Below are 144,179 nucleotides of genomic sequence, written 5' to 3'. Positions count from 1 at the left end.
GGCAGTGGACCTGGCCCCATTGAGGGGCGGCTCTTGTCCCCGCGGGCGCTGCAGTAGGCAGTGGGGACCTGGCTGAGGGAGAATATGTTTCCCCCGGTGCAGCAAACAATAGCACGATAAGGCCAAGGAACCGCTGCACGCGCCTGCACACCCACTTGACCTGACTTAGCCACTTATAGCTGTGGGGAAATGGAGGGTAAGGTTTATACTCGTATTCCTGACCCTGCAGCATTGGTTAGCCAGGCAATGCCATGCTTAACTTTAAGCATAACGCCTCATGAAAATCCGGAGATTTTATACTACCAAACAAACAGGGATTACTGAAGGTCAGGAGGTTCCACTATACGCCCGTGCTTTCGCCTTCTTACGAATAAGAAAACCTGTGTGGCTGCCCATAGCATCACGCTTCCTCCCATAGTAATTTATTGCAAACAAACCTTTTTAACATATATGACTGATAAACCTAACAAAACGTTTTGGGGAAACTAATGTTAATCTTAAGAGATAGACCCCTCTTGGGATTCCGTCCGGTACTCCACCCTTCAGATTAACCCGTTCAGAGGTCCTAACCAAATAACCTCCCTCCTCTGCTGGGGTCCAGAGCCTGGGAGTTTTCCCTGTTGAAAAACCCTACCTTGGATAATCCCACAAAGGGGTATTTAACCGGTTTTATAAAAATGAAATAATAAGTTTGTCCAACAGATCGCTTAAATAGTTTTTTTTTAATGGCGTCAACTTAACATGAAGATATCTTTAACTCACCACTCCCTTTTCCAGACCCCACATAAAAAATTGAGATGTTTTAAAAAACAAGTGCTCTCTTACCTTTCAAGATGCGCCTGGAGTTCTGGTAAAAAGGCGTGCTGATATTGCTGGCATCTTCACTGAGTTTTAGACATTCGTAGTCAAAAAATGACTCCCTAGTCAAAAAAAGTGTCTCACAATAAAATGGGCTGTGAAATCCCTCAAATATTATTTATTAGGGAGAAAATTCTGGTTGGTCACAGATCATGCAACACTCACCTGGATGTGTCAAAATAGACAGAAAAATGCTAGGGTCACAAGATGGTTTCTGAGCCTACAACCCTTTAACTTTTCTGTAGAACACAGGTCAGGGCTGAAACATGGCAATGCCGACGGGTTGTCAAGGATGCACTCCCTGATATCCATGGTCGCTCACCCCTATAGGTCTGAGCTGGGGGGAGGATGTGGTGGGGAAGGGGTTAACCAGGCTTATAATTAAGGTCAAGCCCACTTGGTTACCCCTGACCCGTGTTTTGGGGTCCTAGAGTGTCAGCTCTTGGGCCCGGGCATTGTGTATGCATTACTGTGATTGTGTGAAAAATAGGAGACAACTGCCATTTTTGTGTTTTACCCTTTTCCAGAGGTGATGGGACCAGGAGATGTTAAGGAGGTAAGTTTCAGGGTGGGTTTGATGGAGAAACTGGTTGCAGAATGTTGCTATGTATCGGGGTGCCGGAGTTACAGGATTTACCAAGGGTGTACCCAGGAATCAGGTAAGATTCTTGGATACACTAGAGCACATTGCCCCGGTCAACCTCCCGTCCTGAAAACATTAATGCGACTCACAACTGGGATGCCCTGCTTCAGCACAGAGCAGGAAAAGGTAAAAGTGAGGCACAGGGTTTCCTGGTATAGAGGAAGTTTGTTTTATTAACATGTGGGGACACAAGGGGTTAATGAATCCCCACACCCTACACAGAGTCCCCAGTATAGCAGAGGTACCCACATACATGCCCAAGTATACTGACCCTAGTTTAAGGGTTCAGGGAATAACACCAGGTAGGTGATAAAGTGGAGAGTTTATTGGGGGGTAAGGAAAATGTTTAATTCATGTTAGAATAAAACTGTGTCAGTTAGGTTACACTCTATTTCATGCATCAAAAACTGTAAAACGTTGTAGCAGCAGAATGTGTATATTTTACCACTAATAAGACAGGCCACAATATATTATATTACATGGGTATAGTTTAATGCGTGTGTATATAAGTTGATGCCCTGTGGGTGAACTGTGGGATTTAGAAGTCATGGCTAATAGATGAAAGACATTTGTCCCAGAGGTGCGATCTGTTGTGTTAGCAGCAAAGGCTAAACAAGGCCCCAATATTCGCAGCTTCAAAGAGTCAGTTCAAACGCAAGGAACTAGAGGTGTGAATAGTTTGTTAGCCCTTCCGTGCTAATTGGGGGGGGGGGCGTTCGAATAGTGAGTGGGCAAAATGGTGGTTCGGGCACATGTTCTCTCACTACTCTGAAGCCAGGTGACAGGTGGGGGAAGATGACGTTTTTGTTGCACATGCTCAGTTGCGATACTGATGCTGTGTGCCAGTTGTTGCAAGACTGAAATAACCTGGCTATAGGTGGAGCAATTGGTTCCCATGCCAGGGATTGGCTGTACATTATGGAAATAGGACATTTGGAGTTTTTAAAAATTGGTGTAGTCAGTCAGATAATTGGTTCCATCTAAGAGTTTCATCAGTTCCATCTTGTGTGATTCAGCAGAGATTCAGTCCCATTTGAGAAGTTTCAGCTCTGAGTAAATCGTCTCAATTTCTCAGAGGATAAGTGACCAGATTCCAACAGCAAGAGGCTACGGGAATGAAATGTTGCCGGGATTATTTTGCTGTGTGTTTGTGTCACGTCTGTATGCCCGCAGACCAAGCTAGACCCCAGTACTGAGGTGGGAACGGTATGATACCACACACCCACAGCAGTGGGAGCAAGCCCGGAGTGTGGTATAGCATTGCTGGGCCTGTTGGAAGAGTTGTTAGTTGCAATGCTTGGGGAATGTCCGTGAGAATAGTCGTGTCCATTTGCCAATGTTCAGGGATCCAGAGGGTAGAGTCGTCAGAGGGCAAGCCAGGTCCTAGGAAGCCAGAGGTCAGCGGAGTTGTATGTGTAGCAGGGTTCAAAGGGATACCAGAGAGCAGAGTAGTCCAGGGTAAGCAGGGGTCAAAGCCAGGGAAATCCAAAGTAACACAGGAGCAGGTAATCACAGGAGCACAGAGGGAGCACAGCATAGGTCAGGTACACACAGGGAAACAGGAACTATGCAGAGCGAGGAAGAGGTGGACAGACAGGGATAATAAAGGAAGGTGCACCAATGACAGAGAGGGGAGGAGTAGAGAGAGAAGTGGGTCTATTTTGATCTGGTTTAAAACTGATTGGCCGGCTAAGCCGGCCAATTCAGTTGAACAGCAATTCTACTTGTTGCCAAGTAGAACAAAGAAAAACCAGTCAAACAAATATTCAGAAGAAGACCAACAAGTGCACTGTTGAAGTGCACTTAAAGCAGAAGGGTTAACTCTAAAGAACCCTTGATGGGGGATACCGAGCAGAGCACCCCGCCTAACGCCCACTGGGAGGCAAACTCTGAAACCGTCCCAGTAGACTCGGCGTACGAGTACTCTGCCCGAATACGGGAGTGCACCAGCCGGAACATGGCCACGATGTTTGTTGGGACCCCCCCTCCAAAACCTGCTTCCTGGTTTTACAAATGGCTACCTTAGCCAATGCCAGGAGCAGGCTGACCAGGAGATCCCTAGGCTTATCGTTCCGGGACACTGGGCACCCAAAAATAAAAAGATGAAGGGAGAAGTGTAGCCAGAACTGCAGGAGAAGGCTCTTCAAGAAGGAAAAGAGGGGCTGCAGTCTGGCGCAACTGAAATAAATGTGATATACGGACTCCCGCTCGCCACAAAAGGGACAGGCGGCGGGGGAGTCCGTGAAGTGTGCCAAGTACTCTCCTGTGCTTAGTGCACCGTGGAGGACCCTCCAACTCAAATCCCCGGCGGGACGGGGAACCAAACCTGAATAGAGTTCCTTCCACCGGGATCTCTCGCCCTCGTTCGCAGGAAATACCCGCCTCCAGATAGTATCAGGGCGGGTGACAAGGGCGAGGTAGTGCACTATATGGAGCACTAGAGAATACAGGACTTTCCTCGGCATGCCGCGGAAACATGCCGGGGACATATCCCCCAACCTGCTGAGGTTGGGGGAGAGAGGAGCCCGAGGGGGTTGCCGTGGCTTTGGTTCCACGCAAAGATCCGGAGAGCTGAAGTTGATAGGTTGACAAGGCTCTCCGGTCTGCAATACCCCCTCAATGAAGGTGCGTGAGTCGGAGTGGATGGCATCTTTAATCTCCTGGATCAAACGATGAGGGACGCGGGCAGTACCCAGACCCATACGGGGCGCGAGCACCTCTGCCATAACCCAGTATCGCCGCTCAAAGTCCAGGAGATCCCCGACTCTGGTCACCTGCGCCAGGATTAGCCGGCGGCAAATAGAGGGTGAATCCAACATCCGAGCCCCCACTGCCGGATTATACAGCAGGGGCTCGGCGAGGAAATCAACCCCCATTGCCTGTTCCTTCCTGGTCGCGGAGACCAGTTTCCAGGCCTTAAGTAAGTCCCGGTAGTATTCCGGCAGCTCCGAGAGGTCTCTACCTAAACCTTCGGGCCTGATGATAAACAGTTGCCAGTCATACCTCATATTGCGCAGCTGGCGAAAGAAACTGGTTGCCAGCTGGCACCACTGCGGAGACGGATCTGCGAATAGGTATCTCTGCAGGTATTGGAGGCGGAAAGTGTGTAACTGGGAGCGGACACACACCACTCCCTGTCCACCCTCCAAAGGAAGGCACGCAACTCCCGCAGAGACCCAATTCTTCCCCATCCAGAGAAAATCCATCAACCTCCTCTGGATCTTGTTTATAAATTCGGGGGTCGGACCCATGGCTATCAGCCGGTGCCATAGCTGACTGGCCACCCCCTGTTTGATCACCAGGATTCTTCCCCTGAGGGAAAGCATTCTCGACAGATACACCCAAGACCCCAGACGAGCAATGACTCGTTCCTCAAGATCACTGAAGTTTTCTGGGGCCGGGTTATCCGCAGCAGACAGGTAGACTCCCAGATATTTGAGAGTATCGCTCCCCCACGAGACATTACGAAACGTGGGGGGCAAAGAGTCCACCTGTAAGGGACCCACCAAAATGCCGGAGCACTTAGACCAGTTGATCCGAGCAGAAGAGGCAGTGGTGTAGACCTCTTCGCACGCTTGTGCCCGCTCTAGATCATCTAGGTCCTGGGCCACGAGGAGCACGTCATCGGCATAAGCCGACAGGACTACCCGCATGTCGGGCTCCCGCAGCACCAGCCCGGTGAGCCTCCTCCTCAGTAGGCAGAGGAACGGCTCAATGGCCAGCGCGTACAGTTGCCCAGACAGGGGGCAACCTTGACGTACTCCCCGACCAAACACAAAAGGTGCCGTCAGGGACCAATTGATCTTCACCAGACACTCTGAAGAGGCGTACAGCATCTGGAGAAAGCCCACAAATTGTGGGCCGAAGCCAAACTCCCGCAGGGTCTGCATGAGGTAACGGTGATCCACCCTGTCAAACGCCTTCTCCTGATCTAGGGACAGGAGGGCGCGTGACAGACCAGTCCTCTGCGCGTGATGTAGCAGGTCCCGGACCAGAAAAATGTTGTCATGAACACTCCGGCCCGGGACAGTATAGGACTGGTCGGGGTGAATCACCTCTGCCAGCACTGACTTGAGCCTCAGCGAGAGCGCTTTGGCTCCGATCTTAAAGTCCGTGCTTAGCAGTGAGACCGGTCGCCAGTTAGAGATCTGGCGGAGATCCCCCTTCTTCGGCAGCAAAGACAGTATTGCCCGCCGACACGAAAGGGGCATCTCACCGGTCTCCAGGGTTTCGGCCAGGACCTCGGTGAAATCAGGTCCCAGCATCTCCCAGAAAAACCGGAAGAACTCCACAGTCAGCCCGTCTAGCCCTGGCGTTTTTCCGCGGGACATGAGACTGAGGGCTTCAGAGAGCTCGGCCAGAGTCAAAGGTAACTCAAGCCTCTCCCTTCCACCCTCGCTGACCGTGGGAAGCCCCTCCCATAAGACCCTGCATGCGTCTGGCTGGATGGACTCCGGAGAGAAAAGGTCTACGTAGAATCTCCGTGTTTTGTCCCGGATGCTCTCCGGGTCAGTCAGAGGGGTACCGTCTTCTGCTAGCAAGCAGGTGATATGTTTACGGTTTCCCCTCTTTTTCTCCAGCGCGTAGAAGAGGCGCGACCCACGACCCATCTCCCGAAGGAAGTTGATGCGGGATCGCACATACGCCCCCCGAGCTCTCCGATCTTCCAAGTCCCGGAGAGCGCACTTCCCCTCCACGTACGCACACTGCAGGTATTGGTCTTCTGCCACAGACAGCCACTTCTCAAGATCGAGCACCTCTTCCCTAAGGGCCTCGATCTCAGCATCGCGCCGCCTGCTGGCACCTTTGGTGTACTCCTGACAAACGAGGCGCAGATGAACCTTGCCCACGTCCCACCACTGCTCTAACGTGGCAAAGTCTGATTTGCAACCTCTCCAGGCCATCCAAAAGTCTCGGACCGACGTTGCAAACCCCTTGTCTTCCAACAATGTATTGTTGAAGTGCCAATAGGCGGCCGAGGGCTCTGCTGGTAGTAGCGCCACCATCATGGACGCACAATTGTGGTCCGAAAACGGCGTCAGCCTAATGGTACTGGACTCGCGACAGGCTGTGGCTGGATATATACAGCCTGTCGATCCGGGACCAGGACATCCGTTCACACCTAAACACCCTAACATGGGTGAACTCAGTGGATGCCTCGGGATGTTGTTCTCGCCAGACGTCTACCAAGGAGTAGCGGGTGATGACCTCCCGCAAGGCCGACGCAGAACACGGGTGTGGCACTGGGCCATTCCGGTCTTTCAGAGCCTCGAGGGTGCAGTTGAAATCACCTCCGAGCACCACGTGTACGTCCGCGTCCACTGTCTCCAGGTATTCAGACATTCTGACGAAGAACTGCCTTCTCAGGGGTCTGGTGGCAGGAGCATACACGTTCAAGAAATTAAACGTGTAGACCTCGTGCCGGACCCTGAGATGCAACAGGTGACATGGAACAACAGTTTTGGCAAGCAGTAGCTCTGGTTGAAAGGACTCAGAGAACAGTGTCACCACCCCACTAGATGACGAAGTGAGGTGGCTGAAGAAGACCTTGCCTCGCCACTCCAGATGCCAGCTGGCTTCAGCCTCTGGAGTGGTATGGGTTTCCTGCAGGAAACTCACAGAATACTTTCCCTTCTGTAAAAAGGAGAGTATCTGGAACCTGCGAAACCCGTCCTTACAGCCATTCACGTTAAGTGTACCGATGCTCAAAGCCATTGGTAATCAGGAGTTTTGCTTTCCACATGCGCTCAGGGAGCTACACCCCGAGAAGCCTTTATGTGGTCTCGCATCAATTTATGAAATTTCAGGACACGAAGATGGATAGGCCCAGAGATTTTGGCCTTGTGGTTAGCCCTGATGTATACTAAGAGAGAGTGGAGAATGACCGAGGCATCCTTCCACCTTCCAAGGGCCAACTGCACCTTCGTGGTTCCGTGTTTGCAGAGGGTATCCTCCAGGAAACCATCTAGCTCTTGGGCAGGGATAATGGGGGTCAAAGAGTCCACCGCCTCCGCGGTGCCAGAGGACTCCTCACTGAGCCCCAACTCCCCAAGCTCCTCTTGACTGAAAAACTGAAGACCCCCGCCCCTCTCTGCGGGGGCCTTTCTCAGCCTTAAAGTGGGTCCCCTCCTCGGTGTTTCCACGAGGGGGTCCACTATATCCTCCACATCCAACCCCGGGGTGGGATGTTCAGGGGTAGCTGGTGGCGGTATGGCGGAAGTAGCGGTCTCCCTAGTGTCTTCGGGGGCCAACGAGGCACACAGTGCCCTCCTGGTCTCCTCTACCACCATGCGAACAAATGGGATGCCACGGGCGTTCGCATTAATTGCGGGAGGGCACTTTTCAGCAAGTACCTCATAGGGAGGGTCCAGCCCAGCAGTCGCCTCCAACAAAGTGCCCGACCAAAACTCCTCACCAGGAGAGCTCACATCTGGCATCTCCCAGATGCAAAATGAAGTGCTCGCTAAAACACCCTCACCCACACCCACCTCCCCCGCTCCATCCTCCAAACCCCCAACCACGGGGGTCAGCCCTAGCCCATCCCCTTCTTCCGGTGATACAAACCGGGGCTCAGCCTCAGGTGTGCCACCCGAAGGCGGCACAGCCGGAGGGGGATCCTAGCCGACCTCCGAGTCCCCCAAGACAACTGTGTCTGGCACGGCAGATTCACCGAAACACAAGTCCCCGGGGGATGTTCTCCAACTGGGAGGGGTGTTGGAAGGCTCCCCAACGTCCATTTCTAGGAGCAAAGCCTCATGTTGTTGAGCACTTTGATCTTCCACCCCAGGGACGCCGGGTACCTCCTCCTGCATTCCCTCCAGATCTTCGAGGGGGGGGGGCTGCATATTTATGGGGTCCGGCTTACACTGGCTAATCCTAACCTGTGGGCCGGACAGGGCCACCCTGTACGGAATTGATGTTGCATTCCGCTTCGGAGACTTCTGAGGGTGAACGTAATACGGTTCACCCTCCTCTCCCTCCTCAATCACCCTCTTGTTCTTAGTTTTTGCTTTCCTCTTCCTGGGGATTGATTCCCCAAAAAAGGGTTCCGCCACCTCCTCAGCGGGAGCCTCCCACCGCTTCCCCGCACCCTGTACGGTGCTTACATTGGGGGTAGGGTGCTCCTGGGGGGAGACAGCGACAACAGAGGGTGACTTCTTCAGGGTTACTCTTTTCTTCTCCCTCTTTTTCCTGGGGAGAAGTGCAGACATCACCGCCCGAGATGGGGCAGCGACATCTCCTGCGGTCCCAGGGGGGACCTGGGCCCCTGAGGGCTCCACCGCGGTGGGCGCAGCGGTACAGGGTGTCTCCTCCCGGGGGGGGACAGTGACAATAGAGGGTGGCCACTCCAGGGCGACCCCCTCACCCTCTCTCCGCTCCCCGGGGTGAGGTGCAGATGTCACTGCTCGAGACGGGGCAGCGACATCTCCTGCGGTCCCAGGGGGGACCTGGGCCCCCGAGGGCCCCGCCCCGGTGGGCGCAGCGGCACAGGGTGTCTCCTCCCGGGGGGGGGGGACAGCGACAACAGAGGGTGGCTGCTCCAGGGCGACCCCCTCCCTCCGCTCCCCGGGGAGAGGTGCAGATGTCACTGCTCGAGATGTGGCAGCGACATCTCCTGCGGTCCCAGGGGGGACCTGGGCCCCCGAGGACCCCTCTGTGGTGGCCGCAGATGTCACTGTTCGAGATGGGACAGCGACATCTCCTGCGGTCCCAGGGGGGGCCTGGGCCCCCGAGGGCCCCGCTGTGGTGGGCGCAGACGTCACTGTTCGAGATGGGACAGCGACATCTCCTGCGGTCCCAGAGGGGACCTGGGCCCTCGAGGGATTTTCCTTCTCCCTCTGTTTTTTGGGGAGAGGTACAGACGTCACTGTTCGGGATGGGACAGCGACATCTCTTGCGGTCCCTGGAGGGACCTGGGCCCTCGAGGGCCCCGCTGTGGTGGGCACAGCGGCACCGGGTGTCTTGGCAGAGGGAGGGGTGGGTGCAGGAGCTGAAGTGGGATTTCTATTCCCTTTGGGGCAACTCCTACGAGTGTGCCCCAGCTCCTTGCACAAATAACACCTAACCCCCTCCGTGCCATAGAACACAGTATATTGAATGCCCTCGTAGGGCACCCTAAAGGACCCCTCCACAGATTCTGTGCTCCCCGGCAGCAGCAGCTGTACCTGCCGCCTAAATGAGAGCACATGCCTCAGCGCTCTATCCCTGCAGCCCAGCGGAATTTTTGTTATGGGAGATTTAATATCTCCCAGGGCTTGCAGGCGTGGGCGCATGAGGCTGTCTGGGATGAAGGGGGGCACATTGGACAGGATGATTTTTGTGCCTAACCCCTCCATGGGCTCTATGGGGATGTAGGTCCCCCCTACACTGATGCCTTTCTGCACCAGGGTGTGGGTGGCAGCCAGCGTACGGAGGAAGAAAATGCCACTCCCATACATCTTGCTGGCCGCCACCACAGCAGAGGGACCCACAACGTCTGCCACAGCCCTCACATAGATCTCCATGTTGAGGCCAGGTGACATTGGGCACCTCACCCCAAGCTTCCTGCTCACACCGGGCGTGGCCCCAGTGTTGTTGTTGCTGGGGTCAACGCCTGCAGCTGCCACCTGCGCCCATGTTGGAACTGGGACTACAGGGGTTAAACTGACAACAGGAGCCGGGGGAGGTGTGGCCAGGGCACTGGATGTACCAGGCCTAGGGCTGTGGTTATTGATCCTAGGGGCCCCAGTTTTTTGGGTACGATGTCCGGGTGTGGCCCCCGTTGCTGCACTAATCCTATTCCCCCCAGGCATGATAAAATAAGCCTCTAAGTAAGGGGAGGAAATAGTGCTTAGGGAGAGAGATGCAGAGAGGAAACTGTCCCATTAAGAACCAATTAACTATCTCTGCACAGGGAGGGGAAGAAAAACAGCTTTTTAAAACCTGCTGTAATCTTCTCTTTTCTCCCCTTATTATTTAACTCTCTCTCTCTTACAAGAAACCACACCACAATATTGAAGGTCTTAAAGTAAGACACAGAGCTCCCAAAAATGCAAATGACAAAAGGAAATCAGGCTTAAATTAAGGTGAAATTAGAAGAAAAAGAAACAACCAGGGGTGGGTGAGGTGAGAGGGGTTGAGACTACAGTTACCAGCCAGCCACAGTGTAGCTTTGCTGGGTTGAATCACTGCAGCCTCTGGGTGAAAACCAAAAACTGTTTTTAAACCTGAAAAAGCACCCAAAACCCTCTAAAAACTCACAGTATACTCACAGTATACTCCCCCACAGATCCACAGCAAAATATAACAAATAAAGAAAGAAGAAAGCTGATTCCTTACCAAATGCCTGGGAGCTCTTCACACACGCTTCTGAGTGAGAAGCTGGAGATAGGTCAGGGGAAGAAGAGGAGGAGACAGAAGGGGCAGTCAGGGGAATGGCCTGTACAGCTTGGGAGGTGGAGACAGGGGGAACCTGATAAGAAGAGTCTGTGCGCGCGCCCCCTGTAAGCTGGGGATGCGCGCGCACAGGCTGCAACACAGGCGCGGCTCGCACGGAGCAGGGGAAGACCTCAGGAGGGGGACGGAGCCAAGAGGAGGGGAACGGCGCGATGGCCAGCAAAGGCAGAGAGGAGCATGCCCGCACGTCCTCCGTGGGCTGAGGGGGTGCATGCACCGGACGCGTCACCAGGCGCGCAGAACGCCGCGCCGTGGGCACCACGCGAGGAGGAGGCAACGGGACGGATGGCACCACAGGGGAAGGTAAAGGAGTTACCCGAGGGAGCGGGGAGGATCAAAGCAGGGGCTAAGGGAGCGCGTGGGTATGCAGGACCTGCGGGGAACGCGCTGCGGCAAGGGGAGAGAGGTAGAAGGTGAAGGAGTGGGAAGGAGTAGAAAGGGTAACAGGAGATGGGAGAGAGGGACAAGGAGTCCAGTGCATGCTTGGTTGTGAGAAGTGTCAATCAAGTGAAGTAGGAAGCAGCGTCATCGAGATATCGCGAGAGTGGCTGCTGTGCTTGCAGGCAGGAGAGTGTGGAGTTCCCTGTACAGGGAGAAAGTGGGTGGCCCGGTATTAAAGGGGTTGCACCCCATATGGCCATCCACTGACCTCACCAGAAAGACAAGGGGTTAACTGGACTGCGGTCCAGGGATGAGGTTTGCACCTTATTATACCTTGAAAATGTATGTTCCCCTGTTCCCATGTTTCATTATAAGCATGTATATTAATGTTTTAAAGTGCATTTCTGTATCTCCAATTCTGGAGGTCGCAGAGAGTTCATATTTGGCCAATATGTGGAGTCACTGTAGGCATTAAAAACTGGCAAAGGTTGACCCACTGAGCCCACCAGAATGGAACTTATTAATATGTGTAGATATTAAAGTGTATATGTATTTTATTTTGGATCTGTTCTGAAAATGCAGACGCCATTTGCTAGGCTAATAAGTCATGAAGGGCAGACGGCTGAGTAGCCTAAGCACGGTGATCAAAAAGTAACTGCCTTGATTGTTACCCAATGTCTAGGGATTAAGTATTAGTCAATCAACAAACTCTGCCAGTCTAATTGTTACCTGAGGGCATGGGTTAGTCTGTTAGTCTGTGTGTCCACATTAGAGAGTGGATATAGATAATTGTTCACCAATAGGCTGTGTTCAATGTTAAGAATAGGGTTGCACAGGTATATAAACTGTGTCAACCCTACAGTTTTTAGTTGTGCTGGAGTTGTGCTTCTGATACTATCTTGAATGTCACTGGATTGCTGGAGTTGTGCTTCTGATTCCACCTGGAATGTCACTGGATTGATGGAGAATTACTATTGGATACTTCTCCATTCCCCAACCCTAAGTAAGTGTTATCTTCTTGCCTGTTAATTGTACTATATCGCTGTGTTCATCCTATTTAAGGAATAAATTATATTTTATTATATCTAAGCCTCGTTCAGTTCAACCCAGATATTTGGTGTTCATTATTTCTTGTCATAAGCTACCGTGACAAGCTGGTGGCAGCGGTGGGATTGAACTGAACCTGTATTACAGTGTACGGTAATTACCCTGTAATATAGTGGGAACTCGAAGGGAATTGCGAGTTCCTGGGACTAAAGATATTGAACACACAGTAGTGCAACAGTTAACACAAGTTGTAACACCACCTCACTGCTGCGACTGAACCATGAGCGAGGCTGAAGGCTCATCCAACATGTGGACCCGAGCTCAGCTGAAGGACAAGTGCCGTGAATATGGACTGCCCTATGAGAATCAGGAGGTCGCAGACATGGTTGACGCAATCGGTGACTATGAAGCCCGGCTTGCAGAGCCTCAGGATATGGCTCAGCTTGCCCTTATACAGCCACCCGGAGATCAGGGAAGGAACCCAGTGCCGAGGCGGCGGAATCTCGGGGAGGGAACGAGTGCACCTTCTGGGAGCAGTGCAACAGGAGGGGTACTGGTTGCTGCGGCTACCAGTCCGTTCACCCCTGAAATGTTGGCACTGATTACTGCATGGGGAGACAGAGGGACACCGGTGGAGCGGCTGCAGTTTATGACTATGGCAGTGAACAGACCCGCTTATTGCCCCCCTGTCCAACCCAACACAGATGAACTCAAGCTGGACCAGCACAGTCTCACCAAGTTCGTGGAAGGTACTGATCAGATTGACAGTTTCTTAAAGATCTTTGAAACGCAGTGCCGACGGTACAAATTGCTTCCCCAGCATAGGGTTGCACGTTTGGACCCCTTACTGTCCGGCTTGGCTAAGCAGACAATAATGGCGCTTCCAGATGAGTATGCTGATGACTACGAACACCTGAAAGAACTGTTATTGTTTCAGTACGGTTTTACCCCTGAAGCCTACCGGGGTAAATTCCGGCAGAGGAGAGGCAGCCCCAGGAGTCCTATGTTACCTACGTGACCCGCATGGCTTTGTACGGGATACACTGGGTGGAGGGCTATGAGGCACGGACTTACCAACGCCTGCTGGACCTCATCTTTATGGAGCAGTGCCCGCCGGCGGTGAGGGCTTGGGTGTACGACAAGAAGCCCAAGACTTACCTAGAGGCGGCGAGGCTTGCAGATGACTATGTGGCCAGCCGAGCCCTGATGACCGCCAAAACAGTAGCCAAGGCGGCGGTGGTGGCGGCACCGGCCAAAAGGTCTGCCAATACCCCCCAATGGACTCAGAGGCTGCCTGCGGGCAGCAGTCCACCGAAGGCGGGGGAGCTCCGGCACGAGCGCCGGTGCTACAACTGCAACCGCCCTGGTCACATCAGACCAGATTGCCCGGAACCCCTGCGTTCCGGCGGACCCCATCAGAGGCAACGCACCCCAGCTGCGAAGCCGGTAGCCACAGACTCCGGACCGGTCCTGGAAACAACTCCCAGCGAGACATCCCATGCCACACCTGTCCCGGTTTCATCTGTGCCTACAGCCAGGAGCGGAGGACATCTCAGCGCGGACCTGCAGCAGACGGACGGCCGGAGCAGACATCTCACCCCGGTCACAGTCAGTGACCGGCAAGCAGTTGGCTTGCTGGATTCAGGCGCTGCAGTGACCCTGGTCCGACCTGATATGGTCCGGCCAGAGGAATTGATCCCAGGCCCTGGGATACAGATCACTGTGGCCGACGGAGAGCCACGTTTCCTGCAAGTGGCCAGAATCTTTTTGGATTGGGGGGAGGGCCAGGGTGTGCGGGAGGTGGGGATTTTACCCGGTTTGGATGCCGATGTTCTTCTTGGCAACAATCTGGGACCGATGACCTGCACCTATGACCGAGTGCCCAAGCCCGCTGCAGTGGCGGCGGTTACCCGGAGCCAGACAGCGGCAATGGCGGCGGCGCCAGTCCCTCAGCCTTTGGGACCAACGTTAGCGGAGGGCGCAGAGAAGCCCGGGGAGGTAAGCCAGGATCAGTTGCAACCACAGACTGACTTACTGTTCCCTCTCACCCTTCCCCATTCCCCTGACAATAACATGACTGGGGGGTGGCCAGAATTAGGAGCCCAGTTTAGGGAGGCAGTGAAGGCAGACCCTACCCTGGCTGGCGTGAGACTTCGGGCGTCCGAATCTCAGGCAGGGGAGGGCACTGAGCGCTGCCTATGGTATAAGGGACTCCTGTATAGAGAAGAAGGGAACCCAGGGATAGAGAAGGGATTGACCGGTAAGCAACAGCTAGTAGTGCCCCAGGGGTACCGACAGCAACTGTTACGGGTAGCTCACTCTATTCCGTTAGCGGGACATCAGGGGGTCAACAGAACGCGAGCCCGGTAATTACAGCATTAGTACTGGCCGGGGGCATCTCGAGATGTGGGCAATTTCTGCCGCTCTTGTGATGCCTGCCAGCGAGTGGGTAAGGCGGGCGACCGTGTGAAGGCACCCCTGAAACCCCTACCGATAATAGGGGAACCCTTCCAGAAAGTAGCGATGGATCTTGTAGGACCCCTTATGATTTCTAGCAGGCAGGGAAACACTGTGGAGCAGGTGGAGATAGGGGCACAGTTGAGTGCTAGGCAGAAGGGAGAAGCCACGGACATGCTAGCTAAGTATGGGGCCCTCTTCACTGACATGCCAGGGACCACACATCTCACAAAACACCCAGTGCTCACAGGGGACCTGCGGCCTCTGCATAAGCACACTTATAGAGTTTCAGCAGAGGTCAAGACCAGTATGGAGAGGGAGATAGAGGAGATGCTGACCCTGGGGGTTATTACTCCGTCCCAGAGTCCTTGGGCAAGCCCGGTAGTTCTAGTCCCTAAGAAGGACAAGACCACCCGGTTTTGTGTGGACTACCGCTTGCTCAATGCTGGGACGGTGTCAGATGCCTATCCCATGCCCCGCATGGATGAGTTACTAGATGAACTCGCGGGGGCAAAGTATCTGACCACCATGGATTTGAGCAAAGGCTATTGGCAAATCCCACTGACCCTGGAGGCTAGGGAGAAGTCAGCATTCATCACTCCAAGTGGCCTCTATGAGTTTTTAGTGATGCCATTTGGGATGAAGAATGCCCTAGCTACCTTCCAACGCCTGGTCAATAGGTTACTGGAAGGGATGCAGAGCTATGCCAGGGCTTACTTAGATGACATTGCTGTCTTTAGTAATTCCTGGGACTCCCATTTAGGACACGTAGCTGCGGTCCTAGATAGGATCAGGGAGGCTGGGCTTACCTTGAAACCCACTAAGTGTATGGTAGAGATGGCAGAGGTCCTGTACTTAGGACACAGGGTGGGTGGAGGACACCGCAAACCAGAGCCAGCCAAGGTAGAAGCCATAGTTCAGTGGCCTGTTTCAAAGACCAAGAAACAGGTCATGGCATTTTTGGGCACCGCAGGGTACTATAGGAAGTTTGTCCCACAGTACAGCACCGTGGCCAAACCCCTGACTGATTTGACTAAGAAGCAACTGCCTGTGCTTATCACCTGGACTCCTGCCTGTGAAACTGCTTTCCAGGCACTGAAAACTGCGTGTGCTGGGGCCCCCATACTGGCTGCCCCAGACTATACCAAACATTTCCTCATACAGACTGATGCCTCGGACTATGGCATTGGGGCTGTGTTGAGCCAAGTGGGGGACGACGGTAGAGAGCACCCTGTGGTGTACCTCAGCCGAAAACTACTTCCCAGAGAGGTGGCCTATGCCACCATTGAGAAAGAGTGCTTGGCCATTGTGTGGGCACTCCAAAAACTCCAGCCCTATGTGTATGGAAGGGCTTTCACGGTCCTCACAGACCACAACCCCCTGAGTTGGCTGCCGAGGGCATCAGGGGAGAATGCCAAGTTGCTAAGGTGGAGCTTGGCCTTGCAAGAGTTTGAGTTTACTATTCAGCACAAAAAGGGTAGTGAAAACAGCAATGCTGATGGACTTTCACGTCAAGACTATCCCTCTGAGACTGAGTTCGTTAAGGGTGCCAGCAGTGCCCCACTCCCCGTTAGGGCCAGTGGGCCACAGGTCACCCATTAAGAAGGGGAGGTGTAGAGGGAGAAAGGGGGTGGCCCGGTATTAAAGGGGTTGCACCCCATATGGCCATCCCCTGACCTCACCAGAGAGACAAGGGGTTAACTGGACTGCGGTCCAGGGATGAGGTTTGCACCTTATTATACCTTGAAAATGTATGTTCCCCTGTTCCCATGTTTCATTACAAGCATGTATATTAATGTTTTAAAGTGTATTTCTGTGTCTCCAATTCTGGAGGTCGCAGAGAGTTCATATTTGGCCAATATGTGGAGTCACTGTAGGCATTAAAAACTGTCAAAGGTTGACCCACTGAGCCCACCAGAATGGAACTTATTAATATGTGTAGATATTAAAGTGTATATGTATTTTATTTTGGATCTGTTCTGAAAATGCAGACGCCATTTGCTAGGCTAATAAGTCATGAAGGGCAGATGGCTGAGTAGCCTAAGCACGGTGATCAAAAAGTAACTGCCTTGATTGTTACCCAATGTCTAGGGATTAAGTATTAGTCAATCAACAAACTCTGCAGTCTAATTGTTACCTGAGGGCATGGGTTAGTCTGTTAGTCTGTGTGTCCACATTAGAGAGTGGATATAGATAATTGTTCACCAATAGGCTGTGTTCAATGTTAAGAATAGGGTTGCACAGGTATATAAACTGTGTCAACCCTACAGTTTTTAGTTGTGCTGGAGTTGTGCTTCTGATACCATCTTGAATGTCACTGGATTGCTTGAGTTGTGCTTCTGATTCCACCTGGAATGTCACTGGATTGATGGAGAATTGCTATTGAATACTTCTCCATTCCCCAACCCTAAGTAAGTGTTATCTTCTTGCCTGTTAATTGTACTATATTGCTGTGTTCACCGTATTTAAGGAATAAATTATATTTTATTATATCTAAGCCTCGTTCAGTTCAACCCAGATATTTGGTGTTCATTATATCTTGTCATAAGCTACCGTGACATTCCCCTACTCGGTGTCCATCTTGGAGAGTGTTCCAAAGCTAGAGGGAAAGAAACTACACATCGGGGAGCCCGTGAGGACCCTCACTGCTGCCGGCGTCTGCCCCACTTGGTTACACATGCTTGTTTTTTCCAGTCCTGCTGTAAGTAGGGTTTTGGGTTTTAACCCCTTGATGACCCACTGCAGCAGGCTCCGTTTGTTTTATTAAATAGTTATTTTACTTTCAGCTTGCTTGTTTTATGTATGTCTCTTGTAAAAGTGTTTCATGTTGTTTGTTCCATTTTAATATTACGTATTACACTATTATTTATTTTTGTTTCTGTCCCTATGTCACGGACCCCCAGATTGGAGATCTTCCAGTGATTGGACTATTTGGATTTTCTTCTCTTCCATCTGTTTGGACTCTATTAGGGACTTTGGACTCTTTTTGGGCGCTGGTCTGTATATGTTCTTTGTGTTTTCTCTGGTGTTGTTCTGCTAGTATACCTGGCTGCCCGGAACATATTGTGTTATTATTGTTAGTATTTTAATTGTTTATAGCGCCTAAGCACTTTCTTTTATGTTATCTGAAATCTTAGGAGCCAATAGAGTGTCTTGGCTCCATATCATGTGTTCTTCTTTGTAATTATGTATAATGTCATTCTTATTACTGTACTTATTAATATCATATCAGTGCTGTTTAGAGTATTTAGCGGAACTTGCCATATTAACTATGGTCATTCTCTCATGCTAATTGTTCGAATTAAGATTTCTTATACATTTTTCTATGCTAATTGTTTGATTTAAGATGTATTGCAGCATTATCTATTTATGTATTGTTGTTATTCAGTCATATCTATTATGGGTCGAGTCTCCATGTGTGCTTATACAAATCACTACTGTGATCGGATTGTTGGATATTTGTTCGAATTAAGATTTCTTTGAGTGTTATCTATTTTCTATGCCAATTGATCGAATTAAGATTTCTTATAGTATTTTGATGCTAATTGTTCGATTAAGGAATTCTTACAGTATCATCTGCGTATACATTGTTATTGTTCAGTCATGTCTACAGATGTATTTATACAAATCACCATTGTGACCGGATTGTTGGATATTTGTTCGAATTAAGATTTCTTAGAGTGTTATATATTATCTATTTTCTAAACTGATTGTTCGAATTAAGATTTATTGTAGTATTTTTTATGCTAATCGTTCAATTTTTCCACATTTGAATCCTGTCTCATTCAACCCTTTGCTGTGTGTATTTTAGTATATGCAACTGAAAATATCTTGGGTAAAATCCATATTTGAATCCTGTCTCATTCAACCCTTAATTAAATTAAGCTTTCACACCTAGGCAGGGAACACCCTGTAAGAAAAAGCATCTGTTTGAATGTGCCTCAGATATGTTAATTAAGCAGACTGAATTTAACTGTCAGGTGACTTTTTAGGGCCATTTAAACCCAAGTAGAACAGCCTTAAGCAGCATGCAGCCCATCTCCAAGTAGCCCATTGTAAGTAGCAGGACAACTGAAGTTTAAAAGGAAGGACAAAAGAAGTGAAGAAGTGGACAACACCTACTGGCCCTGATTCCTGCATTTGATCTACGCTGGAAAGGAGGATATCCATACTGCACATCTCAGCACTTTACTATTGCTGTGATGTTGCCGTAACAATTTATATTACCTGTGAACTCACTTCTTCTCAAATTATGCACTTTTTTCTACCAGCCTCAGTATGTTTCTAACTCTATTCATATATCTCCATCTCTCCTTTCTTCTCTGTTCACATGAACTACTTTCTTACCTTCGCCTTCTGACACTATATCGCCTTCTGACACTATATAGCCTTCACTAAATAACACCCCTACAAATCATCCTCACATATTCTCTTTTTATCCATGCTTCTCCTCCTTGCTTCTGGGGATATCTCTCCCAATCCTGGTCCCTGCCTTATTTCTACATGCTCTCGTCCTCGCCTGAGAAATGCAACCTCTACTCCTGGTGTCAACCCCTCTAACCTCATACCCATCCCCTGCCACCCTCCCTCCTCTCTCCCTTTCTCCTGTGCCCTTTGGAATGCTCGCTCCCTTTTTAACAAGTTCCTCTCTGTGCGACACCTTTCTCTCTCACTCTCTGCTCCTATTTGCTATAACTGAGACCTGGCTCACTCAGTCTGACTCTGCCCTGGAAGCTGCCCTCTCTTATGGTGGCCATTCTCCCACACACCTTGCCCTGATGGTAGGGGTGGAGGTTTGGGGCTCCTCTCCTCTCACTGCCATTACCGAACCCTTCCTATTTCTCCCTCTCTTGTTTTTCCCTCCTTTGCGACTCACACGGTCCAGATCTCCTCTCCTGGTCCATGTCACGGTCATCTATTGCCCACCTACCTCTACTCACCCCCCCTTCTGCCTTTCTCTCTTCCTTTGAATCCTGGCTCTCTTTCTTTCTCTCCTCAGACTCCCCTGTTCTCCTTGGAAACTTCAATTGCCACATTGATGACCCCTCTCTCCCTTAGGGTTCCCGCTTTCTCTCTCTAACCTCTTCTTTTGGCCTTCAACAGTTGACTGCAGCCAGCACCCACAAGGATGGCCACTACCTAGACCTAGTTGTCACTAAATTTTTCTCTCTCTGATTTCTCCATTTCCCATTTTCCTCTCTCTGACCATCACCTCATCTCATTCTCTCTATCTTGCTTCTCCCCTTCTCCACCTCCCATTTACCCCTCGGTTCTGCAGAAACCTGTACTCTATTAACCTATAAGCATTTGAGTCCACTTTACTCTCCTCCCTCTCCTCTCTCAGCTCTGCTACAGACACTGACAACCTGGTCAGGAACTACAACTCTGCCTTATCCTCCTCTCTTGATCTACATGCCCTGCTTTCTCTCTGCCGTCCTCGCCCTTCTAACCCCAGATCCTGGCTAAATTCCCACATGCGCAAATTTATGATATCCTGTTTCAACTCTGCCCTCTCTCAAGCTAAACAACCCTACTTTTCTTTACTAATCAACACGCACAAATCAAACCCACGCCGACTCTTCTCTGTCTTTGATGCTCTACTCAAACCACACTCAGCTGCCTCTTCTTCTTCCATCTCACCTCAGAGACTTTGCTGACTATTTTAAGGAAAAGATGGAATCCATGCGTCAGAACATCCCCTCTGTTTCCTCCCCCCATCCTACACCTCTTCCTAACTCTCCTCCTGCCTTCCTTGACTCTTTTTCCACTGTCTCAGACGAGGATGTGTCACTGTTGATCTCCTCTTCTCCCTCTACCACTTGCTCTCTTGACCCCATTCACTCCCATCTCCTAAAACCTATTGGTCCTACTATAATCCCTATGCTCACACACATTTTTAACTCCTCTCTCTACTCTGGTACCTTTCTATCCACCTTCAAGCATGCAACAGTTCTACCGTTACTCAAAAACAGCAAGCTTGACCCTACCTGTCTTTCTAACTATCAACCTGTCTCCCTCCTGCCTTTTGCCTCTAAACTCCTTGAACGTCTTGTATTCTCTCGCTTGCTCCATTTTCTCAACATTTATTCTCTCCTAGACCCTTTACAATCTGGCTTCCGCACTGCTCACTCCACTGAAACAGCCCTCACTAAAATAACTAATGACTTCCATGCTGCCAAAGACAGAGGTCATTACACTCTGCTCATATTACTCGACTGTCACGGTAACTTGTGAAGGGATATCATATACACCAAATCTCTGGGTTGAATTGAACATGACTTAGATATAATAAAGATAGTTTATTCCTTAAAGAAGGTAAACACACAGGATTATACAAATAACATATAAGAATATAACACTTACTTAGGGGTTGGGCAATGAAGCAATCAGGTACAGGATTGGCAATTCATTCAGTCATCAGGAATCAAGTAGATGTAATAACGAAGACAAAAACGAAGACAAAGGGTATAGGGTTTACACTGGTTTATATGTAATTCCAGCCCAATACCTTAACCTTGGGTGCCAGGCATTGGATATCAATTACCTCCACCCAATGACCCCTTGCCACCTCACGTGAGAAGCAAGGTAGTACCTGCCCACTGGGTGGGCATTATTCTAATCAGGGGCTCATTTCCCTGGCCCCCCTCCCACAAGACTGGCGTCGCCTAGTCTGCTTGGGACAGGAAAACCTTTGTCCCAAGGTGTGAAACATAACACTTATCACAAGTACCCACGCCCTGCTCTGCTTTGTTCTAGCATACACAAGCAGGGTGGGGGTACCTTTGATCAGGGGGCTTATTGTAGCCCACTTGTCTCCCTCCTGAGCATTAACATACCATATGGGCTCTAGCCTTCCCGGGCTTTTATACCAGCCTTGCAAAACAGTACATTCTTTAATATCTACACATATTAAAATAATCCGTTCGGCAGGGCCGAGCGGGTTCACACTTGCCAGACCCTCATGCCGGAGGGGACTCTCCATGGTGGCCAAGGTTCAGCTCGCTGTGACCCAACGAACCGGAGATACACAATTACAGTTTTAAACGCACATTTGCAAACAAGGCTTTTTTCTGCCATGCAAGTCAATGGCAGAAACCCAAACTTTACAATTACCCTGACTCCATTCTGTTGCTCCGAGAGGGTCGGTATTTGCCATGCAATCCTGCCGGAACAATGACTACATGGTGACCGAATCTCAGCTCTCTAGGTTGAACAGAACCGGAGTTATGGGTTCCAGGTTTCTGCTCATTCTGACTTAGCCGTTTTTACTCGTGGCTTTTACCTCCGCTATTAGAGTGTATGGTGCGACCCTTATAACGAGCGCGACCCTTTACCGGGGTCATTAACTCTCGGACTCAGTTGGGGTCGTGTAAGGGGGTTCCTAGGGTCTAGGGGCAAAAATAATTTTATTCCTGGGTGCCCTAGAACCTAAGTTTCCCATGCCAATTGAACCTGACCTTGACCGGGGAGTGATCAAAGCTCTCTTCAAGATATTGTATCCGCTTTTGCGGTCTGCGGTTTGGATGGCTGCCAACCCGTTCCTGGAGGTCGGCTTCGAGGAATCCCCATTGAAATGAATGGCTCCATTGACTTTCAATGGGGAACCACCGCTCCTCCTCTCAGGCGCCACCTGCAGGTCTTCTATGATAACGGGCCCAAATCGCCAGAATCTCCATACGGTTACATGGGGCTGTAATGGCGACCTATGGAGAGACTGCAAAATGGAGCCTGCAAAGGCGGGAAAAGGGACAAAGGGCCATAAACACCAAATTAACATTAAACCTTTCCCTCCCACCTGGATCCCAATGTATGTGGTTGCTGCATACACTGCAAAGGTACAAACACCCATAATTGTACCAATATACACATGTAGCAAATAAAACAGTTTGCCATGAGGCAGGGGAATAAAAATATATTAATTCCCTCTAAATGTGGGAATTGGATAACCAAGGGACGTACCTTTTGGTTATGAAGCAGGGGAACATATGTATTGTAAGTACATTTCGGGTTAACCCCTCACCTCCCAGATGGTGGAAGGGGGTGCCTAATGGGGGTGACCCCTTTATTACTCGCTTGCACCCCTCCCCCGTCACATCGACCTCTCTGCAGCATTTGACACCGTGGACCACCCGCTTCTCCTTCACATTCTCCATACTCTTGGTATTCGGAACAAAGCACTATCCTGGATCTGCACTTACCTTTCCCATCGTACTTTCAGTGTCTCTTCTGCTAACACCTCCTCCTCCTCTATTGATCTCTCTGTGTGGGTACCCCAGGGCTCTGTCCTGGGACCCCTTCTCTTTTCTCTGTACACACTCTCTCTAGATGACCTAATGACATCTCTTGGGTTTAAATATCACCTCTATGCTGATGACACACATTTACTTTTCAACTCCCGACCTTACACCTGCTGTTGAAACCAAAGTTTCTGAATGTCTCTCTGTGATATCATCCTGGATGGCCGTCCGCCACCTTAAACTTGACATGGCAAAAACAGAGCTCCTCATACTTCCTCCCAAACCTGGCCCTACTACCTCTTTCTACATTACTGTTGCAAGTACCATAATTCACCCAGTAGCCCAAGCACGCTGCTTAGGGGTCACACTCAACTCCTCTCTCACATTTAAAACGTTTCTAAAACCTGTCGCTTTTTCCTCCACAATATCACAAAGATAGGCCCGTTCCTCTGTTGCTCGACTGCTAAAACTCTGACCTTGTAACACGTAGCTCACCACAAACGAAGTGTGATTGCGGTGCTGAGGTAGGGAATTGTGTAACGCCAACCCACAGCCACGCGGGCGCGCCTAGAATGTAGATTGGTCGTGCAAACCAGGTCAGGAGTACAGATGTGAGAGCAGTAGAGGGTACTTGCCGGATCAGGATTGGAGAGTAGCGGATCGTCGGGGTATGTAGCCAAGTTCAGGATTGGAGAGTAGCGGATTGTCAGGGTGTGTAGCCAGGTCCAGAAGTAGAGAGGTGTGGAGTCCAAGGTACGTAGCAGGGTCAGGCAGCGGCAGGATCAACAGGCAAGACAAGGCAGGATAAACAGGAACACAATGTAGCAAGGCACTGTGTCACACAAGACTATGCTCAGCAATTTGTGTCTGGAGCAAGAGGGTATATAAAGGGAGATCCTCCAATGGGGAGCCAGGGTGGAACCAGGAAACTGAATCCTATAGGCTGCTGGTGCACATAGGTGTGCCCTATGATGCAGCCTGATTAGGAACGGAGGCGGGATTGAGCGCACGCTGACCCGCGCGCGTCACTGAGGTCAGGGGGCGGAGACCAGAGCGTAAGTCACTCCCACGCCGGTCCTGTCCGTCACCAGGACGGGGGCGGAGATTGGGGTGTGAGTCAGAGGGGAAGCTGGATGAGCGCACTTGCTGCGCGCCGCGCAAGATCAGCGCGTGCGTAACGGGACCGCAAGACTGTTTATCCTGGGTGTCTGTGGTGGCAGGTGTTTTAAGGTGCGGAGACGGTCTCCAGCCGCCATGATGGCGGATCCTCACAAACCTCCTGCTGTCCAGCCTTCCTGCCTCTCACCTGTCTCCCCTACAATCCTAAACGCTGCTGCCAGAATTGCTCTTTCTTAAATCCGCGTCTTCCCTCCTGAAATCCCTCTCCTGGCTTCCGATCAAATCCCTAATCTCACACTCAATTCTTCTCCTCACTTTTAAAGCTTTACACTCTTCTGCCCCGCCTCACATGTCACCCTAATTTCTCGCTATGCACCATCCCGATTCTTGCGTTCTTCTCAAGGATGTCTTCTTTCTACCCCCTTTGTATCTAAAGCCCTCTCCCACCTTAAACCTTTCTCACTGACTGCCCCGCACCTCTGGAATGCCCTTCCCCTCAATACCCGACTAGCAGCCTCTCTATCCACCTTTAAGACCCACCTTAAGACACACTTGCTTAACGAGGCATATGAATACCACTGTGGATAATACTGGACACATGATACATAAAGGTTGGCCTCCTGCAGATGCACTTACCAGAATTCCCTCCTACTGTCTCTGTACGTTCTCCCTACCAATTAGATTGTAAGCTCCTCGGAGCAGGGACTCCTCTTCCTTAAGGTTACTTCTATGTCTGAAGCACTTATTCTCACGACCTGTTATTTATATTATTTGTTATTTATATGATTACCATGTGTATTACTACTGTGAAGCGCAATGTACATTAATGGCGCTATATAAATAAAGACATTGTAACGCGTAGCTCACCACAAACGAAGTGCGACCGCGGTGCTGAGGTAGGGAATTGGTTAACGCTGACACACAGCCACGCAGGCGCGCCTAGGATGTAGAGTAGTCGTTCAAGCCAGGTCAGGATTACAGATAGGAGAATGGTTAAAGTACTTGCCAGGTTCAGGAGCGGAGAGTTGTGGATCGTCAGAGTGCATAGCCAAATTCAGGCCGAGCATGCGCAGTAGGACACAGAGCTGTGACCCGGATGTAGTCAGCGTCTCCACTTCCGGGAAAGAGAAGATGAAGAAATAAAGTGGTGGGGGAAGCACACAGGAGCCTTCTCTGTGGAGGCGCTGTGTACCAACGAACGTGATCACCCAGGCTCCCAGCGGCGGAGGATCAGGCCTCCTGTTAGCCACGCAGTGTGAGCATGCGCAGTAGGACACAGAGCTGTGACCTGGATGTAGTCAGTGTCTCCACTTCCGGGAAAGAGAAGATGAAGAAATAAAGTGGTGGAGGAAGCACACAGGAGCCTTTTCTGCCACCGTACAGAGGGGAAAGAGCACTTTCAGCTTGGCCAGCATCTCGACCGGAGCGTATACGCATGCGCGAAAGGATGGGAGCTGTGGAAGGAGTGTGTGTGCAGGGAAGCAGACGGAAGGAGACACAGGCCGTGCACGGGCTTTTGGAGATCCTCCCTGCTACCTACTGGATTTCACACACCTTCTAAAGATCCTGCCAGCTGAAACAGAGGACACAAGAGACTACCCATCTACCAGAGGGCCGCTCTGTGAAGTCTGGACATATCTCCTCTACATGCCAATTTTATTTGGCCGCTTGTGAGTTTTTAATCTCTTTTTTACTTCTGTTAATAAACTTTATTACACTATTTTTCCCTTCTCTTCCTTAATTTTGAGGGACCATCAAGGGGTTCCCCTCTCTTCCCCCTCCCCCCCCCCATCATCTGCACCAGAGGATCAGCACAACACAGGGACCAGACACCTTATGTAAGTGTGTTTCCTCCCTCCCATTTTTGAAAGGATATTGTTTATACATATATTGGATTACCCCGATTGTGGTCCCCCATCTCTCCTTTACATTTGCATGTGTCCTGGAGTCACGAGTGGAGCAGCGCGCCTGAGGATCCCCCTTCTCCCTTTTCTACAATCACTACAGAGGTTGGTGAATCACCTCTGAGAGACTTGGGCTGCGTAATCACACTCTGTGAAGGACTGAAAACAAAGACTATACAGTAGGACTTTGGGTGCACTTTATTCCATTCTTTTCTATAGCCAAATTCAGGATTGGACAGTAGCGGATTGTCGGGGTACGTAGCCAGGTTCAGGATAGGAGAATGTCGGATCTTTCGAGTACTTAGCCAAGGTCAGGACTGGAGACAGAAGAATAGTCATACAAGCCGGATCAGGAGTGGAGAGAAGCGGAGTCCAAGGTACTAGCAGGGTTCAGGCAACGAGAGGTTAACAGGCAGGCAAGGTCTCAGGAACAAGAATGCAGCAAGGCACGGCATCACACTGACTATGCTCAGCAAGGATAGAGAGCAGACTGAAGGTATATATAGGAGGATGCTTAAATAGCCAGCCAGGGCGGAACCAGGAAGTAAGTGCCAATAGACTACTGGTGCACACAGGTGTGCCATATGATGCAGCCTAATCGGGGATGAGGGAGGAACTGCTCGCGCGTCGTCCCGAGCGCGTCACGGAGGCCAGGGAGCGGAGCTTAGAGCACGCGTCAAGGAGGTCAGGGGGCGGAGCATAGAACACGCGTCATTCCCACGTCTATCCTGACTTTCATCAGAGCGGGGGTGGGGCTTGAATCACGCGTCAGCAAGGATGCTGGCCGAACGCACCCATCGTGTGTCAGAGAGGGGGGCGGGATCCAAATCCGCGGGCGGGGGGATTAGCACGCGCAAGGTCTGCGTGCGTGTACAGGGACCATGAAACAGCGCATCCTGAGTGTCCGTCACGGAAGGCTTGTTGGGGTGAGGAGACGGTCTGCGATCGCCAGGATGGCGAATCCTCAGACATACAATACAATTTAGAATTCGTGCAGTATCATCTGTTCATGTATTGTTATTGTTCAGTCATGTCCCATATCTATATATTTATATATCGTTACTATTAGGTATTAAGGATGTTTCACAACATATGGATGTGAATTATACAATTCCTATTGCTCTGCTATATCTCTGTATCACATGTGATAATAATTGCTGTGTGGATAGTTAATGAGTATAGAGAGATTGTATCTATCTTGTACCCATATATTATGATGGGTTAATTCACTATGTAGTATCCATATGGTGTGCAAATATCATGCATAGACCTTGTACAAATTATAATTCTAATATATTTTCCAAAAATCCTATTTACAGTCTAATATATTGTTACATATCTCTCTACTGATTGAGATGAGAAATATGCTTGTATAAGCTGTCTATATAACTCTATGACCATCTAACATTATTCAAGTCTATATTAAGTTGGTTGGCAAAGGACATTAACATCAGAGATGACACTCTAATTGTCCAACCAATGTAATGGAGGAGGTGCCTACATAAGGAGGTAGGGAGATGTAATTAAGTATTAACCCCTGATGAAGACGGAAGTTGAAACGCGTAGGGTGCTGTTCTTTGTGAGCTGCCAAATTGGAAAGAACCCTAAGAGATCATCGGGACTTTGGTGGAGTCTGGACAACGGAGGATAGCGAGGATCGCGTGAGACGAGAGGTGATTGTCCCATTTGACATGACGTGGAGGTGGTGAGAGAGAGGGGAGAAGCCGGTTGTGTACCGAGAGGTATGTCAGAACACCAACCAACCCCACCTCCAGCGCAGAAGCGAATAGAAGAAAGAGGAAGCTGTGTGGAGACTTATCCAAAGTGAGGCAAAGTATTCCTACTGGTACACTTTTTTCATAATAGTGAGAAAGTTAAATAGTGAAGAACTTATAGCTCCTATGGGACTCTGACATAGTCCAATAGCTATCGTGGATGTGATTATAATAGCATGACTCAAGTGTGAGAGAATATACTCATACTAAATCTCCTTCTACATTCTACGCATTTTTATGTGTTCTATACCTTATGTTTAAGGTTTTAATAACTTTTTAATAAATAGCAAATTACGTGTACTCCCTATGGTTACCTCACCTATTTGAGAATACGTCTGATGAAATAATATTGCTGAAATGAATATACTGTTGAATTTACTGAAATGGACTGGGGGGGTCTCTGGAGAAGGATTGAAGGGGTTAAAATTATATGTCAGCTCTACAAGTCTCAGGGATTGAAAGGGTTAATATAATCTGCTACCTTTATCCTTCTTATATGAGCTGTTCCAGTACTGAGAGAATTAACTCACTATGCTAGTTGTAATCTTTATTTACTTTTGTTCTCAGTTTATCCTTCATACAATAGCAAGAGCTGTAAAATGTCCCAAACAAGACAGCTGCATGCTCTTGATAAACATTCCCTGTATTTCTATTTGTAATGTAGAAGTAGAAACTGCCGGCCAAACACAAGCAAGATGTAATGATTTACTAATGCTTTGGCAAAGACACAGATACATAACCTCTACAGAAACTAGTTATTTCTCACATTGTGAAACATGATATGTTATGTATTAACATGCCCTTGGTTTTCTGTATAAATGTCGGGGCACAACTGAATAAAACTTTGAAGTGTGGAAGCAGCAGCCCTGTTGTCTGACTCCTATCTTCCCGAGCTCGTATTTGTCTGTGTTTCGGAGACTGCTAAACCAGGGCTGTCCAAATCACTAGGTTGAGTGAAGTAATTCCTACCAAAGTGAAAAAGTAACGCTTTCAAGGATTGAAGGCGATTTTCTGTTTCCATTTTGTCTATTCTGTTAGTATCCATTTTGTGTGTGTGGTTTAAATGAGAGTTTCACCACAGTAGATTTACGACTGTGCCTGTAGTTTACGCCCACATTCCTGGTAACAAGAAGTACCTGGTTCCTACAGAGAGTTGTTTTAATCTAGTTTTAATGATCTGAAACATGATTGGTTTAAGAATAAAGGAGTGGTTAGTATAATCTGCCTAGTAACCTAATTTAAACAAAGGAATCAAAAATGTATAAAAAGCCTGCTTGGAGACTCTTTTGGCAGATAGTTGCATTTGACTTTTGAATGTGTATGATCATACTATGGGGCCTATGCTGTAAGCGCCGATAAGCCCTATCTCGCCAAAAAAGGCTACTGTTATTCAATAAGCCCCGAGAAGTTGGCAAGAATAGGAAAACTCGCCTTTTTTTGAGGGGGGGGGGGGCAGAAAAAATAACCCGCCGACCACTTGGCGAGAAGCCCTATCTCGCCGCTCATCACCAGCTTTTCAAACTCTCTGTATTCTAGTAGCCCCGATCAAAATCTCGCCGCGGATCGGGGCTCTAGAATGGAGAATTTCTCTCCAAATCGCCCGCCACAAAAAGTTGGCAAGAAGCTGGGGCTGAGCGGCGATACGGGACTTAGAAAAAATCCAACCCTTTTCCTGCATTGGCTTGATGCCGGGGGTCTCCAAAGCTGATACCCATTAATATCAGCACCGGAGCCCCCCGGCATGCATCCGATGCAGGAAAAATGCATTCACAGCCCATTTCATTACCTTAACGACTAACCGCTAAGGCAATGAAGGGGTTAACCCCTCCCGCTACCCACCAGCAAGGTCTAAACACCCATCCTTGGGGCTAATACCCCCTTCAACCACCCCCCGCTACCCACAATAAAAACACTACACACTACAGCCCCACTACCCACCTCCAAGGCCCTCAATAAACATTACTATTTCAAATACACAACCTACCAAATACAGTACAGTAATGGGCAAAATTACTATTATCCATATATGGATAATAATGCATTTGCCCATTTCAAATATAAGAAGCAGCATAAATAAAATAAATACATTTTGCACTCACCCCTGCCAGTCACCCACGATGAAGGCCATCCTTATCCTCACCCTGTCCCTGCCCTCCGGTGCTGAAAAAAATACACAAGAATAAAAAGAGCCAATGTAATGTCCCCTAACCTCTAACCCCTTAATCACCTTAGCGGTTACTAACCGCTAGAGTAATTAAGGGGTTAACGCACCCTCACGCACTACCCACCCGGGAGGCCTACACACCCACCCTTGGGGACAATACCCCCTTCACCCACCCCAACTACCCACAATAAAAACACTACACAGAATAGCCCCACTACCCACCTCCTAGGCCACACAATAAACATTACCACATTTAATAAACAATATATAACCCACGCCCTGTGCCCCCCCATAAAAACATGATTTGTTATTTTGAATACAGGCTTAATACTCCAGGCCTACGGTAGTCCCCGGTGGTCCCGACAGGTGTCCGCAGGCCCCACAGTGCACCACAGGGGTTGCCCACAGGGTCTGGGGGTCTTCGTGTGGTCCCCGCTAGGTGCCGTGGGCCTCCAGGTGGTCCCGCGGGTCACCGTGGGCCACAATGGGTCCATGGGTGGGCCCGTGAGTGTCTGGGGGTCCCCAGGTCAACCCCACAGGTGTCTGAAGCCCTCGGGTTGTTCCCACGGGGGTCTGGGGCCTTTGGGTGGTCCTTGCGGGGCCCCCACAGCCCCGGTTCTTCCCTGCAAGTGTCCCCCGCGGGTCCGCAAGTGGTACCCGTGGGCGTCCGGGGGTCCTCAGGTGGTCTCCATGGGTCCCCGCAGACCTAAGGTACCAACCGTGTATGTAAAAAAAATTAAACATGTCCTACATTTAAATAAATCAATACTCCCCCCCCCCCCCCCCCCACACCAAACCCATACAGTACAGTAATGTGCAAAATAACTATTATCCAGATATGGATAATAGATTATTTTCCCATTATTAAACATAAACCATAAACATAAAGTAAATAAATACAGTTCTACTTACCACAGCAATATGATGGATGTACACATCGGGATACAGCAGATGTCCTCTGTTGCCACAGAAATACATTGCAAATACATTCTAATGTCTCCTACCCCTTAATTACCTTATTGGTTAATAACTGCAAAAGTAATTAAGGGGTTAATCCACCCTGCCTCGAAACCCACCCACGAGGCCTAACCACCCTTCCCAGGCAACTACCCCCACCCTTCACCCATTCATTTGTACAGTGGCTTCATCATACCCAATATATATATATATATGTATATATATATATATATATATATATATACATGTCCTATAAAGATAAACAGAGAAAAGCAGTCCGCTCCAGCAAGAAGCAAACAAAAGACAGCACTCAAGGTAAATTAAAAAAGACCTGTAATCAGATGTAATACAGCACAAACATGACCAACGTATTGGTCCTGTGTAGGACCTTCCTCAGGGTAGTGCTAGAGACCACTTGCCATGAACACCTTATATACCCCCACAACCCCACCTTCTGAATCCAATTAAGATCGCTGATTGGACGTGCAAAGAAGTACCATGATCAGTCCCAGTTGAAGCCTGCTGTCGCACTGTTCAGCCGTCATCAGATCAGCTGTGAAATCCATAAACATCAACAAGTGCGCGCGCATCAGCGCGCAAGAGCTAGTCCACGTGAAGGGAGATCGCGTTGAGAGTCACCATGGTAACGAAGCCGTCTTCCGCACCGCCAGTCTAAGCATATGGAAAATCAGACAGCACGTATACTGCGCATTTGCGGCCACGTCACCTTCGAGGAACAGCACGGCATCCCTTGTAGCTAGGAGACACAGTGAGATCCCTTCTCCTTCTGGCCAGCTTGTATGCGGTGATCGCATATGACAGCACAGTGAAAGTAGAGCCATAACGGCCAACACCGTCACGGTTTCAAATGCAACAATGGGAGGGATCACCATGGGTATTTCTAAAGAGTGAAAAATGAAAAGCAAACGTGAATGAAGGGTAGGGAAAATAAAAGCAGGAATAACACATAGTAACAGGTAAAGCAAATGAGATTAATGATAAATGTAAGGAGGACTGAACAACTTATTAGATCTACAAGAAACTATTAGACGGGTAAGTTGTTATTTGGAGTAAGGTATGGATAAGGGAGAGGACATCCAGAGAGGGTAGGAGAGAAAAGAGAGGAAAAGGAGAAAAAAAAAGGGGAAAGAAAAAGAGGAAAGGAAAGAGGAGAAGCAGAAAAAAGCGGAAAGATAGGGGGACAGCAAGGGGCATACACGCAAAATGACTAGTGTACAAAAGCACAATCACAGAAAGCACCCGAGTTTGAAATCCTCATTGAGCCCCCTTGGTGCCATGGTATTCAGTTCAAATATGAGCCTTGATTCAAGCTGAAGCAACAGTTTTCCCCTGTCGCCGCCCCAGGCCGACACATGGGCTTGGAGTATCGGCATACACCGCATGGTGGCTAAACTGTGCTTAAAGTTTTTAAAATGTCTTGCCACTGGCTGTAGCTTCGAGTCATCACTGTCCAAGGGTTCCTGTAGTGCCTTCCGAATGGCCCCGGCGGCGGAGGTAAGAGCAGGAGTGGGCACCGTGGGTGGCGGCCTTACAGGGTTTTACCATACTTAGTTAAGTTATGGTGAGTAAAAAAAGTGACAAAAACCTGTCATGGTAGCTAGTACATGGTTATAATAATACACCAAATATCTCTGGGTTGAATTGAACACAACTTAGATATAATAAATATCGTTTATTCCTTAAAGATGGTGAACACACAAGATTGCACAAATAACATACAAGAATATAATACTTACTCAGGGTTTGGGGCAATGAAGCAATCAGGATCTGGATTGGCAATTCATTTACGATACAGGATACAAAACGAAGTCACAACGAAGACTCCACGAAGACACTGGGCATAGAGCTTACACTCGTTTATATGGAGTTTCAGCCCCATACCCTAACATTTGGGTGCAAGGCATTGGCTATCAATTACCTCCACCCAATTATCCCTTGCCACCTCCCGTGAGAAGCAAGGTAATACCTGCCCACAGGGTGGGCATTATTCTAATCAGGAGCTCATTTCCCTAGCCCCCCTCCCAAAAGCCTGGCGTCGCCCAGTCTGCCTTTTGGGTCCCTCCACAGGAAAACCTTTGTCTCAAGGTGTGAAACACAACACTTTACCCAAGTACCCATGCCCTGCTCTTCTTTGTTCTAGCATACTCAATCCAGGGCCGTGAGCCTTTCATACATGGGTTTCCCTCAGATACCCTGACGCCATGTGGCAATTAACATTCCTTCTGGGCCAGTGACTTTCACAGGCTTAGAGATATCAGGGATGCAGAGTACATTTTTAATATTAAACATATATTAAAATAATCCGTTCTGTGGGTCTGGGCGGGCTGAAATTTGCCAGGTCCTCATGCCGGAGGAGCCTTGCCATAGTGGCCAAATATCAGCCTTCCACGACCCCCAGAACCGGAGATAGAAAAAACAAGTTAAAATCCCCTATTAACTTTAATGCAGGATTCTCCACAATGCCAAAAGAAATCACTGCATTTCACTCTTCCATTGAAATCAATGGGCTCCGCCGCTATAGGTTTTCAATGGTGCAACTCCGCCATTGAAGTCAATGGGAAAACCTCATATTTCACATTTACCTATACTCCGTCTGGTTGATTGGAGAGGGTTGGAAATTGCCATGCAGTCATGCCGGAGCAGTGACTACATACTACCAAGATCCCAGCCCTCTGGTACTCACAGAACCGGAGATATGGGTTTTAACTTTACACACTTTCGGATTTAGCCGTTTCAAAGCCACGCAGCTTTCCTCCATTAGAATCAATATGGCTGGAGCTGCCATAGGATTCAATGGGACCTCTGCTATCATTGAAGTCCATGGGAAACAGACACTTTTTAACAGTTAACCCTACTCCGTTAGGTTGAGGGGAGAGGGCTGGGATTTGGCAAGGATGTAGTCACTGCTCCGGCAACCGAACAGAGTAGGGTTAACTGTTAAAAAGTGTGTGTTTCCCATTGACTTCAATGATAGCGGAGGTCCCATTGAATCCTATGGCAGCGCCAAAAGTGACAAAAACCCTCCACAGCAAAGCATATAGCAAATGGAAATATAACTGTATGCTCATTTGCATGTCTTAGGCAGGTCTGCAACCCTGCCTTTCACCATTATCACACAGCACACAGCACTTCCACTGCAGCAAGGGATTCTGGGAAATTGCGTCAGATTTGCATAGCCAGTGTAACCAACCCCACACTGATGAGACCCATTAAGGTCGAAACAGCTTTCTGAGGGTGGGTTTACTGACAGCTGAGTGCAAACTGCCATACCAATGACATACATACATACATACATACATATATATATATATATATATATATATATATATATATATATATATTGTGACATAGTCCAAAGATGTTAGGCAGCTTTCTGCCCCATTTTAGGTCAGAAAGTGCAGGAATAGTTAAAAATGATCCGTTCCACATGCACAGGTATTTAGAGCAGAGAGGTTTTGCATTTCACTCTCTCTCCTTAGAGCCTGGAGGCTAGGGGTATCGCTGCTCCCCTGTTTCCAGTTTCGGGGTGGACGGCCCCTCCAAGTATCACAGTACCAGAGGATTTGCCTGGACACTTGGGGCCGAGTTCCCACCACGAACAGATAAGACAAAACAAATGGTTATTGCTGTTGCTAAAAGACTGCTGTATCTAGTGACCCTAAATGAGATAGCATTGTTTTAAGCTGGAGAACCAGGTTAGTTGGCCAGCAGCTGTTAGAGAGACTTATTCTGATGTGTAGTTAGATCCCTGAAAGGGATAGGATTTTGTTTATATGATTTTGGTTTTATTTCTTAAAAATAACAGTGTGGGAAATACTGTAACACTGAAATGTGTGAACTGCTGAATGAAAGTATCTGAGTACCTCTAATCTACACTTGTTAAAGCTGCAGTACCTTACTTGGATGAAAATAAAGCAGGCAGAAGCCTGAGTTAAGCAGCATAATACTTTGCATGATCCTGTTTTTTGTATAAATAACCCTAGAAGACTGTGTCGGGAAGAACCCAGACAGACGTCAGCGCTACAAAGGAGGGGCGTTTGTCACATATGGTGGAGAATGCGGGTCGACACTAAAAAGTCTGTGGGTTTGCAAATAAATGCGGGGGTTTAAAATGGCCGCCCAGCTGAACTAAAGTACAGATGCTATGAGTGAAGTCTGTCCCACTGTGTATATCAGTTGTGCTTCTAGCATACACAGAGAATGTGCGAGGTGTGGATGCAATAGCACCCTGAACCCAAACAAAAAAACAAAATGTTTTGCTGAAGAAAAAAAAAATTGCATCTAGCAAGTGCTGTTTGTAAAGCTAATGCCTTTTGCTGAAGTGAGTGAATTTGCAGCTAGCAAGTGCTGTATGTAAGTTGCTGAAGTGAGTGAAATTGCAGCTAGCAAATTGTCCCTGCCGGGTTTCTAAAATGGCCGACGTGAAATGTTTGTTTTGTAATGCACGTAATCATGAAAAACAGTGTCCCTTCAGGCCATACGATGATGATGACGACGACTCGTATGTGGCCCCGGTAAGAGAGCCGTACCTACAGATGAATTTAGTATGCTGGGCCTGTCGTGAAGTAGGTCACATGGAAGATGTGTGCCCCAAAACTTTCAAAGACAAACAGCTGCAAAAGCAAGCAACGCCCTGTGAGTGCAAGCAAGATGTGGAAGCTGATACCAGTGAGTGTGTTCCCAGTACCACTGATATCTCTGGAGTTAATAAAGCAAAAAGAAAGAAGAAGAAAAAGAAAACTGTTCCTCAAGTCACAGGGGAAGTGACCGAGCCACTTGAACCTGCGCTGTCAGGACATGCGTCAGAAAGGCACCGAGATGTGCTGCAGACCGGAGTGACCGGCAGAATTGTCACGGGAACAGTGGCAAAGGAAAAGGAGGAGAAAAGGGAAGCTGAATCCTTGAACCAGGATAAAGAGGCTTTGGTTTCTGCACTCCAAGCTGCCCGCCATGATTATGAAGTCCTGCGGCAGGGATTGATGAAGGAGCGAGAATGTTGGAAGAAGGAACAAGAATCTAACAATAAGGTGCGAGAATGTTGGAACAAGGAGCGAGAAGCGAACGCCGAGTTACAGAGGTGTATACTTCCAGCTTTACAAGAGCACAAGGCTTTGAAGAAAACAGAGTCTCTCTTACGGAGTGAGCTGGAAGAGGTGACGACTAGTCTGAAAAAGGCCAACACCGTAATTGCCACCATGGAAGAAAAACAGATTAAGTCTGACAAATCGATTGCTATCCTAAAACAGAAATACGGGAAGGCTCTGCAAGAGGTTCACGCGCTCAGCACAGAGGTGCAAAACTCACGCCTGGAGGGCCACGGTCTGAACACAGAGCTGGGAATATTGAAAGAAACCTATGAGAATGCCCTGAGTAATTTAGAGACTGTAAAGAGATAGAATGTAATTCTGAAACAGAAAAATTCAGACTTGACTGACCAGATCAGTGAAGGTGATAAGAAGCTTCACCAAGCAGGAAAAGTGGAGAAGCAATTGATCCAGGAAAAGCTAGAAATACAGGAAGAGCTTTAGAAGCAGATGGCTGAGCGCGAGATACAGTGCGCCAAAAGGGTGGAGGTGTCCGTCCGTCAGGTGGTCTGCCTGACATTGCGCTATGAAAGCGAGATGGCCGATATCCACAAGCAGCTGGACCACACGGCAAATGAGGGGGCCCGGCTGCTGCTGGAGCTGAACAAGACCCGAGAGGAGCCCCTGCAGCTGCAGGTCAAGAATAGAAAAAATGAAACAGAGTTAAACTTTGCTCTGAAACAAATGACAGACATGGAGTCGCAAATCAACTCCAAAGAAGTTGAATTAGCAGCCGCACTGAGTGGAAAAAGAAATAAAGGACAGCAACAAAGACGCTACCAGGACATGGGAGAAGCTGCTAAAGTGGTTCAGTCGGGCTATCAATCCTACCTCCTAACCAAGCAAGCTGTACGTTCCTATACACTTAAAGTCAATGCCCTCACTGATGACAAAGAGGAAGGAGAAAGAATTGACTTTGATTGTGCTGCTGTTATTCCAGAAACAGATAGGCACCCTCCTGAGAATATTCTCCCTGATCTGGGATTCAAAAATCCAGATCCTCAATTTCATTTACGTTGTCCAGAAGATTATCAAACTAGTGAACACACCCAGGCCACCATAGAAGATGTTTTAGCCAAGTGGGTGGCAGTTCCTGAAAACACAAACTTGTTGACAGATCCTGATGACGTTGTTAATATGGACTACGTTTGTACAGAGGCAACTAGGTCTCCAAAACCCAAAGGCCTGGTAATGGCCCCAAAAGGGAAATCAAAGATTGAAAAGAAAAAGCAACGAAGGTCAACACGGCGCCTGAATAGTTCCAGATCTCGCCACTCTGGACCACACTGTGGAGCCAAGGAGAATCCGGTCCGAGGGTCTCGTCAGTGGCTGAAGAAACAGTCCAGTCATTTGCAGGCTGCAGCGGGTGTTGAAATGAAGTCAGAGGGTGTAATTGACTGGAAGTCAAGAAAAAAGAAAAAAAAAAGGAAAAATGTTTGGGAACTGACCGATTTTTATGTTATACGAGTGGACTATGTCACTACTACAGTATATGCTATACTATGCCTTTAGAAAAGCATTTTTGTAAATATTGCAATGTTGTATTTTTTTTTTCTCTTCATTGAAAATGTAGGTAAAACTACAAATTAATATACAGGGTTGATGGCCCTTAAGATTACAAGGCTGTAGTATAAGGAAAAAAATAGTGGTAGCTTACAATATAAAAAAAATGCCCTTTTCGGTTAGTAAATATATAATGAGGTTCATATTCTAGAGTAGAAAAACCCAGGGAGGTAATAGAAATTGTCTGGTTTTGTGAATATATTTAGCATATCCTGGGTTGTAAGAATGTGTGCTAGACACTTATTTTTCAAAATAGTTCCCTAATAGAGAGCAACAAAATATGTTTGCCAAGTATAGTCTCTTATGACGAAACCTATTGTCCATAATTGCCGTGGAAAAAGTTCATATTCGTGTCATGTGAATACTTAATATTGTACTGAGGAGTTAGCTCAAGTATTTCAGGTAGGACGCTCACCCCAGTGAGGTCCATGGCCGCTCACCCCAGTAGGTGTGAGCTGGGGAGGGGGATATGTGACATAGTCCAAAGATGTTAGGCAGCTTTCTGACCCATTTTAGGTCAGAGAGTGCAGGAATAGTTAAAAATGATCCGTTCCACAGCTTCCCATTAACTCAGGCAGCTGGATGGAAAATCCAGACCACAGATTACAATGGCTCTAGTTCTCCCTCACCTGCTCTTCTAATCACATGCACAGGTATTTAGAGCAGAGAGGTTTTGCATTTCACTCTCTCTCCTTAGAGCCTGGAGGCTGGGGGTATCGCTGCTCCCCTGTTTCCAGTTTCGGGGTGGACGGCCCCTCCAAGTATTACAGTACCAGAGGATTTGCATGGACACTTGGGACCGAGTTCCCACCACGAACAGATAAGACAAAACAAATGGTTATTGCTGTTGCTAAAAGACTGCTGTATCTAGTGACCCTAAATGAGAGAGCATTGTTTTAAGCTGGGGAACCAGGTTAGTTGGCCAGCAGCTGTTAGAGTGACTTATTCTGATGTGTAGTTAGATCCCTGAAAGGGATAGGATTTTGTTTATATGATTTTGGTTTTATTACTTAAAAATAACAGTGTGGGAAATACTGTAACACTGAAATTTATGAACTGCTGAATGAAAGTATCTGAGTACCTCTAATCTACACTTGTTAAAGCTGCAATACCTTACTTGGATGCAAATAAAGCAGGCAGAAGCCTGAGTTAAGCAGCATAATACTTTGCATGATCCTGTTTTTTGTATAAATAACCCTAGAAGACTGTGTCGGGAAGAACCCAGACAGACGTCAGCGCTACAAAGGAGGGGCGTTTGTCACAATATATATATAATATATATAACCAAAAAGAAAAAGCGCCAGCTCCGTGATGTAATAGAGAAAATAAATGAGATTTATTGAGAGGGAGAGTGGTCAATTGGACCTATGCTCTCAGGTGAGATTAAAAAGCATACAATTAAAACATATGGTTGCAAAATGTAGCAGTAAACAAGCAGTGTGAGGTATAGGATCAGAGGCAGGAGAGTGGGGCATCAATGGTTAATGAAGCAAACAGTGAGGGTAAGTCATCTATGCCAGATACAGTCCATGAACAGCCGTGTGGCACAAGCAGTCAGAGTTCAAATATCACCAATAATGTCCCATCTCAGATATTCAATATGGTGTACTGACCGCAGACATTGTTGGACACGCAACTGGTTCCTTACACGTGTTGTCCGGTTCCGCTGGGGGATAGTAATGCCTCCTGGCACGCTGAAGATAAAATCCCTTCTGTGTTAGTGTTAGCTTCCGCGTATCAGACCTCAGTCAGAGCTCAGTCATAAATTGAATAAATTCCTAGTAAGAACATTCGTTTTTGACATAAGGTGTGTGTGTGTGTGTGTTCTAGAAAAAAAAGCCAGATGTGAATGACTAGTTTCCTGCACCCCTTAACCAGTGTCTGGACGCCCCCGCTTCACAATATTTAAAGCAGCAATCCCGCCTGGGGTCTTACCTGATCCGCAGTCCCTCAATATCCAGGTACCCTCATTCCCGCAATGTTATACATTGTAGGGGAGGTGTTCCCTACCTGTCTTCTGGGTTAGGGGGGATTCCGATGTCTCCCGTGTGAAGCTTGAGTCAGATCTGGAAGAAAGCGGTATAGGTTATTTCGGTGTAGTATAGGGCAGTTAAGATATATAGGGTAAATAAGATATCCAGATCCAGAGAGAGACATAGAGTGTGAGACAGAGAGAGTGTGGATGAGAGAGAGACAGAGAGAGGTTGTGAGAGAGAGAGAGACAGAGGGTAAGAGACAGAGACAGAGGATGAGAGAGACAGAGTGGGGAGAGAGACAGAGAGAGGGGAGAGACAGAGAGGGGAGAGACTGGGGGGTAACTGACTGACGGGGGGGTAACTGACTGACGGGGGGGTAACTGACTGACGGGGGGTAATTGACTGACGGGGGTAACTGACTGACGGGGGGTAACTAACTGACGGGGGGTAACTGACTGACGGGGTAACTAACTGACGGGGGGTAAGTGACTGATGGGGGGGTAACTGACTGACGGGGGGGTAACTGGGTGGGGAGGAGGTGACTGACTGGGTGACTTTGACTGACTAGGTGGGGGGGTGATTGGGGGGGTACCTCTGGTGTCCTACACACACACACACACACACATACACACACACACACACACACACACACACACACACACACACACACACACACACTCTCCCATATACACACACACTCTCTCCCATATATATATATATGCACACACACACACACACACTCTCTATCCCATACACACACACACTCTCTCTCCCATATACACACACACACACACACACACACACACTCATATACACACACACACACTCTCTCATATACACACTCTCTCTCTACACACACGGGGGGGTCGGAAGAGTTGAAAGGCCGCGACCAGCACCACCACCACTACCCCGCTCCTCCCCCCCTCGCGCCAATCTCCCACCCCGCGCGGGCAGCGGGAGCGCCGGGGACGGGGGGGAGAACACCCCCGCTACCATCTCCATAGCTGCGGGCAGCGGGCGCACCGGGGGCAGGGGGGGAAGAACACCCTCGCTACCACCTCCATAACTGCGGGCAGCGGGATCGCCGGGGACGGGGGGGGGGAACAACACCCCCGCTACCACCTCCATAACTGCAGGCAGCGGGAGCGCCGGGGACGGGGGGGGGAAAGAACACCCCCGCTACCACCTCCATAACTGCGGGCAGCGGGAGCGCCGGGGACAGGGGAAGAACACCCCCGCTACCACCTCCTGCCTCGCGGGGGCAGCAGGAGCGACGGGAAGGCACCCCCCGCTACCGCCTCATGCGGGGAGCGCAGGGGTCCGCATGGGGGCAGCGGGAGCGCAGGGGTCCGCATGGGGGCAGCGGGAGCGCAGGGGTCTGCGGGTTGCAATTAAGCAATGGAGTACTTACCAGTTGAAGCTGGAAGGAAAGGAAGACTGATTCGCCTGCGTGGCCTTATATAGAGCCTGGCTGGAAAAAAAAATTGGCAGTCCGCCAAGTCCCGTCAAGCCAATCAGGTTGCTGAATTTAAATTTTTTTTTTTTACAATTCACAGAACCGCATGCGCTACGCAGCCGTTGTCACCACGGAGGCAAACCCAGTTGCCCCTGGCGACCGAGCGACCGGATTTGTCGAGCGCTGTAATATATATATCTATATCCCATCCTTATTACACAATTTCTGGCAAATAAGTTAAACGGTATAAAGCCTCTTTACCTTGGAAGCTGCACATAAGCCCTAAATGCTTACGCAAAAGTCAGGTACAGAGAAATGTTTATTAATCATGAAATAGTATACAGTATAGGATGATGTTAAAAAAACTCAGTATATATTAGTACTGTCATACTTGGTATATGAGACAAAACAGAAAGCATCTTGACAAAGGTCTGATAGTGGGACAGAAACGTTGATAATTTTTGTTATATAATAAATATGCAATTTTTCTAAGGCCAGTGGATTGTTGTTTGATCTTTTATCATATTTGGCATACTTTGTATATGGAAATGTTTGTATGTTAAATTTAGATCTACATAGTGCCAACAGTGTACGTTGCACAAAAGACAGAATACAATACAGGAAATGATAATACAAATAGTGCATGTAAGAATTCCAGTTCAGTTACACACTCTATTGTAATTGTGAAGCACTTTGAGTCCCATTGAGAGAAAAGCGCTATATGAAATAAAGTTATTACTATTATTACCTTCATGTTAAAACGAAATCGAAACCTGTAAGAATGTTTGTATGTATATATGTTTTAGTGAGAAAATAAACAAGCGCAAATAACATCACTTATAAACCAAATAACATTCAAATAGTATACTGTCCTTAGAGAATGCAGCTCCCGACACAGGATTCAGACCAAATCCAACCAGCAATTGAAGAAGAAACAGGTGCGCAAATCACATCAGGACATGGAAAGAAAGTAAAGACACAGAATAGTGCAATATTGTCAACCCCAACAAATGAATTCAATGTTGAAAGCTCTATGAAATTTGCACTCACGTGTATAACGTGATAGTAAGGCGTTGTGGTTATTAGAAGTTACCAACTTTTGTCTCCAGATAGGTACTCCAGATCCATAGAGAAGGGAGGGAAATCCATATACAAAAAAGGAAAAAGCAAAATAGTATAGTACTGCTTTTAATATTAAAAACACAAAGTATTCCACTTAAATAAGTGCCTTTGTTTGCGAGCATTCAGACCGCCCTGGGTCATATGGGTCATATGGACAGACAGTAGTATTCACAGCAACAGCATCTGCTCCGCGGCCGTCACAGCATACACTGGGCTGAATGAAATCGTCTTCCACTCTGGATGTCACCAACAGAGTGGCCCTTGTTGGTGACATTCAGAGTGGAAGACGATTTCATTTAGCCCAGTGTATGCTGTGACGGCCACGGAGCAGATGCTGTTGCTGTGAATACTACTGTATGTCCATATGACCCAGGGTAGTCTGAATGCTCGCAAACAAAGGCACTTATGTAAGTGGAATAATTTGTGTTTTTAATATTAAAAGCAGTACTATACTATTTTGCTTTTTCCTTTTTTGTATATGGATTTCCCTCTCTTCTCTATGTATGTGGAGTACCTATCTGGAGACAAAAGTTGGTAACTTCTAATAACCACAACGCCTTACTATCACGTTATACACGTGAGTGCAAATTTCATAGAGCTTTCAACATTTAATTCATTTGTTGGGGTTGACAATATTGCACTATTCTGTGTCTCTACTTTCTTTCCATGTATATATGTATATCTTTACTTATATAGTGCCATTAATGTACATAGCGCTTCACAGCAGTAATACACGTGACAATCATATAAATTACAAATAACACATAATGGGAAGAAGTGCTTCAGGCATAAAAGTAACTTTTAGGAAAAGAAGTTCCTGCCCCGAAGAGATTACAATCTAATTAGTAAGTGTCAAGGTAGACCAGGTTTTTAAACACATTTATATTTTAGGGATCAGTCAATAGGCAAAACAAGGCAGTGAAATAAAATGAGGTTTATTTGATAAAGACCTCGGAAAAACACAAACACAAAATACAGAAATATACACACTTACTGGGGTCTGGGGTTTGAGATCTAACCTTTCCTAGGTGCAGGGCGCCCGCTTGCGAGGGCTTACCCTGAGCGGAACCTTGTTTTGGACGTCTTGGACCAAAATCCAGCAGAAAATCCTGACCGGGACCTAGTCCTGAATCTCCTGGAACTGATTTCGGCACTGATCCTGACCATGACCACTATAATTATTTGTAGAACTTGGCCGCAAAAGACGGGACTTAGTCTCTGCGAGGCAGGCTTTTATAGCTTCAAACGAAGCCGGTTGCTTTGCTATTTTGAACAAAACAACCTTGAGAAGCCCGCCCTGGCTTCATCGACTCAAGTCACAGGAAGGTCTGGTTCTCTGACTGGGGCTTCTCCTTACATACCTTCCGCTGTCCTATGTTCAGCATGGAGGTAGCAGGAGCGACCAATAAGAGCGTGGGAATTCCTCCCCGCCAGCCAGTAGGAAAAAGGGTCTCGTCCTTTGGCTGATGTCAGAGGAGGGGCGTTTCAAGCTGGCTCGGGATGCCTCGTGGGTGGGATATACGGATTAACCAACGGGAAACACGCCGACATTCTGCCGCTTCCCCCAGTAAATCCAATGCCAACTACTGGGCAGGCTGCTCTGAGTCTGGCAGACCAGAGAGTCCTTTAAAGAGATGTGTGCAGAGGTATGCAATGGAGACCGTTTTTAAGGTGAAATTGTGAGGCTCGCCGCACAAACACAGGCACTCAAGGGGTTAATGATATCCATTATCCCACGGATGCTACTGACTCCGCCCCTGTATATCGGTACACAGCATACCTGTGATTACTCCTTATCCTGCAGCTGTGGGCTGTCCTGCATTCATTACTCTGCAGCTGTGTGCTGCCTTTCCATTGGCTGCCTGTTCTTTAAATGCTCAGTCAGCCCTCCTCCAAACTGGCTGAGCATAAACTCTTGTCAGTGTGTGCTTACCTCAAGCTTCCTGGTATCCTGCCTTGCCTTATCTTGCTTCCAGTTCCTTTGACCCCTGCTTGCGTCTGAACCCCAGACTTCTCTGACCCCTGCACCACGGCTACGGACTCGAATATTCTGATCTCTCTATCCCTAAACACTGGCACTGCATCAACAACCATCCAACTACCTCTTCGACCACGGCAAGTATCTCAACTAACCTGAGCTCTCCTACCCTGACCCGGCTTCACGACTACCACTCTGCACTCATGAACGTGTCTGCTTGGTTTTTGGTCGGTGACTATCAATATCCCCACCTCAGCCTTGCGGTCCCGCCTTGTTTGTGGTGACCGAAATTAAAATAAGGCTTTATTGCGCCTGTTCCTTTAAACACTGCAAACACAAACATAAAAGAAAAACCTACTCCACTTTGGACAAATCCCTACACATTTAACTTCAGCCCTATCTAGATGGGTGGGTAGCTAAGCTGCTTCACACACACACACACACACACACACACACACACACACACACACACACACACACACACACACACACACACACACACACACACACACACACACACACACACACACACGGGCTGAACTAAGGAAAAGAAGATGTATTGATGTACACAGTAAGACTGTATGCTGCCAGCAAGACAAAGGGACAAGACCTGGACACAGAGATTGCCATAGCACACAAGGATGCTGACCCAGGAGAACAGAGAGGCCTTCCCCTACAGAAACCCTAGATACAGATAAGAGAATTTCTTTTTGGACTGTTGTATATATATATTGTCACGGGAGACTAGCACTTTTAACACCTAATTACCCAGATCATTTGTGTCCCTGGAATGGTCAAGGGGTCCCTAGGTTAAGGGGGATACCCAGTTAATGCCCAGGTCACCCAGAACCCAGTATAGAGGTTCTGGGGGGGGGGGGGGGCCCAACCATAGATAAGGTTGTGATGAGTTTTAAAAGTCTAAGTTTAGTTTATAGTGGGTGGGGAATATGGCTAGTAAGAAATAAAGTGCAGCTTTTTTATTCTATTCCCCATATCAGAAGACTTAGGATAGTTTAAAGTGTATATTTTATTAACAAAGTGTTTTAAAACACATAATACTTTGTATTATGAGCTGGGACTTTCAGATCCAATGTTCTGACAGGCCCCTGGGCTACCAACTTGGTGCCAGTGTGTCTACTCAGACAGTGGACATGAAAGCCACAGAGGATGCCAGAAGTGTGAAGGACATTTGGGCATTAGGTTTAGGCTTGAGTACCCACATCCTGGGATGAATGGAAGTCCTTGGGACTACCATTTGCCCCACCAGACTGTGAGGAGACTAAACCAGCGGGTGGCTTCTAAATACCAAGAGGCTAAGGTAACAAGCTTCCGCATGCCCATAGCTGATTCAGAAGTCCCGCTTGCCCAGATTCAGAAGTTCTGATTGGCTGGTGAGAAAGTTCTCACGCTGGGATTGGCTGTAGTATTTTGTGAATGAGTTCCAAAATACTATAAGTATCCCTCAGCCAATCCGGTCATCAGATTCTAAGCGCTAGAACAACAGCGGCAAATTTGAATGTACCAAAAGATGCTCTCAGAGAAATAGCAAGAGACCAGCTTCAGACATTTCAACTCAAAATATTATCTAAGTCCAGCTTTTTGCGGTCAAGTTCTCAAAAAGAAACGTAGCGGTCACAACCAGGATTGCAAGCCGAATTTACTTTATATATGTTTGGAGCCAAGTGATTTCAAGCCCTCCAGAGGAAAGAGAGCGGTGGCGTCAGGAACGTCATGCCGATTTGAGTTCACGGATATTTCGGGCTAAATCCTGGTCAACTAAAGACTCTTGTTTTACGTTCAATTCAGCTAGCAAAGTCTATTTTTTTTTGCCCCAGGTCCCAAGTAAGTGTGTGTTTCTTATGTAGTTTGTGTTCCATTGTGTGTATGCCTATTTTAAGTGAATAAACTACAATTTATTTCATTATCTTGTTTTGCTCAATCAATGATTAAAATCAATGGTAAAAAGGTGTAAATGTCCGGGTCTCCCGTGACAGTTACTATAAAACCACACTGTAAATTCTTTAGAGCAGCTTAAACACACCCTTACAGCAACATGTATCCAAGAAGTGATATCTTATTACTTACTATGTAAACTGATTCCAGGACAACAGTATTTTTTCCTTATAACTTGAAAGACCAACTTTATTTTAATTTCCCCACAAAATCCTGTGTGACATTTTTGGTATTTATAGTTTCCTGGAAAAAAAATGGTGTTTCCCACTCAAAAGTGCTTACAGCTGACCGGACAAACACTAAAACCATTTAAACGTCATCAATGAAGTAGGAGAGTGAAAGGGGTCCACACTCCAGGCTAATAAATAACATGGTATCACACTGCTACTATAGTACAAGTAAAAATGTGTTGTTTTGTACTTTCTATTGTTGGGCAATTTGGTCTTAAAGGAGAAATGTGGAAAGTTTTGTGTGCGTCGTCCTGGTTTCCACTAACAGTCTTCATGCATGTAAGGAATCCTATTGTTGGCCTTGAGATTTATTGTTCTATGTCCCCCTAAGAGGCACTCATCTCTGCAAAGGTGATAAAATAGAGAAACAGTGTTAAAATCAAGGAAAGGCTTTTCTCTGGTCATCTCATCACAGCCACATCTACCAGTGAGGCAAAGCATAGAACTTCTACAACTTGCTGGATCAGGGGCATTTACTTCTGCGTGTCTCCAGTACTGATGATGCCTGGGTTTGAGATGTTGGTTGCTGTGGCCCAAGCTTCTTTACTCCTGATGTGTTTGACTTCAGCTGACATTGACACTGGAATAGGTAAGTAAACCTTGGCACAATAGGAAATGTTTCTAGATAGCAATATATTCTCACGAGGCACAGCACACCTCCCTACCATACAAATGTCAATTAGTACCAACACAGGGTGTTTGCATCCAATTAATTTGAGTGCATGTATGTTTTATATTTACAGAAATATTTAATGTTTGCAATAGGAATCCCTGGTAAATGTATGTACAATTTTTTTCTGATATAGTAAAGTCATACAGTATGTGTATGAATGCAATCTGTGTCTGCTCTGCCAGTATGCTACTTATCATACACAGTATATAATGGCTTGGTTTTTTTTGCTATTTTTTTAACTTCACTGGGAAATGTGGTTGCTGTATGTATGCAGGTAATAATGGTGCATTTATTTATTTCCTCTTCTAGAATATTACATATGCACCTTCAGATATCAATGGGCGTAATTGAATAAATAGAATAATTAATTTATGATAACATTGCACATTTACTGTTTTATGTTGTACTCACAATTGTTTAATTTTGAACAACAGTAATTATAATAATATAGGTTTCTTTTTTGATAGAGTATATATTCCAGTACAACATGTTATTGATATTCTGACAAGTGATGCATTAGTTTATTAGAAAACTGTGATAACAGAAAATACTAAAGTGCAAACTCGTCTGAGATGATGATAATATAAATGGAAAATACACCAAATATTGAAAATAAAAAATAATAATACAGTGCTCCAAAAATGTTGGCGGATTGCACTCACATACAGCAAGTTCTTTGGTGATCTTAAAATCTAAGATCAGCGTATTGTCACAAGTTTTCTTCTTGATATACCGCCCCTCAATAAAAGAACAGAAATGCAAAGACGTAGAATAACACTGTTTACTACACATAACACAGAACTAAGGGAGGGATTCACTCACACTCTCCCTATGAACAGAAGCATTGAGTGTCATAAGGGCACAGTGTCATCCACTCCGGACCAATTCCACTGTACCTATAGCCTCGGGTCAGCGTGCATACTCAGCCTTTGCGTTTTAGTATTTTCTACTACTGTATCTCTCCAAAGCGGTACAGAGACAGTCTGTATATATATATATTTTTTTTTAAATTATATATATATATATTTTCAATTTTATATATATATATATATATATATATATATATATATTCACTTTGGTTCTTCAATTAAAATTCATTTTAAACATTATATTTGTATTATTTGTATTATAGAAGTGTAGTTCTGTTGGCGCTCTTTTTTCTGTGTTATAGAAAACTGTTAGGTTTGTTTAGATTGTAGGGCAGACGTTTTGCTGTTTGTGATGCCTGGCACAACATGAGTATTCTTTGAAGATGCAATAGTTAAAAATTATATTTTGACACCAAAAAAATCTTGACCTCTGATAATATTTTCTGTATTTAAGATAATCCCAGGGGGGAAAAAAAGCCTATTGCTGTTTTAAGATCCCTTATAGAACACCCATCACCTATGGAGAACTTTCATGTGATTTAAACTCAATTACAAAATGTGACATGAGCTTTTGAGATCACCTTTATTCTTTCATGAGATATAATACTGGAAACAACTTTTAATTCTTGATGGAAAGATCAAGAATATTTACAGAGGAAATAAACACATAATACATAACAATGACTTCACCAAGTGCAGGACCTCTTAAATTCAGGTTATGCCTTTATTGCGGCCATAGTAAAAGGCTTCAACCAAAGACCAGGCTGTTTCTTTTCCAAGAGGTAATCTGAATGATAATGGACATGTTGAGAGAGTATTGTTATAAACAGCTACAACAAAACCAAAAATACATACAAAAGTCATGTTTTTTTTTTTTTAACCTCTTTTCTTTCTTTTTATTGTCCAATTAAACCCGGTTTCCACAGCAGCCTGTCTTTCTTTACATTAAAGCGAAGGTTGATTTCAGCGAATAGCCCCCTCAGTCATGTTGCCTGAGTAATTAAGGCTCAGGGATTGTTTTCCAAGTTTGCTATCAAGTATTAATGAGCTAATGATCAGTGCATTACCTAGCACAGGGGGCTGTTACATCTCCAGACCCAAGAGCAAAAGTGATACAAAATGACAGGCTATTTCTCTTATTTAAGATTTGGAAGAAATTATATTTTGTGTATGTTGGAAAGGTATTTTCTTCTTCTCCTGAAAAAGTAGTCCCTTTCTCCAATGTAAAAACTAGTATTAGCATGCTAGGGAAGGAACAATAAATAATATGTTTATTAAAAAAGCGTGTATACAGTATGTATTCCTTCCCTAGGAAAAATATATGCATATACATGATATATTTAGATACTTGTAATTATATCAATTGTTTTCTTGGTTCAGCTCCTTTTTTTACACCACTGACTCAAAAATTGTACAGTCTTTTAAAAGGCAATGACTCATACAGTATGTGAGGTCAAAATCAACATTAATCCCTTACCTTTCATCCACCTGACTTGTTCTTTTTAATGGCCTGATCTTTATAAAAAGCTGAAAAATATGAGATTAAAACACAAAACATACTATATTCTGTATTTCCCCCGCACTTGCCAATGCTCTCTTGCATCAGCACAGGCTGTTAGTTACAGTATGTCAATGTCAACCTGATGAAGGGAGGTTGTATCCCAGCAGAACGTAGTGCTTGTTTTTCTACTCTGCATATGATCTATTAAACCGTGCGCTTTGCGAATATTTGGACCCCACTTTTGTTGTGCTGCTACTTTGAATACTTTGAATACTTTGAATACTTTGAATACTTTGCCTCTTGAGTTATGTCAATGAGTAGATGAAAAACATGAGTGAGACAATTCTTTCACAAAACTGAGGGGAGCTCTTGCAGGCCCGCTTCCTAAAATGTAAAATACATACTTGTGCTATAATTAAGTGCACAATCAGGCAGTCTGGAGAAGTATCGTTGGAGCAGGATATCATGTGATTAGTCATATTCATGAATTAGTTACTTATAGTAGCAAACTCAACGTTTTGCGACAGGCCAGTTACAGAAGCACATAGTTCTTGTAGAGGCCATGTGATGTGTGGCTGCTCTGATGCTCATATTATGGAACCCATCCTGTTGGACCCATTGAACGCTACTGCCTGGGAAATAAAACATTTGTTCTATAGTTTCATGTGCTTTATGGTAATTATTATATTTGCTATTTTACCATTGGTGCAAGCCATAACAACTGTTAAAACTGAACAGTCAAGTTCTCCCTAATGACCACGTAGATTGTAAGCTCTTCAGGGCAGATGACTCCTTTTCCTATTGTTTTATGCCTGAAGCGCTTATTCCCATTATGTGTTATTATATTATGTCACGGGTATTGTTTAGCACTATGTACCTGGATGGCGCGATATAAATAAAGATACATACGTACAACAGTAGCTGATCAATATACTGATCTGATTCCCTTTCACAGAGTCTAGCAGTGCAGTGGTATTATGGATCTCTCCATGAACAAATACATTCATTAGGGTACAACCCCCTTAATTGATATCTGTAATACTAGGAGCAGCATATGGATAGATAGTACAGTACACCAAATGTATCAAGGAAATGCATTTCCATTGGAATGCATGGAATTTTATTCTTTGATCAAATCTGGTGCACTATTTTTGTGTCCTAGTTTTACCCCAGTTTTGCAGCTGGTAGACTTTGATAAATTACATCCAGGTTTAACCTATACAACAACCTGTTTTTAAATAACTGTGTGCACAAACATTGTGACTGTCTTTTAGGGGGTATGCTTTTAAGGGATATTTATTTATTTTTATTTATAAAATATTTTACCAGGAAGTAATACATTGAGAGTTACCTCTCGTTTTCAAGTATGTCCTGGGCACAGAGTAAAACAAAATAATACATGGTTACAAATACAGTTACATAAATGAACAAGGTATACATTATATACAAGACATTGCATGCACAGTTAAAGAAAATATATATTATGAGCGTATGAAACAGTTACAGACCAGATTAAAGTGTGAGACAGCCTTAGATTTGAAAGAACTTAAGCTGGTGGTGGATATGAGAGTCTCTGGTAGGTTGTTCCAGTTTTGGGGTGCACGGAAGGAGAAGGAGGAACGTCCGGATACTTTGTTGAGTCTTGGGACCATGAATAGTCTTTTGGAGTCTGATCTCAGGTGATAGGTACTGCATGTGGTAGGGGTGAGGAGCTTGTTCAGGTAGCTGGGTAGCTTGCCCAGAAAGTATTTGAGGGTGAGACAGGAAAGGTGAACTTTGCTCCTAGACTCTAGTGATGACCAATCTAGTTCTTTGAGCATTTCGCAGTGATGTGTGTTGTAGTTGCATTGGAGAACAAAACGACAAATTGAATTGTAGAGGGTGTCAAGTTTGCTAAGGTGGGTTTGAGGAGCCGAGCCATATACTATGTCTCCATAGTCAATAATTGGCATTAGCATCTGCTGTGCAATACGCTTTCTGACCAGGAGACTTAGGGAGGATTTGTTCCTGTAAAGTACCCCTAGTTTGGCATAGGTCTTGGTTGTCAGGGTATCAATGTGCATCCCGAATGTTAAGTGGGAGTCAAACCATAAGCCCAGGTATTTAAAACTAGTGACAGGTGTTAGGGTGGTTTTAGCGTTGGTTCTAATCAGGAGCTCAGTCACTGGAAGCTTTACAAATTTAGTCTTGGTCCCAAATACCATTGTTACCGTCTTGTCAGTGTTTAAAAACAGTTTGATTTGGGAAATCCAGTTTTCGAGTCTCAAAAAGTCAGACTGAAGTATGTGTTGAAGGTCAGAGAGGCTATGGCTGTGTGCATACAGGATTGTGTCATCTGCATACATGTGTATTGAGGCTTCCTTACAAGCTGTAGGAAGATCATTAATGAACACTGAGAAGAGTAGGGGCCCCAGAACAGAGCCTTGCGGGACACCACAGGTGATATCCAGGGGGTTGGAGTTAGAGCCTGAGATGGACACATGTTGGGATCTTCCTGATAGGTAGGACTGAAACCAGTTTAAAGCATGTTTCCCTATTCCAGAGCTCTGGAGTTTTTTAAGCAGGATAACATGATCAACTGTGTCAAAAGCCTTTGCAAAATCTAGGAATACTGCACCAGTGAGTTGTCCCCGTTCCATTCCGCACTGGATTTCATTGCAAACTTTTAGCAGGGTAGTTACGGTGGAGTGTTTGGGACGAAACCCAGACTGGAATTGGCTAGGGAAATTTGTCTTGGTGTAGAAATCGCTTAATTGGGAGTAGACACATTTTTCCATAACTTTGGATAGAATTGGGAGAAGTGAGATTGGCCTGTAGTTTGAGACAGTGTTTATGTCCCCACTTTTGAAGATTGGGACAACTCTGGCAGTTTTCCAGGTCTTAGGGATATGGCCTGCAGACAGGATAGAGTTGACTATGGATGCAATTGGTTTGGCAATGGCTGGGGCACCAAGTCGTAGGAACCTAGATTGTAGTAAGTCGGGTCCACATTGGCTGCTTAGTTTTAGTTTAAGGAGCGCTTGTGTAATCTCCTCTAAAGATACAGGGCTAAATTGAAAATTGTGGGCAGTGTTGGGAGGGGGTGGGATTATAGGGGTACTCCCAGGATGAGATTCAGGTTTGGGGTTTGTGCTGCGTTTCGCTAATAAGTTAGTGGCACACCCCACAAAGTAATCATTGAATGCATTTGCAATGTCAGTGGGGTTTGTCAGAGTAATATCCCCCTTAGTGATATTACTTGGTTGTTGATGGTTAGGAGGCTGGAATATATTGTTGATAACCTTCCAGAAGTTAGCTGGGTTTGATGTATTTTGGTGGAGATTGTCAGAGTAATATTGTGCTTTTGCATGCCTTGTTTGCCTTGTGCACACGTTCCGCAGGCATCTGTAGTGATTGAGATCCTTGGTAGTGCTAGTTACTTTGTAGCTTTTCCACAAGGCATCCCTGAACTGGTAGAGTGCTATAAGGTCAGGTGTAACCCATGGAAGGTGTAACCCATATTGTAACACATATTGCATTAGTGCATAATTTGTTTTATCTTTATCTGTTCATGCAATGTCTTCATATACAGTATAATGTGTAGCCCTGTTCACCTAATGTAATGCAATGCCTTTATATATGTAGCCAGGTCTTCCCCACGTTCCCTTACCTCCTGGTTAGTAGTGCTGCTGGGGGGAGTGTGCACCTGCAGCGGGAGCCGCTCCGGGCCACTGCGGAGGCGCGTGGGTGGCGGGAGGCTGTAGGCAGCAGTCGAAAGGGTGACCGGGTCGCTGGGGCAATGCAATCGAATTGCGCCACCATCTTGGATGTGATTGCGCATGCGCGAGATCCGGAGAATGCGCTGAGAAGCATAGTTGCGGCAACCACCGGGTACTGGAGTACCCGGCATGGTGGGCACGGACATTGGGAGAAGGACATCAGGGTATTGGTGCCTAGCACCCAATGTACTTTGGGGACACTCACTGGTGGCACTCGGTTGGGTGTGCATTATACGATGTTGGTATTGGTTGTTATATCATATGTGCGTTTAGTAAAGGTTGTTATTATATACCTGTGTGTATTACTATTGGCATTGTTCCTGTGAGGGGGTTATCCTGCTACGCCGGGATCCCTCTCAGGTGGAGGCGCTGCACCAAGACGAACACACGTTCACCTCAGGCTCCCAGTGGCAGAGGCTTAGGCCTTCTGTTAACCAACAGGTAATGGCAGTACTGGTAGCCCCTTCTAGTCACGGGGGAAAAAGGGCTACATATAATGTATAATCCAAATGCAGTGTGTGTGCAGCGCACAACAGAAGAATGAAGGAGAGCAACCCTCTATTTTATGGCTTTCCATTAAAGAGTTTATTTTTGCCAGACCTGCTCTCCTTCATTCTTCTGCTGTGCGCTGCACACACACTGCATTTGGATTCTCCTGACCTGGATACAGCTGCACGCTTTGGAAAGAGCTACTGGGGGATTCGTGAGTACGTTTACCTGGGGCCAACCCAATGAGGAGGGGGAAGTGTCTCTGCACACGTACCCCCACCTTCAGGGTGTTTTAGAGCCCCCTTATAGGTTTAGTGCTTTGATTATTATTCATTATTCATTACCCAGTGTTTGCTCGTCTCCCTTCAATATATGGATATAGGTCCAAGTATTTTTGAGCACCATTCTCCAATCAGATATATAATGTAAAACCCTGTTCACTTAATGTAACCATGTATTAGTTACCATTTATCTGTCATCATAATTCTGTACCCAGGACATACTTGAAAATGAGAGGTTACTCAATGTATTACTTCCTCGTAAAAAAATTGATAATAAATAAGTGCCAATCTGGCACTTATGCTCGGAAACTCCTATGAAAGTCAATGGGAGTTTCTTTGCGTTAGTACCCAATCGGCATTAATGCACTTTAGACCATAACCCCTTTGTGAGTTAAAAAAACCCTGAACACCTCAGGCCTTCTGTTAGCCAACAGGTAATGGCAGTACCGGTAGCCCCTTCTAGTCACGGGGGAACAAGAGCTACATTTGAAGGCGCTGCTGAGATTCAGACCTGGGGTGCCCTTATCAGTAGCTAAATTTAAAACATTCAAAACCATGTTTGTACTCTCCCAGCAAGAGGTCCACGATTGGGCCTTAGAACTCAATGTGCCCTGTGCCACATGGTCGCAGTGGGAGGAGTCCCCAACCTTAAGTCTATGATTACCGTCTGCGACCATACGTGAAACTCTCCTGGCCTGGCCGACGCCAAGATCCTAAGTCGAAAATATGACACCACGTATCTTTGATGTGACGTATTACTGGCCACCGGGCAAGAAATATGCCTGGAAGATGCCTCTCGGGCCCTAAATCAATCAAAGGCACTGCCCAAGGGTTACCCACTCATATACCCTGGGCTATCAACTTCCATGGCAGTGTCCACCCCGGGACTCTCCTCAGAGGTCCCTTATCAGGCTGAAGCATCCAACTCCTCCTAAACCCGCGGGTAATGGAGGACTAAAGCCCGGTCTCAAGTACACCAACCAGGGCAGAGTTACCCCTACCCAGGGTAACCTTCAGTGTTATACCAGAGACACCTATCCCTAATCGGTACGTGAATAGCCCTGTGCAAGCTACTAGTCAGAGACCAGTCTATTACAGTCACCTCTCTCCAGGAAACTCCGACCTTGGAGTAACTCTACCTCAATTGGTAGAAGCTCTAACACTGTCCTCCCAGTCCCAGAAATATAGGAAGTTCAAGGCTTTCTCCGGGGTAATCCCCACCCCAGTGGGAGAAGAAGAGATTGCGGCCTAGTGAAAACACACCCTAAAAAGGTGCTGGAAGAATGGTCCTGCACGAGGCAGTGAAGCGCCAGTGGATCATGGCATGTGTACGGCCTCCACAATCGTGAGCATGCACAGGGAGGACAAAGTGGATGTAACGGCCCGGATGCTAGTAGATTTTCTACACAAGGCCTACGGTCTGGAGGACGATGAGTGAGCTCTGGCCCAAATACTATGCCCTCTGCCAGAAGGAAGGTGAGGAGCTGTCGGCGTTCATCCACCACATGCAATTGGTGTTGTGGCCGCTATGCACCCGCAAAATCCTCCCCGCCTCCGGGGTGGATGAAGCACGACGTAAGCAGTTTCTGCGAGGTTCAAGCCCAAACCACCTTCGGTGTGGCCTCATGAAAGGGAGTCCGCCAACGTTCACGGGGCTATTGAACCAACTGAAGGTGCAGGAGGCCCACGCCAGACTGCACACGCCTAAGAAACAGAAGGAGCTCCATAAAGATGAACCCAAAGGGACGTCAGTCCAGAGGTCTAAGGAGACAAAGTGTCAGTGACACCCCCTCTCCGGCGGCGACAGTTTCCATACCCAGGGTGCCTAGAAGATTGGCCCATATCCAGGCCGCGATGCCAACCACAATGACCGTTGCTTCAAATGTGGTCAAGAGGGTCATTACTCTAGAGACTGTTCAAAACCCAAGACCTTCCACCCTAAGGCTATGACCTGCAAAGTACAGCTGACAGAACCACCTGCCACATCGGCGGAGAGCGCCCTCGCCCCACACCTCGACGAAGCCCATTCACTGGACGCTTACAGCCGGGTGGGGCCAGCTGCAATCATAAGAGTCCTTGTGGAAGGTATCTATTCCTCGGCCTTGCTGGATACTGGGTCCCAGGTGACTAATATATCGGTATTTCTACAACCAACACTTAAAACATCTGCACCTGCAGTCGACGGAGAAGATGATGTTGTGAGGTCTTAGTAATGAGGACTACCCCATCGACGGTGTGGTGCAAGTTCGGTTAAATATACAGCAACTAAATACCAACAAGACTCATCCAGTGGAGGTGGAGGCCCTGATCTGTCCAGAGTCGCGGGAACACCCAAATTCCCCAGTCATATTGGGGACAAATGCCGATGTGGTGCGGGCCGTGATCTGCGCTTATCTTCACGAGGCGGGCGAACTACCACTATCCTCACTACAGATCCATCTGGTACTCAAAGATGAGTGTTATCGGGTTGCAGCACAAGAGGAGTATGGTGCGATCTTCAATCGCGAAGAGGGGTTGAGCGAGATTCCACCACGGGGAGTGAGACACATGACCACAGCAGTCCATTATCTAGGACGTGACAAAGACGACCGGTACTTCTCTCTGGAGACCACCCCCGCAGACGAGGGCAAGAGAGGGTACAAGATGGTTCCAGAGATACGGGAGTGGAGATCTTCCATCCCCAAGAAAATTACAGTAACAATCCAGAACATCTCCCCTCACACGGTATCATTTGATGTTACGGAGAGGCTGGGTCAGATCTACCCGGTCACACCAGTAGAGACTTTGGCGCATGGGAATGCCGCTACAGTGCGAGACGAGCCTGATGAATTGCAGTTTGATTTCGGGAAAGCGACCCTTTCAGAAGACTTATAGAAATAGCTAAGTGCCAAGCTGGAGGAACGCCGGGAGGTGTCCTCCACTAGCAAGATAGACGTGGGTTGCAGCAAAAATGCCCAGCACACGATATGGCTGAATGAGACCACGCCACTTCGGGAGCATTCCAGATGCATCGCTCCCAGAGATGTGGAGGATGTCAGAAACGTCCTCAAGGAGATGGAGAAAGTGGGCATCGTGACCAAATCTCGTAGCCCCTATACCTCTCCGATTGTGGTGGTACGCAAGAAAAATTGATCCGTCTGCCTGTGCGTAGACTACTGGACCCTGAACAGGCGTACCGTACCCAACCAGTACACTCTGCCGCAGATAGAGAAGATCCTGAACGCGCTGATGGGAAGCCAGTGGTTTAGCGAGCTGAACCTGAGATCTGGGTACTACCAGGTACCTATGAGCTCTGAAGACAAGGAGAAGACGGCGTTTGTCTGCCCCCTCGGCTTCTATCAGTTTCCCCGAATGCCCCAAGGCATTTGCGGTGCTCCAGCGACCTTCCAGAGGCTGATGAAGAAGACCATTGGGATATCAATCCTCATGAGTGCCTAGTCTACCCAGATGACATCATCGTGTTCGGAAGAACTCTTAAAGAACACGAGGAACGCCTCCTTCAGGTGTTGGATAGACTGGGCAAGGAAGGCCTGAAGTTGTCCCTGGACAAGTGCCGGTTCTGTCGCCGTCAGTCACCTACATGGGGCACATAGTGTCCGCCAACGGAGTGGCTACCGACCCAGCCAAGGTCGAAGCCGTGGTGAACTAGTCGAGACCAGACAACGTGATGGAGTTGTGATCCTTCCTTGGGTTCTGCGGATACTACCACTGCTTCATAGAAGGATACTCTAGTAAAGCCAAGGTCTGCAATAATCTACTAAAGATCTATCCAGAGAAACCTTGGCAGAAGGCCACTTCCCCACGATCACCCTTTGGAGACAAGTGGATGTCTGCCTGTGAAAAGGCATTCACAGGACTCAAAAAGAGCCTCACGGAAGCCCCGGTTCTGGCTTAAGTCAATCCGAAAAAACCATACATCTTACATGTGGATGCCAGCTTCAATGGGCTGGGGGCCATACTACACCAGAAGTATCCTACTGGCCTTTGCCCCGTGTCGTATGTAAGCCGAAGCCTAACACCAAGTGAACAGAACTACCCAGCTCATAAACTTGAGTTCCTCGCCTCAAGAGGGCAGTAGTGGAGAAGCTACATGATAACTTATACAGCATTCAGTTCAAAGTACGAGCAAACAACAATAACAACCCTCTAACGTACTTTCTTATATCTGCTAAATTGGATGCTACAGGTCACATATGGCTGGCGGCTCTCTCCAACTACCAATTTACGCTAACGTATAAGCCAGGACCTTTAAACATTGGAGCTGATGCTCTGTCTCGGAGGCCTGGGCTGAATACAACACCAGATGACGACCCCTGGAAAGAAATCCCTGGACCTGGAATGTGGGCAATGTGCGCCACTGCTGCAATCGTGGAAGACAAACTCTCGTTTTCCAAGTTAACATTTGCCGATTCTTTGGGATGCCAACTCCAGGCACTCCCCACAGCTTGCTGCCACCCAGATGGCCTGGAAATTCTTACAAACACTCTTCTGGAGGGGAAGGAGATAGCCACTGGATCATGTATCTGAACCTGTACTAACGCTATACGCGAGGCCCTACACCAGAATAATCACTCCTTGGTGAAACGTGCCCTCACAGACATTGTTGCAATCCACATGAGAGAATGGGACAAATTCCAAATAGAGCGTGGCCTCCTCTACCGGATTGTTCCCTTACCACAATCATCCTGACCGACGACATCTGGTTCTGCCCCGAAGCATGCAGTACCATGTACTACGATCCCTGCCCGACAACCACGGACACATGGGGGTGGATAAGACCTTTTGGGTTAGTTACGGATCGATTCTTCTGGCCCAAGATGCGAGAATCCGTAAAACGGCATTGCCGGAAGTGTTTGAGATGTATCCAGAGAAAGTCTCTGCCCACTCGTGCAGCCCCAATGGGCCATCTGAAAAGCTCTGGTCCCATGGACCTCGTCTGCATGGACTTCTTATGCATCGACCCCGACTCAAGTGATATCGGCAATGTCCAGGTAGTGACAGACCACTACACTCGCTACTCTCAAGCGTTCCCAACAAAGGACCAGAAAGCTCTCACAGTCGCCAAAGTACTGTGGGAGAAGTATTTCATACATTACGGTCTGCCGAATTGGATGCACTCTGACCAGGGAAAGGACTTCAAGAGCAAGCTCATCAATCTGCTGAATATCAAGAAGTCAAGGACCACGCCATATCATCCAGAGGGAAACGCTCTGCCGGAGAGATTCAACAGAACATTGCTAGACATGCTAGGCACCCTGGAGGTCTCTCAAAAGGGGGAATGGAGCAAGCACGTCGAAGCAATGGTGCATCCATACAACTTCATTGAGCATGACTACCTGTGGACATCCAACTCCGGGTATCTACCGATGGGGTACCCAATATGGCTCACTTCTGCTATGTTGAACGCCTACAGGATAGCCTGCACTGCGCCTATCAGCGTGCGGAAAAGGCCTCAGCCATCTAAATGCCTGCAACAAGTGAACGTATGAACACAAGGTCCGTTATCAGGAACTTCGTCCTGGAGACGCTGTTTTCCTACGCAATTTAGGGATCCCCATCAAACACAAGCTGGCCGACTGCTGGCACGACGGAGTATTCGAGGTAGAGTCCCAGATGCCAGGCCTCCAGGTCTACCGCATACGAGACGTGTATGGCCGGGTAAAGGTTTGGCACCGAAACCACTTGTTGCTCTTTCCACAAGTGTGTAACGAGTGCTCACCCCAAACAGGACCACAAGGCTGAGGAAGGGATAGTGATATACACCGAACTACAACCACATAACCGCATCCGGAGTGCATAGTGAAAGTCGTGTAGCCGGGTCAGGGTAGGAGAGGTCAGAATAGTCATGATATTGGCTGTGGTCTAGGATTGGAGAAGCCGGATGGTCATTGTGCGTAGTCGGGGTCCAGGAGCAGAGAAGGTGGGAGTCCAAATACAAGCCGAGGTCAGGGGTCAGAGCAGGCAGTGGTCCGGGGACAAGCTGAGATCAAAGGTAATATAAATCAAGGCAGAATGCAAGAGCAACAACAGGGCAGCAGGATGCTTGAGGCAAGAACTTCGAAACATAAACAGAAGTTTATGCTCAGCCAATTTGCGTCAGGGCTGGCTGAGCATAAGGAGCAGGGAGCCAATGGGAAGGCTTGCAAGCAATGAGTCATGAATAATTACAGATTGGTTGTCCAGTGATAGGTGGGGGCGGAGTGAGGAGGCCAGGTGAGGAGTAATTGATGTTGTTAACCCCTCACATGTCCCTGGTGACGCTGTGCCGGCGTAGAGTATGAACAGGAACGCCCTCTGTTGCGTCACGAGACGCAGTGTGGGGGCGGAGCCTAGGTCCGGTCCTGGTAGGAGGAATGCGGTGCTTGCACAAGAAGTGTCTCCTGTGACATAACGGGGGTGGGGCCTAAGATCGATCCATGAGGTGTCCCCCCGACTGACAGCACGACTCCTGTGCAGAACCTCAGAGTGAGGTGCGTCACCCATCCCGTCGTGGGACGAGTCATGGGGAGGGGCCGAGGTCCAATCCTCACAAAGTGGGAGAAAGTGACTTTGAACCAGGGACCACAGTAACTGCCCCATGAGTTAGGTGAGTCTGCCGAAACTCCAGTTTCTGTAACAGATTCCAACCAAGATCCTTTAGAAGGTACTTCCACCAACGTCAACAGAGATCCAGGGGCACCTCCTGAAGGAGCAATGGGTAATGGGCCCACGTCGCCTGTACTCATATCAGTGGCTCAGACGAGCCGTCCTTTGGACCCCAGGTGACCAAGTTTAAGGCCAGAAAGAGACTTTGTAGAGACTATTACACCCCCTATGTCAGAGCCTCAAGCTCATGATTACTACACCCCCGAAGGAGTTGCAGAAGAAGAGCTTCGCAGAAGTCAAAGAGCAAGGCGCCCGCCACTAGGGTGGCCTATGATTCATTTGGGGCACCCCACTACGAGACTCAACAGTGGTCTGATAGCAGGCTAGTGTCTGTAATAGCCATGCTCACGAACTATGTAATATTGTTTAAAGCCAGTGCAATACGTTAAGTTGTATATACATAACTCATTTATTTAGCAAAACACAACGTTTTGTGGCCTGCCACTATGTCACTTGATAAAGACCAATTAGGTCAAAATGTTGTGTTTGGCTCAATAAATGAGTTAGTTATTTCAAATCCGTTTGTGCCCTGTGTTCCTTCAGCTACTACTTGCATTGGATTGATTACAGGCTATCGTTCAAGCACAGGAGCGTAAGTGTATCATCTTTTATTGTACCATTTTTAGGTGTGCAGCATTTATTTAATAAAGTTCTATATACATACCATGCATTTACCATTATATAACTTCTCTTTTTTATGTTGTTCCCAAGCGGGAACGTTGGGGATTCCACAAGAGGGAGGATACATCCAGGTCTTCCCCGCGTCCCCTTATCTCCCAGTTAGTAGCGCTGCCAGGGGGAGTGTGCAGCTGCAGCGGGAGCCACTCCGGGGCACTGCGGAGGTACGTGGGTGTCAGGAGGCCGCAGCTGTCGGTGGGGCGACCGGGTCGCCTGGCAGGTGCGTCGCCATCTTGGACGGGATTGCACATGCGCAACATCCAGCACATGCGCAGAGAAGCATAATTGTGGCAGCCAATACGTACAGGCTCCGGAGAGGGACTACAAGTCCCAACAGCCTCTGGGGCTGAACACCACATGAGTTAGGACAGCCAATAGGGCTCCAGGGCAGTAAAAGATACATTTGGCGTGCTCAGGGGACCACACCAGTCAGGAGCAGGATGGAGTAAGGTTAAGGTAGTGTCTCAGGTGCCAGTGGCCCTGAGACTAGGCCTAGAGTACCCCCAGGTCCCTGCTAGGCCCCGACTCACAGTAGATTGTGGTTGCTTTAGGGAAGGCCCCTAGATAGGGACGCTTCCCCATTATTGTACATGTGTCAGGGACACAGTGAAGATGCCGCGCGGTGACTTGCGGCCTGTGGTCTGGGACTAGATCACCACGTACCATCTTAGACTCTCAAAGGTGAGACCATCTTACCGGAGTTCACCCCGCGCAGACGCGGACGACGACGATGTTGCTGGATCAGCGGATCCCTATTGCTAGTCGGCCGCACCGGGTACTGGAGTACCCCGCAGGTAACTCAAAAAAGTGCACCAACAATTCACAGGATAGCGCTACTCCATACACTTTTGGGTGGGCCCGGACATTGGGAGAAGGACATCAGGGTATTGGTGCCTACCACGCAATGTACTTTGGGGACACTCACTGCTGGTACTGTGTGGTATTGGTTGTTATATTATATGTGCGTTCAGTAAAGGTTGTTATTATATACCTGTGTGTGTGTATTACTATCGGCATTGTTCCTGTGAGGGGTTCATCCTGCTACGCCGGGATCCCTCTCAGGTGGAGGCGCAGTACCAAGGCGAACACACGATCACCTCAAACTCCCAGTGGCGGAAGTTTAGGCCTTCTCTTAGCCAACAGGTAACGGCAGTACCGGTAACCCCTTCTAGTCACTCGGAAAAAGGGCTACATATATAATGTATAACCCTGTTCACCTAATGTAACCATGTATTTGTAACCATTTATCTGTCATCATAATTCTGTGCCCAGGACATACTGTACTTGAAAATGAGAGGTTACTCTCAATGTATTACTTCCTGGTAAAACATTTTATAAATAAATGCCAATCTGGCACTAATGCTCGGAAACTTGCTTTAGTGCCTGATCGGCATTAATGCACTTTAGACCATAACCCCTTTGTGAGTTAAAAAACCCTGAAATAAGATATAAACCTCTTGGCTTCCAGAAGGGAAAAATGCATGCTCACAGTCCCTCCATTTAGCCTCCTTTTCTGGGTAGGTCCTGAATCATGGGCCTACATCTGGAGGTGTTCCGGCTCTACAGAAAGCTTACCCCTCATTGGCGCGTAATCCTGGCTATAGCGGAAAGGATACACACATACATTAAACTGCAGTACATACATTTAGACACACTCACACTGACCTCAGCACACAAATACATACACTTATATACACACACACTTATATACACACACCCTGATGTCATCACACAAATACATACTCTCATACTGACGTAATTCCACCAATACCCACATACTCATACACACACATTGCCCGCAGCAGACAAATACACACATATACTTACACAGACTTTAGCATATAAATACACAAAATACACCTAACTGTCTCTCTGCGGCAGTTTATTTTGCCCCTCCCCTTCTAGAGAGGAGCTGCACTGATAGGGCATTGGGAGAGATTGAGAAGCTACCCGTGGAGAAACTCTTCTCTCCCAGGACTGCGGGTGATAGGGAGAAACTGAGGCCAGACGCAGGACTTTTGGGAGGTACTTTATGTTTAAGAAGAGGTTCTTGCCCTCTTTCAAGATGGCCTGTAGACAGCTTCCAGTGGATGTGTCAATTTGAGAAGGTTTTTTTGGCTTACCTGTAGCTTCCTGTCAGTGGCCATTTTAAATTCATACATATGCCGGGGGCACAACAGCGGTGGATCTACTCCAGGATACGATTGGTTCATGCAAAATTTGCTACATCCCGATGTAGCCAGGTTCCCCCTTGCGCACTCACCCCCTCCTTCTGTTATGCGAGCCTCGCGTTGGTTGTAGTTGCGGCCGGTTGCCAGTTGCGCGGTCTGGCCGGTTGCCGGGGACGCGATCGGGCCGGTTGTCGAGGCCGCGATCGCGTTGCTGGGGTCTCGGCGGTCCGTGGAGCAGGGCGCCGCCATTGGAAGATAGCTCGCGCATGCGCAGAGGGAAACCCGCGAAGCCCTAGCCTACCAGGGAAGGGATTGTCCAGGGACTACAGATCCCATGAGCCTTAGGGAACCCCATGTGACGCCAGGGAGCCAATAGGGCTGCAGGAGCTCCCTGCTTGCAGGGAATGGATACATTTCGCGGGGTTTTTGCACACAGCAGTTGGTGACTGGAGCAGCTAGGGGAAGGAGGTAGGGTGCAGGGGTCAGTGACTCTCTGCACTAGGCCAGCAATCCCCTAGGCCCCAGACAGCCCTGAGTCATCCTAGCTGAGTATTGTAGGGACAGGCCCTAGGTTAGGGACCCTGCCCCATTATCTATTGGCTAGTAGTGTACCACGAACATTGATCGGTTGCTAAGAGGGAGCTGGACTATCTCCACGGAGACCAAGCTAGCAGTGACTGCGGCCTGCTGGCAGCAGACAGATCCTCGCCAAGGTACAGACGGTGTGGAGCTGCTGTGATATTATCCACCAGACATAGTGGCTGCGCAGTCACACACACATATTGGTATATGACTTGGGAGTGCGAGACATTGGGTTGGGGTTACTGGACATAGGGTGGGATCACTCTTTGGAAGGTTAGCGTCCGCCGTGACGCATAAGGTTAGCGTCCGCCGTGACGCATAAGGTTAGCGTCCGCCGTGACGCCTATGTGTTAGCGTCCGCCGAGGCGCCTAAGGTGGTAGCGTCCGCCGCGACGCATAGAGTGTGGGCTACTGCTGTAGTGCAAGTTAGCGTCCGGCGAGACGCCCTGGTCAGGTTGCCCTTAGCGAGGGACACCTGTTGTTATTTGTTGATGTTGTATTCATTCTATGCATAGTAGTAAAGGTATTAGTCATTATCAATTCCGTTGTATGTGGTTATTGATTGTCCTGCGAGGAACCACTCCCCCTCTGGTGGGAGCCATCGCAGGTGGAGGCGTTGCACCTATTGTAAGTGGTTGTCCATAGTATTGTATTGCCCCAGGTTCCCCGTGGCGGAAGCTCAGCCCTCCTGGTTACAAAACAGGTACAGCACCACACTGATAAGTAGTCAGATACACCTACAGTACCCACCTCAATCTCACTTAGGGTGGGGGTAAGAGGGCTACATTTGGAAGCGCTGCTGAGATCTCAGACCTGGGGTGCCCTATTCGAAACAGTATCACCAAAGATCAGCAACATGGTAATTCCCTCACGTCAAGAGGTCCACGCGTGGGCTACCACCGTCCGTGAACCACCTAAACACGTTGTGGCCGTAGGGAACGTCCCGGCGTTAGTGGCAGAAACTGACATCCGGGACTCACTGAGAAAGCTCTTAGGGCCAGATAATATATGGTACCATGGCCGGGTGTTCGACTCTACTTGTCATTGGAGCGCCCAGAAGCGGCCCCGAACACTCTAGTAGCCCCCGAGTGCCCGCCAGAAGGATACCCCCTTATATATTCGGACTTACCAGTAATAAGGGAAATGTTTTCACTAAGAGTCTCTCCTCAAGATCCAGACGAACCGTCCACCAGTACCTGGACACCACTTGCACCCCTGTCAAGTACCCCAAACCGGGGTGACCGTCCCCAACTCAAAGTCTCCTTTACCCCAAGCACCCTCACGGAAGCCGATAGCTGGGCTGACAGTCCGCCCTCTCTACCCGACCCCGTACCCCGCGAGGATCACCCCAGGCATACCAGAGAGAGGGTAACGAACGAAGGTTCCATAATGGGGGTGACGCTACCTCAATTCGTAGAAGCTTTCACCCTGGCCTCCCAGTCCCAAGGCTACCGGAAACTTAAGGCCTTCTCGGGAGTACTTCCAATACCCCAGGGGGAGGAGGGAATAGACCTTTGGAGGGAGAATGCAGTAAAAGTCGTAGAGGAATGGTCGTGGACTGACAATGTAAAGCGGCAGCGTATCATGGAATGTCTTCGGCCTCCCGCCTCTACCATTGTGACCATTCACAGGGACCAACACCCCGAGTTGACGGCGTTGGAAATGGTGGCGTTCCTGTTGGAAGCGTACGGGCTAGCAGAAGACGAAGTAGCGATCTGCACGAAGTACTTCCATCTTTATCAGAAGGAGGGAGAGGACTTGTCGGCTTTTATTCACCGCCTACAGCTGGTCTTGGGAACCCTCCTCAATCGTATATGCTGATTCTCGCCTCTGGGATGGATGAAGCGCTCCATAAGCAGTATCTGCGGGGATCAAGCCCCACTCACCCCATAGCCAACATGCTCCGCAGCAAGATAATGGACGGGGGCCCCTATAAGTTCACCGAGTTGCTGCGGCAAGTGAAATTACAGGAGGCTCATGTTATGCTACACTCAACCGCTAAACCTAAGAGCCCCTCTGCCTCCAAAGGAAAGGGCTCTACGGAAAAGAAGGAAGAGTCGGCTGCCTCGTCCAAGGGGTACAAACCAAGACCCCCCGACCGACCACCTTCCCCGTCCACGAGTCGTCCGGAAAGCCGCCCGGTTGTATGCTATAACTGCGGTAAGAAGGGTCACATCCTCCGTAACTGTCCAGAAAGAGAAGGTCATCCAGAGGAACACCCTTCCGATAGAGGGAAATCGGCCCGATCAATGGTCTGCAGTGTACCTATGGCAGAAGCTGACCCCGAACCCCCTCAGTCTGGAACCACGGATGCCCCTTCTGATGCTGGCCCCAGTGATGACGCCTCACCCTGTGAAGCTTACAGTCAAGTGGGCCCTGCGGCCATCGTGCCCGTGGTACTGGAAGGGATATACGCATCGGCCCTATTGGACACAGGGTCACAAGTAACCATAATATATCGCAAGTTCTATGACCAGCACCTTCAACACTGCCTCCTGAGGCCGGCCGAACATATGAAGGTTAGGGGGTTAAGTAATGAAGACTACCCCATCGATGGGATTGTAAGGGTCCAGCTGGAAATACTCCAACTGAACACCGGCAAGAAGCACCCCATGCAGGTAGCGGCCATGGTATGCCCGGAGCCCCAAGACCATTGCAAGTACCCAATCATCTTGGGAACCAATGCGGACATAGTACAAGCTATAATCCGAGCCTACTTGAAAGAGACCAACGAATTGCCGCTGGCCGATTCGCTCCTAGACCCCATATTACGAGAAGAGTGCCACCGGGTATATGCCTTGGAGCGTCATGGGGACCTCTACAATCGTCAACGCGGACTGACGACCATATTACCAGGGGGATTACCAGGGGGCCGTCTGGTGTTGTTATCCTGACCGAGACGAGGACGACCAACTGTTCTCGCTGGAGAGTGCGCCTGAAGAAGAGGAGGTTCATAGAGGGTATAGAGTACTACCCGAAGTGAGGGAATGGACGGCTAAGATCCCTCTTCGAACCCACGTGTATGTGCAGAATCTCTCCCCCTTTCCGATGGAATTTGATGTCGATCAGAAGTTGGGATGCATATATCCGGTCAGCCCGGTGGGAGCCACGCCTCAGGTGAAGGCGGCAGCCGCGCATGAGCGGGTAGTCGATCTGGACTTCAACTTCGGCGAGTCGACGCTGTCCACCGAGTGGAAAGAACGGTTGACCACCCAGCTGCTTCAACGACGACATGTGTTCTCCACGAGCGAGATGGATGTGGGGTGCAGCCGCAGTGCCCAACATACCATTCGAATGAGTGATGCCACTCCGTTCCGGGAACATTCTCGTCGCATCGCCCCTCGGGATGTGGACGATGTGAGGAACGCCATACAAGACATGGAAACTGCTGGGATTGTGACGGAATCTCGAGGACCTTACGCGTCGCCCATAGTGGTGGTGCGGAAAAAGAACGGGTCCGTACGACTGTGTGTCGACTATCGAACTCTGAACAATCGCACGATCCCGGATCAGTACAACCTTCCGCGCATTGAAGAGATCCTGAATGCGCTGAATGGAAGTCACTGGTTTAGCGTGCTCGATCTCCGATCGGGATACTATCAGGTGCCTATGAATGCGGAAGACCAGGAGAAAACAGCTTTCGTCTGCCCCCTGGGATTCTATCAATTTACCCGTATGCCCCAAGGTATATGTGGGGCACCTGCTACGTTCCAAAGGTTGATGGAAAAGACTATCGGGGACATGATTCCCCGGGAGTGTCTGGTATACCTGGATGATATCATCGTCTTCGGAAGGACTCTGGAACAGCACGAAGAGCGATTGTTTAAGGTGATCGACCGTCTGGGGAACGAAGGTTTGAAATTATCCCTAGACAAGTGCCGATTTTGCCATACCTCGGTGACCTACGTGGGGCACATAGTGTCCGCCAAAGGGATCGCCACTGACCCTGCCAAGGTAGAGGCCGTAGTGAACTGGCCTCGCCCAGAGAACGTCACAGAGTTGCGATCCTTCCTGGGATTCTGTGGGTATTACCGCCGCTTCGTGGAAGGGTACTCGAGCAAGGCTAAACCCCTGAACAATCTGTTGAAAATATACCCTTCAGAGACCGGAATGAAGGCTGTATCGGCCCGCCAACCGTTCGGTGACAAATGGACATCTGAGTGTGAGCAGGCCTTCCTGAAACTGAAGAAGTGTCTGACCGAAGCGCCCGTGCTTGCATATGCGGATCCCGAACAGCCATACGTCCTGCATGTGGATGCCAGTCTAAATGGACTAGGCGCCGTCCTGCACCAGAAGCACCCGGAGGGTCTGCGGCCTGTAGCTTACATCAGCCGCAGCTTGACACCCAGTGAGCAGAGATACCCCGTCCACAAGTTGGAGTTTCTGGCTCTCAAGTGGGCTATCACCGAGAAGCTCCACGATTACCTGTACGGTGTCACCTTCGAGGTAAGGACGGATAACAATCCCCTCACATACATCAATACGTCGGCCAAATTAGATGCAGCAGGCCACCGATGGCAGGCCGCCCTCAGCAACTACAGCTTCTCCTTGAAGTATAAGCCGGGACCATTGAATATCGGGGCGGACACCCTCTCCCAAAGGCCAGGACTACTTGCTACCCCAGATGATGTGGAATGGGAAGAACTCCCAGGACCCGGAGTGCGGGCTATGTGTAAAACTGCCGCCATAGTTAATGACCAAGTGGCCTTCTCAGAATTACGAGTGGCCGATTCCTTGGGATGCCAGTCGCAGGCTGTCCCAGCCACCTACTGCGACTCAAAAGGGATGCACCTCACGCACGACAAGGTGTTCCAGTGGAAAGATCTGGTAGACTACCAAATACGAGATCCGGTCGTTAGTATCATCCGGCACGCCGTTGAAAAGAAGAACCCAGCCCTTCTGAAACGCGCGCCCAATGACTTGGTGGCCTTGCTCGTGCGGGAATGGGACAAATTCGAAATAGACAATTGCTTGCTCTATCGGGTGGTGCAATACCACAACCACCCGGATAGGCGACAACTAGTCCTCCCTAAGAACTTACAATATCTGGTGTTGAAGTCCCTACATGATGATCATGGACATCTTGGTATAGACAAGACTTTTGGGTTAGTCAGAGATCGCTTTTTCTGGCCCAAGATGCGAGAGGCCGTTGAACATCACTGTCGCCGCTGTACTAGGTGTATTCAGCGCAAGACCCTACCTACCCGAGCCACCCCCATGGGCCATCTAAAAAGTTCTGGTCCTATGGACCTCGTGTGTATGGATTTTCTGTGTATTGAGCCTGATAGCCGGGGAATATGCAACGTGCTGGTCATCACAGACCATTACACTCGGTATGCTCAAGCCTTCCCTACTAAAGACCAGAAAGCCATCACCGTGGCGAAGATATTATGGGAAAAGTACTTTGTACATTACGGCCTTCCCAACCGCCTTCACTCTGACCAAGGAAGGGATTTCGAGAGTACATTGATCAGGGAACTGCTCAAAATGCTGAACATTGCCAAATCCCGAACGACCCCGTATCACCCCGAAGGGGATGCACTACCCGAACGTTTTAATCGGACCTTACTAGACATGCTCGGAACACTACAGAGTGCTCAGAAATCGGAGTGGAGTCGACACGTGGAAGCTTTGGTGCATGCGTACAATTGCACCAGACACGAGTCAACTGGATTCTCCCCATACTTCCTTATGTTTGGGCGAGAGGCGAGATTGCCAGTGGATGTGCGTCTTAGAGTCTCAACGGATGGGATACATAATGCTACCCACTTCAAATATGTGCAAAGACTCAAAGACAGCTTGCAGCAGGCGTACCAGCAGGCAGAGAAATCCACCACTAAGCTAAATGCTGACAATAAGAGGCGATACGACCATAAGGTCAGATATCGGGAACTTCGGCCAGGAGATGCTGTGTTGCTTCGGAACTTGGGCGTACCAGGCAAACACAAATTGGCCGATCGATGGAGAGACGGAGTGTATGAAATAGAATCCCAGATGCCTGGCCTCCCGGTCTATCGCATCAAAGACACTGACGGCCGAGTAAAGGTATGGCACCGCAACCATCTTCTTCCCATTCCACAAGTGGAAGATGAAGAGACAGAGATACTGGCTACACCGCTCAACGGTGAGCCCGACTTATCAGAGCTGGGTCAAGAGACTGTCAATAACGAGACCCACTCTGAAACTCCTGAAGATCCTATGGAAGGACCCTCTCAAAGGGACTGCTCCACAGAAGGGGCATCTCCCGGAGGAGCTACGGGTAAAGGGCCCCGTAGGCCAACGCCTACTAAGGTGGCACCAACAGGCCAGCCTTTGGATCCACAGAGCCCGAGCTTTGTGCCTAACAGAGACTGTACAGAGACATTTCTCCCCTCAAGGGAAGAGGCTGAGCCTCAGGACTGTGTTTATTACTCCCCCGAGGGAGTTGCAGAAGAACAGCTCGGACGGAGCCAAAGAATCAGGTACCCTCCAACTCGGGTCACCTATGATAAAATGGGGGCACCCCATTATGAGGCTCAGCAGTGTTCTCGGAGCAAGATCCAATCTGTGATTGTGATGCTCACGGAATTGTGTAATATTGTATAGAGTCATGCATGTGCTAAGTATGTGTCAAATGCATTTTCATTATATAACTGCTGTATATAGTTACATTGAGTTGTGTTCCAAGCGAGGACGTTGGGGATTTTACCAGGGGGAGGATGTAGCCAGGTTCCCCCTTGCGCACTCACCCCCTCCTTCTGTTATGCGAGCCGCGCGTTGGTTGTAGTTGCGGCCGGTTGCCAGGGACGCGGTCGGGCCGGTTGCCGGGGACGCGATCGGTCCGGTTGCCGAGGCCGCGATCGCGTTGCTGGGGTCTCGCCGGTCCGCGGAGCAGGGCGCCGCCATTGGAAGATAGCTCGCGCATGCGCAGAGGTAAGCCCACGAAGCCCTAGCCTACCAGGGAAGGGATTGTCCAGGGACTACAGATCCCATGAGCCTTAGGGAACCCCATGTGACGCCAGGGAGCCAATAGGGCTGCAGGAGCTCCCTGCTTGCAGGGAATGGATACATTTTGCGGTGTTTTTGCACACAGCAGTTGGTGACTGGAGCAGCTAGGTGAAGGAGGTAGGGTGCAGGGGTCAGTGACTCTCTGCACTAGGCCAGCAATCCCCTAGGCCCCAGACAGCCCTGAGTCATCCTAGCTGAGTATTGTAGGGACAGGCCCTAGGTTAGGGACCCTGCCCCATTATCTATTGGCTAGTAGTGTACCACGAACATTGATCGGTTGCTAAGAGGGAGCTGGACTATCTCCACGGAGACCAAGCTAGCAGTGACTGCGGCCTGCTGGCAGCAGACAGATCCTCGCCAAGGTACAGACGGTGTGGAGCTGCTGTGATATTATCCACGCCGGAGTTCACCCCACGCGTAGGAGGATATCCCGGCGGATCCAACCCCAGTGGTATAGCAGCACCCGTGGCTGGAGCCCGGGCAGGTAACCCACAAACTCACGTGCACCAACAAGGCCTATCACCAGACATAGTGGCTGCGCAGTCACACACACATATTGGTATATGACTTGGGAGTGCGAGACATTGGGTTGGGGTTACTGGACACAGGGTGGGATCACTCTTTGGAAGGTTAGCGTCCGCCGTGACGCATAAGGTTAGCATCCGCCGTGATGCATAAGGTTAGCGTCCGCCGTGACGCCTATGTGTTAGCGTCCGCCGAGGCGCCTAAGGTGGTAGCGTCCGCCGCGACGCATAGAGTGTGGGCTACTGCTGTAGTGCAAGTTAGCGTCCGGCGAGACGCCCTAGTCAGGTTGCCCATAGCGAGGGACACCTGTTGTTATGTGTTGATGTTGTACAGTATTCATTCTATGCATAGTAGTAAAGGTATTAGTCATTATCAATTCCGTTGTATGTGGTTATTGATTGTCCTGCGAGGAACCACTCCCCCTCTGGTGGGAGCCATCGCAGGTGGAGGCGCTCCACCTATTGTAAGTGGTTGTCCATAGTATTGTATTGCCCCAGGTTCCCCGTGGCGGAAGCTCAGCCCCCCTGGTTACAAAACAGGTACAGCACCACACTGATAAGTAGTCAGATACACCTACCCAACTCAATCTCACTTAGGGTGGGGGTAAGAGGGCTACACCATTATAATACAGTACGTGCAACTAGTTCTTATTCCCTCCAGTAGCTCGCCTAAACCCTCCCCCAGTCACCGGCTGGCACGGAGGGTAAAATAGGAATAACATTGATACAGTGAAACTGAGAGAAAAAATGCTAGAAATCCCTCAAAAAATCTGCCTTGATACAAATATGTGTAAACCAATAATTGAAAACCATTTGAAAATAACATTAATCCCTTGTGATGATCACTGGACAAGCAAAAGCTTCCATGGGAACAAAACTAAACAAAGAATCAACAGCAGAGAAATGCAATAAAAATACTTTCTCATAGCAATAATAAAACTCGGTTCTTCTGTTTACAGTATGTTGTTTGGAAATGTCACTGTAAGTGAGCAAACTAGAGTAATCCTTTCAAGTGTATTTGACCCCATAAAACACTATCAAAGCAAAATACAGCTGCCTAAAATTAAATACCATCCAAGTATAATTTTTTGCAATGTTCTCATATTAATGCAATGTACGTGTTCCTTACTGAATTTTAACAAGTAAACAGGCAACATAGAATTTGTATTACTGTATCAAAGCTTTGATTTTTGTATTATGTAAGCACAATATGCATATAACCACATATCAGGGACTGAAAAAAATAGTAGCCTGAACATAACATTTGTTGTAGATAACCAAGGGTCAGGAACTAGAATGCCAAAGCCAGCCACGAGGAACTGTAATTCACATAGTCAATGATCAAGCAACATATTGAAGCATAGGAAAAACAGGCTTCTAGGCCAATGATGGCAGGTGTGGTGCTCAAGCACTGATTGGCCTGTATTATTGTTGTAGCCCCCTTTCTCCGTGATTAAGGGAACTACGTGTGCTGGGTACCTGTCTGGCGTACAGGAGGCCTGATCCTCTGCTACTGGGAGCCTGGGGTGATCTCGCTCATTGGTACACAGCGCCTCCACCTGAAAGGGATCCTGGCACAGCAGGATAACCCCTCACAGGAACCAATATAGCAGTAAATACACACACAGGTATAATAAAGGAGTATTTACTGAACATGCGACTCTACTAAATAACTATACCATACAATATACACAATAATAAACACAGGGGAGTATCCCCACAGTACTTAGGGTGCGGTGGCACCAATATCCCTGGTGTCCTTCCCCAATGTTAGTCCCCACCCAAGTGTAGGGAGTAGTGATACCCTTGTGGACCGTTGGTGCACTTTACCTCCCTGGGCACTCCTGTACCCAGGTACCAATGAACAAAGTAAAGGATCCGACTGATTCCACGACGGGGGTCTCTACGAAGCCGCTGCTCCTTGTGCGTCAGATCCACCTCTGAGGGAGCTCCCGTTGGAGAGTGTCCCTGTAAATATCTATTATAATGCCTGGGGTACGGTCCCAGACCACAGCTCACTGCGTGGCTTCCTGTCACCAGTGGGCTGACACCGTTGGGTGCTAGTGGGGAAGCGTCCCTATCTAGGGGCATTCCCTATAACACACAAACGAGGGAATGGGGCCTACGGGGCAATCTTGCCTAGTTCAGGGGAACACTGCTATAGATACCTATGGGGATTTACAGATGAAAACAGCCCAATTAGCTCCTTTGCCATATATAGGGGTAGATCCACAAAGCTTGCCTAAAGAGTGAACGGACGTTAGCTTCCCTGACTTTAACAGAGATCCATAAAGCTAAATATATGCAAAATAACGTCTGTTAGGCCCCTCATTTACATATGGATAATGCAGCAGACACCCCGGCACTAGCAGGCTAGCTGGCTCACGTTAGTCATATTCTATGGAAGATGCCAGGTATATATTGCAATATTGCATATACATGACATCTGCCTTCCCAATGAAAAATAATTAATGAACCCCTTAAAATCCATAGCAGCCATGAGGGGCATGCATTTTGAATGCCTTCATGGTCACTAAGTTAACCAAGGGGTAATAGACATACCCTAACTACCCTACTATCCAGGGGTACAACTACTATGGCATACAAGGGGTTAACTCCCCTTTTTAAATCAACCACCCTCCCCTGGGCAGCCTAACCTCCCTCCGTGGGGCACCTAACCCCATAACCTGACATCCCTACCCCACCCCCCCAACAAACCTACCCTATTAGCCAAAAAGTTGCTAATAGGGCAAATGACCAACATAAACAAAATATACACTAACACCCTAAGCAATAAAATTATTTTAAAAATACAATTACACATACATTATTATATGTACATACATACAAACTGTTAAATTATTTAAATTAACCGATTGAGTGTTAGTGGGGCTACCGTAGCCATAATGGCACTCAATGGGAAAATGTAAAAAGCCAAATCAATCCAAGCCTAATGGCCTATTTGTAATTGACTTCCATCTGTGGCCTGGTGTCGAGGGATCCTCAGCTTGACCGACGCCCTCAATTTTCATCTGTAAGTACTGTATTTCTTTGAAAATCTTCTTTTCTTCTTTCTTCATCTGTACCTCTTGAAAACTTCATTCTTCAGCCACCAGATGTGGCTTCTGCTGCAACTTCCAGTGTTTTGTGAGAGCTCTGGCCTTCTACAGGGGGACCAGAACTGTCACAACAGACAGATTGCTGCACCATGTGATTGCCACCTTTAATTATGGCCACAGATTTGGCCAACCAATCAGATTGATTGTATCGCCATATGATGCTGTTACCAATCTTTTGTGACAAGCCTGGCTCCCCTATAAAAGACCAGGGCTCACAAAAGACTGGAAGTTGCAATAGAGGTCACATCCTGTGGCTGAAGAAAGAATATGTCAAGAGGAACAGATGCAGAAAGAAGAAAAGAAGATTTTCAAAGAAATAGAGGTGAAGAATCTTCAAGCAACAGAGGGACGAGGACGTCAGTCAAACTGAGGATCCCTTGTCGTGAGGCCACAGATAGCCGCCGATTACAAATAGGTCACGGGACTGGCTTCATTTGGCTATTTGCTTTTTCTTGTTTTTGTTTATTTATTTTTGCCACCGGGCGTGTGGATTAATTAAAATTTTGCTGGTTTTTGTGTTTTCATTTTTTTTTAAATGGTTTTTGGCCATCAGACCTTTTGGAATGTTTTTTTTTTGTGTGTGTTTGGGCATCTATTGGGTGGATATGGCTGATGAAAAGGGAACAATGTTCTGTTCATCGGTGCTACCAATGTATGGTTACAAAATGTCAGTATATAAACTGTTGATACAATTAACTTGCTTGAAGAAAGGATTATTATGGCATCATGAGGTCTGGTACATATTCAGAGATAAATGCTCAAAATAAGGAAGGTTTTGTATACATGTCCTGGTTGATAATACAGATAGTAGCTGTAGTGTCCAGCCCTCTCTGATTTTCTTCCTAAATTAAATCTCTCCCTACAGCTTGCAATAGTAATGTCCACCAAAGTTACTCCCACTGTTTGTCACAATTGTGTGGTAAGTAAATGTTAGTACTCACGATGAGATGCCATCCCTTCCACCTGTACGTGCCTCACATTGTGAAGTAGATGGAGGTAATCCGGTCAGAGAAAAAACGGAGCACAGCAGCAAAAGAAGGGTAGCAGAAGCAGCAGAGAGTGTCACTATCTTACGAAGCGCCAAGACAGGCGTGAAACGCATTAGAGTGCACTTACTACATGTACGCCATGTTGTCACTTTTTCATTAAATTGTTTTTAATATAGCCTCAGTATTGTAGCCCCTCTTTTGCTGCTGTGCTCCGTTTTTTCTCTGACTGGATATGTTGTGGGGGCTCATTGCCCTGAAGTTGAGGCTTGCAAGTAGTTTGGGGTAAGTAAAAATATTTATTTCAGCCACCCATTGAATGCCATTGTGGCTACCTAGGCTCTCCTTGAGAGAGCCTAGGAAGCCCCACTGACACACAATTGGTTAATTTTAACCATTTAACACGTGTGTGTGTGTGTGTTGAAAAAGCGGTGTAATGCGGCAGGCATAAGCTTATAGGGATCCATGCTAAAATGGATATGAAGCAAAAAGTGACACACTGTGAGTGCTCATATTCATGTGATTACAAACAATACCTTGCTGCAGTGGAAACATTGTATGCTAATAGATAAGGGGAAAAGGCAGGTTTGTGGGCCTGTCTGAGACATGTGGATGTGCTCATAAGTGGTATTTTAATTTGATATATATATATATATATATATATATATATATATATATATATATATATACACACACACACACACACATACTGTATACACACAGCTGTGTACTTTTTTTTACATTTTATTATTTTATTGGGGTGTTGTTGTATATCAGGTTTATATTGGCCACAAGCCCTATTAGCCGCCTATGGATAGTAGGTCTACTAGCCAGTACTGTAGTGGGGGATTGGATTTGTTGGAGGGGTGGTTTACTGGGGTAGGTGCCCTGGGGAGGGAGCTTAGGCTGTCTGGGGTAATTAAGGTGGAGGGGAAGAAGGGGGTTAACCCCTAGTATGCCATAGCGGTAATAACATACAATGGGTAAAATAGTGTGTTAGCTAGGGTATTTCTATTAACCTCTTGGTTACTTTAGTGACCATGAAGACATGCATAGTTCATGCCTTTATGGGCACTATGGCTTCCAATGGGTTAATACACAGGTTTTGGCTACATTTTTTTTGTCTAGTCCAGGGTATTCACTTTGGATTCCTATATTGCTGCGGCATAAAGGAACCCAAAGTGACCCACTTCAGAACCCTGGACAAAAAAATGTTTGATACCTGGTATTAGGTGTGAGAAGCACCTAACTCTAGGTATAACCAGGACCTAAAATAACATAGCATAAAGGCCCGCATTAACAATAACGGCCTACTGTGGATCAGCATTGAGGTCATCCACACCGCTTTTGCTTATCATTAGCACTAACATCCATTATAGTAACGGAAGGGCTTATTACTATTGAACAACAAAATTGTATTTTTGTATCATTTATCAAAAATCATTTATTTTGTATCATTACAATTGAACAAAATTCATCAACAAAATTGAAAACAGCACTTAATGCATCGTTAGTGAGCTTTGAAGATCCCTGTTAGCACTTAATGAGATGTTAACATCTTGTTAAGTCACTAATGGACCTTTGTATAGGCACCCCATAGAATTTACCCCTAACATCATGTTATTGCAAGATAAGACCTTAAACTTTAGTAAGGCAGATTTTAATAAACTGAGTAGTAATACAATGGGATGATGTTTTTGCAGGAAAAAATGTAGAAGATAAATGGGCAGTCTTTAAAACATTGTTAGAAAAGCACACTTATCAGTGTTACCCTTAGGTAATAAGTATAAAAGAAATAAGTCAAAACCAATGTGGCTAAATAAACAGGTACAGTAGGGGAGGAAATGGACAAGAAGAGGAAGGCGTTTAGATTATTTAAGTCAGAAGGGACGGAGACATCGTATCAGAATTATAAGGAATGTAACAAAAATTGCAAAAGGGCAATCAAATTAGCAAAAATGGATAATGAAAAAAGGATTGCAATCGAAAGTAAGGTCAACCCAAAAAAGTTCTTTAAGTATCTTAATAACAAAAAAATGAGAAAAGAAAATATAGGACCTTTCAGTGTGAGATGGGTAGGCAGATTATTGGAGATAAGGAAAAAGCTGAGGTATTAAACAAATTATTTGCCTCTGTGTTTACCAGGGAAGAATCAAGTTCAATAGTAGTGCCGCAGGAGGAAGCCACAACCTCCATATTAATGAACAATTGGTTAACTGAGGAAGAAGTTCATAAGCGACTTGAAAAAATTAAAGTTAATAAGGCACCTGGCCCCGATGGCATACATCCAAGAGTTCTCAAGGAGTTAAGCTCAGTAATAGCAAAACCATTATATTTAATATTCAAGGACTCCATTTCCACAGGCTCAGTACTACAAGATTGGCGTAAAGCAGATGTGGTGCCTATATTTAAAAAGGGAGCTAGATCACAACTGGGAAATTACAGACCTGTAAGCCTGACTTCAATAGTAGGGAAACTACTTGAAGGTTTAATACGGGATAATATTCAGGAATACCTAATGGAAAACAAAATTATTAGTAATAGTCAGCATGGATTTATGAAGGATAGATCTTGCCAAACTAACCTTATTTGTTTCTTTGAGGAGGTAAGTAGGAATTTAGACTAGGGTAATGCAGTTGATGTGGTCTACTTAGATTTTGCAAAGGCTTTTGATATGGTTTCACACAAGAGGTTGGTGTACAAAATAAAGAAAATTGGACTCAGTAATAATATATGCACCTGGATTGAAAACTGGTTAAAAGACAGACAACAGAGGGTTGTCATAAATGGAACTTTTTCAGGTTGGGCTAAAGTCGTGAGTGGAGTACCTTAGGGATCGGTACTGGGACCCCTGCTTTTTTAACTTGTTTATTAATGACCTTGAGGTTGGGATCGAGAGCAAAGTCTCCATCTTTGCTGATGATACTAAATCGTGTAAGGTAATAGAATCAGAGCAGGATGTAATTTCTCTTCAGAAGGACTTGGAGAGACTGGAAACGTGGGCAGGTAAATGGCAAATGAGGTTTAATACAGATAAATGTAAGGTTATGCATTTGGGATTCAAGAATAAAAAGGCGACTTACAAATTAAATGGAGATATATTGGGGGAATCCTTGATGGAGAAGGATTTAGGAGTGCTTGTAGACTGTAGGCTTAGCAATAGTGCCCAATGTCATGCAGTAGCTGCAAAGGCAAACAAGATCTTATCTTGCATCAAACGGGCAATGGATGGAAGGGAAGTAAACATAATTATGCCCCTTTACAAAGCACTAGTAAGACCACACCTTGAATATGGAGTACAATTTTGGGCACCAATCCTAAGAAAAGACATTATGGAACTAGAGAAAGTGCAGAGAAGAGCCACCAAATTAATAAAGGGGGTGGACAATCTAACTTATGAGGAGAGGCTAGCTAAATTAGATTTATTTACATTAGAAAAGAGGCGTCTAAGAGGGGATATGATAACTATATACAAATATATTCGGGGACAATACAAGGAGCTTTCAAAAGAACTATTCATCCCACGGGCAGTACTAAGGACTCGGGGTCATCCCTTAAGGTTGGAGGAAAGGAAATTTCACCAGCAACAAAGGAAAGGGTTCTTAACAGTAAGGGCAGTTAAAATGTGGAATTCATTACCCATGCAGACTGTGATGGCAGATACAATAGATTTGTTCAAAAAAAGGTTGGACATCTTTTTAGATGGGAAAGGTATACAGGGATATACCAAATAAGTATACATGGGAAGGATGTTGATCCAGGGATTAATCAGATTGCCAATTCTTGGAGTCAGGAAGGAATTAATTTTTCCCCTTAATGGGGTTTTTTGTTTGCCTTCCTCTGGATCAATAAGTAAGTATAGATATAGGATAAAGTATCTGTTGTCTAAATTTAGCATAGGTTGAACATGATGGACCTATGTCTTTTTTCAACCTCAACTACTATGTAACTATGTAACTCTGTTATGCTACTGTACAATAACTTGTCATTAAGCCTGTGCTAATCAGATGAAAAACAGTTGTTGTTCTTGCATATAATTAGCTTTGAGGATACACATTAACCTCCGGGAACATACTGTAATGTTCGTTCTTATTTTAGGTAACGTCACATTATGAGCCCTGATATAACGGAACTTTGTGGCTTTAGCTCATAATTAGTGGAAAGTTACAAATTGTAAAACGAAATTTTGCAAAAGGCACTATAACAGACTTTGAACGGTTTTTGTTCAAATCAGTTCAGGAGTTTCTTCTTCTTCTAGTGGTGGGTAAAAATGTGATTATATTCTGTCTCAGTATATGTTTTTTAATAAATGTTAACTTCAAAACGTACCTAGTCTAATTTTCCCCAAATCAGTCAGAATTTAAATTCAATCTACCAAAACTCCCCATTCACGTGGAAATCAGAAGGGTTTGAAAATTAGGGTTTAACATAAATGTGCACAGACAAACTTAGTATAGAACAAAAAAGGTAGTTCACCACAAATTAGGAAAGAATGAACAATGACATGAAATTCACTGTACGGTACATTGTTTGTTTAGTTTTTCCTGTATTTAAATGCTATGCTTAATCTTCATGCAGAAATCAATGAGACTGTCATCTGCACCAAGGACTTGATAGAGGTGGAAATCCCAAATGGATTTTTCCTGACCAAGAATCCACCAATTTTAGTAAGTAGCAGTGGAAAAGTAATGTGTTTTGCACAAGAACTAAATTATTAGTTTATGATTACTGTTATTTATGTAACCCTTATTCCCCCCCCCCCCCTAGACTCATCTGACATATCTAGGGTGTGTGAGGGCGGATTACATGTGCTGAGTGGTGCGTACCTGTGTGGAACAGGAGGGCCTGAGTCTCCCGCGGTGGTGTGGGGGATCACAGGACCAGACTTCTGGGGTAGTAACCTCCATGATTTCAGTGGTGGTGCAGCGCCTCCATCCTGTATACCTTCCCAGGGTATGGGGTAGGACCTGTATAGAAGAGTGACCCCTGGTCCCAGGGTGGATGCTCCAAAATCACACAGCAGTCGTTGGTAAAAAGGTAATGTCTCTCTTTATTGGGTCGAGCAGTGCCCGGCAGGCGTAGTGGCAAGCAGCCACAACAACAACAGCAATGTCCCCAAAACACGGCCCTCCAATCTGTACAGGCCTTTCCTCCTCTCCTTCCCTCCAAGCGTACACTCCGACAGGATGGACTGGACTGGGGCTTCAATACCCCGCTGCCCACCTCAGAGAGTATCCTCTGGGTGGGGGATGGATTCTCCCCATCACCCCCTCATCGGGGTGAGGGGCATTGGTCCACCTGAACTCGGCTCGCTCTCCAATAGTCATAGGCCAGAGTTCTCTCTCTTGCTGCTCCCAGGATGGAGCTAGGTATACTCCTCTCACTCCCAGGACAGACTTCCAGAGTCCACTCCTCGTAGACTCCAGAATAGACAGACCTGTCACTTACAGGAATGGGTTGCTAAATAGGCTTAACCCCGCCCATCATGATGTCAGCAGTACCTCCCCTCTGACTCGTGCCTGCAGCAGAGTCAGGGGCATGCATCTATCAATCAGAGCAGGGCTTGAAGGGGGGAAAACTCATGATTACTACTGGTGCCCTTCTCTAACAGGACTTACCACAGTAGGAGGAAGATAGGTATAGCCTGTGCTGTTTACAGGGGGCTACATTTACAATCAGAAAGAAGTGGTATAAGGGAAGACACACACACACACAACGTCCAGCATACCACGATACAGCAAAAAGGCACAAGGTTTCAGGGGTCCAACCACCCAAAGGTGGTTGGAGCTCCTTGAAACATTGTCTGCCCCTGTGTGATTCTATAATAAATATGTAAAATATATTCTCCAACTGGACATTGTGTGTGCAGATTCCATTAGAACACGTCTTTATAATTTATGTTACTGACAGGTTGATGGTACCCTGCAGTAAACTAGCACTTACTATATGTGCTTAATTATTTACATACAGTATATGAACTATGGGGTATATGTATTAAGGCAAAATTGGTGCAATTATGTTGCAAAACAATCTGCACCAGATGTATCAAAGAAGAAAAATCTATTCATTTCAATTGAATATTTTCTTTGATATATACAGCAGATCTCTTGCCCTAGTATTGCACACTTTTTGCCCTTTGTTTTCGTATCTCTTTTTGGGAAAAAAAGTTTGGGTTTATTGTTATTGTTTTTGTTTTTCTTCACTGAAAAGAGGAATGGGGGAACAAAAATGAAAAAGGGAAGGTGGTGGGGTGGATAGGCGGTGTGGGTAAAGAAACAATTGTGTGTGTATCTTAGCTACAATTGATATTATTTACCATGGAAAAGACACTAGCAAAATCACAGGTGAAAAACACTGAAGCAAAACTGTTACAAATCCTCCAAACGGTGTCTTTGAAGTTAACACTTAAATCACCCATAGTGTACTCTGATTAAAATGCTCTGAAAAAAAAATCTTCTGAGAATGCAATTGGTTGCACTGCAATACACTGCACTTTTTTCCAGCAGTGAACACATTAAGGGCACTTTTGTTTTGCCTGAGACTTTTAATCAGACACCACAATGAGGGGCTAGACTGGTCATAGTGTCATGTAATGGGTAACAGGAATCCACAACTCAGTAAGCTCATCCCGTACCAATAATAGTTTTTAAACTAATTATTCTTACGAGAGTGCTGTTAAGATGTGACCTTAACTCAGGAGTGGGCTAATCCAGCCCTCAAGGGACACCAACAGGTCAGGTTTTGAGGATAGCCCTGCTTCAGCACAGGTGGCTCAGTCAAAGACTGAGCCACTCTTGAATCACCTTTGTTGAAGCAGGGATATCCTCAAAACCTGACCTGTTGAAGGCCCTTGAAAACTGGAGTTGCCCACACCTGACTTAAGTGCACACACTAAGTAAACATTCCCAATGCAATTCCTCTTCCTTTTTCATTCAATTTAAAATCTTGAAATCCATTACCATGAACTGTTATATTTCGTAATCATATTCATCACGCTGCAGACTCTGTGCAGCCTGTTTAGTTTAAAAATATGAAATACTTCATTATAATGGATTGCAGCATTCAGTGCCATAAAGATAGTAGGAAACACAAACGTATACTGTATCAAGATCGATGATGTTCACCAACCTTTTTGTTTTTCCGCTTGTATCCAGGCTCATGTAAGAAACTTGTTAATGCCGTTTAAAACTTTTCTATTTCAATGTATAGTTTCACAAAAGCTGGGTAGACTTGTTGAATGTGATCTTGTGACTTGAATCTGTGTTTTGCAGATTTCAGACTTACACCTGAATGATCCTGAATGTCGTGGAAGAGAAGTAGAAGACTCCTACATATTCAGCATCACAACCAATTTTACAGACTGTGGCACCATAACGGTAATTTAGGACACTGAAGGATGCTTTTGACCTGCAATTACTATTTATTTTTACAGGTGCAAGTTTAATCCTGAGACCAGTAGAAAACAAATAGCAGAAGTTTTTACTTTACCTACATGATTATAGTGGAAATATTGGGATATTGTCATTAATATATATGAAGGTTTCTTTTGTAGTATTACATTGAAATAATGGAGAAAAGAGGGGGTAACCCCAAAATTGATGCTGCAAACACTGAGGTGTCTAGTGATAATTATGAAACTGTAAAACTGTTGTCATATGTAGAATGCCGGTATCTGCATAATAAAGGCTATTGGTCCATTCGCTAAGCCAAGTATGTGTGGACTGGTACAGAAACCACCTCATCTAAACTCCGTGTGGAGGTAGCAACCCGTGGAGAACAGCCAGATGATCCATACCCCCATAACCAGAGTCCTAGGTAGGACAGATCTCCCCTCTCTCACTGGGCGTCTGTATCCCGCGTTGTTACTGCTAGGTTCCGTACAGAGGTGACAACCTGGGGTGAATAGCCAGATGATCCGCACTCTCGTGGTGGAGTCCTGCACAAACAGATTCCCCCTCTCACTCTCCGGATGCCTATGTCTCCTCCCGCGATGTTGCTGCCAGGCTCCGTAAAGGGGTGGCAGCCCGTGGGGAGCGACCAGATGGTCCACACCTCTGTGATCAAAGTCCATACATACAAACCCCCCCTCTCTCTCTCACCGGGCGTCTGTATCTCCTCCAACGGTGTCACTGCTGTGAGTGGAGTACCATAGCCACACTGGCCAAGCAACCGGACAGCTGCTGTGGAGGAAATCCTCATGAGGCAGCTGTATGGCAAGTCAAACCGGAGCGCGTGCTTCAATACCATGGGTAAACAAAAATAGAAGAAGTAGCAAGTAGAGCACTGCAAAGTGAACAAGGGCTGGAGGCAAAAAACATATAAAACTATTTATTGGGCATATATGCCAAAAATAAAGACACGCTTCTTAAAAATGCTGGGTTCATATGGTGTTCAAGCTGTGGAGGTCAAGTGGACCCCTCTAGACACTTAGCCCGTGCCAAATAATTGCAATATAATTCATGGACTTTCTATTGTCATCCTGATCATTTATACATGCTGTGGAGGAATTCTCTCCAATTTTGGATGCATCACATCTGTTCTACTTTAACGCTGAGGCTCACCTGCTGAAGTCAGCGCTATTCCATAGACTTGCAGGCGAGCCAGCGTGCGCGAAGGGAGCCGGGGGGGAGGTGGTTGGAGGTGGGGCAGTGACGTCGCTGGGCCAATCGCCCGCGATGCACTGACGTCAACGTCACGGCGCCGACGTCACGGCGCCGTGACGTTGACGCTGCTTCAGGCTGATTGGATGTTTTCAGCCGACAGCGCGCTGAAAAACAGCTTGGCTGTCGGCTGAAAATTCCAAAGCCTCAGCACGCCTGCGGACGCTCGCGTGAGCCCCCTCTCAAGGCATCCTCATTGAGGATGCAGGGGCTCAGCGCGGAGCGTCCGCACGGCTCAGGGCTGCTTGTCCTTCTATGGATGCAGCCTAACACTGCAATAAAGCTTTTTGAATTCCTAGTATTATTTTCTTAGTAATACTTCACTATATTGACCATTTTGGCGTTAAAATAGGGACAAGAGGTGTCAGTCACACATGTTGAAGTTTATGTTTACCTGTGTCTAGGCCAATGTAACTATAAATAATGCATGAGTATATTGCCCAATGAGAATTAAACAAAGGTTGTTATTATGTTACTGTAATGGGAAAAGTTAGGGGAGGAAGTATGTTACAAAATGCACATACTGTATAGTAATTGTATATATCAATTATAGTACTGTATGTGTTTCTGCCATTAATCTCCATATTTTCGCTCTGTGTATTCCTTTAATTATCAGATCCAAACAGGTGTTAACCTTGTCTACCTAGAAATGTGTTTTATGTGCATCAAAATGTAATAAACAGTTTCTTACATTTGCCACAGGCAATAAAGGATATAATAGTTAATGACTGCTGGGCTGCATTGGAGTTATGTCTCATTAATACATAGACCATATTGTGAGGTCTTGAGATACTTTACACTGCCAATGCATATCATGTGAATGCTGGTTTACAACTGGATCATATTGTATTGCACTGACTAACCAATGAAATACTAGTATACTTGACTAAATATCTTTGTCCACATGAATGGCAAGTTAACAAAAACAATGGGCACTTTTGGTCACCAGCCTTTGTTCCAAGACCTTGAAAAGTCTGTGTCATGCGTACAAGTATAGCAGGTGCCTCTTTTTTTTTTTTATCTGAACCTGTGGTTTCTAGAATTGGGCAGTGGAAGCAAAACACAAAGCAGTCCATGGATTACATTGCAATGGTATATTATTACTATAGATCACATTTTATGCATTGACTATAATCCCGGAGATGCACAAAAAGTACACACTTCGGACAACAGAGAACAAGCAACCCAACAACAATTTTGCTACTGTATTTCAGGCATCAGATGACTCCCATATTGTGTTCATCAACACCATACACAGCAATTCTTCTGATGTGGTTACAAGGTCATATATCAATATCACCTTTGCTTGCCGCTACCCCATCAACTACATGGTCCAGCAGCCAAATGGGGAGAGCCGAATTAGTGTTGATATCAAGTAGGTGTTTTTATTGCTTTTTCCGGGATATATGCCGATGCAGGGTATTACGTGCAGTCCGTCAACTGCCATTGACTTGAATGGCAGTTATGGCTGGATCAGGGTGTGATACTCCACATTGGTACTTAGTGAATTTCCCCCCTGAGTTCCTGTCTTAAAGTGGCCAGTCCAGAGGAGCGATCACAGGGTTACGACGTGCCAGATGGGCTCTGGCCCCTCCAGCACTCAAATGGTTAACCTAACCTTTAATAAAACACTATGTAGTCACAATAATGTGTATCCCAAACACAAGTGTAATCTCTGGTGACTACGTTTTTGAAATTGTGCTGAAAGTCAAGGGGGTGATGTAACAAGCATAATAAATGTTTGTTTGAGAATTCCATTTTTTTTCTTGCATTTAAAATGTACATGTTGTAGGCTGTGATAAATTTTCATTGACCAACATGATAGTTTTTCCATAGACTTCCTGCATACTATAAATTGAAGAAGAGACATAAAGTTTTAAAAACTGTGTAAACTATACACCTACGTCTATAGAGAACTCTAAAGAACTCTCATTAGAAGGTATTACAACCTAAGGCAAATGTACACTTCTCTATGACCAATACGGTTACTAGACCTTTGAATAATTTCATATGTAAGACAGTTTCTGACATTTGATACATATTGTTCACCAGGGAGCTTTATGCAACTTCAAACCTGGCAGATTCCCCATGACATTAGTAAAATGTTAAAAAGCAAAGTGATGCACAATGATGCAGAATTTGATACATTTCATGATATGTGCTTCATGTAACTATTATTAACAGTTGGCAAATCCCAAACTGGGACACATATTGGAGCAAAGTATAGTACCCTAACACAGCGGTGATCAAACTGGGGGGCGCAAGACTTTATTGGGAGGCCGTGGCGGTTACAGAGGTCCCGCACGAGGCCTCTGTAAATTTACTTACCGGCTTTATTCCACACACCTCCATGGCAACGCGGCGTCAAATTACACCGTTACCATGGAGACATGACAAATGACACCGCGTGTCAATTTGACGCTTCATTGCAGGTAAAGGGGGGCGCGACCGAGGAGGGGAGCAGGCAGGTGGGGCGCAGAAAGTTTATGCACCCCTGCCTTAGCACATTAATACAAAAGAAATGCAAAATGATAAACATGCTATGGGGTTACATTCTGGTCCAAAATTGTTTTGATACATTAACCTGTTGGTCTCTACTATTTAATTAACCTTTGAATCCAAACTCTTGCAGCAAAGACAAACATTCTACACCTGCCTGTCTTTACACTGATTTAACTTCATTGCAGAGTCAGCTAATCATTTTACAATATAAATTCTGACTTAAAACCAAGTTAACTAGTTACATGCTGAATATATACGTATTGTGATGCCCACATCACGTTGCAGTATCTTTTCGTCCAAGAATAAGGCCGGAAATATTATATTTCTCTACACAGGGTTTATTTACAGGGTTAAATTATACACCAACAGGCCCAACGTCCCATTAAGTAAAAACAAATCATAAAAATAACAGCTATTCCCTTTAGGGAAAACAAACTAAACATACTCCAGACCTTTCTAATGGCGCTGGCCAACTAAACTGGTTCCCAGCTTAAAACATGCCCTATCATATGCACCCCATATGAACAGTTTAGGTACATGAATATATTATATAACCACTTGTTGTATGAGGTACAGCTCTCACACTAGATCCCTTTTAAGTGCACTCAAAGTACACAATTAGTGTTTAGACGTGATGAAATCATCAAAATTACTAATTCCTATAAAACCAGATGTTCAATGCACCTAGTGTGTACCACTGAAAAAAACAAAATATATTAAAAAAATAATAACATTTTATTTGTCTAAACAAAGACGTGTGATATATTTGCAGTGATGATTAAAATGTGAGTAAAATCCCCAAGGGGAGGAGCATCTCAAAATTGCTGACTATTACTCCCAAATGTAGCTGGTATAGGTCATGCAATTAAGAATGGTACAGCAGCAGAATCTCTAGTATATGTTAGCAGTAATTGCAGTTATAATTGTAATTTCTAACACATGATTGGTTGAGTAGTGTTGATTGGTGATGGTAACCAATGTTAATATATAGCCAATCACCACCTTTTATCTTAATCCAAACCACAATTATATTCTTATTCTCAGCACACACTCAAAATTTGAACAAGATAGCACTAAATTGGCCCTATTTGTGCCATATATATTCTAAACATGAGCACTTAGTATTAAGCAGTGTACTGAAGTCGTAAAGATTGTAAGAATTATAGCACAGTAGCCATTAGTAGCACATCAATGTGAAAGTGCCAAAGTACTGGTGGGTACTGTACATGCAGTATACTTTGTATCAATTCACTTCACACAGTAACTTGTATGCACTCAATGTTAGCACCATGAGCAAATCAGCCCTGTTTATGCCATAGATATTCTGAACATGAGCACCTATTGTTGAGCAGTGTACTGAGATCGTAAAGAGTGTAAAAATTATAGCACAGTAGCCAGTAATAGCACATCAATGTGAGAGTGCCAAAATGCTGGTGGGTACATGCAGTATACTTTGTATCAATTTATTTCACACAGTAGCCTGCATTCACTCAATGTTGGCGAGACAAGTTCAACACATAGGGCCTCATGCAGTAAGCGTCGATTATGTGAAATCGGCAATCTTACCGATTAGTCATGTTATTGGCGATGTTTCCTCTCCGTATGCAGTAAGTGCCGAATACATTCAAAATCAACCCGAAAACAAATCCGCCCACTCTCACGATGATTAGCCGATCACACACAGGTGTATCGGCGTGCGTGGCGCGGTGCTGTTAGGTTGCCCAATCACAAATCTTGCTGAATCAGGCGAAACAAGCATGTTTTTGATTGCGCGCCATATTTAAAGGCAACGTGTACTGCTAATCATTCTCTGTGTTGTTGGGAGTGAGAGAGAGAGAGACGCACAGAGCTGGACGATTGAAGATTTGCATATTGACTGAGAGACTTGTTGTGTATTGGGTGAGCTTTGTCTTTTGTTGTTTTGTTTACATCTTTGTCTTGTTTTATATGTGGAAGTGTTTCGTGTGATTGCCTGTACATTTATTGTCTGTTTTTTGTGAGTGCTGGAAGTATGCCCGCAAAGCGTGGGAAGAGTGATGCCGGTGGGAGTGGGAGTGCTACTCGTGCGAGTACGCGTCGGAGTGAACGTACTGTTCAGGGGAGTGATGTTGCTGAGAGTGAGAGTGGTGTTGCAGGGAGTGGGAGTGCTGGTGCTGCGAGTGGTGTTGCTGGGAGTGGGAGTGCTGTTGCTGGGAGTGGGAGTGCTGTTGCTGGGAGTGGGAGTGCTGTTGCTGGGAGTGGGAGTGCTGGGAGTGCTGGTGCTAGGAGTGTGAGTGCTGTTGCTAGGAGTGGGAGTGCTGGTGCTAGGAGTGGGAGTGCTGGTGCTAGGAGTGGGAGTGCTGGTGCTGGGAGTGCTGCTGGTGGCGCAGTTGCAGATGGGGTGGATGGTGGTGGCGTGCTTGCTGGTGGGCAGCTTTTGGAGGCTCTTCCATTGGAAGAAGGAGAGTCCAGTCAGCACCAGCCAAGCTCTGACCCTAAACCTGCTCGGAAGAAACGTGTGGAGAAGCCACGTAATCCTCGCTTCAATGACCAGGAAAATACAGCTCTTGTCACTGGCATTCTGGAGCACTATGACAGTATATATGGACATTTACTAGGTAAGTGTACCTTTACATTTATTATTCAAATACATGTGATCCTAGGTCATCTGAGTTTTGTTCATATGCAAATATGGGTTCACAATATCTTTCTATGTTAATTAGTCTGGAAACACAGCTTTTTATCATGCCTTACAAGGACAACTAAACACAGGCGGTCAATTTGCCATAACTGCATACAATATGAATGCAACCTTGCTTACATGTATAGGTTTAGTAGTGAATGCTCATGTGCTTCACATATTACACATAAAACAGCATGTTTGCTATCTCTTGGAACAGCTAGCAGTGTAGGAAACTGGTGCTTATATTATTATTAATTTACCTCATATATTTTATATGTTTTTCAAGGGCGGACAAGTTCAGCAAGCAGAAAAGAGATGTGGGACACAATAGTCATTGGTGTCAATGCGTGTGGGAATCATGTGAGGGACAAGCGGAGTTGTCACAAGAGATTTGATGATATTAGGTCCAAATTGAAAAAGAAAATACAACACCAACGCGTGCATGCTACTGGCACTGGAGGTGGGCCCACACCACAACGTCTCATATTAAGTCCATTGGAGGAGCTGCTTCGGGCAAAATTACTTCCCGTCGTCGTGGAAGGCTTACCTGGTGACCGTGATATAGGAATTTACCCCTCACAATTTCCACCAGGTGAGAAATATTACTGTACTAGGCGTGTCGTTGCTTACAGTTATTTTGCATAGTTACACTGCTTTTTATACTGTCTTCACAATATAAGCATACCTGCATCTATATATGTATATGTCTGATTCTGTATATATATATATCTCAAAATAGACATATATGTTGTAGTCCTACTAAAAGCAGTAACTAATATAGCACGTGCCATTGCGTGCTCATTTACATGTGAATTCCCAAAATGCATTGCTGCAGTGGAAGCAATTGATGGTGGGCGAAGATGGGGAACAACAGGGTAGTACACATGTGTAACACATGTTAATGAGAAATTATTACTAGCTACAGGTACAGAACAGAAATATGTAGAATATTATTGTGTATTTTATTTATTTTACTCCGACAAACATGACATTACTGCCTATTTTAAGCATGCATCAAATATATTGCATGCAACGGCCTACAAACATCACTTGCACTAACACATCTATAGTTGTTTATGAAAAGGTCCATTTTTACTTTAACTCATATACAGACAGCATAATGAGGCACACGTATCATATTTTATGTCATTGTTTTCATAACTTAAAAACTGCAAACGACTATTTAGCTCATCTACCATTGTGTTAAAGCAGCTGCAATTAATATCTCATCACAGCATACACTTCAACAGAGGGGGTGGGGTTCAGCACACACACTAATTACAGCCTCATTTTAGGGTCAACTTAGTTCACACCATTTTCACCTGTTTCAAGTCATTGAAAGGTGTGGCTGATTAGGCTTTTTGGGGAAGGGAATACCGTTATTACAACCTGACTAGCACAACTGAAGTTAATCACACTCATTTGAAAGCTTCACTTTAGCTACTAAATGCCCCAACAACTCATTACTTATCAAACCGTACGTCACACATTAGTTCACTCATATCTATAGTTGAACTACTACTATCAACGACACATTATCACACACTGCATGTGTTGTCTTGTTTAGTCACAGCCACATTCATGTGTGCCACATCTTATATTAATGTACCACACATATCCTCTACCAAAAACAACACTTTGTGCAATATGACCACCTTCATGATAACCATTGTGAATGGTCATCTCATGATAGTTATGTACATTATGATACTGATATCACTACACAACATATGATTTTTATGTTCAAATTTAATCTATTTATCCTCACGCATTACTGCAGGAACATAGTATGTTTTATGTTAGGGAACTCAAAAGTTCTAAGTACACAGGCATGTACATTGTTATTACAACTATTTATGTTCACTTTCACACACACATTTTGGGTTAAGGAAATGATGCTGTTAGGTACTCATAAATACAGAACATACAATAACTGTTTGTTCAATATTTACACATGTAAATGTAAAACTTATGTTATTGTTATATATAGTTGCCCCTGAAGGACATGTGTCACCTGAGACTGAACAAGTGTCTTCACCTGGGTCAGCCAGCTCAACACACCTAGAAGGTGAGTGTATCAGTTGGTGGCCATATAATATGTGCTCTTCTATATGTTATGTTGTCATGTTCATTATTTGTTTTGCACATTTTCTTTAAATAGGATTACTTAGTGTCAGTGAAAATGAAGTGTAAGCCAACTTGTATTGTGTTAGTGATGTTAACTATCATGTAGGAGTTGTGAGTTTACAGCAAGTTTTCATTCACTCATATTTCATACTGAGTCCAAACATTATTCTTAAGTCAAGGTAGTTTTTAATGTGAGGTTATAAAACGTATGGAAACATGTTAGTTGTTACTTATGACACAGTACAATTACATAGTAACACAGCAGAGATTAACATGCCATTTAATAATGTGTACATTTATTTGTAGAACATGATGAAGAGGATTTTGATGATGATGATGATGATGATGATGATGATGATGATGATGATGATGCCGCCGCCGCCGCCATAGACACACAAATACAAGCAAGTGACCATGAAGAGGTTCCAATTGAAACTGTTTTACCGCCAAAACGTCCAGCAAATACCACATATGATGCAATTGTAGCTTCTGAGGGAAAAATTGTGGAAGCAGAAAATCGTCGCCATTCTGACCTGATGACAGTGCTGGAAAGGATGATTGCACTGCAGGAAGAAACAGTTTCACAATTGGCACATCTCCACAGAGTCTTCATTGAAGTGCCTAAACAGTTGCAAAAAATCAACACCTCATTCGAAGCATTAGTTGTTCAGCAAACACAAGCTAATTACTGGAGAATGACTAATGTACCACAATTCAACACCTCACAGCCAGGATCTGTTCATGCAGGTCAGTTTTCACCACATTCATCTGATATTCATTCACCAGGCCCAAATGTTACCGGTCAAGTAGCAGACATTGCTGTGCAGGTTCCTGACGACATCCTACCGCTGCCATCTGTACAAATTCAGCAGCTGACACCTACAAAGGAGGCCACAAAAAGAAAACACAAGCAGTTACTACTGACCAGTTTTTGGTCAAAAACAACAAAAGACACACATGAAACAGACCAACCATCACTTGTGCAGTGTCTACCAACTTGCTCACATGTGTCAGTGGGCACAAGCCCTGTCCGTGAACAGTCACTACCCAAAAGCCCTGTAGGTGAGTCGCTGCCCAAAAGCCCTGTAGGTGAGTCACTGGCCACAAGCCCTGTAGGTGAGTCACTGGCCACAAGCCCTGTAGGTGAACAGTCACTACCCAAAAGCCCTGTAGGTGAGTCACTGCCCAAAAGCCCTGTAGGTGAATCGCTGCCCAAAAGCCCTGTAGGTGAATCACTGCCCAAAAGCCCTGTAGGTGAGTCACTGGCCACAAGCCCTGCCCGTGAAGTGCCAGAGGCCACTCAAAGTGGCTCTGTTGTACCTAAAGTTGGTGGCAAAAGAAAAAGGAAAATTCAAGAGACAACAAGCAGGCCTGTTACTCGCTCGCAAAAAGAACAAAAAAAAATAAATTTTAAAATTCACAAAATATGTCTTTGGCCTTGTTTTGTTGACTTCAGATTATCTAATTACTATTGTATGTATGCTGAAGACTGTGTTGTTTCCAAACTTTCAAGTATGTTCTTGTACACGTGAAGTTTTGGAAATGTTAACACTCCTAATTAATGAATAGTGTTATAAATATTGATGTATTAATCGTCTGTTCAGTAATGGTCCACCAGGAGCCAGTTGCTAAGTTTAGAGAAGCTGCCATTGACTTTGCAGCAAAACATTGCATTTGGGTGTGTTAATTGATGTAATCATTGCATGTGCATATTATTTTCATGCAATTATAAAAGCACCTATTTAACTGCAAACATCTTTCTTGTACGTGTACAGCAGGATTTTGTGTTAAATATTACTTACCTTTGGTGGCCATTGTAATGTTGTCCTTTAATCATTTATGTGTTCTTGTTTCAAGAACATCTCTGAATTTATACTAAAATATATGTAGTATGTATTGATATATGCACACACACACACAGACACACACTGTGTGTGTGTGTGTGTGTGTGTGTATATATATAGTACTATCTAAACTGGTATAGATGTATTTACAAAAAACATACACTTCATGCTTCCTTGTGAAAACACACTATTTTAATAATACAGGCCTAATGTTTGACAACTATACTAAGTGTGAGCCTCTAACATTATTGGGTGCAAACAAATGTTTATGACTTAATTCACTCATGTTTATCACCATTTAAATAGGTTTCATACAAGGCCTACTTACTGCCATCAATATGTTGTGTGTACTCCTGCAATATAAAAAAAAAAAAAAAAAAGATACATTATATATATATATATATATATATATATATATATATATATATATATACATACATATACATATATACACACACACACACACACACACTATACATATAGTACAATATACACTTTATATATATATATATATATTTTTATGAGAGAGATATATTTATATATATATAGATACACACGTATTTAAACTCATGCAGACAGGTAGTTAACCAGACTTTCAAATACACACAGAAAAGTATGTGGGAAAAAAACATTTCATTTTGCAGGTGTGTGTATTTACTGATATGGCTGTCTAAGCACTATTTTCACACAGTGCTCTTTGTTATTTTTCTAGAAAACTCAATGTTACTGAAATAAGTGTAGGAATGTTTTCACAAACGAGATAAAAAAATGATACATGTTTTTCCCACATTCGCCTATCACTAACCACAAAACTTAACCCAATTAAAAGGACACATCCAATTGGCGTTTGAAATAAGGAGTAAAAGTAGTTACTTTTGTTGACCTTGAAAACGAAACACAGGAATTTGTTAGCCATTGAGCAGAATCATTTTGATGAGCAAAGAAGACAGAACTGCACACATCTTTTGTGCTACTCTGACATGGCTGATGAATTCGTTAACAATATGAATCCCCTTTTAGGGTATAAGTACATGGTTTCAGAAGCAATTTTAAACAGTCGCGGACACAAAGCAAGCACACGCCAAATCTATGATTTGATTCGAGCTAAATATCCTTATTACCAAGACCGTAGGCATGCGCGGAATTTTAATTCCTCAATAAGATTCACTTTATCAACTAATGACTTTTTTGAACGTGTGCAGGATAAGCTAGAACACACCTATGGTTTCTGGAAGATTGCAAAGGAAAAGCATTTTACCCTGAAAGAGGGCACATATATTGTTGTGAAAGGCATATTTATTCCTAATGCCAATAGCAATGGATCCGCTACTACTGTTCCGTGTGAATCGATACCTGCTGCAATATCTGCACCCTCCATTCCTGAAACCCACATTGTACAACAACAAAAGTACTATGATTATGTACCAAGCCTTTCAGCTGAAAATGCATTGGAATGGGAACCAGAAGAAATGAACCTACCTCCCGACCAATTGTTTGAAGAAAGCAGTGGCGATTCCTATGAGCGCTTCATGGAGGAGATGTGTGTCATACTGGATTCAGCGGGTGGGTCAAGCGTGGATGAAAATGCCTTGCATTTCTGGAGCGACCAGTTGCAGCCAGACGAACAGTTAATTCTAGAAGAATGGTAAATATAACAACCGTTATGCGTTGACTGTGCGTTTAAATGTTTTTTTTTTTTTTTTTAACCACCATTTTCCCTTTCAATGCGTGGATACAGCGTAACATTGCAGACTGCATAACATGTAGCGATCACAAAGAATTTGTTGCCGAATACAATATAGTATAACCTGAAAGAGTAGTACACATTGCTGACGGAATAAATATACGTACTTTCCTATCCCTTTAACCATAGTAGCAACATTTTAACATAACTCTAACACATACCTGTTTTGTTATCATGCAACATTTAAAAGCGGGTCCACCACGTATGACGTGGGACCCTTGTCATGGCCCAAGGCGTCCTTAAAAAGGATTACGGATGTAAGTCCCGCCCCCAAGCGACGTGCGCGCCTCAAAGCCTATTGGCTGTCATGTTTTGTTATAGTAACGGTAACTGCAGTGTGTCATGTGTGCGGCTCAGTGTTTGTAGCCGTAAAGTGGGCGTTAGCAGAATGTTAATTGAGTGGGAGGAGAGTTAGCGTGCGTTTCACGCTGGTTTAACATGACGTCACACGTATTGCATTTGCGCATTGTGTTATCGGCCGTCCTTTCTGTCCAAACACGTCTGTTTAAAAAGAATACAGATGTACTCGTTTAGAACGAATGTAGTTTCGTATTCATTGTATTTGAAATAAAGATTTTATGTTTAATGGTATTTTCAAGATGTATTGAACGCACAACGTACGCTTTGTTTTGCGCATGCGCTAACAGTTAGTGCAGCCAAGCGTGAAGTGCGTGCGCACACTAAGATGTGCGCGCACATTTTTCAGTATACAGGCAACGTTCACATCATATACATAGTTATGCCTGCTACAAATTTAAAGAAACATTACATACTGATGTACACTTGTACTTCTAACATATAAGTGAGTGACGTGTGTATGTACACAATCATATAGAGCTGTGTAATGCGTTGTCACGGATACATATATAGTAAGGTGCCATATTTGACCATCATGTGTTTGCTGTATTTCAGAGATGTCGGGGAAGATACAATCGGATCAATGTATGATTTCAGAAGAGTCTACCTTTATATGAGATGATTGTGAGGAGGAGCCACCGACTACTATACTACATATGGAACTAATTTTATATTGCTTGCAGCGCTTATTAACAAACAATTAAAAATGTGATACCCTTATGCCTATATTGCATAAGCACTTAATTAACATAATGATGTTGCAAAATAGTGCCTCATGAATTTTTATTGAGTGTTCTTTAATGACTACTATCATTTTATGGCATGGTGTGTTTTATATATAACAACCATTCCCACTCTGCTAACACATTTGTGAATTCTATTGTGTAATGGAACGTATGACTGTCGAAACTATGTAACAATAATAATAATTATAATATGAGCATGTTCATGTATAGCGCTGCTAGTTGTACACAGCGCTTTACAGACACATTTTTCAGGCTGAGGTCCCTGGCCCGTGGAACTTACAATTTATTTTTTGCCGCCTGAGGCACAGGGAGATAAAGTGACTTGCCCAAGGTCACAAGGAGCCGACACCGGGAATTGAACCAGACTCGCCTGCTTCAAAATCTCAGTGCCAGTGTGTGTCTTTACTCACTGAGCCACTCCTTCTCCCAATGTAAAGGACACTTACAACCAACTAGCCATTTCTTGTTAAAAATCTCTTGTTACATGGGTATGTTGATAAAATGTTTTGGGACTGTAGCAAATAATGTTATTGGCCAGATGTTGTGGTCCCGTACAATGCATGATGTTCTGATTATGACATCAACATCATGTTATGAAGTACGTTTCTGTGTATATTTCATTAACCTAACTAACTATAGTTTACTGTGTTTATTAAACGTTCTAAAAATACATAGTATAGTCAATATGATGATATAAGCTACCATAATAAAGCTGGTGTTATCATTTGTCGGTGTTACTGTATACATGGATCCTACACAAATTGATACAGACACAAACAGTTGTCTTACAAAGTGTGTCTATGCTAATGTGCACGTGATTGACGTTACAATTGTGACAATACTTGATAATTATCATCATGATAAAGATGAAGTGACGTGATTTCTATTGCAAAAATATTACCAACATTGTCATATTGGTAAATTATAAATGCTAAATGCCAGTAACATTAGTGACAAATTTGTCTTCTCTGTTAACAGTTTAACACTTGGTACATGTAGGACACATCCACACACGTGTGACTTATACATACACATGTCACAAATTTAAATTAATGTTGACTATTAATTCCTAGCATTACAAAACACCAACATTGCTAAATATAAGATGTAGTACGCATTGTTGTGATTGCAGGCATTCATGCATGGAGTTTTATGATCAGTCAATTTCATCCGTGATGAATGATCTCCCATTAGTAAAGAAATAACTACAGTTATCCCCTTGTCTCCAAACACCTCTATATTACATTAATGGAATTTATAAGGAAACATTCATAAAATGTGATGAAATGGGAGTAATCTTTTTCTAATACAATGCACATGAAAGCTCAAGAGTAGCTAAATGCATATACATGATACAGAAAGTACATATATGTAACATTTGTGTTTAAACCAATATGTTGGGTTTTGACTTCAAATAATTATAGGAAGATTGATGTAGGCACATCTTATGAGAGATGTCAGCAAATATACATACCATGATCAGTCATACTGGAGATATACCTATAATGCAAAGGAACAATATATAAATTGCAAACATTGACATGCCATCTTCAGTACCGTAAACAACACAGCAAAGTGTGTATTTGGTGTTAAATGTGCAACACCATGTATATTTCATGACATTCAAAATGTAAATCAGGCTGGTGTACACATCATATGGATGTACATGTTACACTGCACCAATAACATTGTATGTAAGCATACTAGAAGCATGAATGAGTATGGGCATAATATGTGTATTGTGTTAGCATAAGGAACAACACAATGCTAAAATATTAGTGCTTTGTTACCCCAGTTTTATTCACATACACACAACTAAAGTAAAATTGAAGTGGGATTATATAACCTGTGCAACAATAACATACCGGTGCCACATCCCTTTGTGCACACAGCAGAGAGAAGAAAGGTGTGCAACCCATATTCATCTGTGTCCTACCAGAAGGGTATATAAAAAAACATTATTGTTAAGATAACATAATGTAAGTATAAAAGTAGAACTTGGAACATATATGTTTGTACTTACAAGAAAAAAATGAATTGATGAGATTCTGGCGTGTCTGGCCACCACTGGCTGTTTGTTCATTTTCAGCAGCTACATGGGTGGGATGCTCGTCTACCACAGGCTCAGCTAGGTCTGACTGTACATTGTGCCTGAGTGCAACATTATGCAAAATGCAACAGGCAAGGATAATATCAGACACTTTTTGAGGCTTGTATAGAAGAGCCCCACCAGTTCTGTCCAGACACCTAAATCTGGTCTTGAGTAGGCCAAATGTCCTCTCTATAACAGATCTTGTAGATATATGGGCTGCATTGTACCTGTCCTCTGCTTCAGTTTGAGGGTTTAGCACCGGAGTCAAGAGCCACGGCCTAATTCCATATCCTGAGTCACCTATAATGAATGGAGCACACATAAGCTGACATTAGTGATCAAATTGTACAATGCCAACATTCCTAAATAAAAATGTGTTTTGTGTTATAACATGTAAATGTGTACTCACCCAGCAGCCAACCATGTTCAAAATGTCCCTCTTCGAACGCATGGAAGACTGAAGAGTTCCTCAGGATGGAGGAATCGTGACTGGAACCAGGGAATTTGGGTACCACATGCATTATCCTCATCGTCGCATCACATACCACCTGTACATTGAGTGAATGGTAGTGCTTACGATTGCGGTACACATGCTCACTCTGACCAGGTGCAATCAAAGCAACATGTGTGCAATCGATTGCACCCAGCACACATGGTATCCCTGCTATATTATAAAAGCCAGTCCTGACTTCCAGCCACTCTGTCGCCTCTGTAGGAAAATGAATATAATTCCTAGCGCGTCTATTGAGTGCATAGAGAAACTGGGTCAAGGCCCGCGAGAATGTAGATTGCGAGACCCCGCCCACTATGCCCACAGTTGTCTGGTATGACGCGGAAGCAAGATAATGTAATGAGCACAGCATTTTAACAAGCCCAGGGACTGCACGACCTCTGGCTGTGAAAAAATCTAAATCTCCCCTTAACTCCTGATAAAGAGCTAAGATTGCTGCTGAACTCAAACGATAGCAACTTACAATCTCCTCCTCACTCATCCCATCTAACAGGGTTCTCTCCCTGTACAGACGTGGACGAGGCACAACTTGTCTCCTCTGTCTTCTCCTCTGATCTCCTGTCCCTCTCCCTGTCTCTGTCGTATCCGCGTGACTGTCCCTGTCACTGTCACTGTCCCTCGGTGTGTCCCTCCCTTGCCCTATATGATTGTCTTCATCATCAAGCATGTCATAGAAAAGAATGTTCCTCCGTCTCCTAAACAATCTCAACATTTTGAAATGAGTAGCTGTGAATGATCAGGTAATGGGCGTCCTTTAAATAGGTATGTGATGATGTCAGGTGACATAGTAAAATGCAAGGTGTTACATTAACATAATAAAGTACTTCTGTGGCAAGCTGTGTGCAGTTCTTGTTATAAGTATTTGTTGTGTGTATTCTGCAGGGAATGATGATATTTGGCAATGATGTGACGTGAACCTTTGTAGAAACATTGCTTGCAAATAAATAGTTGCATGTGCAATGCATGTAACACTTGTGAACGCAACAGTCAGTCATGTAATTAGGCAAAAAGGCTGAGATTGACGTGGGAAAAGTTTTGTGTAACATGTGTAATTAGGCATGTTATTGTGACATGTTGACAACAATGAATAGTCGTGTGCATATGCATGCATTTGTGTAATGAGGATAGTTGGTATAGAATGAGTTAACAAGGTGTCCCAATGCTGAATTACTGTACATGTGTGTATAAGTTAGGTTGAAGTGCTTGTAATGCTACGGTTACAATGTAAACATGCAATGTGATTGAGCGTCCAATAAGTGACGTCATGAAAATAGGGAGGACCCAAAACTATATGTAAACATGAGAAGACAGATGTACATGAACGTTTAAAGATGCGTGTCACATTACAAGCATTGTGTAATGTAAAGGAAGATGAATATACTGTGTATGTGTGACATGTGTGACATGTGTAACATCATGTAAATAATTGTCGCTCAGTTCAGTAAAATGTGTGATATGATGTGAGGTTCTCCTTTAAGAGTTGAGTATAGTATTTTCCCTTGGCACATCATCACATGATGAGTAATGTGACCCGCAAATGCTGCAAACATGTAAAAGTATAATGTTATGCAAATAATACACGTCAGCTGTGACACAATGCAGGGAATGCCCCCACACTGTAATGCAAATGACGTTTGTATTGTGAGCAATGAAACGTAAACAGTACTATACTGTTATACGTCCCCGCTCCATTGACTCCATTGATGTACAGAAGTTTTTTTTTTCTAAGTGCCGTTGCGGCAGCCTTAGCGATCGTTCTCCCCTCCAAACTGCCAACTTTAGTTGGCGGGAGAAATTGGCCATAACATCTCAATTTCGTAGTGCCGATCAGGCCCAATAAGCTGTTTTATTTTGTTGAATCCAGCCGATTTAAAAAAGTGGCGATCAGTGGCGAAAACAGGCTTATCGGCAGCCGACTGGCCATAACAAAATAATCGGCTCCGAAACCTGGCGAAATCAAGCACTTATCGGCGCTTACTGAATCTCAAACCCAATTTTGGCTATAAAATGGTGATAATTCCCTTATCAACGCTTACTGCATGAGGCCCATAGTTTTTGAAAAAAGTGCTGCTGCTAAGATTCTCTGCCGAAGCTCTCATATGCAATGCAATGATATCACCATACAACCTGATCTGTTAGCTCCGTATGGTACTGTTACCTCCGTTGTGGCGCCACCGGCATGACATCATCAAAAAGTCCCTACGCACGTTTCGTGAAGCAGATCTTCACTTCGTCAGCGGAGGAGGGCTAAACAGGGCGGATTTAGTCATGGGGCTAACATTGAGTGTATAGAAGTTACTGTGTGAAGTGAATTGATTTAAAGTATACTGCATGTACCCACCATTACTTTGGCACTTTCACATTGATGTGCTACTATGCAATCTTTATGATCTCAGTACACTGCTTAATACTAGGTGCTCATGTTTAGAATATTTATGGCATAAACAGGGCTGATTTGGTCATAGTGCTAACATTGGGTGAATGCAAGCTACTGTGTAAAGTGAATTGATACAAAGTAAACTGCATCTATCCACTAGTATTTTGGCACTTTCACATTGATCTGCTACCACTGGTTACTATGCTATAATTGTTACAGTCTTTACGACTTCAGTACACTGCTTAATACTAAGTGCTCATGTTTAGAATATCTATGGCACAAACAGGGCCGATTCGGTGCAATCTTGTTCAAATTTTGAATGTCTGCTGAGAATAAGAATATAATTGGGGTTTGGATTAAGATACAAGGTGGTGATTGGCTATATATTAACATTGGTTACCATCACCAATCAACACTACTCAACCACTCATGTGATCAAAATTACAATTATAACTGCAATTACTGCTAACATATACTAGAGATTCTGCTGCGGTACCATTCTTAATTGCATGACCTATACCAAGCTACATTTGGGAATAATAGTCAGTAATTTTCAGATGCTCCTCCCCTTCGGGATTTTAATCACATTTTAATCATCACTGTAAATATATCACACACGTCTTTGTTTAGACAAATAAAATTTTATTATTTTTTTAATATATTTTGTTCTTCTCAGTGGTACACACTAGGTGCATTGAACATCTGGTTCTATAGGAATTACTAATTTTGATGATTTCCTCACGTCTAAACACTAATTGTGTACTTTGCGTGCAATTGAAAGGGATCTAGTGTGGGAAAGGAAAATAGATACGAACTCCTATAAACGTGGTACTTGACTCCAGACCATATACATAAATATCACAAACAAACCTCCCCCTATGCTTCTTGGGGATGTACATCATGTATGGTGGGAGTGTCCAGTAATAAACAAATTCAGGACAGAGTTATACGGACTCCTTGATAACCTATGGATATCACTAACTCCCGCTCTGTGGGAAGTACTTTTACTTAAAAGGCCCATTAGGACTAACAGTAGACAAAGGAAGCTTATCAACCATGTTTTTTCAGCAACCAGGTGTGCCTTTGCAGAAGCCTGGAAAGGGATAGCCCCCAGTCTTATTATAGTCATTACAAGGGAACAGAATATTATAGCCCTAGAAAAACTCACGGCCTGGAACAATGATTCCTCAAATAAATATATGGCGACATGGAATCTGTGGGGTTTGAAATGGGAATTCTCAACCTTTGACAGGTCTTCTTTGGTGTTATAAGTAATTGGGCTGTCTAGAAAGATAACGAGAGTAAAATGTTGTGCAGAATTCATATAATTGTATATGCCATGCTGTATGAAAGTAAAATGATAAGAATTGATACCTTGTATATCTATGAAGTCTGCAACCTCCCCCTCGCTCCCAACACCCTCACCCCCTCTATTCTGAAAGCTTGATTTTATGTACACTGTGGTACCCCCGCTTCCCAACTCTCCTTGTCCCCTTTTTATTTATATACACCCATAAAACCTCAAAATAAAAATCTTTATGGTAAAAAAATAATAATAATGCAACATTGTTTTGCTTGGTGCATAATTAAATAACATGCAGCTGCATACAGCTGCAGCGGCCGTTCAAACAAATCATGGTGCCAATTTCGTGTGCTCTGCTGTACTCCACGCAGCATGAACGCGGCCAATCGCCCCAGGCACTCGCGCTTATTGCGATTGCTTTGTTTGAATTTCATGGATTCTGTTTCTTTGGGTGCAATGAAATGAATGAATTGCAATGTGTACAGTACTGTGCTACTGTGTCAATTTAAGGTGTTTAAAAAAAAGAACTCTAAAATGCCCTTTTCTGCACTCGCCGCACTCGCGTCTTCAGGCGGGAAGGTTGGAAGAAATCCCGCGTCATGACATGGGTATTCCGAGGTATACACCGCGTGAAGTGTTTGAATAACTCTCGCTTCAGCTGTATAATTAGGCTAAAAATGGTATCCACAAATGTCTATATTTTGCACCTACTTTGCAGTATACTGTAGAGCTTTACTGTTGCGCAGGGCTCTTTAAAGAGAACTCATTCTGTTTTCTGTTTTTGTTCATCTGGATTCGGTTTACAGGACTATAACGCTGAGCACCGAGGATGGGAACTTTTCTGTCTCCATGATGCTGTACAAGGATGAGCAATTTAAGGACATGTGGACCACAGTCCCTTCTCTGAAGCTGGAGGACAACATATTTGTCAGAGTTCACATGGTATGCTCTAACCTCACACACAATCTCTATTGCAACCTCAAACAATCCTTTTTTTTTTCTTTTATAAAATATTCTCTGAAATAGACTTCTAATTGTAAATCGCATCCTGGGAAGGTAGAGGGTGGCAGGATTAGGTGCCTAAAACTTAAGTGACAGGGCCTTCATAATACTAGTACAAGTCCAAAATGGCTGCCTTTCTTCTGACAGAAAAACATATGTTGGAGAAACAAAGCGGATGGGGGAAAAAAAACTCTGAATGTGTGGCCAGCACAAGACAGACTGAAATAACAATGCAACAGAGTTTCCCAAGTGAGATATCAAGTAGGACTCTACTCACAGATTTCTTAGTGCTGTCTCTTCCATTTATTGGAGCGCAGTGAAGAATAGAGGATAATTATCTTTCTCCTAACACCAGGTGGCAGACATGCCATCCCACATTGAGTTTATAGGAGTCTCTCTGATTTGGTGGAGTCAATCTAACTGATTATTAGCATCAGCACACTCATTAACTTAAGTGGAGCCTTGCTGGCTGAAAAAAGCACTTTTCCATTAAAAAGATTTTGTGGGCCTCCAACCCCCAAATCTTACTGATTTGGGTCCCTGGAGGTTGACATCCCAGTCAGAGGAGGCCTTAAATAAACACATCAATAAAAGTATTACAATGTTGCTTCAGTTCTTTGATCTAAGTTTATTTTGTCAGATGTACAGTATCATTATGTAATACAGAACTACATATAATGGTGCTAGTGCTTATACTATTATACCACTATAACAATTAAAGCAAAATTAACCACTTGTCAGAAGATTTTACAATCTCATTTTAATTTAAAATTAAATAATAATAAAATGCCAAAAGAAAAAACAAAAGCAGGAGGAAACGCTTCTTTAATAGTCAGAAGTGTCTATAATTGGTAACCATAAACCACAATGAAATTATATACAGGTATTTTAAGTGCTGAAATCTTAGCACATTTTTGTCACACAAGCTTTTGTCATTGCACAGAACAGTAAATGACGTTGATGGTGCAGATTGAGATATTTCAGGTTAGTATATAGGCAAACACATCTGTACTGTGAATTGTAAGCAGGTGCCGCCCCTTTCTGACTAACATAACACATATGACCTGCTTTCCGCTTTTTTTTAATTTCCAAACTAAACCATACTGTACATTGTCTGCTTGTCAATGTATTAAATAACATGACATGTAAAATGATCAAAAATACAAATACGTCTTTATGCTCAGTTTATTTAATTATTTAACAGATTCCAGGTCATTTGATAATACGGTTGGAGAAATGCTGGGCCACGCCCACAAATGATCTTTCTCATCCCGTTCAATATACATTTATACAAGACAGGTAAGTGGAAACCATGGCCCCAAAACAGCCTTCCTGACTGTATGTTTTTGTTCTTTCTACCATTTCTCATTGTTGTTTGTTCTAAAGAGAGCAGCGTTGCATATCTCTGAAACAATGCATGGTAGGGGGTACTGGAAGTGGGGCATGTAATAACTTATTATACATTGCATTAAAAACAGGGCAATAGCCCTTTATGATACAAGGCATTGAAAATGGTGTTATAACCCAGGCTAACACAAAATGTATCTTTTAGATTGATTACGGAGTAGGGACATCCATTCCTTTTCTATCAGTATGTGCAAGGCCATCTTGTTGGTGGTTCCATCGCACCAAGCCCTGCGCTTACAGAAGCCCCGCGCTCTCCCCTACAACAATTAAACTGATTGTTGGGGGAGAGCGCAAGGTCTCTGTAACTGTTACCTTCTCCGGCGGCATCTCCTCATGCAGGGTCCCGTCATCATGGCTCCATAACATCAAATGGCAGTGCCTTGCCATGACGTGATGTCACGACGCCAAGTGGCATCACATGGCTATGACAATGGGATACCCTGTGGTGCCATGTTGTGATGACAACGTGATGACGTGATCTCACATGACGTCACATTGTCAAGGCAACGGGGTGTCATTTGATGTTGCGGAAACCATGATGATGAAACCCTGCATGGGGCGATGCCACTGGAGAAAGTAAGAGCCGAGGCCCTGAACATGTCACTGCACCGGGCCCCGCAAACATCCCAGCTGGCCCTGATTATGTGTAATACTGGTGTGTTATAATTATTGCCTCTCATCCTGTTATGGTCACATATGTCACTGTCCACTGTCCACTGTCCAGGAGACAGATCCGCAAGGCAGAGGTGGAGAGTAGAGACCGACCTGTACCTGGGATCCGAATCCTGAAGAGTAGAGTAGTAAGGTCCATGTCCAAGGTCAGGAGAAGGCAGGATAAACCTGGTGACTGTCCCGGGGTCAGGACTTGGAAAGGCAGAGTAGTAGGGGACACAGTTCCGAGGTCGTCAATGATAGGCACTGAGTAAGACAGGCAGGACAAGGCTTCCAGCAGGAAACAAGGTAGGCAGAACCTTGCACAGGCAAGGAGTGGAGGGGAATGAGGCCTTATAAAGGGAGCAGGCAGGTGCAGGCAATCATTCCAGACTGAGGCTAATTTCCTGCCTTGTGGCCATGTTGGTGGAGACAGATGTCCTGCCTCTGCAGCCATGTTGTCGGATCCTTATACATCCCAGAGTATTATGCTGCAGAATATATTTGGCTAATCTAACAAATTATTATAATAATAATACAGATAATGTTGTGGGTTGTCTTTCTGCTAATATCAATGTCTCTGTGGATTTACATAATTATAATAATGTGCTATTGTGGTGTCTGTAATAGCTGCTCACACGTCTATCTGGATGAAACCTTGACAATAATAATGAATGGAGTTGGTGCAGAAGCAATGTTTAGGATCCAGATGTTCAAGTTTGTGGGTCTCGCTTACAACAATGTCTTTCTACACTGCACTGTTCAGATATGTCACAACACAGAGGCAATCTGTAAGCCGGTAAGCATATATATTTATTATATACAGTAGAACAGTGTTTGTCAACGCTCAAGAAACATCAGTCAGCCTTTCCTATACCTATTCAGTATGCTGTGAAGCCGTCTTTCCCTAGACAAGGAAGCTTGAAGCCCCATTCACATAAATTGACAGCATATAAAAAGGGGGTGTAAAAATGCGTTACCAAGCACAAATGGATGCACTTCTCGCCTATGTGAATACTGTATTTGACAGGATTATTATCCGCAAAACATGACCTGGCTGGGGTGCCCAAAGAAAAGCGTTAAGAAACACAGGTATGGGGGGTTATTAATTAAACTGCGATAGTGCAGATCGAGGTACTATCGGACGAAAACTCCCATAGTAGTCAATGGGAGTTTGTGTGCAATAGTGCCCTAGCCAGCACTAACACAGTTTAATGGTAACCCTCATGGATTCCTATCATGTGCTATTTATCAGATTGCATCTGCTACAAAACGCGTGTAATACTAGTGAAAAACATAGCACCAGATGTAGTGATGAAATTGTTGTCTTTATTAAATACACAGCATTTCCCTTCAATTCATTGGTCCGTTTCTCCATGAATATAAACAACTTTAAAAACTGAAATCTTAATTTTTGAAAAACGTTTCAAATTTGGATTACTTTTTCTGACCCTGAAAATGTGGTCGTAAATTGTTTAAAAAATCCATATGCATAAAAAAAGGATTTATCTCCCTGGATAAGATGAGAAAAAAACTTTTTTAAAGGGGGGAGGGGTGGTATTGTAACGCTCGCCAAACCTGTGTGCACGTTGTTACGCCGGTGCTGTCCGCAGACCAGACCCGTCCCTTCTACTGAGGTGAGGAACGTATATGGGCACGCACCCGCAGCAAAGGAGCGTGTCCGGAGTGTGGTGTTTTAGGCGTTGCCAGGCCAGGTGATGTTAGCTAGCAATACTCGCCGGTACCGGTGAAGAAGTGCCGTTGTGGTTGCCGTTTAGCCAAGGTCAGGGATTGGAGAATTCCAGAAGGTCGTTGTCCAAGCAGGGGTCGAGAGCAAGAGATAGACGTCCGCCAAGCCAAGTCGTAACCTGAGAGAATAAGAGAGAGAATGCCAGAGTAGTAATCCTAGTGGAAACTATGTCGAGCAATGAATGAATGGCAAGACAGGCAATATAAAGCGTGGCTGACCAGTAGGAAGAGGAGGCAGGCCTGGAGGAGTGCATGGAGCTGTCCTGGATAGGCTGTCAAAAGGAGGATACAGGTGAGCAGTCTTTAAGCCTAATTGAACCGTGTGTGTTGGGGGCGGAGCCTCACTGCAGGAGCAGTGAATAAATTAAAAGGATCCTGCGCACGCTCTGTAACAGAGACGGGCGCGCGCCCGTGAACAGCAGCAGCCGTCAGAGCTCGAGCCGCTTACTGCTCGGCAACCGCCCGCTGGGGATGAGGAGGGAATCCCCCAATTACCGAGACCGGAGGGAGCCGACGTCGGGAGCGCCCCGCAGTATCAGGCGGAACACGAGGTGAGGGGAGGTCACGCCGCGACCTCCGGATCCTCACACACGTGACTTGTGTATGTGAAAAGGTTTTAAACTTACAGCTGGCCAGCTGACTCACCTCCTTGCAGGCCACTAAAAATGAGCAATAACCCCCCAAATACCATCACTATACATCTCAATATGCTGTCACCACCAATAATAATTTATGGTTTTAGCCCCAGGGGTCTTTGGTCCAGTTTACTGGAAGAAGCTGTAATTAACACAAAAACAGAATGTAGCAAAATGTGTCTCAAAATGTGGTTAATCTCTTCAAAAGGTACTGTGTTCAATTAGAGCCCAAAGACAGTACTTATTAAAATTTTTATTTAATATACAAAGTGGTACAGTGCTTGTTCAAAGAGTAGGAATGTTACAAAGTCATACAATATATAAATGAAGATAGTGTCATAAAATTAAATTATCACATATTAAACATATGTACCCCACACTCATAAGTACAAAATGTAAAAAGACATACTGTAATGGTAAATCAATTCGATAATGATTTTGCTGCTAATAAATAGAAAAAAATACAAGATAAACGATCTACTAACAGAACTAAACTGCATCAAAAAGATGTTTCTGTCCTACCAAAACTATAATGTTAGTAAAATGTCCCAAATCAAAAGATAATAATCAATAGACAGAAACAAATCACCAGGAGGAAAAATCCATTGGCAACATGCCAAAAAATAAGTTCAATAAAGTTAATCAGTGGGGACACATCAACAAAACCTTTTTACTTGAAAATATCATAAGTAGGTATTAGACATCAGGCAAAAAGTAAAAATAGCAATCAGGAAGATGTGTGCCCCACTACAAGTCTATATTTTTTATCCTTGTATATGTTTTATTTTTCATACATTTTTAAATCTGTAAGGAAATACAGAATGTCCTCTTTGTCACCTCCTGAACCGATTCACTGATTTATACAATGCTCTTTGCAGATACCATTTGTCATTTGTCTGTGTTGCCTGCAACTATATATATTTTATATCTGTGCACTATAAATGAGATTACCAGATAAATCATTGCCTTACTGCCAATATATGGCTGTAACAAGCTTTATTTGTGGCCTTTTGATCAGTTTATTATCAGCTCAAGCTGCGTGATTGGTGTTTGTGTCACTGGAGTGAGGCTCACATGTTAATTGTTTTATTTCCAACTGCTATTTAAACTGCACTACTAGGCTTCTCAGACAGCTTGCATCTCTGCCGTTTCAGATTACACAAACCATACCGCTTTGAAATGGGATTATTAGATAGTGTGTGCACTTTAACATGGTTGTGAATATGCCAATCTGTTAGATCTTTGCAATTACCTTGCATGTACAGTATGCTGGTGGGAATAACATCAGATGCCTGAGCCCAGATTAATTTACATACAATAATTCCAAGTACTTATGAACTGTGGCAACTCTATTGTACAACTTTGACTGAGGGCATTGAGTCAGATTCCTCTCTCACAATACAGCTGTGCCCCAAACATGTATACATACACAGCCATAGAGACTTCTCTATGAAAATATATTCTATCAAGTTATAGATTATATTGCACATCCACTATCAATAGACCAACCTGCAATATTATACATACCATCACAAATACTACTGTGGAGGAGATACATCGATGATATTATTATTGTGTGGGAGGGGACAGAAGATTCCTATCTTGAGTTTGTCACAAATCTGAACAATAATGATTTTAATTTAAAATTTAGTGGTGAAAATAGCTCAGTAAGCATTCATTATCTCGATTTAGAGATTTACATTGAGGCCAAAACTGTACATACTAAAACGCATTTTAAGGCTACAAATGTAAATTCATATTTAGACCCATTTAGTTGTCACGATAAGAGATGGGTCCAAAATATTCCCTTTAATCAATTTCTCAGGTTAAAGAGAAATGATTCTAAGGCTGTGGATTATGAAGAACAATCTTTCTTTTTAAAGAAAAGATTCCTAGACTAAGATTATGATAGCGATTTAGTAAACTCTTCGCTCAAAAAACTAGAAAGGATTCCTAGGAAATCTTTGATGAAATATTATCATAAAAAGAGTGAGAAGAGACAAAATCAAATCCCAGCATTTATTACTCAATTTAGTGATACCCATTACAATGTTAGAAAAATTCTGCAAAAACATTGGGGGATATTAAAAGCTGATCCCATTTTGGGTCCCCAACTAAAGTCCAAACCAGGGATAGTGTTCAAACGAGCACCTAACCTTAAACACATTCTGGCTCCAAGTCAAGTCTCCAGAGAGGCCATCATATCTGGAGATATTAAAACTCGCCTAGGAGTTAAAGGCACGTACAAATGCGGAAAGTGTAAAGCGTGTAACCATATCTGTCAAGGGAAAACAGTTACATCAGGAGTTACTAACAAGGTCTACAATATTACAAGTTTCATTAATTGTCAGACAACGCATGTGGTCTATGCCTTACAGTGTAGCTGTAATTTACAGTACATTGGTAAGACAAAAAGACCGTTTAAAATGCGCATGTTAGAGCACATGATAAATGTTAAAAACATACCAAAAATAATAGCAAAGGGTATGCCATTAACTCCGCTTTTGAAACACTTTAAAGAAGTGCATAACAGTGAACCTGGTTGTATTAAATTTAAGGGACTTGAAAGTGTATCACTAGGTAGTAGACAGGGAAATAGAGATAATCATTTATTGAAACGGGAGCAATTTTGGATTTATGAAATGCATACCAGACATCCCTATGGTTTCAATGAATTAATTGAATTGACTCCTTTTTTAAGATAAGGTATTCCATTTTTAATAAAATGAATTTATTAACATTTATTTGCATTAACATTTATGTATGTTTTTATATTTATTTGTATTTATTTAATCATTTGTTCTTTTTTCTTTTATTCATATACAGGTTTCAGCATGATTTGTTTACATAGTATATCATTTATGTTGTTAGAGGTCTTATTCCTGTATTTTTTCATAGGGGTGAGTGCAATGATTAATTTATACTTGCACACATCCCCCACATGAGTTGCCATACACCCTGTTGCCTAGTAACCTTATTTCAAGGTGTTTCAATCGGTGTAGCAATTAGGCAAAGTAAGGGTGTTTCTCTGAGGGGGCTGGTTTCTTCAATCAGTTGCCGCCTATATATACGCGCGGATGACGCTGTACGTGACCTCCTGACGAAGTACTTGGTACGAAACGCGTAGAGGTCACGACAGGTCATCCTGCGCGTGTATGCTGGTAAGCTGAGACGGAGCCTGCAGGAGACAGCAGCGGTTTTATCCATCTCCGCGGTGCCGAGATCCGGATCCTGTGCAGCCACCGCGAGTCTGCTGACTGTCTCAGTGTGAGTGTCCGTTTCCCCTTGCCAGTGCCCAACCCTATGGCGGTTTCTATACAAATCTGTTGATAGGTTCTTTTCATGTTTGTTTGTTTTTCTTTCATGTTTTTTATATAAATTTTACTGTATTTGTATACTGTGCAGCTTAGGGTTTAGTCTCCATTAGGTGTTCTCCTTGGTAGTACTTAGCCGTCCAGCTGCACAGCTGTTCTGAGGTGGGGTTGGATCCCCTCAGTTTTTGTGTATTTTTAATAAATTACCTTCCACTAATCCCTAGTGCGCATTTGTGCATTTTTTATTAACTTGTATTTCAGGGTGCCTTCCCCCCTTTCTAAGGGGGATTCATCTAGATTTCAGAGTTTCTGGGGAGACGCTTTATGTACATGCTGCAAAGGGATCATCCACACCATCACACAGCACGAGCGCTGAATATCCTGTGTTTTTTCTACCATCACAAATACAATACACAGGCAATCACATTGTGGAGATTAGTTACAAATAATTGGTTGAGGAGTAATACTTGGCAGCGATGTTAGAACTGTGTCATGCTCCACATGACTTTCATATCTAGCATATAGAATTCTATCTCCACTGCACCTCAACACCAGACACTCCAGTACTGACACCATCTCGTTCACAATTGTCATTTTTTACAAATCCACATACCAGTGCTATATATGGAGATTAGTGTAAACTAATGTTGAGGAGTAACACTTGGCAGCGATGTTAGAGCTGCGTCACGCTCCATGTGACTTTCATATCTAGTATATAGATCCTATATCTCCATCTTGTATATACTTCTTGCACTATAGCACATTACCATTCCATTGTAGTATTCCCCAATACCAAACGGTCTTTTAATACACAATAACACCACCACAGCAGAAATAATTATACTTCACACCCTGTCATTTTAATTGTTTATTTTTAAACACACATTCATGTTAAATTTACTTGTGTACATATATATTATATAACCCATAGACCCCCACCCGGTCGCAGATCGGGCCCCCTAAGGTGTTCTGGGGTCTCGCTACATGTCTCTGTGTGGTGCATACCTGCTGGCAACAGGAGGGCCCGAGTCTCCCGCGATGACATGGGGGACAACAGGACAGGTTACTGGGGTGGATGCCTTCGTTCTCCTTCAATGGTGCAGCGCCTCCATCTGTAGTAAGCCCCAGGAATATCGGGTGGAATCCCGACCACAGAAATCCCCCTCCCAGGGATTGAGAGATTCTAGTCTCACACAAGGTTCTCTTTAAACAGCAGACTCCTTTATTATTCAGTCTCCCGCAGCAGCAGACAGGTATAGTTGATTTACAATGCCACCAGCTGTTCTCCTTAGTGATGGTCCCTGCCTCCACTCTGGACCCAAGGGCCATCCAGAGTGGGGCTATCTCTTCCCTCATACCCTAAGCAGGGTGAGAGGTATTTGGTCCACCTCACTATATTCTATCAGCTCTACTCATAAGCTGCTCACTCCTCTGCTCCCTAACACTAACTCTTACTCCTGACTGACTGTCAGACTCTCACACTAAATAGGAAATGCACTGCTCTTTATGATCTCAGCAGGCACCGCCCCTGTGTCTCTTGATTGGACACTGGGTCAGGTGACCTACCTCCACCATTCAGGGCAAGTGCTTGAAGTGGGGGAACCCCATGATAACTCCTGGCAACCTGCCCTTAGCAGGGATTATAGCAGGAGGAGGATAGAACTATACCATTTCTTACCCGGGCTACAATTATATTTGCAGAAATAAAAGCTAAGTTTTAACTATAGAGTGCACCACTCAAATGTGCTTCTTTTTGGGACAACAGTCATCTTTTCAACTGCTGTCCTTTTTGATAAACCATCATCAGAAGTGACATTGCAAATTTTTATTAATGCCCTCGTGACAATATTTGTAGTTTTGACTGCATATTTGCAGTTTTTGTGTGTCATACACGGACTTGGGGGGTCCCCGGAGGTCGGAGGATGATGGATATGCTCCAGGAGCGCTCACCCCCTAACTGTAGCGCTTGCGCGGGCCCACAAACAAGACCTGACCCCGGCACTGAGGTGGGAAAGATTATGCCACACACCCACAGTAACAGGGCAGGCCCAGAAGGTGGTTTGTAGCGTTGCTGGGTCTGGGTATGTAGAAAGGGTTAATCCAATACTTGCCGGGGTCCGTGGGTTGGAGAGGTACACGTAGTTGAAGTCCGTAAGCCTGTGGTATGGGGTTGGAGAGGTACTCATAGTCGTTAACCGTAAGCCAGGTGTCAAGAGCCAGAGAGAATCCAAATGCAAGGCCAGGTCGGTACACGAGAGGTTAACTGCAGAGAACAAGACAAGACTGGGCTGGACAAGACAGGCACATGCAAAGGCTACACAAAGTTATGCTCAGCAATGAGACTGAGCACCGAGCAGGTTCTTATACAGGAAGTGACCAATGAGGCAGGAGGCGGAGCGGAGGCACGGCCCCAGCAGAGGCAGGAATAGGCTGCAGGAAGACAAGGGCTCATAGCAATCTTGACTAGCAGCTGGGGCTCGTTGTGCGACGTCACGCATGCACGCGCGCACAGAGGAGGCGCAGCGTGGCCGAGGGGGCGGAGCTAATGTCCGTGACCCGGTAGAAGAGGAGTGGGTGCGCTCGCACTCTGTAAACAGAGCAGGTGTGCGCGCACCAGCGGGGGGCGGATCGGAGGCAGCAGCCGCTGCTGTACTGGTATGTAGAGAGGAGGGTCCGCGCCGCAAGGGACGCGATACCCGAATCCTCACAGTACCCCCCCTTGAGGATTGAACTCTGGATGACCCATAAATTGCTTGTCTGGGTACCTGGCGTGGAACCATCTGAGCAAGCCGGGAGCGTGAATCTGGTTACCGGAGACCCAAGAACGTTCTTCAGGACCGAAACCCTTCCAGTGTACAAGGAACTGCACCTTTCCTCTGGAGATTCTTGAGTCAATGATAGAGCGGATTTCGAATTCCTCTTGACCATGCACCAACACAGGGGGAGGAGGAGGAACAACATCAGGATACCTGAACTCTGTTTGACAGGTTTCAGAAGAGAGACATGGAATACCGATGGTATCTTCATAGAGGGAGGTAAGTCCAGGCGGTACGCCACAGGATTAACCTGTTCCAGGATCTTGAATGGTCCTAAAAATCTCGGGGCCAATTTTAAGGTAGGTGTCTTTAATCTGATGTTCCTTGATGAGAGCCATACCTTGTCTCCTGTCTTAAACCTGGGCGCCTCTAGACGAAATCGATCTGCCTGGGTCTTTTGTCTCCGAACGGATTCCTGGAGATTTCTCCGAATCTTATTCCATGACTCTTGAAGAGCATTGATTCTGGCATCAGCAGCAGGAACTCCAGAGATATTAGAAGAAATAGGAAGAGAATTAGGGTAGTAGCCATAATTGACGAAGAAGAGTGACTCTTGGGTGGATTCGTTCCTAAGAGAGTTATGTGCAAACTCAGCCCATGATAAGAGATCAGCCCACTTATCCTGTGTATTAGAAACAAAACATCTTAGATATTGTTCTAATGATTGATTTACCCTTTCAGTCTGTCCATTAGTTTGCGGGTGGTACCCGGAAGAAAAAAGAAGCGAGATATTGAGTCTTTGAGGAAAAGCTCGCCAAAACTTTGATACAAATTGGGATCCACGGTCAGATACAATTGAAACAGGAACCCCATGTATACGAAAGACTTCTTTGATGTAGATATCAGCTAGAGTTGCAGATTTAGGGAGGCCCTTGAGGGGTATGAAATGGGCCTGTTGGAGAACCTATCCACAATGACCAAGATGGTATTCATGCCATTGGAAATGGGCAGCTCCACAATAAAATCCATTGATAAATGGGACCAGGGACGTTCTGGAATGGGAAGCGGGCGTAGCAGAACAGAAGGCTTTTTTCGAACGGACTTACTACGAGCACAGATGGAACAAGATGAAACAAATTCCTTAATGTCGTTCAACATCTCTGGCCACCAGAAAGTATGTCTGATTAAATCGGTGGTTCTTCTGATCCCAGGGTGACCGGCCGACCTGGAAGCATGACCCCACTCAAGAATCTTTTGATGGAATTTGGTTGCCGCATATAGGCAGCGCTCAAGTACCTCTAGGCCTTCCAGAACCCGAGTTTGAGAGTCCAGAATTTTTTACAAAATATCAAAGGAATTTGATGCAATGATACATTTTGAAGGAAGAATAGTCTCTGCAACTCATCGGATCGGTCTTCGGAAATGAATTGACGAGACAAAGCATCGGCCTTCAAATTCTTTGTACCAGGAATGTAAGAGATTACATAATTAAATCTTGAGAAAAAGAGAGCCCAGCGAGCTTGACGGGAACCAAGGTGTCGAGCACCTTCAATATACAATACATTTTTGTGGTCAGTAAGAATAAGAATCAGTTTCTCGGTATCTTCAAGAAGGTGTCTCCACTCTTGGAGTGCAAGTTTCATAGCCAAAAGTTCTCTATTACCAACATAGGTGATCTCCACGGGGGAAAATTTCTTGGAAAAGTAGCCGCATGGATGCAGGTGATCTTGAGGAGAACGTCTTTGGGAGAGCACTGCCCCGGCTCCAATATCCGAAGCATCGACCTCCAACGTGAAGGGAAGGGAGGGGTCGGGGTGATGCAAGATGGGAGCGGTGGTGAAGGCCTTCTTTAAAGACTCGAAAGCAAGACAAGCCTCCGGAGACCAGGAGGAAGGATCAGCATCTTTCTTGGTCAGAGCGATAATAGGAGCAACCAGTGTGGAGAATTTATGGATGAACTTACGATAATAATTGGCAAAGCCAAGGAATCGCTGGATGGCTGTAAGCGACGTGGGCTGGGGCCAATCTAATACCGCCTTTAGTTTCTCAGGATCCATGGAAAATCCCTTCTTGGAGATTATATAACCCAGGAAGGAAGTAGAATTTTGATGAATCATACACTTCTCCATCTTGGCATACAGATGATTCTGACGAAGACGAGAGAGTACTACTGTAGCTTGGTATGCTGGATATGTTCAGGCAAGGATTTAGAACAAAATGAGTATATCATCAAGGTATACGATGACAAATAAATTGGGAACATCACGAAAAATCTCATTAACAAACTCTTGAAAGACCGCAGGAGCGTTACAGAGTCCAAATGGCATTACTAGGTACTCATAATGGTCGTCGCGGGTGTTAAAGGCCGTTTTCCATTCGTCTCCTTCCCTTATGCGTATCAGGTTGTAGGCACCCCGGAGATCGAGTTTGGAGAAAATGGAGGCACCTTGTAGACGGTCAAACAATTCTGATATGAGTGGTAAAGGGTAACGGTTCTTCTGTGTTATCTTATTCAAGCCTCTATAATCTATGCAGGGGCGAAGAGATCCGTCCTTCTTTTTTACAAAGATGAACCCTGCCCCAGCAGGAGAGGTGGAGTTCTTAATAAAGCCCTTTTTTAAGTTCTCCTGAATATACTCGGACATGGCTCGGGACTCTGGAAGGGACAAGGGGTAAGACTTGCCTTTAGGCAGAACGGCACCAGGGATCAGATCAATGGGGCAATCGAAGGGACGATGTGGAGGAAGAATCTCTGAACGGACTTTGTCGAAAACATCAAGAAACTCATGGTAGACTTCAGGAAGGAAACCTTTGGAAGGATCCGCAGTCTCTAAACCGGCAAGAAAAAGTGAAGTGGGAACACAAGGAATGGCACATGGGGTAGACCAACGTATGGGTTGTTTATCAGTCCAGTCAATCACAGGATTGTGCAGTTGTAACCAGGGGAGGCCCATGATTACCTGTACAGATGGTGAATGAATGACGCCCAACGAGATTTGTTCCTTGTGTCCATCCTTGGTGCAAAGGGTGAAGATCAAGGTCTCCAGGGTGATAAAGGCAGGCTGGAGTGGACGACCGTCTATCGCTTCGAGTCCCATGGGAGTGGACTTCCTAAGCAGTGGAATTCGGTGTTTTATAGCAAAATTCTGATCCACAAAGTTTCCTCCAGACCCAGAGTCGATGAAGGCAAGTGCAGAAGTATGACAGTCTGTACCCTCCATTATGATAGGCGGAAGGATCCTTTTTGGCATATTTTCCTTGGAAGGAGGACAAGAAGATATGGTACCCAAAGAAATTCCATCATACCTTATAGACCGCTGGTGTTCTCCCGGACGCGTAGGACAGCGGTACGCCAAATGACCAGGTAGGCCACAATAAAGACATAGCCCCTCGCTTCTCCGGCGCTGCTTTTCTGTAAAGGACAACTGGTGAGTACCCAGTGGCATGGGGTCTGGTGCTTCAGGAACTGGGACAAAAGAAGGAGAGAGAGTAGGAGAGGTATAGGTACCGGCGTACGTGTAGTCTGGTGTTCACTTCGTCTCTCTTGGAGGCGTTGATCCACCGGTATACATGTAGAGATTAGATCTTCCAGGGCAGTGGGTCTTATACGTGCAGCCAATTGATCTTTCAAGGAGTCAGAGAGGCCCTGCCAGAAGGCTGCAGTTAAAGCCTCGTTGTTCCAACCGGTTTCCGTGGCAATAGTCCGAAATTCAAGAGCGTACTTCGCGATGGTCCGGTGGCCCTGGGTGATGTGGAAAAGAGAAGAGGCCGCAGTAGCGTCGCAGCCAGGAGTGTCAAAAACCTGCTGAAACCTTTTTTTTTTTTTTTTAAAAAAGAAAGTTCTGCGTGAGTTCAGGCATTAACTCCCAGATAGGAGATGCCCAGGCCAATGTGTCTCCGGTTAGCAATGCAATGATATAAGCCACTTTAGATCTATCGGTAGGGAAGCCAGAAGGGGTTAATTCAAAGTGGATATCACATTGGATTAGAAAGCCTCGGCATCCTAGGGGTTTACCCACATAACGATTGGGTGTCGGAAGACGTGGTTCCTGAGGTATGTTTCCCACTAGAGTAGAAGCAGTTGTGGTTAAGCCCACCTCAGGGGGGTCGATGTTTGTTGGGCTGAGCATACTGTAGCTCTTGCGTGAGCCCACAAACAAGACCTGACACTGGCACTGAGGTGGGAAGGATTATGCCACACACCCACAGTAACGGGTGTGGGCCCAGAAAGTGGTTTGTAGCGTTGCTGGGTTTGGGTATGTAGAAAGGGTTAATCCAATACTTGCTGGGGTCCGTGGGTTGGAGAGGTACACGTAGTTGAAGTCCGTAAGCCTGTGGTCTGGGGTTGGAGAGGTACTCGTAGTCGTTATCCGTAAGCCAGGGATCAAGAGCCAGAGAGAATACAGTAGCGACATCTTTTATTCGAGTAAATGCCGGCGGCATGCCGGGATCTACCCCAGCTGCCGCCAGTCAGAAACGCGCGCCGCCGCGTTTCCCCCACGCACCCCCCCTCCACATCGCGCGCAATTACCCCCCCAAAGACACCCCGAACCCGGCTTCTACTCTGCCCCTCTGCTTCCCCGCACCCCCGCTTACCTAGATTTGAACTCCAGGGGTGTCGGAGAAGCCTGGGGAAGCCGGGGAAGACGGGGAAGCCGGGCGCGCTTGTGACCGTGACGTCACAGTGCGCCGCCACGCGCCGCGGCTACCCGCTTCCCAGCCTCATTCAGCCAGCGGCATTTGCTCGAATAAGAGCTGCCGCTGCTGTACAAATGCAAGGCCAGGTCGGTACACGAGAGGTTAACTGCAGAGAACAAGACAAGACTGGGCTGGACAAGACAGGCACACGCAAAGGCTACATAAAGTTATGCTCAGCAATGAGACTGAGCACTGAGCAGGTTCTTATACAGGAAGTGACCAATGAGGCAGGAGGCGGAGCGGAGGCACGGCCCCAGCAGAGGCAGGGATAGGCTGCAGGAAGACAAGGGCTCATAGCAATCTTGACACGCAGTTGGGGCTCGTTGTGCGACATCACGCGTGCACCCCGCGTGCAGCGGAGGCGCGGCGTGGCCGAGGGGGTGGAGCTAAAGTCTGTGACCTGGTAGAAGAGGAGCGGGTGCGAACGCGCTCTGTAAACAGAGCGGGGGTGCGCGCACCAGCGGGGGTTGGATCGGAGGCAGCAGCCGCTGCAGTACTGGTATGTAGAGAGGAGGGACCGCGCCGCAAGGGACGCGATACCCGAATCCTCACAGTAATCCCCTGGTTCCCGTAATTAAATAAAAAACAATACCCAAAATGGAGACGATTGCAGCAGGGCGCAAAATAGGAACAAAAACTGTATTCTAAGCTATCCTACTAAGAATAATTACAGAAATGAAATGCTTCCAAACTGCCTACAGAAGGTGGCTTTTACATTCTGCATTTTGCGTGCGAATTTTTCATCATGGTTGACCTCTTTTTAAGTTAAAATGTTAAGATCTACGTTGTTTATTTTTTCTCTCAACAGAATTGTACTCACTTCAGAAGATTAGCCAGAAATAGACGAGACATGCCTGCTGCTCATACCGTGACTTACGGCCCAATTAAACTCCAGGTGTCAGGAGATGGAGCAGCTGATACAAGTATGTTATTTGCCTATTTCAAAAAACAGTAAATACCAGAGGTTTATGTGAAAAGTGTTCAAAATTCACAGTAGGTGAATTGCGTATGAACGATGCACAGCAGCACAAAAAACGAAGGATCATCCACGGGTAACTCCCATTAAAAAAATCTGATTTATTGAGCTCACATAGACAGCTAGCACAGATAAAACACATGTACGCGTTTCGCGCCCCCTAAAGCGCTGGGGTGCGAAACACGTACGTGTGTTTTGTCTGTGCCAGCTGTCTGTGAGCTCAATAAATCTGATTTTTTTAATGCGAGTTACCCGTGGATGATCCTCCGCTTTTTGTGTTGCTGTGCTGTGCATCGTTCATACATAATTTGCCTGGAGTCTACTTCTCAACGATCTGCATGCCCTACGGTTTTCCTACTGTTTGAGAGGGCATCTAAAATAAGGTAACAGGCAGCCTTTATGATTGTTACCTTCCCTCATACACCAATCCTATACAGATGCTGAAGGGAGTTCTGTTATATTGTGCCATATGTTGTGGTAGGTACCACTAGGTGCACATTCCTCCCGGGCATAGTATTATAACTACTGATTTGGAGATATGATTTACTGAAGGCAATTCCGGACACTTTATGTTTCTAAATTTGGAAGTTATTCCTGTAGATTATATTATGACTAAGCACCATACCCTGTTGACTGCAAAATTCACAGTAGTAAACAAACAATGTTGAAGGCGACTCTCTTAGTTGGTGATAGTGATAGTCGAGTCCTGTTAGTTGGTGATAGTCGAGTCCTGTTAGTTGGTGAAAGTCGAGTCCTGTTAGTTGGTAAAAGTTGAGTCCTGTTAGTTGGTGATATTCAAGTCCTGTTAGTTAGTGATAGTCGAGTCCTGTTAGTTGGTGATAGTCGAGTCCTGTTAGTTGGTGAAAGTCGAGTCCTGTTAGTTGGTGAATGTCGAGTCCTGTTAGTTGGTGATAGTCGAGTCCTGCCGTTTCCATCCTTTGATCGTCCCTGTCCTTATAATTCAGCCTCAGGGCTCTTTCTGTTTCTTTCATTTATATCCTGGCTTCTTACTATTAAATTAATAGTTACAGCTGTTTGGCCCTTTCCTTATTCTTTCTCCATGTTTTTATATATTTGTTATAATTACAGTCTCCTCTCTGCTGCAACTGTCCCAATCCGCTGGCAAATACCATAGGACACCTTGCTGGTGATGCCTCCGCAGGTTCCGAGAGCAGTAACCCAGCTCTTGCAAAGTGTTTTATTTTAGAAGTCCTGCTTTTTGTAAGGTGTCTGTTTAACTCCCTTACAATATGTGTGTAGAGGGAGAAAGGGGGTGGCCCGGGATTAAAGGGGTTACACCCCATTTGGCCACCCCCTGACCTCACCAGGGAGACAAGGGGTTAACTGGGCTGAGACCCAGCACTGTGATTTAACTCTTGTTATGACCTGTAAATGTGTATTCCCCTGTTCCCCGTTTTATTGTAACATCTAGTTAATTAGTGTCTGCATCACACACACACTGGGATCCATCCGGGAGCACAAGGGTTAATAGTTGTATAGTGATTATAGCCCTTTGTGTAATTTTCCCGCCTTTTCAGGCACCATTTTGCAGGCTCCCATAGGCCGCCATTGGAACTCCTTGTCTTTCAATGGCGAATCTTGCTGTTGAGTCTGGTTCCTGAGAAGACCAGCAGATGGCGTCCGAGAGGGAGAGCGGCGGTTTCCCATTGAAAGTCAATGGGCTCATTGACTTCAATGGAGAAATCCTCGAGAGAGCTTTCCAGGAACGAGTTGGCTGCCGTCCAAACCGCTTAACCGCAAAGCGGATACAATTTCAATAGGAGAGCTTTGATCACTTACAAGTCAAGTTCAACGACAAGTGGCGTGGGAATAAACAGTTCTACGGCCCCTAGAAATAAAATTCCTTCTGTCCCTAGTTCCTAGACCTCCCCCCACTCGACCACAACCGGGTCCCCGTATCCTAGACCCCCGATAAGGGTCGAACCGAGAAGAGCGGGCCGCGCCATAGGTTCCAATGGCGGCGGCAGAAACAGCTCAGGAAAACGGCTAAGTGTCAAATGCTGAAATTTGGTAATCCATAGCTCCGGTTCCGGAGGGCCCAGAGGATCAGGGTTTGGGGTATCTGTAGCCACTGCTCCGGCATAGCTGCAGAACCATCCTTGACCCTCTTGGACCAACCCGACGGAGTATGGACCCCCTTGAAAGTTCGGGATATCTCCCATAGACTTCAATGGCGGCCAAACCCCATTGACCGGCTACGGCGGAAAAACCCCATTGACTTCAACGGCGGCATCGCCCCGTTGAAAGTCTATGGCGGGGATTCCCATAGCCGCCAATGGCGGCGGTTTGCCATTGAAAGTCTATAGCGGCGGAACCCGTTGTTTTCAATGGGGATTTAGTGAAAAAACGTGATTTAATTTACAGCGGAGTTTTGTGTATTAAAATGTGAAACGGTTTTAAGGGTATTTGTGTATCTCCGGTTCCCCAGGTCGTAGCAAGTCGCAAATTGGACCATAGGGTGTCCCAGTTCCGGCATTGAGAACTGGGAAGTGTGGACCTGCTGGACCCAAAGGAACCGGATATTTTAATATGTTCATGTTTTATCCAACATACTGTATTTCAAGGTATGGGTAAAACCCAGAGGAAATTCCTTTGCATACCAGGGTAGCATATGGCCAGAAAGGCGACCCAATGTCTAGGACTTGAGTATGTTTCAAAGGATTTTGTCACCTCCACTGTTTGCATGAGGGTGGAGACTACTCAAACCAGAGCAGTCTTCAAGTGTTCCATTTCACACCTCACAACAAAGGATTTCCTGCCAGATATTCCGTTTGGTAGACTGGCTGGCATTCCTGATATAGAGGAGGGGTTATAGAAATAAGACCCCAGAGCTCTACTGCGCATGTACCAACTAGCAGGGGGGCATGAGTCAAATTGTGTTCCCACGTTAACGACTGGCTAGAGGTAATTGAAAACCAATCCACGGTACTCAATGTTAAGGATAGGGCACAAAAGGTTTATAAACTGTTGTTCCCCTATACCCTTTGTCTTCAATTTATCATCTGAATGCTACCTGATTGCGAGAGAATTGCAATACTTCATACTTCTCATTCCCCAACCCCAAAGTAAGTGTACTTCTTGTTTGTTACTGTATTATTCGTGTGTTCACCTATCCAAAGGAATAAATATACTTTATTATATCTAAGACTCGTCCCAGTTCGACCCAGTGATTTGTGTTAACCCTTTAATACCTGTGGCAGGCTATCGTCACAATGTGTTCCAATCATAGCTAAACAGAAGTGGGCTGGTGGTCAAAGTAGTAAAGTAGCAATTCTGTCGGAAAATGTATATTTTTTAAACAGGATTGGAAATGGGGGTTCTTCTGGACCATGTTATGGTTAGCTCCAAGGGCTCCTCGGTTTCTGAGGTACTCACTTGTGAAGTCAACGGCGTCACTTCCTAGTTTCTCCAGCGGATTTAAATGGCCATTAAATAAGTAACCGCAATGGATAACGTTGTGTCTTCCTATTGGCTCGCGGGTCCCATCAATGAGAACTTCACCGCTGAGTATCTCCTGAACCGGGCGGTCATCGAGCTGAAATTAACGTGATTCCGCTTCAGAGGTTTAAACCCTGTTAAAAATGAAAAAAATAAATAAAAGAGCAGCTGGGATTGCTGCTTTAAAACTTAATTTTTCAAGATGCATAAAGACACTTCTTAAAGAAAAAGAATATTGCCAATATACTCATGGTGGTCCCTTTTTAGAGATACAGAATATAAAAAAAATTATAATATTATAATAAGAGAAAAAAATCTACAGAAAAAAAATCAGGTTTCTTTCTTTATAAGAATGGCACTAGAACGTTTTTAATAAGAGTTCAGTGTTTCTAGTTTTACAATGGGAAGATTTTTTGCTGCAGATAAACATGATTGACCATGATTTATAATGCACCCTGAGTAGTTTATAAACTGTATGTAGCCATGGCTGGTCCAGGTTATACTTTCTGTCTCCTGTCACGTAAGTCCTAGTAGCTACAGGCAGTGGCAGGCTATCCTGTGGGGTTTACCCCCCCCCCCGCCCCCTCATGCTGCCTCTCTGAGTGACAGGGGTGGAGGTAAACTGGGTCTGTGTACAGCCAATCATTGTGCAGACCTTGTGCTCTCCCCCTCTGTGCCTTAGGGAGGAAGTGTTCTAAATTATAGTCAGTTGAGGTCTCCCACTCATGGGGTAGATACATGCAGTTCTAGTCTCTCCCTCCTGGGGCTGACTGCAGCCCAAGATCTGAACAGAGGACAAGGCTTCAAGACTGTAAGAAGGCCGGTACCATCCAGAGGTCTGGACCTATTCTGAAACCCTATGCATAAGCTGTAATAACAATTGCAGTGGCACTACAAATAAAGGATCCTGTTTTATATACCTCTGCCTAAGTTACAGTATATTGGGTAGAGGTATGCTTGAAGACTGTCATGGTGGGTACTGTTTCCAGTACACCTGGAGTCTGCTACGACTGGAGGCGCTGACACCATGAGAAGAGCCTGAAGGATCACCAAAAGCCTGTCCTGCTTCCCCTTACCATCGCGGACACTCCTCTCTCCTGAACCCTCACAGGTAACAATCACCATGACACCTGTAGCTTTAGCAAGATCTCCCAGAGGGGGGAAGCAGCACTACAATTGGAGGCGCTGCTGAGATGCAGAACAAGGCAGGCTTTCAAGACATTGCAGCAGTGCAGCACAGGAGAGACAGGGGCCGGACCCCTGATGCTTCACCAGGGACCCTGGGCATCCATTTCAAGTTAAGAAAGGAGGGAACCTCTCTCTGAAGCTACACCAGGGCAGGGGTTGCCTAGACTCTTACCAACGATAAAGACTATGTTGCGGGTACCCTGAGGGAATTGTTCCAGGGAACATGGATACCCTTCATAACGAGAAAAAGAGACTGTTGGGGCGTACCCTGTGGGAAAATGTCCGGAGAGCGTGTACCCTACTTTTAATCCAGATCAGTGGTTGGGGTGTACCCTGTATGAAATTGTCCAGGGAGCGTGGATACCCTTCTAGCTGCTTTAAAAGAAATTGTGCTTGTTAGGGCGTACCCTGTGGGAAATTGTCCAGGGAGCATGTACCCTTCATCTACCCCAGAACAGTGGTTGGGGCGCACCCTGACGGGAAATCCAGGAGCGTGTACCCTTCTAGCTGTATAAATAGTACTGTGCTGGGGTGTACCCTCTGGGAACTTCCAGGGAGCGTGTCACCCTCACCATCTTTATTGCAAAAATTCAGTGTAATGAACGGGCCCCTGAGGCGTCGCCAGGGATCCCGTGTACCTTTTGCCCTCATGGGCTGTGCTATTGTGCTCAAAATGGAGTCCAGAAAAACGGGACCGCATGGGCTTGCAGCAAGTTGCAAGCTATTTTCTGCCAACTCAGTTGCAAGCTATTCGGCGCCAAGCCAACGCCCCGCCCATCGCTGTGACTGGCTCAACCGGAGCCAGGTCACACCCTGTGCTTCTATACCCCTGCCCTATATTCCACCTAGGGGAGGGGGCAACACCCTATATTCAATTGGAGACCGTCTCTGCTCTGGGAGGAGCTAACCAGTGCCTGCCTAATTCAGTTCCATGAATCTGAGCAAGTGATCAGAGCTACACAATCTCTGTCTACACTACTGTACCTCATCTAAAGAAAGAAAAATGTCTACTCTAGAGCTTGCCAATTACTACTTACCAGGTGGCTACTTGGTGGTCATGGTGAACAGCCAGTGTCACCTGCTGTGTGTATGCCCGAACTGCCTGCTTCCTGGGGGCGACGCCAGCCCCACTGCGCGGTGCCAGCACTGCGGGGCCTTATTCATGCGGCTTGCCAGCCCTGGGCCTACTGACTCTTTCCAACCCATCGATCGGGCCTCCACACCAACCGGTGCGGACCCTACTGTGGACAACATCGCGGGCCCCGTCGGCCCTGACCATCACGCGCGGATGCAAATATGGTCCAGTGCCAGATGTATCTTCTCCTGCCTATGACCGAGCCCTTACGCTCTCTGGTTTGGCTGGCCATGCCCTGTACAATGCAGAGCCATCCGTGGGCTCTGCCTCCTGTGACCAGAGTCCCCAGTTTACCGATGCCAGAGACGGTATTCCCTGTGCTACCCCTGACGGTTCCAGGACCGGAACCTGTACCCGATGCCTGGGAGGGTGAGTTGACGGCCCCGGAGGCTGTTGGGTGCGCTTCCCCTGGCAGCACTGGAGCGGGCAAGCTCTGTGCCATTAGCCGCCAGGGAATGCAGGGTGCCCCAACACCGCGGCCCGGAGGAGGTGTCGTTACCCTCCTCAGAAAACGAGACAAGCTATACGAGACCTGCGAAGGAAAGATCATCACCTACCTGCAGTCGGAGGTGAAGTCCCAATCCAGAAGTGTCCATCCAAAAGACCGTGGTGCATTCAGAGCCCCGGAGGAGCCCCACACCCGAGAAAGACGCCGGAGCAGTGAAGAACCCGCCTGCGGAGGATCCTGCGGAGGATCCTTAAGATGGGTGAGGCTCCAACGTCTTACTTTCACCAGGATCCTGCTGCTGCCTACCCGGACGAGGAGCCAGGCAGGGCCTTGTTCGGTGCGCAGAGGTGTGATGCACTTCTGGCGCCACCGGACGTGACGTCCTCCTCGCCGCCGGGCTTTGTGCCAGCCTGGGGCTCTCGCGAGATCGTCCATCTCTGCTGATGTCACCAAGATGGCACCTATACTAGATGCGGAACCTCGGCCAGAACTGGTGGTGAGTGTGGGACTGTGCTGTGCTGCCACTCACACCCAGTTGACCCCACCTCAGAGGAAGGGGCTGTCGGATCCCTGATGCCACCCCAATACCACCCCCCTGGGGCCGTGGTAAACCCGCAACCTATGAACTGGCCATGGACATTGTTAGGCTCTGCTCCCCGGCCTTACCCACCCATGCCCTTCACATACAATGAATGATCACCAAAAGCCTGTCCTGTTTCCCTTTACCATCACGGATGCTCATCTCCCCTGAAACCTCACAGGTAACAAGCACCATGACACATGTAGCTTTAGCAAGATCTCCCAAGAGAAGGGGGGGGGGGAAGCAGCGCTACATGTATTTAACTTTTATGACTAGGAATATGTCTGTTTCCTTCTTTAAACTGCAAATGTGTATATGTCGTGCCCGTAGAAGGGACAGATGGTCCTGAAACTCATATATCTGCAGTTAGCATGTGTGCTTTATCTTCTTTTTTTTCAATTTGAGTGCTGGCTCCTCCCTAAAAAAAACCTGTTGTTACAGTTGAGTTATTGGTGGGGAAAAAAAAACAGATATTAAATGTTGTTACAGGAAAGAGATGAGCCATTTGAAGGAATGCTGACATGGCAAAAGAGATCAGCCACTCATGAGGTTCTGCCTGTATTTGTTAGTCCAGAAAAAGATATACATTCCACGGTTTTATTTTTATTATCCTCCTTTTGGTTGACACTTGATGTGACTGGCCATTGATCATAATGCTTTTACTGATAGTTCTGTGTGTTCTTCTTTCAGCTCGAGGAAAACTCCTGCCAGTAGAGACGATAATCCTCGCTGGGGTTCTGACACTCGTGTTGCTGATCACAGGTGTCTTTGGCAAACTCTTGTTCTGTTCAAGGAGAACATACCCGACAATGCAAGCCCAGTTAACTCTTGCCAATATCCACCACTCGGAAGTGGCATCATGATGAAATGATGTTGAGCCATTGTACTGTTAACACCATAATAGGGGTTGAAATACAAATGATAAGGGAGAAGGTATGGGAATAGTGTACAGATGCAGCGGCCGTTATCCGAACATTTCATGGAGCCGTTTTTGTGAACTCTGCTGTATTTCACGCGGCATTCACTCGTTATTCTTCCATGAACGCTGCCGTGAATGCCGCCAATCACCCCCGTAATCTTCTATAGTTAGAGGATTTGTGTATGGCTAAGGAGCCTCAGAAAGGACTTCTTTCCCATGTACAGTATACAGTATGAACTCGTAACGTTAATCTTCAAATTAATTAGATTTTTAGATTTTAAGACAACAACACCTGATAAAAACACTAGTAAACACGCGTCTTAACGCGGGAAAGTTTGAAGAAATCATGCGGCACGACCTGGGTATGCCCAGGAATACAAATCGTGAAATGTTCGGATAACGGCCGCTGCCTCTGTATGACGAAATGTGGAAAATGCAAGAGAATAACTGATGCCCTCTAGTGTATATTTTTTCTGGAATGTTTTTTGGTGGATTGACACATTTTTTATTGTTTTACATTTACTTAATGTATTTGTCTAGTCTTTATAATGTGTAACAATTCAGAAGTTATAAGCTGCTTAAAAAAAATGTTTTAACAAGTTTTTCAACCGAAAAATTCAATGTTGAAAAGAACTCAACCGTAAACTAAATGGAATCGTTAATCAATCGGGCTGTAGATTACTGGACATTATTTACTGATGGATGATGATGTGATGCAGATACAGTGTACATCATAAAAATACAACATGGAATTTATTACAACCGGTCAAAAATAATTGTCTTATAAAAGTACAACTAAAACCAAAAAAAAAAAATCAACTGAATTGTTATAACAAGTCTGGTTTCTGCTTTGCTGAAGCTCTACTGGGTTTTGAACACAAAGCTATAGTAGCTATACAGAAGTGCATATTTTTTTTATCTTATGTTTCCCTTTATCGGAAACCATTGAACTCTTCATAGAAATAATAGCTTGCACTGTACTTTGGAAACCTCACAGGTCTCTTCTTCATGGGTCATAGTAGGACAGTTGTTTTGCAACCCTATTCTTAAGAACCACAGATGTCAGATTTTAGGGATGACCATTGAAGTACCTAACATGAGAATGCTCTTATGTGACATATAAATATAATATTGAATGGGTATCCCCAAAACATAGCATGGCTGAGGTTCACCCAGAAAGAGGTTATGAAACCTACAACAAACATGAGCTTTGAAAGAAAATGCTCAAAAAAAATCACAATAAAGAACTTCAGTTTTCTATTTCAGTTTTTGTACTAGTTTATTTTGTGTTCAATCATTTGTATAGTACAATTAATGACCCAAATAGTTTTTTTTTTTTTTTTTTTTTAATGATAATGGTATTTTGTTCTTAGGTTTTAGGTGACATATATTTATCATTACAGCCTATGCTATCATATTGCAGTTGATTTTCCTTCCTTAATGTTTCATCCTTTCCACAAATTACCCCTCTAAAGATATTTGACATTGATATTAACCAAGGATTCTAGATTCAAGCATTCTAATTCCAGAAAGAAATGCAGTTATAATGCTTCTTGCCGTGTTTATTTAAAAAATAAACATAAGAAAACAAAATATGTTTTCTGATTGTTAATCACTTAAATGCTGTTCTGAAATAATATAATATTGATTATAATAATTTGTAACATTGGTGATGCCATGCTTTTGTCATTTATTATGTAATATCACATTAACGCTTTTGCTGCCAGACAGGCCTGTAATGCATTGAGGCGCGATGCATTACACGCCTGTCTGGCAGCATAATGGTTAAATTAGCATATTTTTGTTAAAGGGGCAGTTCCACTTACCAAATAAAAACATGTTGTACATAACTTTACAAAGTCATTGGTCTTCTTGAACAAATATAACCATGTTCAAATCAGGCTGTTTGGGGGTTTCTTTGGAAATTAAAGGCACAACTGCATCTACTCTTAGAAGAAAATCCATTTCTAACCTATTGAAAGGACATCCCTTAGCCTTTCTTCGGACTCCTCCTAATTTTCAGTGGGCCTTTCTATGTGTGAGAAGGTCCCTCTAAAAGTCCCTGCTGCTGGCTAAATTAGAGCAATGTATTTGACAGATTCAGGTGAAGTTTTAATTCCAGTCTGCAGATGTCACTGTTTTCTCTTGGAAGGAGAAACAGTGAGGAGGAGACAAGCAGGGGATTCTACATACTGGGAGATGAAACAACAACCATTAAGAATGCCTGACACAGAGGCAGTCCCTAAAGCTAAGGCCTCGTTCAGGGTGTCAGCTGCAGGACTCGGAGGGAGGGCGGGAGGCAGGCAGTGCGGGAGTTTGCTGGGCGATCTGTGTTTATCCCCCAGCAGACTTTTCAGCGTTGGGGAGGGGGCGGGGAGGGGGCGGGGTTACACACGGCAGGGTAAGTTTCCAAGTTGCAGTCATGAAATCATTCTGAAGAATGATTTCATTGGCTGCCTTGGTCCCTGTGACGCTGCTGCAGCTCCAAAAAACGAAATTTTCGTTTATTGAAACTGTAGTCAGCTTCAACTCCTGGCTTCGGAGACAGGGCGGTTGCTACCCTGAAAACCAGTATTCAAATTGAATACTTTGTTTCTCACGGCAGCACGCACGGCAGCACGCCCTCCCTCCGAAGCCAGCACCCTGAACGAGGCCTAAAACTGTGAGCAAAAAGAAAGGTCTCATCTCCCTCTCCCATGTCCCCTTTATCTAGAAACACTTTTTTTTCTCTGTGGGTCACAACACTCAAGCTTTAAGTCAGTTGGAAAAGGGTTAATACAATTTAAAGATTTATTTCATGAAACATTCAAACATTTTTCATTTGACAAGCACTTTCTTTATAAACCCCTCCAACTTTGGCTGCTATCTTAACAAATGTTAAACTCAGCCTCAAAGGGCCTTTCTAGCTGTGAAGCAGAATGCTTTATTTCTCTTTGTACAAAAGGTTCAATTTCCGCTTTATAACATGTATTAATGGAGGCAGATCAAACTGACAAACACAGGCATAAAGTTTACTTGAGAGAGTCACCTTGGAGTTCAGCAAGAAGAGGAGTATTCAGCGAAGGTCTTTAAATGCTGAACATTGTTTGTTTATCTGTATTACTGTCAATGAAATGGGATATAGCATGTTACATAGATGTACGGTATGTATTTATATCTTTGTTTGTATAGAGCCATCTATGTACACAGCACTTGCAAGTCTTATAGTCAACAAAGTAATATGAGACATAATGGGAATAAGAACTCAAAACATTAAAGTAAACAGGAGTACCTTCCCAGAAGAGCTTACATTTTTTAAGTATGGAACTTGACCCACCAATGGTATTCCAATCAGAGCTAGAGTTGGGCAATATACAGATACAATAGTAATATTGAGATAATAAAAAAGCTGATAGGTTGATTCTTATGTTTCTTAATGTAGCCTAGTGCCCCTGGCTATAGCCTTCCACGGCCTCAAAACTATAAGTCCTGATGGGAACAGGCAGTGGTGGAGTTAAACTTCTACGCACGGCCTAGCCTGCAGTTGCAGCCTGGATGGGTACTACAGTATGTTACCATATCCAAGGGCAGGCCTAAACCGGCATTTGGAGTGTCATACCTGGGGAGGGGGGGTGGGGGAGGGGAAGAGGGGGGGGGTGGGGGAGGGGAAGAGGGGGGGGAAGAGGGGGGGGAAGAGGGGGGGGAAGAGGGGGGGGAAGAGGGGGGGGAAGAGGGGGGGGAAGAGGGGGGGGAAGAGGGGGGGGAAGAGGGGGAAGAGGGCGGGGAAGGAGGGGGGAAGGGGGGGAGAGGGATAGGAGGGAAGGGGGGGAGAGGGATAGGAGGGAAGGGGGGGAGAGAGATAGGAGGGAAGGGGTGGAGAGAGATAGGAGGGAAGGGGGGGGGGAGAGATAGGAGGGAAGGGGGGGGATAGAGATAGGAGGGAAGGGGGGGGATAGAGATAGGAGGGAAGGGGGAGAGAGATAGGAGGGAAGGGGGGAGAGAGATAGGAGGGAAAGGGGGAGAGAGATAGGAGGGAAAGGGGGAGAGAGAGATAGGAGGGAAAGGGGGAGAGAGAGATAGGAGGGAAAGGGGGAGAGAGAGATAGGAGGGAAAGGGGGAGAGAGAGATAGGAGGAAAGGGGGGAGAGAGATAGGAGGAAAGGGGGAGAGAGATAGGAGGGAAAGGGGGAGAGAGATAGGAGGAAAGGGGGGAGAGAGATAGGAAGGATGGGGAGAGAGAGAATGGAAGGACACACAGACAGACACAGACAGACACAGACAGACACAGACAGACAGACAGACAGACAGACACACACACACACAGACACACAGAGATACACACACACACACACAGACAGAGACACACAAATTGACAGACACACACAGATATACATACACACACAGATACAAACACACGGAGAGACAGACACACACACACACACACACACAGAGATACACACACACACACACACATATATACACACACACAGAGATACACACACACACACAGATCTCCTTCTGCACGTGCAGCTCACACAGAGATACACACACACACACACACACACACAGAGATACACACACACACACACACAGATCCAGAGATGCACACACAGATCTCCTTCTGCACCTGCAGCTCACACAGAGATTTGACAGGGGGGAGAGGGGGCTGCTGTGCAGACATACCCCTGTCTGTGGGATCTCCACTGAACTCTCTGCACCTCATGGAGGGGGCGGCCATTATTTCTCTGCACAGAGGGCAGTGGGGCTGTGATAACTATGCTGTTATGCTAAGACCCGGCATCTGCAGCATATCTCTCTGCACGAGGGGGAGGAGGGGGGCCGTGATCGCAGACATTTTTGCTGCACACAGAAAACCCGGCAGGCATCTCCAGCAGCGCCCCCTGGCTGTTTTTTTTTTTCCCCCCCAGTACATCGATTGTAACACGCAGAGCTATTTTAGCCACGTGAAAAAGGGAAAAAACCTGCGTCTTGCAATCGAGGAAATACGGTATTTAACGAAAAATGTTGCACTAACATTGGTACAATATGGCATGGACACTTAAAAATGAAAGGTGGCTCGATGCCTCTGATCTCTCCGGTCGCTGCACGCCGTCCCGTCACTTCCGGCGGTCGTCCGCGTCACTTCCGGATACGGGTGGACTTGCTTTCGGGAGCCGTGGGTGCAGAACGGTCACAGGAGCTTGCGTAGCCTACTAGAACTTGACTCTATGCGTTTCGCTTTAAAAAAGCTTCCTCAAAGCGCATGCGCGACGGCGGGAAGAATGGAAGCTTGAATACCGAGCTCCACTGCCACCGGCACAAATAAATAAATAATCTGCAGCAGCGACGTGACCGCGCTATTTTCAAACACAGCGCTTTCCCCCTGAACTACCGGAGATCGCTTCGGGCCGTACATCCCGGCAAAAAAATCAGCCGGTGTCCACTTATTTTCGCAAGAGGGTAGTGGCCCCCCCTGACAAACCTGCGAGCCCAAAGCGGCCAACCAACATGGACTCTGATGCGGACCCCCTAACGGAGGAAGCGGGGGACGATGAGACGGTCAGACGCAAGGACCTCAGAGAATTCTGTGCGCAGATGAAACAATTCTTCCGTACTGAGTTGTGGGCACTAAGGAAGGATTTAGATGCCCTCGGGGAACGCACTGCCTCCTTGGAAACTAAGACGGACAATACAATGGATGCCCTAACACTCACGCAAAACGAGGTGGCTAGCCTGCAGGATAAAGTCAGAGCCCTGGAGGAGAAAGCGGAAGACACGGAAAACCGTGATAGGCGCAGTAATATCCGCGTGAGGGGGGTCACAGAAGATGTCACCGACCCAGAAGAATTCGTCTCAAAATGGCTGGAGCACATGTTCCCAGATAAAGCAGACAGAGAACTGCTAATAGACAGATGCCATAGAGCTCTCAGAGGGAGACCACAGAAAGGAGACCCCCCCAGGGATATAGTGATCCGCCTGCATCACTACCGCACAAAAGAGGAAATTTGCAGGATCGCTAGGGACTCTAAAACTCTGGAATTCGATAATATTACCTTTCAGGTATACCAGGACTTAGCCCCAGCCACCCTGACGCGGAGACGGACCTTCGCTCCAGTCACAAAAGCTCTACGGGATCACAACATTCGTTACCGGTGGCTATTCCCCTGTGCCATACTGGTACTGCGAAATGGGGTGGCCCACACGTTGCGGAGACCAGAAGATGGCGCGGGGTTCCTCGTTAAAGTGGGGGTCAAGGCGATACCCTCAAGTCCCCCACAAAGAGCTCCACGCTCCACAGACGTCCCTGAACACACCGGTAGCCGCGCTGGAGCTATGGGATCCTCCCCAGCAGCGTCAGGCTCCAGCAGAGACCCTCCTTAAAGCACCTAGCTTACTCTGTACCCAGACTCAGCATCCACCGAGCTGGAGCACAATGACCTCGCCATACTTCCCAGCACCCCCCGAGCCAACGACTCACCTCCTTCAGTCAGGACAGTGAAGACTCCCGGAGCAGACCCGCCTGCGACTTTTGCGGAGCGGCCATCTTCCTCTGCTCCTTCCCTCCTGAGAATGGCGGGAACTCCGCTGGGGCTCGCGCCTTTATAGGGTGGCGACGCCAATGACGTCACAACATCGCAAGATTTCGGCAATCATGGGCCAGGAAGCAGTCGGGCCATTAAGTGACGTCAGCACAGCAGTCAGGCCCCCACCATGGTCGGCCAGGGCAGTGCCGGTCCGAACGAGTGCAAGTCGCTGAGGAGTTCCCCGGCGCTGCCGCTGGTCCAGTATGGGTCGGAGAGAGGGGGAGGCCCTCCTGATGCGGACGGGCCCCTCATACACGAAACACTGTCCTACACCACCAATGAATTAAACTTTTACAGACCTCGGGACACGGCGGGGGGGAGAGGGGGAGGGAGCGTAGAGTGAGAGGAGGGTGAATGGAGAGAGAGAGAGGGAGTAGAGTAGGGAGAGGGAGGGAAGAGAGAGGGGGGGAATAGGGAGAAAGAGGGGGGAGTGGGGAGATGGATGGGGGTTAAGTGGGGAGAGAGAGGGGGGGGAGTGGAGAGAGAGAGGGGGGGGAATGGGCAGAGAGGGGGGGAGCTGGGAGAGAGAGGGGAGGAGGAGTGGGGAGTACGAGATGTAGACAGACATGGCTGGCTTGATATGAGCAATACCCATTAAGATCACAACAGGGTACTGTCACAGGTTTACTGGGGCGAACGGGTATGTCCAGTACTATTAAAGTTAATATTACTAATATTGCTGTTATAGTTATTAGTAGGGTAGATATTGTTAATGTTAGGGTTACAGCATTAAAGAGCGGTGAAAAAGAATCAGATAATAGAAGTTAAATTTAGCGGCGTAAGCTGTAGAATAGAATATGTTATGTCTGCAGATTAGATTAATTTATAGCGCTGTGCCGGTGGGGGCTTCCACTGGCGCCGTGCATGCGTATTACGGTACAGTTCCCAACATTCTGGAGCTGTACTCAAGTCCCAGGGAGGTCAGTCCCTGCTTAGGGGATCCGACCCCAAGTTCCAAGGGAGCTAACTGACCTACCCTCTGGGCGCAAGAGCCGAACTTGGGGGCTCCCGAGGCGAGCTCTTGTTGTATTTGATTTTTCACATTGTATTTTTACCCTTTTATGTTTTAACTTGGTTATTTTATTTTGCTCCTCATGTGACTTTCCCTGTTTTGTATACCTACCCTCTCCCCCCCACCCCCCTTCCATCCCCTCCCACCAGCTAGGAGACGGGAGACTATCCCCAGACGAGGTAAGAGCTCCACTAGAGGCAACAAAGAACTAGATGCTCAACTACAAACCCCTAGACACACCAGGATGGGTGAGTACATACATAACACAGCGAGGCACTTATCAGGACATATAATATGGCGTTGACACTACTCTCGCACAATGTTAAAGGCTTTAATAGCCCAATCAAAAGACGGATCGCTTTGTCTGACTATAGGAGAAAAAAAGCAGACATATTGTTATTACAGGAAACCCACTTTAGCAGTACGAACACACCCAAATTCCTGGATAGGGGTTTCTCCCAATTTTACACGTCCTCAGCCCCTGTGAAGAAACGAGGAGTAGCCATTCTTTTCAATAATAACACACCTTTTGTGACCCAAACAGTTAAAAAAGACAAGGATGGTAGATTCCTCATATTAGTAGGAACAATACACGAACAGGGTATTACATTGGCCACCATCTACGCCCCATGCACTCAGGATGCAACGTTCTTCAGTAAATTCTTCCAAACCCTACAGTCAATAGCACAGGGATGTGTTATACTTGCGGGAGACTTCAATATGACTTTGCACCCGGGACTAGACAGGTCAGGAGGAGGGGATTCAGCTAATAAGAGAACACGGGCATCTCTGCTCCAAGGTTGCAAGAGCAACCACCTGGCGGATATATGGCGAGAGATGCATCCAACTGACAGGGATTACACGTTCTTCTCCCACCCACATCACACATACAGCAGAATCGATTACTTCCTCGTTTCGTGTCGAATGGTTCCGATGGTCTCCCATACGGCGATCCATGATATTTCATGGTCGGACCACGCACCAATTGAGCTAAGGTGCAAGGATATCCGGCTCAGCCGGCCGGGGGCGAACTGGAAACTCAATGAGGCAGTCCTTAAGATACCCGAAACCTGTGCGATCATTGGGAAGGAAATAGAGCAGTTTTTTCATATAAACACAGGCTCTGTGGAATCTCACTTGGTACTGTGGGAGGCTCACAAAGCTACACTGCGCGGTATAATAATTAGCATTATTGCTAAGCGGAAAAGAGAGCTGGAATCCAAAATCACTGCTCTACAAACCAAATTACACACCCTGACCTCTAAACATAAAAGTAACCCAGATATACAATCACTACAGGCAATCAAAGACACCAAGATCGAATTGAATATGTTGCTAACCTCCAAGGCCGATAATTCACTGAGTTGGTCTAAGAGGAAGTTTTATGAGAAGGCTAATCGACCGGATACGATGCTGGCCCGAGCTTTAAAAAAACAGGTAATCTAGGTTTAATATCCAAGCTATACGCTTAAAATCTGACATTTGTACGGCCAACCCACAGAAGATTGTAGAAGAATTTGGAGAATTCTATAGTTCCCTATATGACGGAGAAAAAGTGGCACACAACCATAAAACGAGCACAGCTTTAAGAGATTTCTTAGCTAACTCGAAACTGGGGAGATTGACAGAGCGCGACCGACAGGCGCTGGGTGCTGACTTCCCCTTAGAAGAGGTGTCCCAGGCCATTACAGAATTGAAACCATCAAAAGCACTTGGCCCAGATGGTTTCTCGGGGCTTTACTATAAGAAATTTGTCAAATCTCTGGCCCCAAGGTTGCTCCACATGTTCAATGCAATATTGGCAGGAGCTCCCATCCCGGGGACATGCTGCGAGCGTCTATATCTCTAATACATAAACCTGGCAAGGATCCGCTGGACTGCAAAAGTTACAGGCCGATCTCCCTAATTAACACAGATATTAAGCTATATGCCAAACTGCTGGCCAACAGATTGTGTCTAATCCTTCCCAGACTTATACACCCAGATCAAGTTGGGTTTATCACAGGGAGACAAGCAGTGGACAACACCCGACGAATCATCGATCTGGTAGAATTGGCTAACAAAAACAATACCCAAAGCATGTTATTAAGTCTGGACGCTGAAAAAGCTTTTGATAGGATAGGCTGGCCATACCTACAAGAAACTCTCGCAGCATTTGGCTTTGGGGATCAGATGAGTAGGGCGATCATGTCGCTATACTCAAACCCTACAGCTAGGGTGATACACCAGGGCTTCCCCTCACTCTCATTCCAAATTAAAAGTGGCACTCGACAAGGGTGCCCGCTATCCCACCTCCTATTTGCCTTGTGTATCGAACCACTAGCTGCAAGAATACGAGCTAACCCGGATATTGCAGGGTTAAACGCATACTCACAATCGCACAAAACGGCCCTGTACGCAGACGATATCCTCTTAATCATAACAAAACCCCTCACCACATTACCCAATCTATTTGATCTCCTGAGCAGATTTTCAAAGATATCTGGTTTCAAAATTAACCAATCTAAATCGGAAGCACTTAACATCAACCTCCCCAGTCACATGGAAAAGCTGTTGAGGTTGAATTTTCAATTCAACTGGCAGCAGAAATACATAAAGTACTTAGGAATCCACATCACCAGAGAGGCCAACCTCATCTATAATGCAAATTATCCCAACCTAATTCGCACCCTTAAACAAGATCTATACAAATGTTCCTCCAAGAGGATATCGTGGATCGGTAGGATACATAGTGTCAAGATGAACCTACTACCTCGTATCCTATACCTATACCTCTTCCAGACACTCCCTGTGCCACTTAAAATAAAAGATATACTCTCGCTCCAAACGGAAATCTATAAATTTATCTGGGGTAGGAAAAAAACGAAAGTCAATCGCTCCAATATGAAAAGACCTGTTGTTGCTTGTGGTTTAGCAGTACCCTGTCTATTAACGTATTACAAAGCGGCCCAATTAAGCCAAATTATTCAATGGCACTCTAACCCCCAATTGAAAAGGTGGGTAGAGCTGGAGAATGCTGCATGCTCCCCATTGGAACTTTGCAGCCTGATTTGGTTACCAAAAACGGTGATTAACCGCAGAGAGATACCGCTCACCTCAATGGCCAACTCTTTATCGATCTGGAAGGCGACTAAAATTAAGAATTCCCTGACATCAAGGCACTCGTTGATGTCCCCCATTTGGAATAATCCAGTGTTCGCACCCGGCATGGCAGGGACCAGTAACCCGATTTGGAAACAAAAAGGCTATAAGCGAATGAGAGACCTGGAGGGATACAACCAGAAAATTAAAACATTCGATGATATCAGATTAGAAAAAGAAATACCTCACTCTGAATTCTTTAAATACCTCCAAGTCAGAGTATTTTATAACAAATTCGCCCCATACCCCCCTTTGACAAAATTCGAAAAGCTCTGTCTGGCTGATACAGACACCAAGGGACTTATATCGACGGTGTACGGGGAGGTGGCCGGTTCTGCAGACCTAGGGCAACAGATCCCCTCATACAGAACCAGATGGGAAACAGACCTGGGGGAAACCCTGGAGGAAGAGGAATGGGGCGCCATCTATATAGCCTCCGCAAAAAGCTCCATATGCACCACTCTAAAAGAGAACGCATATAAGGTCCTCATGAGGTGGTACCTCACCCCACTAAAATTATCTAAATACATACCGGGATCCTCCCCACTGTGCCCCAAACAGTGCGGCGGATCAGCAGATTTGTTACACATGCTGTGGTCTTGCCCAAAAATATCCCCTATATGGGAAGAAATCGGAAATTGGATTCAGAGGGTTTTTGACCTCACTATTCCCCCTGACCCGTGGCTGTTCCTTTTGAACAGACCGCTACCGGGCCTTTCAAAAGCAAGTTCCAAGCTAATTGCACATTTTGCACTCGCAACGAGATGCGAGATCGCAGCATTGTGGAAACGCCCCGATATTCCAAACATCCCAAAGATTCGGAACCGCATTTGGTATATCTGCCAGATGGAAAAGTTAACGAGTTTAGTTAACGACACTGGCGACAATTTCCTAAAAGTCTGGACGCCATGGCTGGCGCAGACAGATATCCCGGGGATCTAGAGTGCCACAATTTGGCATTAATATCAAGAGGTGCGTTCTCTTTTGGGAGAGGCAGACCAGGCAGCCACACATCCAAACAGACAGACAGAGATTATAAAACATAATACCATCTAGACTTATACAGAACCAAGATCTCCCCCCCCCCCTCCCCCTCCCGCCCCTAACCTCCCCCCTCCTCCCCGACTTCTTTTTTTTTTCCTCTATGATTTGACCCCCTTTACTTTATTTTATTACTTTTCTTAATATATGATTTCTCTAGACGTGGTACGACCGAGTAGGGCTCGAAAAGTCGTACGACTTCACTGCATTTACACCTTTTTCCAAAAGGTCCATTTTAATGTATGTCTGCATCTTATGTACACGGACTGTTATTTCAAACACAGATACTGTATTGTATAATACGCATGCATTTCTCAATAAAAGACAAGTTATAAAAAAAAAAAAAAAAACCTTCCTCAGTAGTCATCCGGAAGTGACGCGGACGACCGCCGGAAGTGACGTGACGGCGTGCAGCGGCCGGAGAGATCAGAGGGATCGAGCCACCTTTAACTCCTTAACTCTGGAGGCGCTGCACCCTAGTAGGAAAAGCCTGCCCTGTTGCCACTCCCACATAACATCCGCGGAGCAACTCAGACCTCCTGCACCCAGCAGGTGAGCTACAGCACCAGAGAAACACCCATGTAGTGGCCAGATCTCTCGTGGGAGGGGGGAACAGGTGCTACATTAATATTGCTGTATTGTTATCAGCCCGCCCTGTAGAAAGGAGAAATTGCATGCTCACACATTTATTTTTTTAAGACGGGCGAACTGAACTTTTTTTAAATGAATTTGCGCAAGTTTTTGCATCGAAGCCAAAAGTTTGCCCATCTACTGTATATCCTGGATGACCAACGATGATGGTAGTCTCCCTTTTACAGTTGTGCTCTGTTCCTTCCCACAGCCGCCGCTTTGGTGATGCCTTGGTGATATGAGCGCGACCAAATGATGTCACTCTAGCGAGGCTTCCCAGGACTGCACCCAGGACTGCAGAAAGATTTCCCGGGGCACAGGACTAGAGTTACAACTGGGCCCCCCCCCCCATTTCACACCTCATGAACCCTTTCTATTTCCCCCCTCTTCTCATTTATTTCTCTCCCCTCCATCTCACTCCCTCTCTTCCTCACTCACCGCCTCTCACCTCTCACTCTCCCCCCCCTCCATCAATTACCCCACTCACTCAATCCCTTTGCACCTCGCATGTATTTCTCTCCCCAGCGTCTCACTCTTACTCCCTCTTTTTCTCATTCACTTCCTCACACCCCTCTCTTATACTCTCTCTCTCCCCTCCGTCAATTACCCCACTCAATCCCCCCTCCTCACTCATTTCCTCCCCTTCACACAATCCCCCCACAAAATACATACCAGAAAACCCCAACCTCCAATTACAAAAGCTTTCCCACCCCCCAAATACATACAAAAAAAATCCCCACCACGCAATTATATCCAACGCCCCCACACCCAAAATACATTTTTAAAAAAACCTACTCCCCCAAATACATACAAATCCCCCCACCCCAAGTACATACAATAAAAACCCACACCCCAAATACATACAAAAAACTCCCACATCCCAAATACATTAAAAAAAACACCCCCCAAATACATACAACCCCCACCCCCCCCCAAATACATATTAAAAAACACCCCACATACATACTAAACTACCCCCTTCACCCCCAAATACATATAAACCCCCCACCCCACAAATACGTATTAAAAAACACACACCCCCCACCCCACAAATACATATAAAATATAGACTTACCTTGGGGATGGCCTCAGGCCTGTAGTCGGGCCCCGTGGCTGCGAGGGGTCTGGCTGCCGGTCTTTTAGTTACTGCTGGGCCTCGGCTCTCCCCCAGCTGCAGACCTCCCTCACTGACTGTCCCACACTGAGCTTCTGCTGCTAACACACTCAGGGCCTCTCTCTCATGCAGTGCACACCGGAAGCAGAGCCCAGCTTGCTTCCTGCGTGCGCTGAGGTAAGAAGCATGTCGTGGGACAGCCAGTGAGGGAGGCCCGCAGCTGGGGGAGAGCCTGGCACGGCGGCAACTAGAGGACTGGCAGCCCGGCCCACCGCAGCCACCGGGCCCGGGACACTTGTCCCGGCTCTCCCCCCCTGTCGGTGGCCCTGACTGCATCAGCGTGAATGCAGCTCAATGCGTTTTGAGAGGGTATCCTCGCTTTGTCTGGAGTATCAGTTCTATATTGTCACTGTCAGTACTGCATAAGCTCATAAAACACTTTGATCTGAATACATGCAGGTGCGGTCCTGGGAAGCCTCGATAAAGTGACGTCACCTGAAGACGTCACTGTCAAAATTAGTTTCCCGGGATTTCCTGCACCAGAGACGTTTTTCCGTGTGCTATTCTGCTTTCTTCTAGAATAAGAATTAAAATAATAATTAGTGATTAAAAATATACAATCAATATTACAATATTACAATCTGAAACCACTCATTTTCTGAGAGTGTAAAATAATTAATGTGCAAAACAAATATATATCTTTAAATAATATAAAGTAATTGTGATTAAAAAAATGAAGAATGGAGGCGCATGCGCGACGGCCACGGGGATGGAAGTGTAAGGGATTAGCTCCGTGCCGCGCTTACATTAAACAATATAAAATCACCCCGAAAATCAATAAAACTCTAATAAAAAGCTCTGCAGCACGAAATAAACACATCAGGATGGCTCCGAAAAAGCCTGCTAGCCAAAAGAAGCAAAAACTGGCCGATGTCAGAGCCTACTTCGGAAGCGCTGGTTCGGGCGGCATAGCAGGAGAAATGGCGCCGGTTTCAAATCCCGACACGGACACATAGCTAGAAGGAGAGGAGGAAGGGCTCAGCAATCAATCGCTGTTACCGGTTAGACGGTGTGACTTTGAGCGATTATACAATGACCTGAAGTCCCTCCTGCAGGCCGACATTAAGGAGGTTAAAAGGGAAGTCACCAAACTGGGAGCACGAACGGACGACTTAGAACAAAAGGTGGACCAAACAATAAAGGTGGTTAAAAAAACGGAGAAGAAAACAGGGGACCTACAGCGGCAGATCGATGAGCTGAAAGAACGCCAGGAAGATACGGAAAACCGCGACAGGCGCAATAACATTTGCATAAGGGGGGTCTCCGCGGAGGTGGGCGACTGCGTGGAGTATGTCGCCCGCTGGCTGGAGTCCCTGCTGCCAGACTGTAACAAGGAGGCACTGGCCATGGATCGTTGCCACAGGGCCCTACGCTCCAGACCGCTACAGAGTGAGCAACCTCGGGACATCATCATTAGGCTGCACTTCTATACCACCAGAGAAGCGGTTCTACGCCAAACGAGGGCCCTGCCAAGCGTGGAGTTTGAGGGCAGCAGAATGCTGATCTTTCAGGACTTGCCCCCCGTTACACTACTCAGGCGCCGCAGCCTACTGCCGGTAACAAAAGTCCTATGGGACCAGAATATACGGTACCGTTGGACCTTCCCGTTTGGACTGCTTGTGGTGAGGAACGGGAGGTCCACCACAATGAAGGACCCGGCGGAGGGGCCGGCATTCCTGGCTAAGCTGGGCCTGAAAGGGCCCCCAACGAGGGAGACGGAGACTGAGGAGGCACTGGAGCCCGAGTGGAGCGGAGGGGCTGGGCCGTCCAGGGCTATGGGAAGCAGGAAATGAAGGACTATCAGAGCCTCAGAAATTGCTTTCAGTTAAATAAAGTTGTGCAGATACACTAAATTAAGTTGCCCCCACCTGATGAAACATGGTGCCTACCACACTGGAATGACACGGAAGCTGTGCCACCCCTGGCGAGGAAGCACGGTGGAAAAGCAGCCCTCAGAATAGCCACAAAGTCCTCCAACCAAACTAAAGAAGCGGCGAAAATACCTGGGGAAAATGGTCAAAACTTACCTTGGATCCCTGTTTCGGCGATGGGCGAAGATGGCGGGGGAGATGGCGCCTTCCTCAATCCAGCTTGAGGCGCAGAACTAGGAAGGAGCGAAAGGGCGGGAGGAGAACGCGCGCTCCATTCTCCTCGAGGCAGAAGCACATCCAAAATGGCGGCCGCCGGAAACCGGAAGTCGTCATCATAGAGAGCCGAAACAGTGGACGCCATCTTGGAGGGGGCAGATAGTACAGCCAGCATAAGAAGACGCATAGGAGAGCGACGCGGAGAGCTGGAAAGCCCCCATAGGCATCCAGAACAATGCCGGAGACTGCGATAGAGTAGAGGGGAGGGCAGGTGGGTAAGAGTAGAGGGTAGGGGAGGGGGGGTAAGAGTAGAGGGTAGGGGAGGGGGTAGGAGAAGAGGGTAAGAGGTAGGAGAGGGAGAGAAATCGAAACGGGGAGGGGGGAGGGGGATAGGAGATACAGAAGGGAGAGGCGCGCAGAGGGAGAAGAAGGGGAGTCAGAGAGTTAGCATAGGGAGGAGATAGAAGGCAGCAGGGAAGGAGATAGGCAGGGGAAGGCAAGAACCGCCGCTTCATCGTGACAGAACGGTAGCTGAGGAAAGGTATTCCGGGTAGTTCACAGGGAATTATAGGCCTCAAAACAATTAGCACAGAGAGGTGCGGGGGTTTAAAGTTTACAGTTACAAGTTAAAAAAAAAAGTTTCACTTAAAGAGTTAGTAAGGGTGTAGAGAGAGCGCGGACACGGGGTGGAGGAAGGGCCACATACCCCGGAGTTGGCATGGGTCTCAGTTGTGGTCTGGGGGAGGGGATTCCCCTGGAACTCGATAAAGTCCTTGGGGGGCGGAAGGAGGGTTGTGGACAGGGGCCCACGGGAACCGCCACCCCAAAGGTGCTGGACTTGGCTTCAGGATGGGGATGCCCTGGAGCCGACGACAAGTTGTTGTTGTTACCTATGTACTTGTATTCATGTTGTGTTCTCCCCTTTGTTTTCCCCTTTGGATTCCCCTTGTGTGTCCCACCCGGCCACCCCCATCCCACCCCCTCCTGTCCCAGAAGAGTGGGGACGATGATATAGAAGAAAGAGAAGAAGGAGCCGAAAACAGCGCACCGCCAGCAAGGGGCAGAGC

General features: G+C 46.0%; 1 protein-coding gene across 1 annotated transcript; it reads left to right on the top strand.

The window, feature by feature from the left end:
* Window positions 1–65,591: 65,591 nt before the first annotated feature.
* Window positions 65,592–128,776, top strand: LOC142492287 (uromodulin-like). The gene is made up of 9 exons (XM_075594958.1): window positions 65,592–65,817; window positions 80,202–80,290; window positions 82,895–82,999; window positions 85,498–85,658; window positions 103,355–103,490; window positions 104,755–104,849; window positions 106,239–106,407; window positions 119,569–119,683; window positions 127,237–128,776. Exons 1-9 carry the CDS (start codon window positions 65,592–65,594, stop codon window positions 127,407–127,409), a joined length of 1,269 nt encoding a protein of 422 aa, XP_075451073.1. The 3' UTR covers window positions 127,410–128,776.
* Window positions 128,777–144,179: the final 15,403 nt, after the last annotated feature.

Source organism: Ascaphus truei, chromosome 4, assembly GCF_040206685.1.
Source record: "Ascaphus truei isolate aAscTru1 chromosome 4, aAscTru1.hap1, whole genome shotgun sequence".
NCBI lineage: Eukaryota > Metazoa > Chordata > Amphibia > Anura > Ascaphidae > Ascaphus > Ascaphus truei.
Note: the sequence above shows the minus strand (reverse complement) of the source record. Positions and strands in the feature narration are given on the sequence as shown.

Excerpts from the sequence above, each read along its gene's own strand:
- LOC142492287 (XM_075594958.1), top strand. The coding sequence starts at position 65,592 with ATGGAATGTCTTCGGCCTCCCGCCTCTACCATTGTGACCATTCACAGG. Across the intron at positions 106,408-119,568 it reads CAGAGGCAATCTGTAAGCCG|AATTGTACTCACTTCAGAAG; the intron begins GTAAGCATATAT and ends TTCTCTCAACAG. Across the intron at positions 119,684-127,236 it reads AGATGGAGCAGCTGATACAA|CTCGAGGAAAACTCCTGCCA; the intron begins GTATGTTATTTG and ends TTCTTCTTTCAG.